This window comes from Choloepus didactylus, chromosome 1 (assembly GCF_015220235.1).
Source record: "Choloepus didactylus isolate mChoDid1 chromosome 1, mChoDid1.pri, whole genome shotgun sequence".
In the NCBI taxonomy this organism is placed as follows: Eukaryota; Metazoa; Chordata; class Mammalia; order Pilosa; family Megalonychidae; genus Choloepus; species Choloepus didactylus.
The window spans coordinates 201,554,440-201,686,032 of NC_051307.1; the positions used below are offsets into that span (position 1 = coordinate 201,554,440).

Here is a 131,593-nt window from a genome sequence, read left to right on the forward strand (position 1 = left end):
TTCAGCAAAGTTGCAGGATACAAGATAAACACACAGAAGTTAGTTGGGTTTCTATATACCAACTAACTTGTAATGAACAATCTGAAAAGGAAATTTGAAAAAACAATTCCATTTACAATTGCATCTAAAATAACAAAATACCTAGGAATAAATTTAACCAAGGAGATGAAAACTTATAAACTGAAAACTGTAAAACACTTCTGAAGGAAATTAAAGAAGATCTAAATAAATGGAAAGACAGCTGGTGTTCATGGATTGGAAGACTTAATGATGTTAAAACGTCAATATTGCCTAAAGCTATCTACTAATTTAATACAATCCCTATCAAAATTCTAGCAGCCTTTTTTTGTAGAAATGGAAACGCTGGTCCTCAAATTCATATAGAATTGCAAGAGGCCTGAATAGAAAAAACAATGTTGAAAATGAACAAAAGAGTTGAACTTATATTTCCTGATTTAAAAACTTACTACAAAGCTACAATAATTATAACAGTGTGGTACTGGCATAAAGATAGACATACAGACCAATAGAATAGAATTGAAAATCAAGATATAAGTCCACACATCTATGGCCAATTAATTTTTGACAAGGGCACAAAGTTCATTCAATGAGGCAAGAATAATCTCTTCAACAAATGATGCTGGGACAACTGGAAATTCACATGCAAAAGAATGAATTTGGACCCCTATCTTTCACCATTTACATAAATTAATTCAAAATGGATCAATGACCTAAATATAAGAGTTGATACTATAAAACTCTTAAAAGAAAACATGGAAATATCGTCAAGATCTTGTAGAAGATAATAGATTTTCAAGCAACAAAAGAAAATAGTTAAAATGGACATCCTCAAAATTAAAAACTTTTGTTCATCAAAGCACATTATCAAGAGAGTAAAAAAGCAAACTACAGAATGGGAGAAAACATTTGGAAGCCATATATCTGATAAGGGTTTAATATCTAGAACTTCTACAACTCAACAACAAAAAGACAAACAACCCAATTTGTAAAAGGTCCAAGGATTTGAATAGCTATTTCTCCAAAGAGATACAAATGGCCAATAAGCTCATGAAAAGATACTCAACATCATCAGCCGTTAGAGAAATGCAAATTAAAACTAAAATGGGATAATACTTCACACCCACTAGTATGGCTATTATTTAAAACAACAACAACATCAAAAAACAGCAGAAATTAAATGTTGGCGAGGATGTGGAGAAATAAGAATCTTAGTATATTGTTGGTGGGAATGTAAATGATACAACTGCTGTGGAAAACAGAAAGTTAAACATGGAATTATTATATGACCCACAGCAATTCTACTCCTAGTTACATACCCAAAAGAATTGAAAGCAGGTATTTGGACAGATAGTTGTAGACCTATATTTGCTGCAGCATTATTCACAATAACCAAAAGTGAAAGCAACCCAAATGTCCATCAACAGATGAATGGATAAACAAAATGTGCTATATCCATACAATTGAGTATTATTCAGCCATAAAAAGAAGTGAAGTGCTGGTACATGCTAGTACATGGATTAAACTTGAAGGCATCATGTTGAGTAAAATCTGCCAGACACAAAAGGACCAATATTGCATGCTTTCTCTTACATGAAACACTTAGAATAAGCGAATTCTTAGAGTTAGAAAGTAGAATAGTGGTTACCACAGGTGGGGGTGGTTGGGGAGAAGATGTAGGAGAGTATAGCTGAATATGTGTAAGTTTTTATTTGGGCTGGTGAAATAGTCTGAAATAGTGGTGAAAGTTACACAATTGTGTCAACATATTGAATGTCACAGAATTGTCTACTTAAAAATAGTTAAAATGATTATGTTATGTATATTTTAAAAGAAACCAAACAACCCACTAGCAGTTTTGGTAATGGTGGTGGTAATGGTAGTATATTGTGAATGTAATCAATATCGCTGAATTGTACACATGAAAGTGGTTAAAATGGGAAGTTTTGTGATGTATGTATGTGACCACAATAAAAATTTAAAAATTAAAATGCGTGGAAATAGAAAGAGGTGATGGTAACACATTATCGTGAGTGTAATTAACAGTGCTGAATGGTGTGTGAATGGTTAATAGGGGAAGTTTAGAGTCATGTATGTCACCAGAAGAAAAAGAAGAGGTTAAAACATGGGACTGTATAACTCAGTAAATCTTGTGGTGGACAATGACTGTGATTAACTGTACAAACGTAAAAAATACCTTTCATGAACTAGAACAAATGCACAACACTATTACAAAGAGTTAATAATACAGAGGTTTATGGGAAAAATGCACTAATTGCAAACTATGGACTATAATTAACAGTAATATCTTACTATTCTTTCATCAACAGTAACAAATGTACCACACCAATGCTAGGGATCAATGATGGGGAGATAAGGGCTATAAGGGTTTTGGGTTTTCTCTTTCTCTTTTTTATCCTTGGAGTAATGAAAATGTTCTAAAGCTGATCGTGGTGATGGATGCACAACTATGTGATGATAGTGAGCCACTGACAGAATGCTTTGGATGGATCTTATGGTGTGTGAAATATCACAATAAAATTTTATTTAAAAAGGAACAAACAAACAAACAAAAACACCAGTGGCTCCTCATATCGTGGAATAAAGCCCAAGGGCCTCAGTCTGGCCTGTGAGCCCTGCATGATCTGGTCTTTCCTCCGTCAACCGGAGCTCCAGCTGCTCTGAGAAGGAAGGCCTCCCCTGTGTCCCCTGAAGACACCTGTTCCCTATGCCAAGACACTGTGCCCCACTCCTAGAGACACACCTCCTCACGGATGGTTTCGGATCATCTGTCACCTGTTCTGTGAGGCTCCCCTGTGACTTCTTGGGTAACACAATCCTGTCACTCTCAAGGGACCCTGTTTTATTTTCTTCAAAGCATTTCTAACCACCTCCAATTTCTTGTTTGAGGTGTACTTCCCGCTCCAGCACATACGCATCATTCAACCAACATTTACCGAGCACATGGCACGTGCTCCCGGTGCGAGGACATGGCTGGGACAGGACAGACAAAAAGCCCTGCCTTCCTGGGCCCAGATTCTGGGTCAAGGGGAGCAACTGATGTGCAGTGCCAGGCACTGCCTCGGACCATGATAAAAGCGGAGCTGGGCAATGCCTGAGAGCATTGGAGAGAGGGCAGCCTCTGTCCACTCTCAGGTCTGTGCCCAGGGCCCAGTACAGTAATTGGTAAAGACCTGATGAATGGTAACACTCACGTGCTTGAAGCAGATGATGCGAGTCCAGTGCTGTTCTAAGCACTTTGTGGCGTTGACTCATTAATACTCCTTTAGCAGCCCCATGAGGCGGGTACTGTCACCTTCCCTCTCCTGACGAGGACACTGAGATGCAGAAAGACTACGGTGCCCCCCACCATCACCAACAGGGGCCCAAAGCCCTGCTGCCTACTGTGCCACGTGCCCACATGTTGGCACTTCATGGCAGAAATTGGCACAGGCTTCCTGGCTGACAGCGACCTCAAAGCTGAGGTGATCTAATTATATGAATGGCCATTTCCCTCCAGGCAAATCGATAGTGCTTTTTATTCTTAAACACAGAGCAGCAGCACCTGTGAGCGTCCTGAGCTGGTTGCTCAGGTGTTGACCCCGCACCCTCTAGTAGAACCAGCCCTGCCCCACACTGTATTGAGTGTCCTTGAGGAAAGATTATTTCCAGAGAAGCAGCTCAGATTCCAACTATTTTACAGCTGAGGATGTAGGCCCTGAGGGCTGTGCGTGACTGTGGGGGAAACTTGAAGCTGGGACGCCTCTGCCTTGGGCCTAGCACCACAACAGAAGGGTCAAGAGCTAAGGCTGAGGAACTCCCATCAGCCAAGAGCCCAGACCAAGACACGGCAGAGCCTGGAGTTGGGCAGACAAATCTTTATTCCTGAGGCTGAAAGCATACATCAGCACCTCCTGCCGCCCGGCCAGTGCTGGCCTGACCCCAGTAGCCCATTCCAGGGCTGAACCTGTAGTCCCAGGACCTCCATCCCTGAGTTGCGCTCATGGGACTCTGGGGTGACTCCTGGAAGAGGCTCAGGGTTGGGGGCATTTCAAGGGTCACCTCTAGAGGTAGGTAGTCTCAGGCAGCGTGGCTGCATGGTCAGAGTTTGGTGTCCTGAGCAGGCAGAGAAGGGGAGGCTCCAGTCAGTTTCCAAAGAATTCTTCCCCCCACACATACCAACTCCCTCCCCCAGGAGCAATTTTATCCAAAGGCAGGAGGGGAAGGCAGTGGCCCACTGGGGAAAGAGCTGTGGTTCCCAGGATGGGGTTCCTGGAGCTGGGGTCAGGGTGGGGACAAGCAGTAAGTAAAAAAGGGCTCACTGGTCAGCTCACCAAAACAGGACTGATGGGGCTGGCCCTTGGGTACTGGAGGGCAAAGATGACAGCATCATGGACAGAGGCGAAGAGATGCTGCTTAGTGATGGATGCATCAAAGAAGTGCCCAGCCTCGAGCTGGGTGACCACAGGGCCTGGAAGCAAGGAGTGGTTCTCCTCTGACTTTCAGAATGACCAGCACCCTGACCTCCACCCCCGAGGCAACAGCTAACCCCTATTAATGCCTGACCCTTGACACCTGCCTCCCAGGGCACCTCTGACCTCCAGTTTCAGAGACTCTTTTCTCGAGCTGCCTGGGAGACCTTCTGGCCAGAAGAGCCCCATCCCCTTCCCAGACCACTGCTGCTGTGTCTACTCCACGCACTGTGGCAGGCGGCCATGTACACTTCCACCTCGATCTCCCGGAAGTCACGGAAAATCTGCGGCAGAAAAAGGGGGGCAGACTCAGAAGATAGCTTGGGGGTTTGGAGGGTAGGGCTCAAGCAGCCTGGGGAAAAAGGGTTGTGTGTGGGGGAGCATAGAGGATTTGGGGAGTCAGATGGCTCAGAGGGCTCTCAGAGCAAGTTATAGCGGTGCAGGCTCGGGAGGCCTTATCCTGACCCCCTGGGCTCTTCTAGGGGGTATTCCCAGCCCCTCACGTTCTTCAGGCTCTTGAGGCATACGGTGTCCACAAAGGAAAGGGCGCTCATGTCCAGTATGAGGCTGTGGAAGTGTGGCTGAGGCAGACCCAGGGCCTTCAGTGTGGACATGACTGGGGTCTTGGTGTCTTCCTGACTGCTGGCCACAGTACCCTCCAACTCATCATCCCCTGTGCTTGCCTCCTGGGGAACCAGATATACAGTAAGGGCCAAGGGCAGGGCTCACACACAGACAAGCAGGGAAACAAAGGATCAGACATGGGATCATGCATGTAAACACCCACATAGACGGGATCATGTGGGGGACACATGAAGACAGACAAGGGGGAACCAACATGTATGCATAGGCAGGAGGGACACATGGGGACAGGCAGAAGAGCAGCCACAGATTCAGGGAGCAGGCATGGACACACACTTATGCTCTGTTATCTCCCAGGCTTAAGAGGGACACTTAGTAAGGACGGTGCTGTCCCATCCTCAGCCAGTCAGAGTGGGCTGGGAGCCCAGGGATAGACTAAGAGAGGTAGGGAGCTGAGCCCTACTGAGAGGCACATGCGTACCCATGTGTACACACACACACACACACACACACAGACACACACACACACCTCAGCACCCCACCTGGGGCTCTAATTGAGTGAGGCATCCCTTTGGTCCCTTAGATTTTTTCCCCATATGACCAATCCCTTTCCTCTATACATGAACACAAACTGTGGGGTCTTCCAGGCCTCAGATTACAGAGTCCTGAGGCATGTCATGAGAGATCTCCCTGCAGACGGAGCCTGGTCATTGCCCCATTCCTCCTGCCACTGGCGCACAGCCTTGGACCTAGAGCTAGTGGGTCCGTGTGGGTGCCCACACCTCTGCAACTCATCCCTGGCCCCTCCTCTCCCACCTCCAGCCTCACCTTGGCCTTGGAGCCCTCTGCATTGTTGATGTTGATGTCCTGAAGGCTGGTATTGACACTGATGGAGACTGAGGTGCCCTTGGAGGAGGCAGCCTAGGCCAGGGAATAGGAAGGGTAGGAAAAAGCTGTCCTAGTTGCTGCATGACAGCTATGCTGGGCAGGCCTTGTTGGGCAGGCCTGGTGTCACCCCCTGGCTTTGTGCTATGGAAACTATGGGACCCCCGGCTCTGCATGGTTGGCAGCCAAGCTGAAGGCTACAGGGCTCTACCAGTGCCAGGAACTGCCATGGACATGGAAGAGGACTGTGGAGGTGATGAAAAAAATGAATACTCCAGGAGCCCTGACCTGCTAGGGGAGTGGTGCAGGGCCCCTGGGGGCATCAGGGAGAAAGGAAGGATGAAGAGTCAGGGTGAGACGTCAGGAGCCCAGGAACAGGGAGACAGGCTGGTGTGGGGTCAGCAGTCGGGCAGAAGTCAATAGCAGGGCAGGTGATAGGGGTCAGGGAAAAAGGTTGGGTGGGTTGACAGCAGGGCAGAGGTCAGAGTCAACAGTAGGTCAGAGGTCAGGGTAAAGGTTAGGAGCGGTCAGCAGTGGGGCAGGGGACAGAATTCACTGGCTAAAAGGGGCCCCTTGCCTGTTTCTGAAGCTGCTTCTCCTTCTTCTGCAGCCGCTTCAGCTTTAGCTCCTGCTTCCTGAGCCGCTTCTTCTTCTGAGAGATGAGGCGGTCAACATCCACACCACACTATAGACAAAAGGTCAGAGAAGGGGATGCAGGCACTCTGGAGAGACGAGGAGCCCTCTGACACCCATCCTGGGAATCTGCGACTCACCCTCTGCTTCAGCGTGTCACTGTAGAGCTCGGCGTTGGCAAAATACACTGTGGCTGAGGAGCGGAAGATCTTCACGCCAGGGACCTCCCTGGCCTGAGGACAGGTCAGGGTTGGGGGTGGCTTAGCCCTCTGCTCCCTTGGCTGATCTTGTTCTCCTTTCTTCCCCTAGAGTGCCCCAATTCCTGCCACCACCACAACCCCCAACCCAACCCTCTGCTCCCTGGTCAACACGGGCCCCACCTTGGGCTCCAGCTGCTTGGGCCAGAAGCACCTACTGGGGTCACCCTGCCGGCCTGGCCTGCTCCCTCCAGGGCACCTCCTATACCTCTCCCCCTCTTCTGCCACTACCCAGGCCAGGCTTTGGCAGCTCTTACCCCTCCTGTTGGGGCTCCACCCTTCTCCTGTGGTCTGTTCTGCGCACATGGACCAAGAGACCCTCCTAAGCTGCCATCTCCACCAGGCCTTCCCCAGCTTTCCACCCCATTCAGGACAGAGTCCAGATCTCTGCTTGGCATTCAAGCCTGCCCGATGGGCCCTTCCCACTTCTCTTTCCCTCCAGCCGGGCTGCTCCCCTCATGGTGTCCCCACATCTTTGAACCCTTGGTTCCTCCCCTCGCTCTGCCTCATCACAGTGTGCCCAGCCTTCAAGGCTGTGTGTCAGGGGGAACAGGCTTGTTTTACTCCAGAGCTGCCCACCCACATCCCCAGCACCTGGTATGTTATGGCAGATACCAACATGGGGATTTGGTAACTCCACTGACCAGGTCAGGAACCGGCTCCCTCACACCCTGGTGCTCTGGGATCCTGCCCCTCCAGCATTCCTGGGAGGGGCTTGCATTCTGGCTCCAAGACTGTCCCCTCCATGGACCCCCAGACCCATCTCTGCCCCCTCCCACTCCCTCATACCCCAGGTGGGGGGTCACAGACCCACGCCTCTCCCTTGAAATTCCAAGGACCAAAGCCGAGGTGCCCTCAACTCCCAGTTTTGCTGCCAGGTGTGCAGGAGACTGACAAAGGCCCATTCTGCCTCTGTCCCACCTGCCCACACCATCCTCTGGCTTAGCCCCTCCACTCACTTCTGAGTACTCAGCCACATCTCTGTAAATATCCGTGTCTGGAACCTGCCCCAGGACAGAGTAGTGGGGTCTGCAGAGGAGAGAATGAGCTCACGGCAAAAGGGCATGAGACGAGGGGGTCAAGAAAGGGGGCAAAAAGGGAGTATTCAGAAGACTGAGTCCCCCAGAGATGTGGGGAAACCTGGGTGAGGGGAGCTGGTGTGGCCCTGACTCCCTCCCTGAAATGGAGGGAGCCAAAAGAGGTTGACTCACAGCTGCGTGCGGACCACCACCAGCAGTAGGGAGAAGACCACTGCAACTGCCAGGCCAAGGTCCAGGTTCAGCAGGATGGTGGCCACAAAGGTCACCAGCCAGATGAGCTGAGAACAGAAGGGCAGTGGTCCGCAGAGTCCAGAGGGGCCTCGGGGACTGAAGACCCCCCTGGTCCCACCTGTGGGCTCCCACGCCTCTCACCAGATCCACTCGATTTGCTTTCCAGAGGGAGCATATGTCAGCAAACTGCATCAACATGCCCTTCAGGTTCACGATAATGGTGGCTGCCAGGACTGCCTGCAGGTGGGCGTGTCACCTGGGACTGCTGAGGTTGCCCAGACAATGGAGACCTAGCTACCAGGGCATAACCCAGGCTGACCCCAAGCACCTGGGCATAACTCCAACCACCCTCTGGCCCTACTAACTTGAATATAACTCTGAAAGTTTCTCACCATTGACCCTTGACTCCAAGCCTCACCTCAGAAGGGCATGACCCTGTATCCTAGCCCCTTACCTGGGAGCTGACTTAACTGATCTGAGCCTCTGGCCTGGCCAAAGCCCCAAAGACTGGCTGGCTAGAGACAGGTAGGGCTAGAAGTAGGGACTCACCTTGGGCAGTTCATGGAAGAATTCCCCAAGCTTGACAATAACAATGAGGATGAAGAGGGAAGAGATGGCTCCAGCCACCTGCAGGGTGGGGTTGGGTGGGGCGGGCATGAGAGTGAGCTAAGTCAGGGTATGGAGGGGTGAGCAGAGCAGTGGGGACAGGGCTGAGTGGGGGTGAGTCGGGGCAGTGTGTATGCACACAGACGCACACACACACTCACAGTCTACCTGTGTGTTGCCACCAGCACTCTCCTGTACCAGGCTCCGAGACATGGAGCAGCTCACAGGGAAGCACTGGAAGAGGCCTCCGATGAGGTTACCGAGGCCGAGGGCCACCAGCTCCTAGAGGGGAAGGGGTATGGGTGTGAGAAGACTTCCCTAGCAGTTCCTGATCACCACTCCATGGTGTCTGGGACCACACATTTCCCAACCCCACCCTCAATCAATGGCCCCCACAGACTTGGGTATTGTCCCCATGTGTTCTGCTCCCCCACCCTTCGTCCCTCTCTTGGCTGTTTCCCTGTGTCCCACCTGACCCTCAATCCCCACTGTCCCTGTGGCCCCTGCAGACCTGGCTGCCCCTCCATGTTCCATGTCCCCCAGACCTGGTTGCTGTCCACCCGGTAGCCGTGCCTCAGGGCGAAGATCTTCCCCATCGAGATGGCAATGGCAAATCCAACCACAGCGATGGCGAAGGCATTTCCCACAAGCTTTGTGAACAGCTGGAGGCTGGGGGCCACCGGTGGCACCAGCCTGTGGGGGACATCTGTGAGGCCACAGGCAGGGCCTACTCCTGCTGCCCCAACCCACCCCGCCCGGACAGGGGGCCAGAGCTCACCCTACAGGGATGTTGCCCACAACTTCCACCCCAAATCTGTGCTTCAGGCTCAGGCCGTAGGAGATGCCTGTGGCCCCGATGAGCTGGGGGGAGAGGGCAGATTCAGGGGAGGGAGGCACTGACATCATTGTCAGGAGGGTGGATCAACCACTTTGGGGCTGAGGAGAGACAGTGGGCAAAACCTCCTTTAGAGGGGTGGGGAGAAGTCACTGAGAGGGTGAGGAACAGACATCCATTCTGGGAAGGGGGAGATGCTGTGGGAGGAGAGAGACTTTCTGCTATGGTCCCCTCAACCCCCAGGAACCCTCTTCAGTGCCCACACCTGTGTCTCTCAGATACCTGGGGGTCACCCTCACAGCAGGGATGTACCCTCACTTGCCCTTCTCCCCTGTACCCCCCTGCCCCCACAATCCCTGGCCCCCGAACCGTGAGTAGTTCCCCAGGCAGAGGTAGGGGCAAGTGCCGCTGCAACTTGTCATTCAACAGCTTCACTGCCACAAGCACTGCCCCTGCCACAGCTGCAGTGACCATGGTGCCGACCACACTCTGGGGCAGCTCCCAGCAGACCTCCAGCACTGTCTGTGAGGAGGCAGGAGTCACGGCCAACACTCACGGTCGTGGGGCACACCCACCCATTCCCCCTCCCATCCTCACTCACATAGATGAGAGACAGTGGCCCAGAGTAGCTGCTCAGGTAGAGGCCGAACACATACTTGAGCTGCGATACGAAGACTTGCACAGCTGCGGCCGTGGTATAGCCGCGGATCAGAGGCTCTGATAGGTAGGTGACCACAAAGCCGAAGTGGACCAGGCCCAGTCCCACCTGTTGGGGACTGGGCCCAGTTAGGGCAGGCGGGGGTGCTAGAGAGGGCTGGAGTGGAGCCAGGGCAGGTGGGATCAGAAAGACATGAGTGAAGGGGAAGAGTGATAGTAAGGAAGACGGTGATGGTCAGACACTTGGGAGAAGTGGCAGGCAGGGCAGGGGGCCAGAGAGGGTGGATGGGCCCATTTGGGGGGGGGCACACACTCCCACGCTCCTGACTGCCCCACACCTGGAAGAGGCCAACCAGAACACTGAGTGTGGAGGCCAGCTGCACCCGGACTGCGTCTCTGGCAGTCTCATTGACCGTGGCATTCGAGGCCTGCAGGAAGCCTTCATCTGGAGCCAGGGATTCTGTCACACTGCCCACCATCACAGACATAATAGCAAAAGTTCCTGCAGGGACAGGACAGAGCAAGCCTGAAGAAAAGGGGACACTGCCTATTCTGGAGCCCTGGACTTAAGGGAGAAGCAAGGGGACAGGTAGGTTCTAGACAAATACCCTCAGACTCTGGCTGTGCAAATAGGAGCAGCACTGGCAGGAGTGGGTCCTGAGCATAAGGGTACTTGAGATTGGCAGGAATGCTGGCCCCCCATCATCTGCCCACTTGTGCCCATTAGCCCAAGGCTCGTTTCCCATGTGAAGGGTAGCTTGGGGAAGGGGACACAGCCTGTCTCAGGCTGGTCAGGCCTCTGCCAGGGTCCGGGCCCCTCAAGCTGCCCCATCTGCCCACATCCTCCTGGAGCCGGGGCCTTCAGGTACCCTGAACCTATGACCCAGTCCTGCCTGGGGATGGCCCTTCGACCAACCTCCCAGCACCAATGCCACTCCCTTCCCCAAGCTCCCGTGCCCTGCTCAGCCCTCCCTCACCCTGTACTCCATGGGAGGTGTGGACATCCTCCTGCAGAGCTAGATCTGGCTCCACTCACCCACGGAGATGTGTCGGGAAGTACCAAACAGGAAGTAGATGAACACAGGGTAGACAGAGCTGTAGAGGCCAAACACGGGGGGCAGTCCAGCCAGGAGGGCATAGGCCAGGCCTGAAGGTTGAATGGTGGTAATGCAGGCCCTGAGGCCAGGGCCTCAAAAGGTTGGGGGATCCCAGCCCTGGGTCAGGGCCATCATTCTAGGGTGGGGTCATAGCTCCAGAGTTGGGGGTTCACAGATCACAAAGCTTCCAGGATAGGGTCCAAGGGTTGTGGCTTACAGCCTCTAGGTCAGGGGTGGCTCACCTTGTGGCAGCTGCATTATGGCCACGCTCAAGCCAGACAGCAGGTCACCCAGGAGCCAGTCATGCACGCGATACCGAGGTAGCCAGGCTAAAACTGGGAGGCGTTGGTGCAGAAGGGCGCAGGCACGGGCATGGGAACACCTGGGGACAGGAGGGGTAGGTATCAGGGACAGGGGCTACCTGGGTTCTGTCAGTGCCCCCAGGCTCCCACTCTCAGCCTTACTGCAACCAGCTCCGCCATGGGCGGGTCCCAGGCACTGAGCCCCAGTGCCCCAGCTCCTCCAGCTGCTCCTGGTTCAGCAGGGGCCGCTCCACGTAATAGTCTCGCCTCTGCTGCTCCATTTCCTGTGTTGGGGACAGCAGTGCCTGCGTGTCCCTTGGTCTGAGGGGTAGCGAGACCACAGACACTCAGTGAGGGAACCCCTGGCCCAGCTTCTCCATGCACCTCCACCTGGGGCCAGGGAGGGGTCCACCCCACTTCTGAAGGCCGCAGAGTCTAAGCAGGTTCAGCCCCAAGTGGGCCCTGGCAGGCCCTGTGCCCATGCCCAGGCAGGGGCAGTCCCTGGACTTTGGCTGCTGGAAGCTCTTGCTGGGCCAAAGTCCCCTAAAAAGAGACAGTAGGATGAGTACCATCTACACCTCCAGCCCAGATGGGGTGGCCCAGCCCAGGCCCCAGACTGACTGCCCTCCTAGCCAATCCTTATCGAGCTGCTTGATGAGGACAGTGCTAGCTGCCTGAGAGCACACACTCAAGGAAAGGATTCGGCGAACCTTGGGTACAATTCTTTAGGCAACCCCCTCTCCAACTCTCAGGCCTCCAGGTGAGAAGGGAAGAAAAGTGTTGGGGCCAAGACTGATGCTGAGCCTCCAGCCCTGGGCAAACTCAGGCCTAGTCCAGGAAAACCAGGGAAAGTTCTCACCTAGGGGAGATTTGAGGTAGGGAGGGGTCGCACCTGGAGGTGGGAAGCTCTCAACTAAAAGGAGAGACTCCCATGTGGAGAGGGAGGAGAGCTTACTCAGGAGGAAGCCTTCCTAGAAGTGGGGGAAAGACCTCACTTGGGAATAGAGGATCTCGAATATGGGGGGGAGGTGATCTTATCAGGGAGAAGTTCTCATCTGCCAGGAAAGCTTCCACTTGCCAGGTTCCGATCTGGGAGAAACTCTGACCCGGAAGAGAGGCTCCCACCTGGAGGGAGGAGCGGGCCCTACTTTGAGAGCTGGAGGGGGATGTTCCCACCTGGAGTGGGGGAATTATCTCACCTAAGAATAGAAGATCTCAGAGGCGAGGCTCTTACCTGGGAGGAAACTCTCACAGGCTGGGAAAGCTCTGAGCGGGGATGGGGGGCGGGGCTGAATTGAGGGGAGGTACTACCTGAGGGGCAGGGACTCACCTGGGAAGAACCTCTAACCTGAGTGTCCCGGTTAAAGGAGGGAATGGAGCGGGTGCAAAGAAGATCTTCAGAGACTCTAGACATCGCTGTCTTACGGAGATCTTTGAGCCCCCTTGCCCCTCCTCCGTGAATCACTGAGGTCTTCTTAAAGGGCCCTCTCCCCCCACCGCAGGACTCAAGTTTGGAGGTCGGGGGTCTAAATCCCTGGCCAAGCCCTGTGGGAGGGCACAGAGGCCACAGGGGCCGGTGCGCTTAGTCCCCAGTCAGTTGTACTGCTGGACAAATCGGGCCACTGCAGAAGGCAGTTGATTCACCGGTCCCGGGCAGGGGCTCTCGCAGCGACCTCCTGGCCCCACCCGGCACACCTCCCAGGCCCGGACTCCTCGCCAGCAGCCGCCCTCCTGCGGCCCCGGGCCAGCCCGCGGGCGGGGCTCGAATGGTTTTCCGCACAGCCAGCTGGTGCTGGGATCGCCCCGGCTCCCACCCCATCCCTCGTCGCGGAGGGGCAGCCGCCTGCGGAAAGTCGACAGAGCGGTAAATCGGGCTGCTGCAGGGGGGAAATGCCTGCTTCCGGGCTTGGCGGTCTGCCTGCTCAGCTGACCCAGGCCGGGCGCCCGCGCCTCGCGGATGCGCTTGCCGACGCGGATACACGGGACTGAGGCCCCACCTCGCACTCACCCGGACGCCTCAGAAAGCCCCATGGCTGACAGGTAGCCCCAGGGGGTCCGCTTCTACCGCTAAGGCGAGAGGCCGCTACCGGCCGGAAGGAGGCGCCGGGACGCTGTTGGGAAGCGGCCCGCTCCGCGCAGCCAATCCCTGGGGAGAATGGGAAGACTTGGACCAATCAGCGTGCTGGGGCGGGACCCAAGTGTCTTCCTCCAGGGAGCTGTGAGTCCCGAGAACGAAGGTTTAACCCCTTCTTCCCCCGCAGCCTGCCTGGTGCTTTCCTGGCGCCTCGCAGAGCGGTGCGCCTGGAGCCGGGTGGGACCTCAGAGCTGGAACCTCGTCCCAGGCCTCTGAGTGGGACGAGGCTGATCCTAGGTCTCGGCTTCTTTTGGAGGGTCTTCATATGGTGGGGAGGGGACGCAGCTGGTGACTCGCGACCTTTGACCTGAGCCTTAGCTAACAGTGGCGGAATCTGGGTCCATGGAGGGGAGGGGGTGTCTCTCATACCTTCAACTGAGGGCGTCACCCTCAGGCTTTCGCTCTGGCACCAGGCAAGTCTCTGAAACCCGATGCCAAGGATCCCCAAGGCCTCCCTCCAGCTCTTGTCCACCCATGCGAGAAATGAGGCTGGGAGGTCCTGCTCCCCACACCTAGCATAGCCCAGGCATCGCTCCCGAAGGTTCCTGCTGGAGCCACAAAGGAAACATCCTGGGCAGCAGGGACATCCCTGCAACTCAAGTCAGAAAGGCTGGTGGCATCAGTGCTGTTGGTGGGCTTGCAACCAAGAGGTTAGGATTTAAGTGATGATTATGATTATTGAATCATTGCATAGACATTTTTTTACTTTCTGGTATATTAGACAGAGGGAAATACCTGAAGTCTCTGAACTGTAATCCAGCTGCTTTGATCTCTGATAATGATTGTATAGCCTTTAGCTTGTGCCCTTGTGATTGTAAAAACCTTGTGACTGACCTTCTCTTGTACCCATTTTATCCGGTTTTTCGACTTTAGAGTCTTATGGTCACTAAAGACAGCCCCTAATGTTAATTAATGGAAGGCCTTGGGTCAGCCCAGAACTAACCCACCTCAAGTCCAAAGTTATCTTGATAACCAAAGCTGGATCTAACCAAAATGGGCCCGCCTGACATGTGCAGTAGCTTAGACTTTAACCTACAAGTCACCTATACCTTGTTAAAACACTAGAAATCATGCTCATCATCATATTAAGGCCGCCATTTTCTTACATATGTTCTGTGACTAAGCATGTAGTCAATCTGCGTGTGCTCAATAATTAGATCACCTCTAATTACATCATCTAGACCCATTGTACTCATTATCCTAAAACTTGCCCATCTTTTGATGCTATCCAACTATCAGAATTATTGCAGTTCAGAGACAGATTTTTAGGCTAATAGGTCATGTGATCTGCTTTGCACCTAGCAATAAACTCTTTCTCTCTTTGAAATGCCAGTGTCTCAGGAATTGGTCATTTAAGCACACCAGGCAGAGAACTCACTGTTTTGATCAATATCAGGCTGAGGGGTCAGCAAAGGCAGTGCCTAGGGTATGTATGACCCCTGGCCAGAGCAAATGCCAGGCCAGGGCTACATCTCTGAACTCAGGAAATCCTTATGCTTCTGCCTTGACCAGAGAAGGGGTTTCTCTTGGCACCCTACTTCCAGCACCTGTGCTCATACTGCAGGCCCCAATCACAAGGCCAGGGGCTAGAATTCAGGGTCAAAGAGAGGGGAACATGGTCCAAATCTCCAAGGAAACAGGCTAAAAATAGCTGGATATTCTTGAGGGAAGGAGGCTCAGTTTATTCCCAAAGGTCAGTCTGCTAAGAATCATTTACAGCTACCCCCCAAAGAGAAAAAGGCAGTAACCGTTTTCTATAGAAGTTTATTCCCAAAACAGAGCGCGGCTTCACGGAACAATTTACACAGACAGGGAAGAGAGCCACGGGCTGGAGGAGGGGACGTCAAGAGAGGGGCATCTATAAAACCTAGGACATAGCAAGGACACCCCACCCCCCACCCCCAGCAGGTCCTCAGCCCTTCAAGGGCTGAGGTCATTCTGAGTAAGGAGAGCTGGGGTCATGGTTGGTGGGATTTGGCACCAGTCAGTGAAGTGGAACTTCCAATCTCCTTTGAAACTGCCTCCCAAGTGTATGCCCAGACCCTCCAACCCTGCACAACCATTTCCAGTGGCAAGAGGACTCCCGCTCTTGAGGCCTTCTGAGTCTGCTATTCAACAAGGAGCTCAGGGCTGACTTTTGGCCTGGGAGAGTCGGGGGTTAGAAGCCCCTTCGAGATGGCCAGGTCCAGGTCCTCACAGGCGGCTCCTCCAAGCCCCTCTTCCACTTTCCCTACCTTTCACTTGCAGACAAAGGAAAAGAACATTCTCGACTGTAAACAAAGTATAAAAGTTCCAAGTTGTAAACAAAGTAAAAAAAAAAAATTAATCTTGACCTGTAAACAGTTTAACAAAAATTTCAAAGTCCAAGCTTTGGACATCAAAGTAAAAAAAGTGAGAGTTCTGCAAACAGGGTCCTAACAGTCATTTCCCCCCTTTTAAGGGAATAGAAGAGGGTGAAACCGAGTCACTTCGCCAGCCCAGGTGCCTGGGGCCAGGGAGGTTTCCTGTAAACATGGGAGACAGTGGCATCTACATTCTGGGTCTTGAATTCCCCCGTTTCTGCTCCCTTTGCTCATTCACCTACCCCACCCCACCGAGTAAATTCTAGCGAGGGGCAGTGTCAGGGAATCGAATGGCACCACTGACAATTTTTGCTCGCAGCAGGGGCAGGGGTGGGAGAATGACCCCTCCAGCCAGTATCGGCAGGAATGTCTGAATGGCGGCCTGAGCCCCTCCCCACGGGAGGAAGGGAAGCCTTGCTCTGTAAACGAGACATCTGCTGCGCCACCAAGGCCCCACAGCATCAGTCCTAGGTCATAAGGCAGTAAGTGGCAGGGACTCCACATAATAAACATCCACATCCACGAGGAGGGGCAGCACAGGTTGAGCCCCCGGAAGAGGTCAGGGAACCCCTGTCTCTAAGACCCACCCCCAACCCCGGAAGTTTGGCCCTTGGGACAATTGGAGGAAAAAGCAAAGATCAATCAATTCTGCACTTTGGCCCCCGACAATATTCGGGTCGACCTGGGGTTGGGTAGGCATCTTCCCCTCCTGTCTGGCCCCATCCTGGAGAGATGAGAAAAAAAAGGCATATGATGTTCCAGGGACCCAAATGGAGCCAAAATCTGTACCTCTCTCCCTCCGTCACCCTCCCCCCTCCCCCGCACCACCCAGCCTCAGACCCCTGGGAGACAGAAATGCTGAAAAATAACATAAACATATCTCTCTGGTTACAAAGGTACAAAACGTATAAAAATCCTCCCTTCAGTTTCCCTGCCCCACACCCATCACACGCATGCTCACAGACGCGCAAGGACCCTCAGCACTGACGCCAACGGGAGAGCTAGAGGGGTGGGGGCTGCCTTGGCATCAGCCCCTGACTCCTGAAGTCTCTCTCTTAGCCCCATCCTTCATTGCTCTTGGCTCTTCCTCGTCTGCGCCATTGGCCCCTCAGGAATGACGCTCACTTCTGGGAACTCTGCAGAGTTGAATGTAGAGATCAAAGGTCCTTGCTGAGAGAACCCTGAGTCAGGTGCTTCTGGAACCCCTCCCAGGACCCAGCCTGGTCCACACACCCCCTCGCCACTTCCATTAGCCTTGCCTCCACCTCAGGGTGCCCCCTGAGGGGACCATCCCGGGTTCTCAGCACCTCTGGCCCATTCTGATCCCCAGACTCATCAGCAAGGCCCCTGGATTGCCTAGGTCTTTTCTCTAAGCACTTAGCAAGCACCTACCATGTAGGGACACCATGTTAAGCATTTAACAGACATTGTCTCATAAATCTTCACATTGCAAAGAGTCAGTACTACAGACCTATTTTACAGATGAGGGAGCTGAGGCACAGAAAAGTCGAGTAATCGGCCCAAGGTCACATTGCTTGTGCAGTAAGAGGCAGAACTCAAACTCAAATCTGCATGACTCCAGAGCCTGAACCCCTGCTCAGAAACCCTCCAGGCCACCCCCAACACAGCCCGACCCCAAGGTGAGGGTGCAGGGGAACCCAGGGGGTGGGTCAGCTTCCTATCATCCCCACCACCTAGCATCCCTCCAGGGTCCTGGGCATCAGGCCCCAAAATCCCCCTGCCCCTCCATCCTTTGTTTTCTCCCAACTCGTGGTCCTGCCCAGGTTCTGTTGGCACCCTGTTCCATCCCTAGGGTCCCCTTCCTCACAAAGACTTCTCTCAACTCTACAGACTCCCATAGAGCCTGACCCAGCTGTTCCTCCTTCAAACTCAGCTCTCCTTTTGACTTCCAAGGCCTGGCAACTCCTGGTTCCCCTCTCCTCTTCCACCACTTCTGTGACTCCTTCATGGGTTTCCCTCCCCCAACCTCTTAAAACATGGATGTCCCCGGTTTCCCTGGGGTGCTCTTGAAGACCCACTCTCTCCTGAGCTCAGGCCCGTGTATCCAGCTGCTTCCCAGTAATGTCTTCTACTTCCTACCCCACAGATGCCCCATAAGCATCTGAGTTGCACCAGGTCCCAAACAATTCCTGTGCGCCCCACCCCACAGCACCCATAGGCAGAAGGAACTTAATATTGACTGAATAAATAAATGAATGAAGGATTTACTCTCTGACAAAGCTGAGCTCTTCAGGCACCTATATCCTGGCACTACCCCGGCCCCTCCTTTCCCCATACAACCCCTCACTCCCCAAGCAAAGCCTCTCAAGCCAAGACTCCGTTCCTTTCTGCCTCTTGCACTTACCAAGCTACTTCCCACTACTGGGCCTTGATTCCTAACCTCCCCCTCAAGCCCTATCTTCCAACTCTCCTCCTCAGTGCAGGACCAGGGTCTGCTCCCATACGTATGATCAACAAGTCCCTGCTGATCATGCCCCGAATCCCTGCCAGATTTCTGCCCTCAGCCTCTGGCCCCCTGGCTGTGCTGAGCCTGGGTTAGCCCTCCCCAGTCTGCCAACCTCCACCCTATTCTTGGACTTAGGGCAGCTACACAGTGGAATTTAGGGCAGGGTACACGGGTGATTGCCCTAAGCTGGTAAGGGCGGGAGCAGGTGGCTGCACCCTGCTTACTCTGAGTCTGGAGAGAGCTCTGAGATGCTGTGGGATGTGGCAGAACGTGGTGTGGAGGGTCCAAGCGCAGAGGCTGTGGCAGAAGGCGTGGCAGTGGTGTGGGGGCCCGAGGGCGTGCTTGAGGACTGCACAGAGGAGGAGAGGGCTGAGGAGTTGAAGGAGGCGAGGATGGAAGAGAGGATGTCCAGCTGCTCTGTGGAGGGGCCGTGGCTGGGACCAGTGGCTGGGTCTTCCCTGGCTCTGAGCAGCTGTGGAGGTGGCCCGAGGCCTTCCCGGGAGGGGTGCCGGCTAGGTGCCTGGTCCAGCCGCTCCTGTGAGTTCGATCTCCTGGACAGAGAGTCCAGGGGCCGGGATGGCAAGAGGGGGTCCCTTGAGAGTTGCCACTGGGGAGACAGGGGCAGAGGTGGGGGCTGTGGGTCAGGGTCCCGGGTGCCACGGGGTGGGGGCAGTGTGCTCAGCCACTCACGGGGCGCCCCTAAGTCCAGTGCATCCCGTAAGCCAAAGCGGCCAGCCATGGCACCAGGGTGGTCCCGGGGTGGCTGCCTCCGTGGAAGGGTGCTGCCCCGATTCCTAGGCTCCAGACGGCCTGGCGTGGTGTCCAGGCATTCCTGGGAACCCGGCCGGCTCAAGGGACGCAGAATGGGGGCAGGGGCCTCCTGCAGTCGCTCCCGGCTCAGCTGCCACCGGAGGAGCAGGTCCAGCTGTTCTCGGGATGAGTAGCGGCTGGCTGGCTGTGAAAGGCTGCCCGTGCCCCCACCAGCATAGATGCGACCGTAGGAGGCAGCTGGCACAGCATGGTGGCCCAAGGTGGCTGCACGGCACCAGGACAGCTCAGGGGCACCTCGAGCCTGTGGCACTAGTGGGTACTGCAGCCGGTTCTTCAGAATACCTGTGGGGACATTGTGTGTGCGTCTGTGTGTGGGGAGCAGGGAAGGCAGGAATTCCTTGAACCTAGGGAACCAGCAGCCCCTGGGATCCCTGGGACACAGGGTTGGGAACAGAAACTTCTTGGACCCCTGGGGGTTCCAGAGAGGCAGCAGGACAGGAGCTAGAATAGAGAGGCAGGAACCCCTCAGGTCAGGACAGGGGCATTCTCAGGGGTGCAGGGGTAGGGGCAAACCTCTCCTGCTGAGGTTAGAGCAGGGGCAGCCCCCAGGTCCCAGCAATGCACACTGGGCTCAGAGGGGCAGGAATGCTCTGGATCAGGGAAGGAGCAGTCCCTGGGGTCCTTGGGATGCAGGAGTGGAGGCAGAAACAACCCTTGGGGTCCCCGTAAAGCAGCACAGAAGGGCAGGAACCTTCCAGATCAGAGAAGGGGCTTTGGGGTCTGGGAGGAAGCAGCTCCCAGGGTCCCTGTGAAGCAGATTAGGGTCAAGGTGGGGGCGGGAATCTCCTGGGTGGGAGCAGGAGCTGTCCCTGGGGTCCCCATGGTACAGGACAGGTTGGGACGGGGCAGTCCCCACCCCACGGACCTGTGAAGCAGGGTAGGGGAGCAGGCGCCCCCCCACACCCCCCAGATCAAAGAAGGAGCAGCTCTCGGGTTCCCTGTGACGCACTCTGGGATCAGGAGGCAGAAATTCCCTGGGTCAGGGCATGGGTCCAGGATCATACCCTTCCTCTGGCGCTGGGTCCGACCCAGGGAGGTTTCATCCCCACTGGTCAGGGCCAGGTCTGGCTGGTTGTTGTTGGCTGCGTCCTTGCTGGCGTCCAGTCCCAGGCGTCTCTCGGAGCCCCAGGTCTGCAGGGCACAGGGGGCTGCCTCGCATTCCCCCAGAGCTGGCCAGTAGGACAGGAGGTCATTGCCATCCACATCTGGGGAACCAGAGAAAGTTACAGGAGCCTGTGTTGATCTCAGTGACCCATGGCCCCTGCACTCGAGGCTCAGGGATCCCTGACCCCAGTGACCCCTGAACCCTGGGCTGTTCTCACTGTGTAGAGGTAGAGACAGGAAAGCATCTCCTCAGAGATCAAAGGAACCAGCCAGGGAGGTGGTTACTGATAAGCCTCCCACCCTGCACTGGAGGGGAACAGACACTGGCTAAGGGGTCAGGAAGACCAGGCTGAACCCCAACTCTCAGGGCAGATGAGGGGCCGGAAGGATGCCATGTCACACAGTAACGCCCCTGACCATGTTACTCTCTTGTCCAGGCAGTTCCTGGAGCTCTAGCCAGCAGGGTGCTGCTGGGAGGCTGGATGGAAGACAGGAGTGGGAGTCCCAACAATGACCCCAGGATAGGAGCCCCAGAGGTTACTAAAGGGTCAGTCCCAGGGCATCTTCAGAGGTCATTAGAGGGTCCCCAGGTCACATCTAAGTGGACAATGGGGTGTCCCTTGGTACCTTTGGGGTGGGTGAGAAGCCTCTCGCTCTGGGCTGCCCGGCAGAGTGGATGCTGGAATCGCCCTCGTGTCCGGCCATTGTCCTCGCTTTCTGAAGACGGGATGGACAGACTCCTTTCCTCCTCCAAGGACAGGTCGCTGTCTGAGTCAGAGTCTGCACCTGGGGTTGGGAAGGTCAGAGGGAGGAGGGTCTAGCAATGGCTTGGGGAGGAGAAGCACTGGGGGGAGGAGGAGAAAGCTTGGGGTTGAAGGGTCTTGAGGGTGGGTACATACAGCAAGGGGCTTGGGGCTGGGGAGCTGGGAAGAGTTCATGGTGGGGCAGGAATAGAGGATCTGGGACTTAGAGGGTGGGCTGGGTTAGGAACGGATCTGGGTAGCCAAGGCTGGGAAGGGGTTGCCTCCTGGGGCCGTGACCTGGGGGCAGCTTGTCCTACCGCAGTCAGCTGCTACTCTCAGTATGGGGTAGAAAAATGGGGGATCAGGGAGTGATCCTGTTTCCCTCATCCTCAGCTCAGGTCCCCACCTCCGCCAGCATCTCGATGGAACATGGCCACATCCAGGTCAGTGGGGCCAGCATGGGCCTGGAGGCTGTGGTCAATGTGGTCAGCAGCTGAGCCATGTCGAGCCAGGACATTGTCCCTGGATATGCAGGAGACCCCATCAGAGAGGAGGGCCAGGGTGTCTGTGAGTGCACGGCCAGCTGCATGTGGAATGGCCCTGAGGGCATCCCTGGGATGGTGGCAGAAGGCATCTGGGCCCAGGCAGCAGGAAGGGTCCAGGCTCTGGCTCACGGAGCCAGATAGCACAGATTGGGTGGCACTACCATCCCTAGGACCTTGTGATGTCAACCCCTCATGAGGGGCAGTTTGAGCCCATGGCTGGCCAGAGGGTTCCAGCTCTGCCTCTTCAGAGGAGAAAATGACCAGGTCCTGGCCCAAGGGCTTGTTTCCCTTTGGAGTGGAAGTAACATAGACCTCACGATAAAGCAGGAGACAAGGGGCCAGCTTCATGGTGCTTCTCTATCCCACCCCCCCATCCGGAAGCTCTCTGACCCAATCCAAACTTGAGCATTTCACTGTCCTGCGTGTGTCTCCCTCAAACCCTGGGGGCCCAAGGCATAGCCTCTTAGACTCAAGTCCACCTGCTACAAACCACCCCCCTGCAGTCACTGCCTCAGCAAATGCTGCCTCTACACCAATCCCAGGCCCCCAGAGACCCGCCCTGTCCCCCTCAGCCCCATGGTCACCAACTCCCATAGGCCAGAGAGACAGCCCCAGAAAGCCCTTCTCACTGCCCCCTCCGCCCTGCCTGGCCCAGCGTCCCCCTCACGAGGAGGCCATCCACCCACCTGAGGTAGCCACGGCCCCGCTGGCTGTCCTGGTCCTGGGCCCGGCCCGAGTGGGCACTGCTCACTGAGGAGACAGTGGAGGCACCGAGAGTGATGCGGATGAGGCCGCTCTCCTCGAAGAGGGCCGTGTTGTTGTAGGCCCCAGGCCCCTGAGGGACGGGGATGGGACAGGAGCGTGAGTCAGCCCTGCAAAGGCCTCAAATTCTGGCATCTCAGGGCCCCCCAGCCTGCTCCCTAGCCCTGGCCACCTCTCACCATCCCAGGTGCTGGCCTCGCCTCCTCAGGCGCTGCCTTCCTGCCCAGACAGGCTGGTGTCCAGGCAGCCCGTGCATCTGCATTCAGGACACAGAAAAGCAGCAGCACCACCAGGCCCTATGGGTTGCCAAGGGGGAGTGTGGAGTCAACGAAAGGTCAGTGAAGGTCACTGAGAGATCAGAATGAGGTCAGAGAAGGTCAGGGTAGGGCCACCTTGAGGGTCAGTTAGGGGTCAGCATAAGTCATGGTGGGACTGCGAAGTCAATGATGGTTAGTGTGAGTTGGTGATGAGTCCAAGGGGGGCTCAAAGGGAGTCAGGAAAAGTCAGCAAGGGCAGTGAGACGTCAGTGTGACATGAGTGACCGGAGTCAGCAAATGTCAGAATGGATCAGCAAGGGGCAAGGAGCCCCATTGTTGGTGAAGGTCAATCCAGGGTCAGTGCCCAGCCTGGGGTCAGCACCCAGCCTGGCATTAGTCATCCACCTGGGGGTCAGACCCAGCCTGCTGAAGCCCCATCTGGGTCTGGGCTGAGGGAGGGGTGCCAGAGTTACCTGGAGGCCACTGAGTCCAGCATGGAGGTAGTGGAAAGCCAGGATGCTGTGGTTGACCGCCAGGAGGCCAAAGAGCCAGGAGGCACTGACCAGCAGAAGGAGCAGAAAGGAGCTTCGAAGGTGCCTGCTGCAGATACAGTGGGGGGACACGGGAGGACACACAGGGGTCAGGCAGGGGACATGCAAGGGACATAGGAGGAGATGCAGGGGACACGCAGGGGGCATGGAAGAAAGAGAATTCACACAGGAACATGGGGGGGACCTCGGGAAGACGCTAGGGGGAGATGGGAGGTCAGACAGAAAGAACCAGGAGAGCACTCAGGGAGCCATGAGGAGACATGGAGAAAACACACAGGAGTTTTGGGGTTATGAGAGAAAACATGGAAGATAAGTGGGTCTGCAAGGTGAGGCACCCAGGACATGGGAAACACTGGAGAGACCCAGGGCACAAGGAGAGACAACAGGGCAGAAGCACATTTGGGGGCCATAGAGTAAGGCGAGGGCAGGAGATGGACGACAGGCCGTGGGCATGACTTCATCCTCCGAGCTGGAATCTGGAGCCCAGCCGGCACCAGGGCTGCTCCAGGGACCCCAGACCCCACCCGGGAGGGGGCTGTCATCCTGAGAATCCCCAGTCAGCCGACTCACAGCACAGAGGTCTTCTTGGCCTCCCTCTGCCCAGCGGAACAGGAGGTGCGGGCCGCGAGGAGAGACAGGGTCCCATTCATCTGGACACACAGCCGGATGTGTGGGGCCGAGGCAGGGCAGAGAGAGACAGAGACAGTGAGAGACAAAGAGAGATAGTGAGAGGTAGAGATAGACAGGGACAGGGACAGAGAGAGACCAAGACACACGGAGAGATACAGCCGGTGAGAAACACACACACACACACACACACACACACACACACACACACACAGAGACAGAAATTAGAAACAGAGGGGCTTAGAGTCACAGAGTCAGTTAGGGAACTCTCAGGGGGGCTGACATGCTGAGAGATGGTGTCAAGGAGACAGACCCAGAAAGACAGGGGCATTCGAGTCCCTGACCCCATGCCACCCATTTCCAGGCCATTTGAATAGGGAGTGGTTGCTCAGTGACCAGAAACCAGAAACCGAGGCTGAGTCCAGGCCGCCTGCAGGGCCCCGAGGGAGGCACACAGGCAGCGCTGCATGTGGGCCACTCACCAAGATGACAAGGACCACAGGGCCAGCGAAGCTCCAGACAAGGGGCTCGTGGATTGAGATCCAGCAGAAGTCAGGGTTCCCGTAGCCCTCAGGGTCAAGGCCAACAGCGAGGCCTGGGGAAAGGGGGAGGGGAGGGCCAAGGGAGTGTGTTCCAGAGCTGCTGTTAACTCCCACGGCTGGGGGAAGATGGAGGTGAGGGTGGAGCAGACGCCTACCCCGAGCAGATGGCACAGGGGGTGGAGGTTGGGGGTCATGATCAGGACTGGGGGATAGGGTCAGGGGTCTGCCCCATGGGCTGGGTGGAGGTAGGGAGTCACAGCCTTGGGTGGGGCCCTCACCCAGCAGCACTGCAGGAACACCCCAGCCCAGGGCGTGGTAGAAGCGCATGGCGCCGCGGTCCACGTTGCGTGGCTCAGCCTGCATGCGGTAGAGGTGCAGCCCCTGCACAAGGAGCCACGCGAAGGTGCTGAGGAAGAAGTAGTGCAGGAGGATGGCGACTGCAGTGCACACCAGCTGGGGGTGGGGTGGAGGGCATCAGGACCTCTCCTGCCTGGCACCACCTCTGACCCCCACCACCCCAGGCACTTGCTTCCCACCCTTGACCCCTAAACCACAGCACCCCGCCCCTAACCCTGATCCCACCTTCAGCATCCCTGAGAGTTGGCCCTGAGCTTAGGCCCCAGGCCCTCCTGGGGCCAGGTGAGGTCATCAGGACACAGGGCCCCGGCCCTGACCCTGCACCTGGTTGTGCGTCTTGTGGATCCCCAGTAGGAACAGGAGCTCTGCCACCCCCAGGGCAGCTGCCACGTTGGCATGGATCCCACGCATGTTGGACTTGAGGCTGCGCAGGCTCAGCAGGACGGCCGCCGTCAGCAGCAGCGCTGCCACAGACACTGCCACCATCACGTGGGTGAACACGGCCAGTAGCTCCAGGTCACCCTCTAGCCGCTGTGGGGGCAGGGAGGGTCACTGGGGAGTCGGGCAGAGCCCTCCTGCCCCCTTGGATTCCTGCACCAGCGGAACTCTGAATGCAGCCTCACCTCGCGGGGGGAGGCATCCATGAGAACCCCGAAGGTGCCCGTCCGGCTGCAGCGACACCGTGCGTGGGACCCGTTCCTGTGTACCAGCTCACAGTCCCGCGCGGTCCACATGCCGTGCTGGTCCGCCCTGAGGCCACAGAGCAGTTAGACCTCCCAGCCCCTCTGGGAAGAAAGCCCCTGCCAGTGGGGATTTGTGAGAGATCGTGGAGGGGCTGAGGGGGCCTAAGGTGGGGGAACAGCATTCCTCTGGGGCCTGGCTGCACAGGGGCATTCATGGGAGCCCCGGGAATGGGCTGGGACTATCAGTTGGCCTCCCAGGAGCTAACAGGGGAACCAGGGATTTCTGGAGTAGTGGTCCTCACGGGCCAGGCGGGTCCCACTGCACACAGATGGCCTTGCTCCGGTTCGTAGTCTGTAGCAGGCGGAACTCAAGGCTGATCGGGGACTCGAGGAGACCACTTAGGAAGTTGTGCCCACGGAACACAGCCACGCTCACCACCGGGGAGTTCATGACAGGGTTCTGGGGGAGCCTGAGGAGACACACCACCTGGGCTTGGACACCGCTGACCTCTCCAAGCTCCTGTCCTGCCCTTACGCTACTTGTTACGTCTGACCCTGGGCTGCTTCTGACAACCCCTCCAGCTTTTGCTGGGCGATGCTGCTCCCAGACCAGGGGTCTAGGGGCTAGGGTCCTGCAGAAATGGTGGGTTTCCTCAGGCAGTAGAGGAGCTCCCAGACCCATCATCCAGACTGGAGTTTGTGCCTATTTGCCTCTCCCACCCACCCCTATCAAGTGGCCTATCTCATCTGTTTGGCTTGTCTCTTCCGGTACCTCTCCTGTATGTGACTGCCCCTGGCTGCGCCTCCACATCTGCCACTTTGTACAACTCCAGGGAACATGATTCGTAGGGGACCTGAACAAGGCCAGGAATGTCTCTGTATGTTTGTGCCCCTGCTCACCTGCCTACCAAAAGAGGAGATGCTGGGCTGGGTAGAAACTTGCAGGGAAGCTCAGGGGCGAGGGGTCTGGGGGTACCCCACTCTTGTGGTACCTGGCATCCTGGCGTTCAGCCTGGAACTGGGCAGGGAGCAGCCCCCCCAAAGTGCGGTAAACGAGGAGGATGACAATGGAGATCCCAGGCTCAGGCTCAGAGTCCAGGGGGGCTGGCGAGGGGACCACACTGGAGGCCGTGGAATTCTCCATGTTGATGTTGCTTGTGGGTGGAACTGCCAGGGGATGGGGAGGAGCCCCTGAGTGACTTCTGATGCTGAGCACCCACCAACCCATCTCTGAAACCAACCCAGCATCAAGTCTCTTTCCTGTAGGACCAGAACTGGGCAAGGGGGAGACCAGGAGCTCCATGAGGGGGCACAAGCTTCCCAGGGCTTAGCCTTGAATAGTCAAGCCTTGGAATAGTCATCTGTGTTAACAGAAGAAGATGTGGGAAAGGGAGGTCTGTGGCGAGGGCAGGGTAGAGGGTTGATGTGGGCAAGTCTCATATAGGGGGACTGATGTGGGGGGAGGTATGGGAACAGAAGGGTTGTCAGGAAGACAATGTGGTGTCTGACTTGAGGGGACCAGAGGGCTAGGGCCTGGCCTAGGGGTCACCCCAGGGCTCTCACCTTCAGGTGGGGATGGCCGTGGAGACTGGGAAGGCAACAGCACATGGGTGTGAGGGTCCCAGGCATCCTGACCCCGGAAGAGGTTGCTGTGGTAGCGGGGGTAGCAATGGGATCCCCGGGCTGGACTGGGGTGCTCCATGCGGTCGATGCTGAGCACTGCCAAGGGCGGAAGAGGGATGAGGGCCATGGAGGACCCTCCTCCCTGTGCTGATGGTCACAGTCTCCCCACCGCCATCTTGCACCCAAGTCCCACAACCCACAGGCTCCTTGCCATCGTCATTGAAGGTGGCAGCACAGCCTCCTGCCCACCCTGCCCATCAGGCACTAATGGCATCCACAACGTCCAGCCCCTTGGCCCTTCAGGTCCCTGCCCTCCCCACCCCACCTGCCACGCACTGATATTGGGTGTCACCAGTCCCACAGGATTCAGGTAGGTGAGCTCCATATTTCTTGCGAGTGTGGCCGCGTACTCCTCCAGATGCCGAACCAGCCCTGCACTGCCTGGGGAGCCCCCAGGGGCCCGCTGACCCAGTGCCGCCCACAAGTCCCTGGTCTCTGGAGCAAGCAGTGCAGAGCCCGCCCATAACAGATTCTGGGAGGAGAGAAATAGAGTTGGGCTCAGTCAGGTGGTGAGGGCGTGTGAGGGGACAGGGCAGGGCTGAGGGGTCTGGACTGAGAGGCACCAGCAGGCAAGGGCACAGCGTTAGTGAATGGAAGAGGAGAAACCCCGCGCCTTTGCTCCCCCAGAGGTCAGCAGGGAGATAAACTGGGGATCAGATTTGGGAGAGGGGAAGGGCCAGGAGGTGCTGGGGCCAGGGGATGGGGCTAGGTGGCCAGGGCTGGGGAAACGGGGGGTCAGAGGGCCTGGAGCAGAGCAGGCAGCCACACCTCGTTGAAGCGGGCGTCCTGCGTGGCTGTCAGCCCAAAGCCCTGCTGATGGCTCTCGAAGGCCAGCAGGTGGGCCAGCAGGCGGGCAGTGACTCGGACATCTTGGCTAAAGTAGTGATCAGTATGGCTGGTCACTTCCCGCAGCCGCTGAGCCAGCTTCTTGGCTTCCACGGTATCCAGGACTGTCTTATTGAGCTCTAGGCCATCCAACTACCAAAACAAAGATGATGGTGGTCTCTCAGGCCCTTCTTGAAAGCTTCTCAGGGGAAAGGTTTGACTGGATTAAAGGGCAATCACAAACAGCCCAGGAAGTAGGCTGGGGGCAGGAGAAGTCTGGGATGCAGGGCAAGATCTAGGCGGAGTCTCACCAGCAGGCTGAGTTCTCGGAAGGCAGGGGATGTGCAGTTGAAGAGGTCAGGCTCCAACCAGCCCTGGTCCTCGTCACACAGCCTCGTGGCAGCACCTGGGGCAGGCAACCCTGGTCAGGCCTGGGGTCAGGACACCTTTGCTGAGAAATTGGCACCCTCCCCTATGCCAAGGGGAGCTGGGCAGAGGCCAGAGCTGTAGGCATTTGTGGCTGGACCCTTGGATGTAGCAGTCCCAGCCCCTAGTCCAGGCAGGCCCCAGCTCCTTGTCAGTCAATTCCCCAGGGGCCTGTGGACTATCTTGAACCACCAGTCATATGAAGGAGAGCACACGGGCAGGCCACAGGCACGCCCCTCCACACACACTCACATGTGGCTCAGGGCCAAGCACACAGGCACACTGATACTCATACTGCACACACACAGACGCACGGACCAGGACAAGCGCACAGATAAACAATCCTCTTTCACAAAAACACACACACAACAACATAGATGAAGTCTCCCATGAGTATTCTGCAACCAAAGTGAGGTGGGGGTAGGGAGGAGGGTTGGCACACACAAGTTTTAACTGCCCCAGTGATGACTTTCCACAATCCCTCTCCTTGTCTGTGGGATTGGGATGGAGAACTGAATAAGAAGAATTGACCTGGGCCCCAAGGGAGCTCAAGGTCACCAGCAAAAGGAAACCTGACTTAAACACAAAACCCTCCCCACAAGAGAGACAGATGCGTGCAGACGCACACATAGACACACATGAGCATGCGTACACAGACAATTCTCTGACCGGCCATGTCAGAGACCTCAAGCAGCAGGGAAGGTTCTGCAGGGAACTCAAGCAATGCGGAGGGACCCTCAGTGGTGTTGTGGCCTCAGGAAATAGGGAGAGGTATGTAGGGACCTCAGGAACTGGGAAGGGATCTGCAAGGATCTCAAGCAGCAAAGAGGCAACTGCAGGGTCCTAAGGCAGTGAGGAGGCATCTGTGAGAACCTCAGATACCAGAGAAGGGCCTCTGGGGACCTCAGACAACAGGAAGTGGCCTCCAGGGACTTCGGGCAGTTGGGAGTAGCTTTTAGAAACCTTGGACAGCAGGGTGGGATTTGCAGGGACCTCAGGCAGCAGTTAAAGACCTAGAGATCTCAGGCAGTGGGGAGGGGTCTGCAAAAGCTCTGGCAGTGGGAGGGGGCAGCGCACCTGTGCAAACACGTACCCCTTACCTGTACCCCGCAATCCTGCCCAGAAGCCAAGAGAAACAGATGGAGGCTCAGTGAGGGAACGGGGAGGGACCCAGAGCTCCTAAGAGGTCAGAGAGGGCAAGGGACCCACATGGACCCCCACCCCACTCCTGTTCCCTGGCCACCCAGATCAGGAGAAGGGGTGGCTCCAGCAGTCAGAGCACAGGCCCACCCCCACCCTCTGCCTCCCATATACTCACCCAGAGCCCCCCTGGGACAGGGTACCGTGGCCAAGATGCCAAACTTGGTCTGGGGCCACCAAACACCAGCTCTCAGGGACTTGGGGCAGGCATCATAGAGCACTGGGGAGAGAAGAGGTGCTGGGCCAGGTGGCCAGGCTGCCGAATCCGCAGCCCTCTATTACCCAGCCCACCCCGCTGCCCACCATTCCCCCGCTGGCCTCACAGGAGCTGGCCTGCTAGGAGGTAAGGCCAGCCTAGATTCTGTGACAAGTAAGCAAAGTATTGGCATCAAATGTAGGGTTTCCTGGGCGTAAGTGTTCTCCTTCAGAAGAAGCCTCCCCGCGTCCCTACCCAAGGAGCCAAGCACACCACTGATACTCGGTGGCGGTATGCCAGAGCCAGCCCTCTACATGTGGAACTGGGGGGGAACCTGCTCACCCTGGCAGCCACTGGCTGTCACTTCTGCAAAGGGACTGTCACAGCTGTTGCACTGGCGACCAAGGGCTCCTGGGCGACAGGGGCACTGCCCACTGTGGGGTGCACATGAGCGCGAGGTGGAGCCCACAGGGTAGCAATCACATGGAAGGCATGAGTCGCTGCCCCGCGGTCGGTAGTGGAACTCCTGTTTGAGGATGGGTCAGGAGCCTAAGGTCAGAGGTCAGCTCTTAAGGTAGGGGATCTCAGGTTTTGGTTTGGGGAAAGAGTGAAGTCAAGGGAAAGGGTCAAAGAACAGTACTCACAGACTAGAAGGAAGACTTGGGCCTCAAATGAAAGGCAAGGGGAGGGTCAGGGTTCAAGGATGAGAGCTGGTACTTAGGTCTCAGGACAGGGGTAAGAGGCCAGGGCCCAACTTGGGTGGCAGAGATCAGCAAGCTGGATAAGAATCACAGATCATGTCCGGAGAAGGGTTAAAAGGTCAGGGGTCAGGATCCAGGCGTACCTTGCAGCGACACTGCCCATTCGTCTTGTTGCAGTTGGGGTCAAAGCCCTTGTGAACATCACAGTTGCAGGGGCCACAGGTTGGGCTCCCCCACCAGCCCCGGGGGCACTGTTGGTCCATCCTGGGGGTGGACAACCAGTGAGATGCCTCAGTGACATCTCAGTGACTCCTGAATCAGGTCTCCCCATCGTCTTCAACCCCAGCCCTCACCTGTGCTCACAGTGGTCCCCAAAATAGCCACCTGCACAGTCACAGATATAACCATGGGGGGCTCCTGGGAGGTGCCGGCATGACCCCTGGTTCTGACAGGGGTTCAAGAGGCAGGCGTCCACGCAGCCTGGACCATAATAACCTGCAGGGTGGGTTGTGTTGGGAAGATCAGGACACTGGCCAGAGCTTGGAGAGCAGAAACTTCTTCTCAGTCCTGCCTCCTGTAAGCTCCCCAGGCCCCCAAGTCCTCACCATGGACCTCTGGTTCCTGCCCAGACCATCCTTCCCCAAACTCTCTCAAGGCCCCACCTGGCTGGCAGGTACAGGAGAAGGTCTGCCAGAGGTCTCGGCAGTCGGCATGCGCTGGGCAGGGTCCAGATGCACAGGCATTGGTCACAACACAGCCAGGCTCTGCATTCACTCGGTGGCTGGGGGGCAGCAGGGCTGGGGACCCCAAAGGTGTGGAGCCAATCCATACCCCCTGTGGACACAGCCAGCAAGGGGTGAGACGCACATCAAGGCACCTCAGCCCCAAGTATCATTGAGCTAGCCACCTGGTCTGATGACCCCTGACACCTGATCTGATGACCCCAGACCTCCCCCCACCACCAAAAAAAGCATCCCAGACCCTAATCCTGACATCTCCAATTCAATCCCTGCAAGGGACCCCTAGTGACCTTGATAATCTAACCTAGACTCTGACCTCTGACACCACAGAAAGTCCTCAGACACCATGCAGGCTCCAGGTCACCCTGCCTCATGCCAATATCCCCTTGAGTACAGATTTTCAGGTCCCAAAAAGCTTCTGAGCTCTAATCTCTGACTCTAATGCCCCCATAGCATGTGCCCATGCTGACCCCTACCTGGATACAGCCAACCAGACCCTGAGGAACCTCCTCCGCACTGCTGGGGGGCAGTCCTCCCACATGGAGTCGCTTTACCTTCAAGCCCTGCAGCTCACTCCCCATGGCCATGGTGTCCTAGGGGAGGGGGAGGTCAGCACTGGAGGCGGGGAGGCCTGTCAGACCCCTCCCCCATCCCAGGGTCAATCTGGGCCTTGTCCTAGCCCTGCACAAACATGCTCTGTCCCCCTGTACCAGGGAAATGATCTGGGTATGAGATGTTCCCAAGCATGGAGGACCTGCTGGGCATGGGATGGGGTGGCAAGGCAGTTTTGGTCCAGAGCTGGGCTCAGACAGGTTCTCCCCTCCTGGACCTAGAATGACCTTGAAATTCCATGATCCTGATCTGGGGAGCAGAGACCAGAAGGGGCTTCCAGAAATTGGGCAAAGTGATAGTGGCAGAGGTACCCCAAAACCAGCTCAGAAATCTGGGTGACCTCCCTGATACGAGGGGGGCCTGATAGTGTATCACCTTGGTTGGCAGGGTAGGCTCAGAACAGGGATATGAGGAGGGGGCCTGAGGGAAGAACATCAGAGTGGGTGCAGTAGAGGGAGCTGAGAGGAGCTGGGCTAGAGGTGGGGTCAAATGAGGTGAGTCTGGATGGGAGCCTGAGAATGAGTCAGAAGTCAGACCTGGAAGAGACTAAAGTCCAGTGAGACCATGAGGACATGGTGACCTCGCCGGCCACCTGGCTCCTCCTGCAACTCCAGCTGCAGATCATGCCACTGGCCATCACTGACAGTCACCTGGTCCAGCAGGAGGTGGGAGGTATGGCCCAAACCCCTGGTCACTGTCACAGACAGCAAACCCCGATTCAGCTGTGGGTAGAGAGGGAAAGTCATGGGGTCAGAGCGCCAAGCTGGGTTGGGACTATAAGTGTCAGGAGGTGAGATGAAGTGGCTCAGAGGTCAGGAGTATCAGTGGTCAAAACAATGGAGTCGAGGCCATACCCAGGACAGGAGAGCACTGTGCCAGGAGACACCACACAGCTAATAGTGTGGTAAGGGGACAGAGGTCAGGACAAGAAGTTGTGAGTTGGTGCAGCTGGCACAAGAGGGAGCTGTGCTGGTGCCCTGCACTTGCAGAAGATATCATGGTGGGGAAGAAGATCAAGGAACAGGACCAGGGTCCAGAGCAAGGCCAGGTGAGGTCAGTATACCTGGCAGAAAAAGTAGGCTGTCTCATAGGCCTAAACCCACAGGAGTGCTGTTGGGTGGTCAGAGAGCTGAGGGCCCAGGGAGGGGTCAAGAAGGTAGGCACACCTGACAGAGAAGTGTGCTATGTGGCCCAGCCTGCACTTGCATCAGGACCCCCTGTGTCGCCCGCGTCCGAAATGCCAGCCCCAGGTACCATGGCACAGACACAGTCATGTCACTTCCAAAGTCCCAGCTCAGGGTGCCGTTGCCACGGAAATGGTGGGGATGGGCCATGGCTGAGGGGATAAGAGAAGCAGTGTCACAGGCCCCACCTGAGGAACATACCTTACACTGCAGGCCCCCCCTGCCCATGCTGCCTACTCACTGAGCCGACAGTCTTTGCCACCGAAGCCCACGGGGCAGTCACAGCTGAAGCCATCCCAGCGCTCTGAGCAGAAGCCACTGTTCTTGCAGGGGCCCGAGTCACAGAAGTGCAGCTTGGCCTGGCAGCCTGGGGGAGAAAGACACATGGGCAATGTGAGACCATGGGGGTGGGGTGGGGCCAGGCATGAATGTTGGACATGCTGTAGGGATTCAGAGGGAGCAAGAGGGGCCATGATCTCAACCCCATGTTCTCTCAGGGTTGGTAGGAGTTGGGCCCTAAAGGCTGAGCTGTGACATGATATTTGCCATCAAATGAGACCATGGTGAGATGAGATCTGAGGTCATGCCATGCAGCCTTCCAACCCCCTCTCCATTGTGAGGGCAGAGTCATGGGTGGGGCTGGTGGGAGTGACAGGCCTACCTGCCATGGTGCCATTGTTTGCGACGAAGGCCGCCATGTCCATTTGGCGGCCATCGATGTACAGGTCCCGCATGCAGCCGACAAAGTCCTTGTGGGACACGGGGAAGTTCTCGGGGAGATTGGGGACACCCCCCAGGAGCAGGGGACCTGTCAGGTCCAGGGACCTGGGGGTCAGGGGTCCAGGTCACTGGTGGGATTGGGGCTGGGGTGGGGTTGCTCCTGGGAGCCATAGGAAGTGGGAGATGGGACTCAGAGGGTAGGGTGATTGGGTGGGGTGAGTTCAAGCCGGGGAAGGGGGTTGGGGGCCTTACTTCATTCAATTTGAGGGCTGTAAGGGGGTCTCATGAAAGAAAGATGTTCTGGGGAAAGGGAGGGGAGCTGAGGTGGAGGATTAGGATGAAGGAGTAGGGCATTTGGGTGTTTGGGTAGGGATGGAAAAGCAGCGAGTCTGGGGATTGGGTATGGGATTTAGCAGTTGGTGGAGTGATGGGGCATTAGAGAGACCAGGGTGGGGAGTGGAAACTTTGGGGGGACTTGGGTGTCTGGGGACAGTGTAGGGGAGTGGGGAGTTTGGGATAGAATACAGGGTGGAGGTTAAGATGAGGTAGACTTTGAGGGTATCAGAAAGGAGATGGAAGTCTGGTGGTTTAGGGGAAAAGAAGGGAAGTTTGTCAGGCTAAGGTGAGGAGCAGGGTATATGAAGGGTTGGAGGGGGCTTTGGCAGGCAGAGGGCATGGGGACCAGGGGTTGGGGGCCTCACTTCTTGGAGCTCGTCTGCACGCCCGCAGCTGCGCATGAGTAGTTGCCAATCTCAGCCCCAAACTGCAGGGCCACAGCCACATCACAGTCATCCACACTCAGCACAGCCACCTTGTCCTTGGAGGGGCCCTGGGCACCACCTAGGGCATCTGTCCGGGGCTAGGGACCCAGGCACAGGAATCAACAAGGCCCCCAGGGTGACCACTGAGGGGCAGAACTTGGCATCCCAGTTCCTCCCCAAACTCCCATGCCAGTGACAGTGCCTACCTTGTTGTAGTATCTCAGATGCACTGTGTGCCATTGTCCATCTCTCAGGCCCCCTGGAACTGTGGGGCTGACCACTGTGTTGGACTCACCTGTGGGAGGTATGTGTATGGAGGGTTTTCCGGAGCTTCTGAGTCAGATCATCCCCAGTCATGTAGGCACAGCCAATCCCAGGGTCAACCTGGATGTGGCCAGATTACTTCCCTCACTGTTCACCACCCTGACTGGACCAGAGTGCCTTTGGAGAGATAAAAGCAGCACACACTTCTTGGAGAGATGCCCTTTTCCACAGGGAATGGCTCAGGCCTCACTGTTGTTTGGCACAGAGGTGTGCTCAGCTGTGCAATGAGGCAAATCCGCAGGAATATAGGGCTTTCACCCCTCCTCCCAACCACACCACATACACATGCACCCACTGATCCACCCCCCCCACACACACACACGTCCCGTGGGGGCACCCACCCGTGGAATATGTGAGCCGCACTTGCCCAGCCACAAGCTCCAGGGCCAGGAAGTCGTGCTTCTCATTCAGGCGTCCATTGTAGAAAAGCAACCCGCTAGGCTGCACTGTTGCAAACCTGGGTGGGAAGGGCGGGACATGTCAGGAGCTGTGCACTAATTCACACCCACCATCCCTGCGACGGGAAGATTCGCGGGGTGTCCGCCCCAGCTGGGGTGAGTGGAAACGAAAATGGAGCTCGGGATCGGTGGGTGACGCCAGAGCAGTGCAGTGACATCAGAGACGATGACGCACTGAGACATCGGAGCGGGGCGTCAGGAAGGGGAAGTCAAGAATCGGAGTCAGGGTCTTTCAGGTAGGAACCGTGGGGAGACGCATTAGGGCGTCAGGACCCAGACGTGCAGAGACGCGGGGCGGGCACCTACGAGAGGGACAGCGTAAGGTGGAAGCGCTGCCGCAGGCCGCGGAACATGACGAAGGAACTGGGCGGGAAGGAGCGCGCGACCACCTCGCAGCGGAGACCCTCGAAGGCGCCGCCCGCCGGGCACTGGCAGCGGAAGCCGCCGTCAGGAGCGTCGGTGCAGGTGCCCCCGTTGCGGCAGACGCCCGGCACGCAGCGTCCGGCCTCCGTGTCCAGCTCGCAGTCTTCGCCTGGGGACCAAGCCGTGTCAGAGGCGGCCTCCACCACGCCCCACCCCTGCAAGAGCGGGGCCGCATCTCCCAAAGCTGCCTCCTCCAAGGACCCGGTGGACACGTCTCCATAGGTCGGGCCCCGCCCCACCCCCACGCCCACCCCGTAGTCTCGCCCTGTCCACGATCACGTACCCTGAACACAGCCACGCCTCCTTCATAGCATCAACCCTGCCCAAGGCCACTATTCCTTCGCGGGGCTCTAGGCGACCTCTGGACAGGCTCTAATTAACCGCGGCCCACAACAGCCCATGCTGGCTCCACGATGATGCACACTCCTTACCGGCTCCCCCGACCCCCGGGTTGACTTAGGCTCACCCAGCTCTGGCCCCGTCCCCAGCCCCGCGCCGTATGCTCGGCTCACCGGTGAAGCGCGGACGGCAGACGCAGGTGTAGCCGCCCTCGCGCCGTGCGCAGGCGCCGCCGTTCCGGCACGGGTTCGAGTAGCAGAGGTCGAGCTCTGTCTCACAGAAGTCGCCCGTGAAGCCCGGCGGGCAGCGGCAGCGCAGGCCGGCGATGGGCTGGATGGGTCGGAAGAGCGTGGAGGCCGAGGCCAGAAAGGGAGCGGACGAGTCAAAGCGCAGCACGGAGACGCACTTCATGTAGTTCTCACAGGGCTCCCGCAGGCACACGTTGTCGTCGAAAGGCAGCACGTCGAGTAGAGAGCGAGCAGCGAGTGCGGCGCGGCGCACGTACAGCTGCTCTTGCAGCTCCTCCGAGCTGAACCAGGGTCCTGCAGCACCCGCCCCGGCCCCGCGCGGTGCCAGCGCCGAGAAGCTCACGTTGAGCACAGTGCCCCCTACATCCGTGTCGTTTTGGATGTTGAAAATGAAGACGTCCTCCGCGGGCGTGGCGAGCACGGCGGCCACACCTTCGAGGAAGTGGCCCAGTAGCGGCGACAGGAAGCGTTCCTGCCACATGTTCTCGAGGCGCACGGTCAGACTGTTGGCCAGCAGCTCCTCCGTGATGATGATCACACGCAGCACGCACTGTGCCGTCACGCTGTGCAGGCCATCTGTGGACGGGGTAGTGGCAGCAGTCAGCCTAGGGTCAGTAGTGTTCCCTCCTTGGGACACAAGAGGGCTGGGGCTAGTGACCACCAGCTCCCCCAGCATCAAGGTGTCAACAAGCTGCTGCTTCTTCCACCCACATAAGGAGGAGTCTGGGTCAGGGAGCAAGAAACCCTCACAGCACCTATGCCTCAGGAAGTCGCTTCCCCAAACAGCACACAAGAGGGGCCCTCCCCAAATTATCATGTCAGTAGGCCACCCTCACTCAGAATACAGAGGAGCCAGGACCACTGGCCACCCATTCTCCTCTTCCAAGCAGAACAGAACCAACAAAACATTCCCTCCAGGAAACAAGGAGGGTTCCAGATCAGGGACCACCCACCCTTTACCTCTCATGGGTGAGTACACTACTCTCCCATGGCACTAGAGGGGGCCTTGGGCCAGTGACCACTCAACCCCCATCTCTCAGAACCCTGAGGTCAGGACACAGGACACAGGAGGGTCTTCCACCACTTACTCCCCACCCCAGCATTCATGAGTCAGTGAGCTGCCTGCCATCCCAGACTGGATCCTGTGATCTCAGTGGCCACCCCTAGGAATGCTTTATTCACCTTGTCCCCAGACCCTAGGGTTGCTGGATTAACTGAGGGACAAATGAAGGCTGTGCCTTCTCTGGCAATACCAGGAGTCCTTGCTCCAGACTTGGAGAATGAGCACCAGTAAAACCTGCCCCCCAACCTCTGTAGTCTGTAGTAGGCAGGACAGTAAGAGCTTCTCCTACCCTCACCGCCCCCCGCCCCCCACCCCGCCTCCCCATTAGGGAGAGGTTTGTGAAAGCATGGGGCAGTGGAGGCAGGAAGGAGGCAGATGGACCTCTGCTTATTTTCCTGATGCACAGAGCTTCAGTCAGCCCCTTGGACAGCACCCAGGCCAATGTGGGCCCACTCTCTTTCAGAAGCTGTCAGAGTAAGCCATGCTTCCTGACCACTAATCTATTGGCTTCCCCCTCCTGCACAGGTTGGGTTGGACTGTAAGGGTCAGACTAGACCCAAAATGACCCTTCATCTGAAAAGAGGTATGGCATGATTGACCCATGCTGGCTTTGTCTGAGACCTCCAAAGCATTACCCCAGGATTCCAGGCCTTTCAAGGGGTGGGGTGGGGTACAGCCTGTCCCCAGAATAGCAGATTTTTACAGTCTTTATGGAGTCTGCTAGATGCCCTGGAATCTTTATGGTTCTATGGAGACTCACAAGAACCTATGCAGAGTCCCTATTAGGTGGGATGCTGGGACACAGTGCTTGAGGGATTCTTTTGGAAATCCCTCTTTGATTTGGGGTGCCCCATGGAGCCACAGACTGAGGCTCTGACAGGATAGGGTCACTGGATCCCTTGCCTTCCCACTGCCCCTCACCTGTGACAGTGACCAACATGGAGGCCACTAGTGGGCGGTTGTTGTCCAACTTGTGGCTGAGTCGTAGCTCCCCACTGGTCTGGTTGACCACCAGCAGCTGCAGCTCATTGCCACGCTCAAAAGAGTAAAAGAGGTGATCGGAAACATCAGGATCATAAGCTGGAATGCGCCCAATGATGCCCAAGGGAAAGGTGTCTGAGCGGTTGGATACATAGTTGTTGAAGAGGATTTGGAAGTTGTTGAGCACAGGGCTGTTGTCATTCTGGTCTACCAGGCGGACATGAACAGTGGCCCGGCTGACCAGAGGGGCAGATGTGGCCTGCACAACAATCACATATTCCTGGCGAGTCTCGTAGTCTAGGTCAATGAGTGCCGTCAGCTCTCCGGAGAAGATATCCATTTGGAACAGCTCAGGGATGTTCCCCTCCACAATCTGGTACATGATATGGGCGTTGGGGCCTTCATCGGGGTCTACCGCGGTGATCTGGGCCACCACTGACCCCACAACACTATTCTCCTTCACCCGCACCTCAAACTCTTCAGCTGGGAAGATGGGTGCATTGTCATTCACATCCTGCACTGTCACCTGGATGCTGACCGGAGTCCGCAGTGGGGGTACACCACGGTCCACTGCATAGGCAGTGAGCTCATACACTGGCACTGCCTCCCGGTCCAGCCGCCGTACTGTGCGGACAATGCCAGATGTGGGCTCAATGGTAAAATCTCCATCCCCATCTTCCCCATTCTGAAAAGTGTACTGGACACGGCCATTGGCGTGAGCATCCCGGTCAGTGGCTGAGATCTGCAGGACGCTTGTGAAAGGTGGGGCACCCTCAGAGACCAGTCCCGGGTAGTGGGAGGCCACGAACTGTGGAGCATTGTCATTTACATCATTGACCATCACCTCCACATAAGTGGTGTCTGACTTCTGTGGGATGCCATTGTCCCGAGCTGTAATGGCCAGTGTGTAGGTCACCTGGTCCTCATAGTCCAGAGGGGCCTGTAGCGTAATGGCCCCTGATTCTGCATCAATTCGAAACTGGGGCAGATTGTCCTCCAGGAGATAGGTGATACGAGCATTCTCACCCACATCATCGTCAGAGGCACTGATGACCACCACAGTGCTACCCACTGGCCGATCCTCATTCACACTTACTGAGTAGTGGGCACTTTGAAAGACAGGTCGGTGAGTGTTGGCATCTGTGATGTTGATGTGCACATAGCAGTGATCGTGAAGTGCACGGTCTGATGCGGTTAGCACCAGTTTGAAGTAGCGTTCCTGCTTGTAGTCCAGTGGCAGAGCCAGTGTCACCAGACCCACACCCCCCTGGGTGCTGATGGCAAAGCGGTTCCGGGTGTTGCCACCTGTGATCTGGTAGCTGATGGCACTGTTTGCATCACGGTCTACAGCAGTCACACTGACCACACTGGTTCCCACAGTCGCATCCTCATTCAGCCGTAGGTGGTATTCCTTCATTGTGAACTCAGGCCGGTTGTCATTAACATCCAGCACAGTCACCGTGACACTGGCTGAGGCAGACAGTGGGGGTGAGCCATGGTCTCGGGCCTCCACACCAAAGAAATAATGCTCCACAGACTCTCGGTCCAGAGGGCCACTCACAGAGACCCATCCAGTGGCACTGTTTATCACAAAAGGTGTATCAGGTGCCACACCAGTTAGGGAGTACTCCAGTCGGGCATTCTCCCCGTGGTCGGCATCCACTGCCTGAATGTGGATGACAGAGTGGCCCAGGGGTGCGTTTTCCAGGACAGAAACCTGGAAGGGTGTGCTAACAAAGATAGGTGCATGGTCATTGATGTCTACCACCTGGATGCTGGCCAGACCCGTGTTGTTGGACAGGGGAGGCCGGCCTGCGTCCTGCGCCCGGATGCGCAAGGCATACTCTCGCTCTGCCTCGAAGTCCAGCGGCGCCACCACCTGGATCTCTCCCGTGAGGCTGTCGATGGCAAAGTGACCACGACTGTTGCCGCTGATAATGTTGTAGTGCACCAGTGCGTTGGCGTCCTTGTCCCGGTCGGTGGCGGTGACGCGCAGCACCACCGTGTGAGGACGCACATCCTCGCGCACCTGCGCCACATAGCGCTTCTCGCTGAACTGGGGCGCGTTGTCGTTCTCGTCCAGCACGGTTATGTGCACGCGCACGGTGGCCGAGCGCGGCCCGGGCTCCTGACCCTGGTCGCTGGCCTCCACCACCAGCTCGTAGCTGTCCATATGCTCGCGGTCCACCACACCGCTGGTGCTGATGAGGCCCGAGCGCGGGTCGATCTCGAAGGCAGCCGCGGCGGCGGCGCGCGCTGCGGGCGACCCCACGAAGCGGTAGCGAAGGTTAGCGTTGGGCGGCGCGTCGCCATCTGTGGCACGCAACTGCAGGATGGGGTAGCCCTCCTCCACATTCTCGCGAAGCGTTTCCCGGTACTGCGCCTGCTCAAACACTGGCGCGTGGTCGTTGCGGTCGGCCACTGTCACGGCCACCATGGTGGTGGCTGAGAGGCGCGGCGAGCCGTGGTCTTGTGCGGTTACGCGCAGATAGTGGCGCTCCATGCTCTCGCGGTCCAGCGCGGCAGCTGTGCGTATCAGGCCGCTTTGCGAGTCTATGCTGAACAGCTCCAGCGAGCGACTGTTCATGAGCGCCGCCAGCGAGTAGACTAGTCGACCGGCCTCGCCGGCGTCCGGGTCTTGAGCCACTACGCGTAGCACCGAGGTGCCCGCCACCTCATTTTCGGGCACCAACGCCTGGTAGTTGTACTGCGGAAACTGCGGGTGGCGGTTCGCGGCGCGACGGGGGCGGGACCGGCTTGCTGGGGGGATTCTCCAGGTTCCTGGCTCCGCCAGCACTCCCGGGGGGCGCGGTCCGGGGCGCTGCGGAAGGAAGCGGCGGCGGAGCAGACCGCGGGGGCGCATGCGCTCGGGCGCCGGATCAGGAGCTGTCCGAGACTTGCGCGGTGCTGAATACGGAGCGGGAGCTGTCCTCGATGTGCGCGGTGCTGAGTCTAACCCGGGACCTGACCCCACAACCCAAGGAGGACAGTCCGGACGAGGGGCTCTCCTCTTCGCCAGGGATGTCGCAGTTCTCTCGCCCTGACCCTGGTGCCCCGGCACCCATAATTTTCCGAAGCAGCGCGCGCTTCCCACCCTTTTGTGGGTACCTCTCCCAGCGTTTCCAGGGGAAGACGCCGGCCTGGGGCCACCAGGCCGAGCCAAAAGGTCCGAAGGGAGGGGCAAACTGTCCCTAGGGCCCAGGAATCCTGGGAACAGAGCCTCTGGCGACAGCCCACCTCTCTGCAAGGATCCTGTCCGCCCACATGAAGAGACTTCCGGGCGCCAGCATAATAGAGACCCTGGTCCCGGTCCTGTTTCTCGCCCGCGGCTGTTCAATGTTTGGGCCCCATGCTCAGATCGCAGCCTCGCGTCTGGCTGCTCAGGGGTGCCTCGGACACTGCGGGCGCTTTGCCTTCCCCCTCGGAGGCCCAAAAAGACCGGCTTCCTGACTCCCAGGCCAGGCTCCCCATTCTCTTGGACCCCGGGCGGTTCGGGACAAAGAACTAAGACTCCACCGCCGCTCCGGGTTCCCATAGCGGCAGCTGCCCCTGGGCCTCTGCTGTCCCCCAGCTCCTCCCGGCTGAGGGGGAACAAAGAGAGGAGGAGGAGGAGCGGGAGGACTGGGGTCGGCGGCCCCCCGAGACCCCGCCACGGCGGCCGCCTCGCCATTACCCCCTGCCTCCCAGCACGGCCTCCGCCAACCCCCGTTCAGGCCAAGGCCCAGGCCTTGGGCCCGCCGGGCCCGCCCAGCCGCGCGGGCCCCCTCCCGGGCCCCTGCCTCTGCCCTGGCCCTCCGCCCCTCGGCCTGTCGCTCCGCACCGCCGCCACCCTCTGGGCACCATCTACTCCGCGGCCAGAGCCCCTTTGGCGTACGGCCCCAGCTCCTGCCGCCCCCACCACAGCATCCCTGCAGCTGCCGCCGCCTCCCGCCGCTCCAACATGGCTCCCGGTCGCCCCGATGGTTCGCTCCACCTCCGCCCGGACACCCCAAACCCGGTGGTACAACCCGTCGCGCATGGCAGCTCTGCAGACCGAAGCTGTTGCGGCCATCTTTATTGAGGGTAGAGGTGCTGCCCACGGTGCTGAATAGAGTTCGGAGGTTCGCCGCCTCTGGATCCGCCCTCCCGGTTCGCCGCCACCCCCCTCACCCGCCTCCCTCACCCTCTGGCGCTGTACCCTCGTCGTATCCCAGCCTTCCTTCTGCTTGCGGGTCTCCTGTCCCCACTTCCTAAAAACTAGTCCAGAACCTTGCCCTGGATTTTGGTCTGAAAATTTGTTGTCCAGTACATGCCGAGAAAGCGTTCTCATGACCCTGGGCAGGTGAACCATGTGGAATCCTAGGGACGGCGGGGACGATGGACGGGGATCTGGGGTGGTAGCAGCCCGAACAATAGCTTTAACTGCTGGAACAGCGAATTTTAACTCATTAAACATATCGAGATCATCTGCTTGTCTGGAGCGCCCATGCGGAGCAGAGACGGAGGTGACAAGTCTGAGTCTGCGGGGACAGGGATCAGACTCTTCCATGCCCCGAGGGCCCTCAGCGGATTCCCGGGCTGGAAGCTACTTCATTGGAGGCTACACCCCTCACCAGGCCACAGGTCCTAAGCCTCTGGGACGCCACGTGGCGCCCGGCGTGGTCGCACGGCTGCGAGCCCAGCTCTCCCAGATCTCCGCCTCTCGCCCGACACGACCACGTCGCTTAACCCCTTGAGGGAACCCACGGAGTCCCAGTCCTCCTCCCGTGGTTCAGTCCAGCTCTCCCCGTGCGGTGCAGCTACTGGCACACTCCAGTCTTGGCTGACCAATCGGCAGTGCTGGCAGAGCGACTTTGCAGAAGATGAGCGGGGAGGGAGGAGGAGGGCAGAGCGTTCCAATCAGAGAGTCATTGTTTCTATTGGCACAATGGGAGGCCCCGCCCCCCACGGCGGACTCATTGTTTAGGGACAGGGGACTCCGAGAGTTTCAGGCTAACCGGGACATATAACCCAGGAGGCACTCTGCGGGCTGGTCCGTAGAGGGCGGCAACGAAAACAGGCTGCAGCGCCATGTGCGGGGGATGAGGGCGTCCCGAGACAGAAGGACAAGGCAGGGCCAGGACCCGGAACGCTCCTCAGGGCGCGGCTCTCCGGATGGGGCGGATCCTGCTCCAAACTAGCTAGAGCTCCTGACCTAGTACTTTTGACCTCCCGGAACTACCTATGACATCACCACCAACCAATCAGGCGGCGCATCCTCTCGCCCCTCCTGTTCTTCGCTTCCGAGAGACGCCGCTCCCGTGAGTCACTCTTCCCGAGCGCTCCACGTGGCTGCGGAGAGCTGTCCAGCGGCACTGCTGCAGTTGTGCCCTCCCGCGTCTCTGAATCTAAAGAACAACCCCCCCACCCCCCCGCCCTGTGTCTCAGTGCTGCACCCGGTACACGTTCTGGGTTGCTGCTGGTTTATGTCTGCGAGTGCGGCAGATGCTAAAGGCGGAAACTCCGCTGGGTGGACCACTCGATGCAGGAACCGCAGGAACCGGAGGAGAGAGGCCCTGGGAGTGGTTCTGATAGGACCCCCGCCTTCCGGGTCTAGTGAGTGGAAGGCACAGAACCTGACACCAACGACGAAGTAAGACCGGCGCAGCACTACGGGGAGCGTGGTGGCCGTACGCTGAGGGCCCTTAGCAGGTGCCTGACCCAACTTCGGGATCTGGGAAAGCTTCCTGGAGTAGGAGAGGCCTTAGCAGAGCCTTGAATGATCAAAAGGAGCTCAACATCCACAAGGGAGAAAGGAGCCATCCCAGGCCTTAGAGGCCATGTGGGCAAATGTGCAGAGGCATAAAGGAACACTAGCTGAGAGAAATACAATCCCAGTCCCCTTTCCCCACCACTAGGGCTGGCACTGTACTCAGCTGATGCTCCCTGTGGAGAGCCGAGCTCCTCAACACCCCTGGGTGTCAACTGCAGACAGGGACTGTCCATGATTCCCCCACTGTACCTGCCTCCACTGTTGTCCATTCTTTGTGGTTGCTGTCCCATGGCAGTCTCCTCCTCCCCACCTGCATGCCCCCTCCCCATCTGTACTTCCATGCTCCACTCCTGGTGGCAGTTTCTAATGTTCTCTGTAAAGAAAAACCAAGTATGGATGATAGTTTCTCCCTCTCCCTCAAAATCCAGCCTAGGAACACAGCAAGACCCCCACATGGTTCATCCTCATTGTCTCTCAACAACTCCAAACTAAAGGGTCTAACCAGGAAGTCCTGGCTTAGAGAAGCTGGGAGTGTCCAAAGACCTGGATCTGATGCTGCCATGGGGCAGAGGGAGAGCAGGCCACGAGACCAGAGGGCAAAGGCTTAGGCAGGTACCACCCTCTGGGCATCTCAGCCTCTCAGCTTCTGCCTTTTCCTCCCCACCCTGTGTTCACCCCCTCCCCCTTCCCAGCCACATGTACCTTGGAGTAAGGGCAGGCCACAACACCATTACTGGCCAGCTCAGTTATCCAACAGGTCTTTGGCCTCACTGACACCTCCAATCCATTGTCCATTACCCCCTTAGCTCTTCACTTGTTACCATTAGCCTTATGGAATCCAGTACTATGACAACTCCCCTGTCCTACTCTTATTAGACAAACTTACTGGACTAAAATCTAATCTCACTTAGAACAGACTATAATCAGCTCCTTATAGGGCAGGATGGTCAAAGCCCTGGTGCCCCCCTCCCTGACTTGAGCACCCCAATGAGAAGCTGAGATTGGAAATCAGTGTCAATCATTCTGGATAAATGGAACCATGTGATGATAGTCATCTCAGGTAAAAAATGAGAGGAACTGATGAAAACCCCTTCTGACTGGTGCCAACCTGTGGATTCAACTGTCCTCCCCATTTGTGGCAAGAACCTGTTTGTTAATTTGCGAGCCCACAAAAAGAAGAGTTTCTGCCCAACTTTGGCCTCTAACTGCCCTAAAACCATAGAACAAAATTAACCCTACCACAATTACCAAATCCCTGCTGAAGTAGCAAAATGAGAGGATCTTGCTGGACCCAATGACAAATGAGGAAGGAAACCAGGGTTGGATGAGGCCCAGGCATTCAAGGAAGCCAAAGCTGAACATGGGGACTGCTTCATTTGAGAACAGTTATGAAGGATGGTCAAGTTTCAACAGGGGACACAAGGGTGGCATTCAGGCAAAGAGAAAGATGTAAGCAAAGCCTGGAGGAGGGGCAGTCTCCTGCAAATGGACTACGGGGCATCCATTGGCTGGGGCCTGGAAGAAGAGGGAGTGCAGGGAAGAGAGGCTGGAATGGAGCTCAAGGGGCCTTGAAGTCCAGGCCTGTTGGTGGGTCACTGCTGCCTCAGGCTGAAGAAGTCAGGACAGCTAGAGTGACTGGGTCCTGAGGCCCTAGCCCTGCCACATCCTCTCCCACCCCCAACCAGGATCACATGGAGAAGCCAGTTGCCAGATGCCTATATTTATTTCCGAAGGTAAGCTGCAGCACATAGGAAAATACACATGGCTTTTCAATCTACATTTTTACAAAGAAAATAGATTCTGTCATTGGCTTTCTCAGGGCCATTACTCCATCCCGGGAGGCTCCAGAATGGACGGCCTATCCCCAAGATCTGGCTTTTAAAGTAGCAGGTTGGCCAAGGCCTCTGGGGGTGGGAGCGAGAGGCGGCAAACCCCAAGGGGGTGGGGGGTGGGGGGTGGAGTGCAGAGTACATGAGTATCACTCACTGCAAAGCTAAGGCAAAGAACAGAGTTGGCAGGAGATGCCTGCCCTCACCCCAAGGACATGGCTTGCTGAAGCCCAGGACACAGACCAGGTGGCGTAGGGATGAGGGATCTGGCCCAGCCTAGAGCAGCAGCAGGACTCTGAGTGTGCATGTGTATATGGGAGGGAGGGAGGCATGCTGAAGAGGCAGTCTACCAGGGGACAGAGGGGCTTCAGCTTGTACACCCTCCTCCATCCCAGCATAGCTCCCTGACCGTGGTCCCCAATCCCACAATTGGCCCCTTCAAATATCAGCTCTACTTTGGGTGGGGGGCCTCTTCAGGGACCTCCCACCATCTTCTCCCCCTGCACCATCAGTACAAAACATTCTTGGGGCCAAGCCTCAAAGTCCCCTGCACCCTGCCCAGGGCTGCAGGGAAGGGAGGCAGGGAGAGTGCTAGCTGGGGGCCTCACCCAGCACCGGGAATTCCTTGCACATCTCTCGGACAATCATGCGGTCCATCTGGCACTGGGGTGAGGCCTCCTCCTCAGTCAGGATGCGTCGCAGGGTAGCCTGCAGGTCGGGCAGCCGGTGGCGGTGCTGCAGATAGGGTGTGGAGCGGACCACGGCATGCATCAGGGAGAGGTACTCCATGCGCAGCTGTGGGAAAAGCAGGCCAGCTCAGGGACCCCAGGGAGGCACTGCAACTGCTACCAGATGGGCACAGGTCACTACTGCCACATGGACCCCAGAGCTTTGGACCAGCTCACACCACTGAACATCAGAGCTACATCCCCAGAATGTACCTGGTACAGAATTGGCCTTCAATAGTTGTTGAATAAATGAATTAATGAATTCTTCCATCCACTGACAGTCCCAGAATATGGCTGGTCCAGGGAAGTCCTGACTCAGAGAGGTGGAAAGGGAAGCAGCAAGTCCCCTGACCATCCTTTAACTCTAGGGCCCTCCAGGCACCACTGTCTGCCAATCAGAGTGCTTGACTTCTCACTCTATTCTCTCTCACTTTGCAAGATTCAGTCACACCCATGCCTTTGAATACCAACCCACATTCAGACCTCTCACCTAGAAGTCTCCTGGAACTCTAGATGAGAAGATTCATCTGCCCACGAGTTATCTCCTGCTTATCTCAGAGACCTCAATCCCATATATTCACAACCAAACTCATGGTCTTCCCCATCCTCCAAACCTGAAGGTTTTCCATGCTCTTTATCTTAATAAAGAGCACTGCTGTCCACACAAATGCACAGGCCAGAAATACAGGTGTTCTCTTAGATTCCTCTCTTCCCTCACATCACATATCCAATCCATCTCTAAGACCTGGCCATTTTACCTTCTACATATGCCCTGAATCCATCTCTAACACCACCCACCACCAAAACCCCAGCACCTCTGGCTTGAGCAGCTCCAATAGCCATCCCTCATTTCTCTCTTTACCTTTGATTCCAGCAATCTATACCAAAACTATTTTGAGGCAGAGTCACCCTGCTAACGCCTAATCCTGGTTGGATGAAGGCACCTGTGCATCAAATGCCAGTGTTTAAGCAGTAGACAATGACAGAGCTGTGCTGCAAGCTTGAACTTCATTCACTACCATGAACCTCAAATGGACACTCGGCAGTGCTTGGGACTCGCAGGCATTTCTCTGCCATGTTTGTTCTTCCTTAAAAGACCATTGCATGCCTTCTCCCCATTTTCCAAACCTAAACTTCCTGGTCAGCTGGCCTCATGCTTGAAGGAGAAAACAGAAGTAATCTTTCAGAAATTCCCCATCTTCCCTTCTCAGTATCCACATCTTACCTATCCCCACTGGCATGAACTACCCTGGGTCCTGTCTGGGGCCATCTCTCCTGCATAGGCCCAGGCCCTCCCTGACTCATCTACTTGCCTCCTGCTATGGCCTGCTCTCCCAACACACTGTCCAGTTCTCCATGCCACTGGACCATTCCCACCAGCCCAGAAACAGGCATCAGTGTCTCCCACCTGTGAAACACCTGCATTGATCCCATGTCCCCTCCAGCAAGCCCGTTTTTTTGCCCCCCTTCACAGGAAATCTCACAAGAATCACCTTCATTTAATGCATCCACTCCCCACCCACCCTGACTACCTCCACCCTACATTTTTAAATTATTCTTAAGCTTTCCATTCAGACTGTCTTCCTTCCACTCCATGACACTGTTTGTGAGTCACCACTCACCTCCGTGTGGCAAAGCCATTGCCAATTCTCAGCCCTTGTCTTACTCAGGCTCCTGACAGTGTGGAGTCTGCTGATCTCCCTCCTCTTCCAAACACGTGGCTTTGGTGCTTCTGCTTTCGTTTTCCTCCTGGGTTTCTCAGTCCCCACTGTGCCCCGGGGCTCAGGCCTGCACTTCCTGCTGACTGTCCGTCTTACTCCCTAAGCGACTGTACCACCACAGGCTTCCCTCTTATCTACACACAGACCACTCCAAGATATCTCCCTCCAGCCCCAGACCACATCCTACTGCCTCGCTGATGTCCCTCATACCTGATTGTATAGCAGGCATATTCTCAATCTTGACACATGCAAAACAGAACTCTATTTCTCCCCTCAAAAGTTTCACCCCCCAGCCTTCCTCATCAGAAATCAGCAACTCTTCCGTCCAGTTGTTCAAGACAAATTGTCTGTGTCCTCCTTACATCTCCCTTTCCCTCAGCCCCTGACCCTGCGTCTGATCCAGTGGCTGCCCCCGTGGATCCACTTCCAACAGACCCCAAACCTGACCTCTTCTCACTTCTGACACAGCCTCTCCCTACCCCTTCCATGCTACCAGGACAGCTGCAGGAGCTTCCTCATGGGCCTCCCAGCTTCCACTCTGCTCTCACACAGTCTAAATTCTAAATTCCATTTGGGATGTAAATCAGATTGTGTCATTCTTACTTGGAACCCTCCAGACACTTCCCCTCCTCTGAGGAACACAATTTCCTGCCCAACCAAGGTTTTGTATAAACTACTTCCTCTTTCCTCACCTCCCACCAGTCCCTCCACTTAAGCCACACCTGCTTTCTGAAGACATCTGACCTCCAGATCAATTCACGGCTGGCTCCTTCAGGTTTTGGCACACCCGTCATGGTTTCTGAGTGGCCTCCCACAATGACCCAGCCTGAGCAGTGCCTGTGCACCCCCCTCTCCAATCACTGCCACTGTCCCCTCATTTCATTTCATTTTCCATACGACTCCTATCCCCACTGCAGCCATCTCCAGGCACCTTGTCTCCGGGGGATAGGTCTGCGATGTGCCGCACAGTGATGTCAATGAGTGCCATCATGTCTGTGTGGTAGAAGATGGCAGCTGTGGCAGGGCTGGCGAACACATCCTGCAGGAACTTGAGGATGGAGTGTGGGGGCTGTGGCTCGTGTTTGAAGATTCGCACAGGGTCATCTAGGAGGTAGGGGTCACGGGTCAGGGCGGTCCTTGCCGGGGTCCCAGAGCCACCCCAGGGGATCATGGGGGTCAGAGAGTCAGAGCATCAAAGTGGCACCCATGCAGATTCAAGGGCCCCTCACCCCCTCTGTTCAGGAGCAATAGCAGCTTCTCGGAGAAGACCTTGACATTGGCATGTTTACTTAGGGCAGCCATGATGACATTCTGGTCAGGGGCTGAGGAAGGAAATAGGTGTAGATAAGAGCACAGGTGAGGAGCCTGGAGAGCCCCATGGCTGGTCAGCTACCTTCCAGCTGCGCCCCATCCCTACCTGGAAGGTGCAGGTTGAGAGCCAGAAGCAGGTTCACGCAGAGGTCTGGCAGCTGCTCTGTGGTGTCCAAGGGCAGCCCGTCCTCGACAATGCTCAGCAGGAACTGGGCAAAGGGTGTGCCCAGGTGCTCTGGGAGAGGGGCACACAGAGGCCTGCAGGCCTGCCCCTTCCTCTCCCCACATGACCTAACCTCCCCGGCTTGCTGTGAGCCCAGGGGACTCCCCATTTCTGTCAGGCTGTGGTCAGTGAGTCCCCAGGCCATGGATTCTGGTTTTGGCTGATCGTGGGCTCCCTGTGGCCAGCTGGTCACCGACCTGCCTTCTTACCATAGTGTGCGTAGGGCACTGCCTCCCCCATGGAGAAGATCATGGCCAGGATGAGGGCGGAGTAGCAGAGTTTCTGGTGGTCTGGCGGGGAGGAGTGAGGCAGGCAGTCAGAGTCCCTGCAGGTGGCAGGAACCTCCCGCAGATGGTGGGAACCCCCCAGGCCTCACCCTGTGTGTCCGTCTGCATGTCCCGTGCCAGCTCCACAGGCAGCACAGACAGCACAAGCGTGGAGATGATGGCTGCATCCAGGCTGCACATGGCACCAAAGCACTTGAGGAGCATCAGCCGCAGGGACACCCGGTGCTCCTGGCAGGGGACCTTGCATGCTCAGTGCCTAGCAGCCCCACACCCTCCTAGGCCCCTCCGTGCCCTTCCCTCAGCTCATACACACCATTTGGTAATAGGCCACCAAGGCCAGTACAGATTCGAACCCGTTCCTCTTGCACATTTTCTTGCAAACTTCAGGGTCTGCATCAGTCTGTGGGGAGGAGGAAGTGAGCACCGAGCAGCCATATGTGACCGAGCTGGGCACCTCACGTGTCGGGGAGACTCCCGAGCGTTGGAGGGATGCTACAGGGTAGATGGAGGGTTAGCGCCTCGCATGCTGGGGGATGCATGTGGGCACCCACGTCCCACTCCGCACCAGAATGTGCAGCAGCTCCTCCAGGTAGCAGCGGATGACACCCTCATCCTCGTACAGGGCCCAGCTGCGCTGCTGGGCATCATCTTTCCTGCGAGCCAGGTCTGCGAAGATCACCTCTAGCCGCTGCTGGTCGTGGCAGACCTGCCCTGAGGGCAGGGCTGTGCTCAAGCCCTGGGGCAGGGGAAGGCAGGGATCAGTACATTCCCTGCCCATCACCACCTCCAGGAAGTCCCCACCGGCTGCAGCATCCACCCCTGGGCCTATACCCTAGAGCTCAAGTCCCTCATGGCACACAGCTGGGAAGGGGCTTGACCCAGATCCCAAGGTCATCAGCATGAGCTCCAGGCTGGGGTCAGGCAAGGAAGAGGTCCTGCCCTCACCTACTGAGCTGTTTCTGGTCAGTGTCCTAGTTTTCTGAGGAGAGAGTCCCCAGTTCTTCTCCTCCTTCTCCACAGACCCCCCCCCCAACCACCCACATAAGAACTACCCCCATGGCTCATCTCTCAACACCAGGACTCCAAGGCCCCCTCCCCAAGTGACTCCACTGTCCCTGGACTTGATGACCCCCTGGGACAGGATCCTGCATGAGATGTACCTGGAGTGTTTTCCAACAACAAGACCTGGATAAACAACCCCAACGAGGATCACCATAGTCTCCCTCACTGCGCGGATATGACTCTTTTCATCCCCACCCTCTGATTCCACACACGGTGGCCACTAGGCCTGCCACCTCCTGCCCCCCACACTTCCCTTGAACCCTGCTGGCTAGCTGCTGCCTGCCATGCCCAGCACGGGCAAGCAAACTGACCCAATGCCCCAAACCAGAGCTGCAGGAGGAGGAGCCATGGCTCCCTGAGGAGAGCTCTGGCCCATCTGGCCCCATCAGTAGAATGGGCTCATCTCCCTCCAACCTCAGCAAAGGATCCCACCCGGCCACAACATCCACACATCTCTCCCTCATTGCCAAGTCAGCACCAAGGCCTGTGTTACAGCTCTCAAAGCACCCCTTTCTCTCCACTGCCAAGGCCAGTGGGCAATGCCTTCACCTATTGGCCATCTGCATCTGGTCCCAGGTCTCACTTTTTCCCACACCACCTGCTCCCTCACTCTGTGTTCCAGCCATGCTGGCCTTGTTCTACTTCCTCCATGAGCCCAGTTCAGTCTTGCCCCTTGGCCCTTGTCTATGCTGAGCCTTGGCCTGGAATGCCCTTCCTCCCTTTCCCCTTCAGGGCTGAGTTGAAATGTCCCCCATGCCCAGCACAGCAAGGGCCCAGAGCTAGAGCTCAACGAGTATCTCTTAGGTAAAGGCTGGATGAACAGTGAGGGTGGGAAAGGGGTGGGGATGGCAGGGCAGGCTCCCGGCTCTGCTGCCCGCGCTCACCTTGCCCTCCACCAGCGAGAGGAGGACCTGTTCCATGACAGGTGAGCTGGCTGGCACAGAGGCCTGGATGTGACCCACCACGACGCCGATGGCCACGCGGCATAGCTCATGGCTCAGGCCAGTGTTCCTCCTCACGAGCTCCATTAGCTCTGCCCCGATGGTCTTCGGCACAGCTGTTTCAGGCACCGTCTTCTCCTCCGGGGTTTCCAGGCTCAGGGTGCCCAGGGCTTCCAGCACGTCAGGGGCTAAAGTTGTACCAACTGCCGTATCCTCTGCAGGGGGTTCGAGAGTTGGTGCCTTGGAGGGAGGGGGCTGGGCTTGGGAAACAGTGGTGTGGGTACCTCGGCGGGGCACGGGTGGGGGTGTAGCTGAGCAGCTGGTGCCGGGCTCAGAGGGGCTGGAACCAGTATATAGCGTGTCCAGGGAAGTGCTACTGACCAAGGAGCCGCTGGACCCAGAACTGCCCCCAGAGGGTGTGGTGTTGCGGTCACCTGGGGACAGAGAATGGATGCTGTGCTGGGGGCAGCATCCTGGGGGGCCCTATCGCTCATCCCCAATGCAGAGCCCAGATTCTCTGCTAGGCCCTGACTCCCCGCCAAACCCAGAGCCCTTAATCACCCCAACATGGGGGCCCTGTCCTCCCCTGAAGCCTAGATCCCCCATCTCCCTGACACTGGGAGAGCAACCACTCCAAACACAGGTTCCCCCATGCCCCCCTTTCCCAACCCCCCCCCCGCGCCTTCTCACCACTCCGTGAGGCCACCAGGGCCTCGCGGTCTCGGCGCTTTACAGGTGGGGGCGGTGTGGTGGGTGCTGCTCGACGAGGCTGTGGTGGGATCTGGGAGGACAGGAGAGAGTCTGGGGTGGCAGCCTGACAGGCTCCATGCTGAGTGGGGGGCAGGGCTATGGCCCTGGACCACATCACCGATCTGAGCACACCCCTCAAGCCTCTGGATGAAGCCTTAAGCCCCAACTACCTCCCTTCCTCAGGATGTCCTCACCACCTACCTGGTAGAGGCCTCCATCTGCCCCAAGATGCTCAGAACTGGGCAGGCTATGCTGCCGCTCAAACCCAGCTCGATACACCCCATTGGGTTGCCTGGAAGCAGCAGCATCCAGATAATGGTCACTAGTTGATGGCGTCATAGCTGCAGGGCCGAGGGTTGAGGGGCCTCTACGGGACAGGGTTTCTTTCCGGTGGTGGATTAGCTTCCTGACGGAGAAGGGCAGAGAGACACTGGGGGGTGGGGTTATATCTCACATCTCCCAAGGTTCCCACATGCTCCCTGAGGTATGCTAGGCCCCCCACAGCCCCTCCCCTCCCCATCCCACTCTGCAAAACCACGTACTACCCTAGCCTTGCATTGCATTCCACACATCCCCAGGACTCACTGAAGGACCTCAGCCTCCCCACCCCATGCTGTCTGGGAGGTGCCACGCCCCCTTCTCAACCCCTGCACTCACTGGAGGACTCCACGCTGTTGCAGACTGTACTTGCCACCCTCACGCATGGCTGCATTGTGCACAGCCTCAATGGCTCGGTCAATGGCCTGGAGGACATCCTGCTCCACACCCTGGGGGGTCAAGGGGTGGGCAGTTAGACCTTGGTGCCAAGTGGGGTACTCAGCCCACATCCAGCTCAGGATGGATCCACTAGAGCCACAGCCTGGAATGCTGGACATAAGCATGGAAAGTTGAACTAGAGTAAGGAATGGGGCTCTCAAACCACATCACTCAGGGAGCTGGGACACAGGGTAGCCTCCATGCTATCATTTTACATATTGGGGCCCCACTCAGAGTTTATCCCACAGTGAGACTCTCAGCTAAGATGTCTCTGAAAACCCAGGGTCTAGAGCAAAACCATAGCCCAGGGACCCCCAGCTTGAGACCAGGAAGGCACATCTAGGCTACTTCGGGGTTTGACTCAGAGCCCCGTTGAGATAGATGCCAAGCAAGATGCCTCCAGTGTCTGGAATCCCGTAATAAATCACTCTGACTCTTTCTGATCCTTCACAAAACAAAGGTCATACTCCAGAGGAGCCCTGCCCCCATCAAGCACTCTGCAGACCCTGGGAGCCAAGGATGGTCAAAATGACCTCCTCCCTCCAGCCCTGTTGGTCCTCATCTCCCCAGGCTGTCCCAGGAATCTTCCAGACCTTCCCTGGGAAGCAACAGCTGTGTTTGTGGCAAAACAAGGACGTGAGAGGGGCCTGACCTGTGCCCCAGGCTCTGTGCTGCCACACTCTAGGCCCAGGGGTCCAATCTACACAGGCCGGCATGGGATGGGAGAATGTCAGCTGGGGGACCAGCCACCCCCATCCCTCCTCCGCTGTCCCTGGCACACATGGCTCCTCAGGCTACGGAGCGGAGGTAATATCACATCGGAGCAGGTATGAGAAGCTTCTCTGACGGGAACAGACAGAAGGAAGCAGAGGTCAGCAAAGCCCTCCAGGTGGTACAAGGGCACACTGAAGTGCAGAGGGCCAGGACATAGAGCGATGGAGACAGAAAGAGAGAGACTCACATAAATACAAAGTCAGAAAGACAGAGAGAGCTCAGAGAAACAGGGAAACTGAGGCAGAGAAAGACAGGCAGAAAAAAACAGACAGAGCCAGGGGGAGAGGGTCAGAGGAAGAAACGCACACATACAGAAGGAGAGTCAGAATGACACAGAAAAAGGTATGCAGACAGTTGAGGAGACTGAGACATTGGGAGACACACAGAAAGAAAGAGAGACAGAGAGAAAGAAGATCGTGGGCTCTCTGCCTCCCCCACCCTCCCCATGCCCTGCCCCATTGGCTCTGGCTGGGTAGGGGCCTCATAGGCCCTTGTCTTATGCCCAGTGGGGGGAAGAGGCAGGATATACCTTAGAGGCCTCCAACAAGCCCCCACTCCCAGAGAGGATGAGGCTGACACTCATCCCAGATCCATCAGCCCTGATGTCCAGGGTCCCTCCTCTCACCCCAGACACTCCTAGATGGGAAAGGACAGAAGATCTGTGAGGAAGTCCCCAGGGTCCAGGGCCTGCTCCCTTGCTCTAGTAAGAACAGATGACATGTCCAAATTTAACCTGTTATTTCTGTCCTCAACTGGGCTAGGATAGGATATTTCCTAAAGGCTAGGGACTAACACAGGATGGGGGAGTGAGGGTGGGGTGTCTGGGACAGGCCTCCAGACCCACCTTTTCCCTGTCACCAGAATACACCAGCAAGAGACACCCCACCCCTTCCCCTGCAGCAGGGCTGCTCTAGGGGAAACAGGCACCAGAGCTACAGCATCTGCTGGAAGGAAATGGGACCGTGGCCAAACCAGGGGAAGCTGTAGAGAGGATCTCACTTCCTTAAAATGGGAGCAGCCCCCATTCCAGGTTGGGCACAGGGATGGATGGAGACCTCACTTTCAGAAGAAGTAAGTCAGAGAAGTTAGGGCATGAGGCTTGGTGGTGGGGGGAGTAGTGCCAGGGAGTATCAACAGTGGCTGGGGTCTTTGGTTCAGAGAAGGAATGTGCGAGTGTGTAAATGTGTGTGTGTGTATGGGGCGAGGTGTGTGTGTGTGTGGGGGGGGGGTGTCTTGAGAAGAGCTTAGGGAATAGCTGAGTGCAGGGTAGTGAAAGCGTCCATGGTGGCCTAGGTCTTGTGGTGGCATAGTTGGCTCCAGTGGGGGTCTGAGGCTGGGAGACAACATGGGATCCTGGGGAATATAAAAAGAGCATATTAAGGGCCTGGGGTCTCAGGGATCTGGAGAACTGGCTAGAATTTGGTGGGTCTGGAGTCCCGGGGTTTGGCTCTTGAATCCTATTCAGATGGGGGTTCAGTTACTGGGGTCCCAATAGGTTTGGGATCCCTAGGTGTCTCAGAGTCATAGAATTAGGCTTCTGGTGGATCTGGAGTCCTCCGAGTTGGCTGTCGAGAGCTTGGTCTTTTGAGAAGGGTTCTGGCTCTTAGGGTCCCAGCCTCGGAGGGTCTGGGGTCTCAGGGTCAAGTACTCAAACTCCTAGTCTGCTGAAAGTCCCGGACTCGGGTTCCGGAAGACCTGGGGTCGGTTCTGCGGTCCTGTCCTGAAGCCCAGTCCCATGGGCTGCGGAGGTCGGGCCGAGGAGGGGCACACTCACCTGCAAGCGGCGCAGGTAGGCGGGCGGCACGTACCCCGTCTCGCCGCTGCGCGCCCGCGCCGCCAGCCACCAGTGCGCGCTGCTGCGCTCCAGCACCAGGAAGGTCTCCCCCGCGGCGAACGCCAGCGCATTGGGCTCCGCCGAGCGGAAGGCGTACAGCGCGCGGTACATGGAGCCGGGCTGGGCCTGGACAGGGTAGGCAGCTGGGGGTGCGAAACCGAAAGCAGGCCGGGAGCACCGCGCCGCGCTAGCCCCGCCCCATGGCACCACGCGTGCGCGCGCGCACCCGCCCGCCGCAGCCCCGCCCCTGGAGTGTGTCACCACGCGCGTGGGTGCGGCGCCTCCTGGCGGCCATAAATGGCGCGGCGCGGTGGGGCAGGGCTCGAGAGTCCGCGCCTCTCGTCCCCGGCCTTCCGGAACCCCCGAGTTCCGCCCTTGCCCCCGCCCCAGGACTCGTCCCCGGAACCCTGACCTCGGCTTTTCCCCTCCTGTCCTGGTTCTACTACTTTCTTCCGGTCAAACCTGGGCGCTGTGGCGCTCCATGCCGCCCTGGGGAGCGGAGCCAACCCACTAATAGTAAAGATGGTTACCCTGAGAGGATGGCCCCATTGTTAGATCCACTTGGCGGCCCCGCGGTGGTTCGATCTCTCGGTCTCCCTCGCCCAGGGTGGGCAATGAGGAGCAAGCGTCAGGAGGGTTGGCCGTAAAAACAGAAACCAGATCGGGCCATTCCCCTATCCATAGACCTTTTAGGGCGACCTCTCTCCCCCTCGAAGTCCTCTGGCTTCTCTCTCTCCATCCTAGCGCCTTTTCACATTCAACCCTCTCTACCTATACTCTTCCCCCACTTCCCTCCCTCTCTCCCAGCGTTGAGGTCGTGCAGTCCCCACTCCTATCAATCGCTATCACACTGTTCTATTGTCTTTATAGGACTTACTACTCCAAATTATCTTGCTTACTTGTGACACCCCCTTCTGAGGGCAGACAGGAGGGCAGGTGGAGGATGGGGTGCTATGTGGCCAAGCAGATCCACCTTTCTAGTCCAGTCTGACCTCAGGATCTTTAGAAGCCTGGGAACAAGAGGGTCCCTGATGGGGTGAGGGTACTGAGGCCAGTCCAGCCACCCACTCTCCACTGGAAGCCTGGGCCCAATAGCAGGAGGTGCAGGCATGCCAGTCCCATATATATAGTTGGCTTGTTTTGGGGCACCGAGGGCATTGAGTAGGTGGCACAGGAGGTTATGGGACAGCAAGGACAGGAGGGAGATGGAGCTGCTAGAACCAGACTCCCCTGACCCTGGGTCTGTGCCCCTCTCCCAAGGGTGCTGGCTTTGCAGTTCAAGACCTCCTGCCACCCATTCTCCTTCTGAAGACCCTCCTGACAAAGTCAAGGTAGCTGTCTTGGGGGTTGCCTGGGCTCAGACTGCATTAAAGATGAGACTGGTATATAACTTCTGCTGGCCCAGGGCTGTGTAGGAGGGGGACAGGTGGTGTGGCCAAGTGGGCACCTTTCCCTTCACCTTGAATCCCACCCTCTTGGGCCCCTCCACCACAGAGCTCAGGGCTGCCAATGGACAGGAGCTTGGCAGCTACTTGAGACCCCAGCATTGGCTCCAGGACATCTGACATCACAATGCACAGCTAATTAGCTGCTGCCAGGAAGCCATCAAAACCAGACCCACAGTTTGGAGCACCTACTGCCACTGCCCAGCTCAATTGGGATTCTTTGGGGTGCTAGGACACTAGGCTAGCCCAGAATCCAGAGGGGCCTGGCTGTCATTTGTCCGTGTTTGTGTATTCTTTTTGGGTGACTTTTGGGGGTTGGGTTGGGGAAGTGAGGTCCTAGCCAAGAGGCTGTGGAGCCTTTGGGGTCCAGGGGTGGGGTGCAGAGTGGCATGAAATAGCCAGAAGACCCTTGCTCTCAGCTGGGCCAGGGTGGAGGTCACAGCAGGTGGTGGGGAAATGGGGGGAGTTGCCAGCCCCTAGTAAGAATGACAGCAGAACTGTGTACAATTAACAAAAAGATTTGTATTGGAACATTTACACTCAAGGAAGAAAGAGGTATCTGCATCATCAAATGTGGAATGTTGAAGAAATAGGTAAAATAAATAAAGACTCCGAGGGCAGCAGGGCTGGCTCAGGCCGGGGCTCACAAAGGCCTCTGCGGGGCAGCTCCAGGCTGCAGGGGCAACCTCCTGGCCATGCCAGCCTCCTCCTTGACGCAGCACAGCTGTGCCTGGGACACAGAGAGTCTCTCAGGTGCTGGTGAAGCCAGCAAGCTCACTCCCCACTCTCCTCGCTTATCTCTGTGACAATGTCTATCAGGCTCTGGAGCCCAAAGATATAGCCAGCATCCTGGCCCTCATGCACCACACTGTCCTCACCATACAGCCTGCAGGTGGTATGTGCAAAGTCGATCATGCGCACGTCCACTGAGCTGGCACCGATGGGCTTGTAGGCATAGGCGCCAGCAGACTCATCAGCCGACTCCTCTGACAGGTCCTCCAACTCCTCAGCATCTGAGTCCAGGGCCACCTCAGGCAGCTCCTTCCCATCGTAGATGACCAGCAGGGAGCTTGAATAGAAGCGGTAGGACTCCTGTCGCTCCAATACTGCCTTAAGCTCAGTCAATTTCTTGAGCACAGGACCCAGGAGCTCACGGCGCAGGTACCGCCCATTGTGGAAGAACTGGAAAAGTGCCTCCTTGAAGCCCTGCACCGACAGCTTCCGCCCGTGATACTTGTTCATGAACATGAGCTGCCCACTGCCTGCCTGGTACACCTGTGGGAGGTAGGCCAGAGGTCAGGGGCTGAGGGTGGGCTCAGACCCAAGAGTGGTAGGGAGAGGGCAATGAGGCGACCCTGGATAAGACCCCTTTAATTTGTCAAGTATACCAGTCATACATGAGCCACCATCCTTGCCAATCATTACCCACCCAGTATGCAGCCCTCTCCACCACTGTGCTCTAATCTGGGTTGGTGGAGAGGGCCTAACACTTCCACCTTCCTTCCTACCACTGCCACAGAGTATGGACTCAGCCAACCAGGGCAGCCCCAGATGGCATCACCCAGGCATGTGTGCTCATGCCAGAGTGAGCCAAAATGACAGACTCAGAGGACCAAACGTGGAATCTTTTGATCAAACAGGATTATGCCAAGGGTGAGGGAGTGGGAGCCACTGGATGCTTTGGTCAGCCCATGCCATGTGCCAGCACGCCCCTCACCTGCATGCCACACACGCGAACCCCGATGACCGCAGATGTGCTCTGCTGGCACTTGCGGATCTGGTTGGCTGCCTTCTCCTCTGAAGCATCATCACCATGCTGGCGGGTGCCCATCTTGAGATCCAGGACACAAGGCACCTCGTAGCGGGAAGTCAGGTTCTCCAATAAGATAAATTCTGAGTGGTTAAGGACAATCCTCCCACAAGAGGTGCGGCTGTACAGCGCCTCATACCAGCCAGCCACAGAGAACCCCATCAGCCCTGCTGTCTCCTATGCAGAGCTCAAGGAATTTTCATCTCTCACCAGGGTCCAACAGCATACTGTCTTCAATTACAAATACAACATCAAAGAAGTTCAGTAAAATCATGTATTCCAAAAATGTGAGCTGGAAATAGTATCAGTATGAATCCATGAAAATATTTTTCCATTTTATTTTGTGTATTTCCCAACCTTTCCCACTGAAAAGGTCTAGAAACAATGCCCAGAAAAAGTGAGTATCCCAAGGTCCCAGGTTAAGGTCTCACCATTTCCCATTAAAAAGCAGGGTTCCAAATAGGGGTTGGCAAACCCCCTGCCTATTGTTGTACAGCCTCATAAGCTAGGATTGGTTTTTATATTTTTAAATGGTTGAAAATAATCAAAAGAAAATATTTCACGACACATGAATATTATGTGAAATTCAAGTTTCAAGGAGCATAAATAAACTTCTATTGGAACACAGCCACACTCGTTCATTTACATTGCTGTCTGGCTGCTTTCACACTATATGGCAGAGTTGTGACAAGAGACTGCATGGTCTGCAAAGGCTAAAAGATATAGTATCTGGCCCTTTACCAGAAAGGTTTGCCCACCCATGCCTTAGAGGGAGGGCTGAGTCTACAACTGGAACAGAATATGTAGATGGCCCTGGACTATCTTTTCATACCCTAGAAAGCAAGACAGCCATCACAGACTACTGTGGTTGTATGAAAATGATACAAGTCTATTTGAAGAGGCTCCCTCCAGCCAAATATAGGACAATCTGAGGATTAGTAAAAATAACAACTGCAATGGACTGAAACAATATGCTTCAATCCCTGCATTCATAATGATGCTTTAAAAACTCATTGGGGGAGAACCTAAGATGGCGGCTAGGTGAGACAGGGCAAAAAAAACACCTCCGTGAAAAATACTAGATAAAAACCAGAAAGTGACCCAGAACACCAGTTTCAGTGATGCACCAGCTGGACAAGGTCTGCTAAAACCACGGGGACCAAGCACTTGGTGAAACCAGGAGTCTACATTCTGAAACGAGTGAGTAAGCTGGCTGAAAGCCCCGCGGCCGCGCTGCAGTGTGGGGAAACTCTGAGTTGGCGTTTGGAGATGGACTAGTTCTTTTTTAAAAACAAAAAAACCTGGAGTGGCTGCAGTTACGACATTGAGAACCGCCCAGTGAAACACAGCATGGGCGGGCTGTGCCAACCTCTTGGTGTCTGGCGTGGAGGATGGACCGCTGCCAATTCCCTCAGGGCTGGGGGTCAGAGGGGAGAGCCAAAAGGAGAAAGAAACCACGCTGCTTGCAGCCAGCTCCCCAGCAGGCTGAAGACACTCCTGCCCGGGGCCGTACCCACAGCTCAGAGCCACACCAGGAAACCCAGCGTGACGGGGAATGTATCCCACGGCACCGCGCACATGCCAGAATATTGGCCGTGGACAGTGGCCTTGGGTGCATACACAGCTAGTTGTCCCGGAGCTGGGAAGGCAGAGCTGTGCGGGGTGGGGGTGGGGGGTTGAGGTGCCCCATTCAGCCATCTTTGCATCAGGCTGGGGGCACCCCTGCACAGCCCGGCGGCCCAGGGCTTCCCTTGAGGGATGGTGCGCACTTGTGACGTAGCACAGCCTTCCGTCAGCAGAGGTCCTGGAAGATCACAGCTGAGAATGGGGGCCCGCTAGGAAAACCCAGGGACGCTAGGTCAATGCCAGGGACTTGTGGGTCAGCAGCAGAGGAAATCTGGGGCAAAACTGAAATGAAGGCTTAGACTCTTGCAACAGCCTTCAATCTCCAGGAACACCTGGGAGGTTTGATTATATTAAAGATGCCCTGCCTCCCTAACCACCCATACACACGCCCCACAAGTTGTATTTTTTACAACTTGAAAGAACCCTATCAAGCAAAGCAAATGCCAAGAGGCCAAAAACAACAGAAAATCTTAAAGCATATGATAAAACCAGACGCTATGGAGAACCCAATCCCAAACACCCAAATCAAAATATCAGAAGAGACACAGTACTTGGCGCAATTAATCAAAGGACTACAATCAAAGAACGAGAGCATGGCACAGGATATAAAGGACATGAAGAAGAACATGGCACAGGATATAAAGGACATAAAGAAGACCCTAGAAAAGCATAAAGAAGAAATTGCAAGAGTAAATAAAAAAACAGAAGATCTTATGGAAATAAAAGAAACTGTTGGCAAATTAAAAAGACTCTGGATACTCATAAAACAAGATTAGAGGAAGTTGAATAACTCAGTGCCCTAGAGTGAAAGAACAAAAGAAAGAATGGAGAAAAAAATCGAAAAAATCAAAACGGATCTCAGGGATATGATAGATAAAATAAAACGTCCAGGCGAGGCAGGGCAAGATGGCGGACTGGTGAGCTGTATGTTTTAGTTACTCCTCCGGGAAAGTAGGTAGAAAGTCAGGAACTGCGTGGACTGGACACCACAGAGCAATCTGACTTTGGGCATACTTCATACAACACTCATGAACACGTCAAACTGCTGAGATCAGTGAAATCTGTAAGTTTTTGTGGCCAGGGGACCCGCACCCCTCCCTGCCAGGCTCAGTCCCGTGGGAGGAGGGGCCGTCAGCGCTGGGAATGAGAAGGGAGAACTGCAGTGGCAGCTCTTATCGGAAACTCATTCTAACTGATCCAAACTCCAACCATAGATAGACTGAGACCAGACACCAGAGAATCTGAGAGCAGCCAGCCCAGCAGAGAGGAGACAGGCATAGAAAAAAACAGCACGAAAAACTCCAAAATAAAAGTGGAGGATTTTTGGAGTTCTGGTGAGCATAGAAAGGGGAAGGGCAGAGCTCAGGCCCTGAGGTTCATATGCAAATCCCGAAGAAAAGCTGATCTCTCTGCCCTGTGGACCTTTCCTTGATGGCCCTAATTGCTTTCTCTCTTAGCATTTCAATAACCCATTAGATCTGTGAGGAGGGCCCTTTTTTTTTTTCTTAATCCTTTTTTCCTTTTCTAAAACAATTACTCTAAGAAGCCCAATACAGAAAGCTTCAAAGACTTGCAATTTGGGCAGGTCAAGACAAGAGCAGAACTCAGAGAGCCCTGAGACAAAAGGCAATAATCCAGTGGAGGAGAAAATTCACTAAACACCACAACTTCCCAAGAAAAGGGGAGTGTCTGCTCACAGTCATCATCCTGGTGGACAGGAAACACTCCTGCCCATCGCCAGCCCCATAGCCCAGAGCTGCCCCAGACAACCCAGTGTGATGGAAGTGCTTCAAATAACAGGCACACACCACAAAACTGGGCATGGACATTACCCTTCCCTGCAACCTTAGTTGACTGTCCCAGAGTTGGGAAGGTGGAGCAGTGTGAATTAACAAAGCCCCATTCAGCCATCATTTCAGCAGACTGGGAGCCTCCCTACACAGCCCAGGAGCCCAGAACTGCCCTGAGGGGACGGCACTCACCTGTGACATAGCACAGTCATCCCTCAACAGAGGACCAGGGGGTGCACGGCCTGGAAGAGGGACCCACTCGCAAGTCTCAGGAGCCATACGCCAGTACCAAGGACTTGTGGGTCAGTGGCAGAGACAAACTGTGGCAGGACTGAACTGAAGGATTAGACTATTGCAGCAGCTTTAAAACTCCAGGATCACCAGGGAGATTTCATTGTTACAGCCACCCCCCCTCCCTGACTGCCCAGAAACACGCCCCATATACAGGGCGGGCAACACCAACTACACACGCAAGCTTGGTACACCAATTGGACCCCACAAGACTCACTCCCCCACTCACCACAAAGGCAAAGCAGGGGAGAACTGGCTTGTGGAGAACAGGTGGCTCGTGGACGCCACCTGCTGGTTAGTTAGAGAAAGTGTACTCCACGAAGCTGTAGATCTGATAAATGAGAGATAAGGACTTCAATTGGTCTACAAATCCTAAAAGAACCCTAACAAGTTAAGCAAATGCCAAGAGGCCAAAAACAACAGAAAATTATAAAGCATATGAAAAAATCAGACAATATGGATAACCCAAGCCCAAGCACCCAAATCAAAAGATCAGAAGAGACACAGCACCTAGAGCAGCTACTCAAAGAACTAAAGATGAACAATGAGACCATAGTATGGGATACAAAGGATATCAAGAAGACCCTAGAAGAGCATAAAGAAGACATTGCAAGACTAAATAAAAAAACAGATGATCTTATGGAAATTAAAGAAACTGTTGACCAAATTGAAAAGATTCTGGACATTCACAGTACAAGACTAGAGGAAGTTGAACAACGAATCAGTGACCTGGAAGATGACAGAATGGAAAATGAAAGCATAAAAGAAAGAATGGGGAAAAAAATTGAAAAAATCGAAACGGACCTCAGGGATATGATAGATAATATAAAATGTCCGAATGTAAGACTCATTGGTGTTCCAGAAGGGGAAGAAAAGGGTAAAGGTCCAGGAAGAGTATTCAAAGAAATTGTTGGGGAAAACTTCCCAAATCTTCTAAACAACATAAATACACAAATCATAAATGCTCATCAACTCCAAATAGAATAAATCCAAATAAACCCACTCCGAGACATATTCTGATCACACTGTCAAACACAGAAGAGAAGGAGCAAGTTCTGAAAGCAGCAAGAGAAAAGCAATTCACAACATACAAAGGAAACAGCATAAGACTAAGTAGTGACTACTCAGAAGCCACCATGGAGGCGAGAAGGCAGTGGCACGATATATTTAAAATTCTGAGGAAAATTTCCAACCAAGGATACTTTATCCAGCAAAGCTCTCCTTCAAATTTGAGGGAGAGCTTAAATTTTTCACAGACGAACAAATGCTGAGAGAATTTGCTAACAAGAGACCTGCCCTACTGGAGATACTAAAGGCAGCCCTACAGACAAACAAAGAAAGGACAGAGAGACTTGGAGAAAGGTTCAGTACTAAAGATATTCGGTATGGGTACAATAAAGGATATTAATAGAGAGAGGGGAAAAATATATATGATAAACATAAACCAAAGGAAGATGGCTGATTCAAGAAATGCCTTCACGGTTATAACGTTGAATGTAAATGGATTAAACTCCCCAATTAAAAGATATAGATTCGCAGAATGGATCAAAAAAAATGAACCATCAATATGTTGCATACAAGAAACTAATCTTAGACACAGGGACACAAAGAAATTGAAAGTGAAAGGATGGAAAAAATATTTCATGCAAGCTACAGCCAAAAGAAAGCAGGTGTAGCAATATTAATCTCAGATAAAATAGACTTCAAAGGCAGGGATGTTTTGAGAGACAAAGAAGGCCACTACATACTAATAAAAGGGGCAATTCAACAAGAAGAAATAACAATCATAAATGTCTATGCACCCAATCAAGGTGCCACAAAATACATGAGAGAAACACTGGCAAAACTAAAGGAAGCAATTGATGTTTCCACAATTGTGGGAGACTTCAACACATCACTCTCTCCTATTAGATCAACCAGACAGAAGACCAGTAAGGAAATTGAAAACCTAAACAATCTGATAAATGAATTAGATTTAATAGACATATACAGAACATTACATCCCAAATCACCAGGATACACATACTTTTCTAGTGCTCACAGAACTTTCTCCAGAATAGATCCTATGCTGGGAGACATAAAACAAGCCTCAATAAATTTAAAAATATTGAAATTATTCAAAGCACATTCTCCGACCACAATGGAATACAATTAGAAGTCAATAACCATCAGAGACTTAGAAAATTCACAAATACCTGGAGGTTAAACAACACACTCCTAAACAATCAGTGGGTTAGGAAGAAATAGCAAGAGAAATTGCTAAATATATAGAGACGAATGAAAATGAGAACACAACATACCAAAACCTATGGGATGCAGCAAAAGCAGTACTGAGGGGGAAATTTATAGCACTCAACGCATATATTAAAAACGAAGAAAGAGCCAAAATCAAAGAACTAATGGATCAACTGAAGAAGCTAGAAAATGAACAGCAAACCAATCCTAAACCAAGTAGAAGAAAAGAAATAACAAGGATTAAAGCAGAAATAAATGACATAGAGAACAAAAAAACAACAGAGGATAAATATCACCAAAAGTTGGTTCTTTGAGAAGATCGACAAGATTGACAAGCCCCTAGCTAGACTGACAAAATCAAAAAGAGAGAAGACCCATATAAACAAAATAATGAATGAAAAAGGTGACATAACTGCAGATCCTGAAGAAATTAAAAAAATTATAAGAGGATACTATGAACAACTGTATGGCAACAAACTGGATAATGTAGAGGAAACAGACAATTTCCTGGAAACATATGAACAACCTAGACTGACCAGAGAAGAAATAGAAGACCTCAACCAACCCATCACAAGCAAAGAGATCCAATCAGTCATCAAAAATCTTCCCACAAATAAATGCCCAGGGCCAGATGGCTTCACAGGGGAATTCTACCAAACTTTCCAGAAAGAACTGACACCAATCTTACTCAAACTCTTTCAAAACATTGAAGAAAATGGAACACTACCTAACTCATTTTATGAAGCTAACATCAATCTAATACCAAAACCAGGCAAAGATGCTACAAAAAAGGAAAACTACCGGCCAATCTCCCCAATGAATATAGATGCAAAAATCCTCAACAAAATACTTGCAAATCGAATCCAAAGACACATTAAAAAAATCATACACCATGACCAAGTGGGGTTCATTCCAGGCATACAAGGATGGTTCAACATAAGAAAATCAATCAATGTATTACAACACATTAAAAACTCAAAAGGGAAAAATCAAATGATCATCTCAATAGATGCTGAAAAAGCATTCGACAAAATCCAACATCCGTTTTTGATAAAAACACTTCAAAAGGTAGGAATTGAAGGAAACTTCCTCAATATGATAAAGAGCATATATGAAAAACCCACAGCCAGAATAGAACTCAATGGTAAGAGACTAAAAGCCTTCCCTCTAAGATCAGGAACAAGACAAGGATGTCCGCTGTCACCATTGTTATTCAACATTGTGCTGGAAGTGCTAGCCAGGGCAATCCGGCAAGACAAAGAAATAAAAGGCATCCAAATTGGAAAAGAAGAAGTAAAACTGTCATTGTTTGCAGATGATATGATCTTACATCTGGACAACCCTGAGAAATCGACGATACAGCTACTAGAGCTAATAAACAAATTTAGCAAAGTAGCGGGATACAAGATTAATGCACATAAGTCAGTCATGTTTCTACATGCTAGAAAGGAACAAACTGAAGAGACACTCAAGAAAAAGATACCATTTTCAATAGCAACTAAAAAAATCAAGTACCTAGGAATAAACTTAACCAAAGATGTAAAAGACCTATACAAAGAAAACTACATAACTCTACTAAAAGAAATAGAAGGGGATCTTAAAAGATGGAAAAATATTCCATGTTCATGGATAGGAAGGCTAAATGTCATTAAGATGTCAATTCTACCCAAACTCATCTACAGATTCAATGCAATCCCAATCAAAATTCCAACAACCTACTTTGCAGACTTGGAAAAGCTAGTTATCAAATTTATTTGGAAAGGGAAGATGCCTCGAATTGCTAAAGACACTCTAAAAAAGAAAAACGAAGTGGGAGGACTTACACTCCCTGACTTTGAAGCTTATTACAAAGCCACAGTTGTCAAAGCAGCATGGTACTGGCACAAAGATAGACATATAGATCAATGGAATCAAATTGAGAATTCGGAGATAGACCCTCAGATCTATGGCCAACTGATCTTTGATAAGGCCCCCAAAGTCACTGAACTGAGTCATAATGGTCTTTTCAACAAATGGGGCTGGGAGAGTTGGATATCCATATCCAAAAGAATGAAAGAGGATCCCTACCTCACACCCTGCACAAAAATTAACTCAAAATGGACCAAAGATCTCAATATAAAAGAAAGTACCATAAAACTCCTAGAAGATAATGTAGGAAAACATCTTCAAGACCTATATTACGTGGCCACTTCCTAGACTTTACACCCAAAGCACAAGCAACAAAAGAAAAAATAGATAAATGGGAACTTCTCAAGCTTAGAAGTTTCTGCACCTCAAAGGAATTTCTCAAAAAGGTAAAGAGGCAGCCAACTCAATGGGAAAAAATTTTTGGAAACCATGTATCTGACAAAAGACTGATATCTTGCATATATAAAGAATCCTACAACTCAATGACAATAGTACAGACAGCCCAATTATAAAATGGGCAAAAGATATGAAAAGACAGTTCTCAGAAGAGGAAATACAAATGGCCAAGAAACACATGAAAAAATGTTCAGCTTCACTAGCTATTAGAGAGATGCAAATTAAGACCACAATGAGATACCATCTAACACCAATTAGAATGGCTGCCATTAAACAAACAGGAAACTACAAACGCTGGAGGGGATGTGGAGAAATTGGAACTCTTATTCATTGCTGGTGGGACTGTATAATGGTTCAGCCACTCTGGAAGTCAGTCTGGCAGTTCCTTAGAAAACTAGATATAGAGATACCATTCGACCCAGCGATTGCACTTCTCGGTATACACCCGGAAGATAGGAAAGCAGTGACACGAACAGATATCTGCACGTCAATGTTCATAGCAGCATTATTCACAATTGCCAAGAGATGGAAACAACCCAAATGTCCTTCAACAGATGAGTGGATAAATAAAATGTGGTATAAACACACGATGGAATACTACACGGCAGTAAGAAGGAACGATCTCGTGAAACATATGACAACATGGATGAACCTTGAAGACATAGTGCTGAGCGAAATAAGCCAGGCACACGAAGAGAAATATTATATGCTACCACTAATGTGAACTTTGAAAAATGTCAAACAAATGGTTTATAATGTAGAATGTAGGGGAACTAGCAATAGAGAGCAATTAAGGAAGGGGGAACAATAATCCAAGAAGAACAGATAAGCTATTTAACGTTCTGGGGATGCCCAGGAATGACTATGGTCTGTTAATTTCTGATGGATATAGCAGGAACAAGTTCACAGAAATGTTGCTATATTAGGTAACTTTCTTGGAGTAAAGTAGGAACATGTTGGAAGTAAAGCAGTTATCTTAGGTTAGTTGTCTTTTTCTTACTTCCTTGTTATGGTCTCTTTGAAATGTTCTTTATTGTATGTTTTGTTTTTTTTTTCATACAGTTGATTTAAAAAAAAAAAAAAAAAAAAACAAGGAAAAAAATATGCAGAGCCCCCTTGAGAAGCCTGTGGAGAATGCAGGGGTATTGGCCTACCCCACCTCGATGGTTGCTAACATGACCACAGACATAGGGGACTGGTGGTTTGATGGGTTGAGCCCTCTACCATAAGTTTTACCCTTGGGAAGACGGTTGCTGCAAAGGAGAGGCTAGGCCTCCCTGTATTTGTGCCTAAGAGTCTCCTCCTGAATGCCTCTTTGTTGCTCAGATGTGGCCCTCTCTCTCTGGCTAAGCCAACTTGAAAGGTGAAATCACTGCCCTCCCCCCTACGTGGGATCAGACACCCAGGGAAGTGAATCTCCCTGGCAACGTGGAATATGACTCCCAGGGAGGAATGTAGACCTGGCACCGTGGGACGGAGAACATCTTCTTGACCAAAAGGGGGATGTGAAATGAAATGAAATAAGCTTCAGTGGCAGAGAGATTCCAAAAGGAGCCGAGAGGTCACTCTGGTGGGCACTCTTATGCACACTTTAGACAACCCTTTTTAGGTTCTAAAGAATTGGGGTAGCTGGTGGTGGATACCTGAAACTATCAAACTACAACCCAGAACCCATGAATCTCGAAGACAGTTGTATAAAAATGAAGCTTATGAGGGGTGATAATGGGATTGGGAAAGCCATAAGGACCAAACACCACTTTGTCTAGTTTATGGATGGATGTGTAGAAAAGTAGGGGAAGGAAACAAACAGACAAAGGTACCCAGTGTTCTTTTTTACTTCAATTGCTCTTTTTCACTCTAATTATTATTCTTGTTATTTTTGTGTGTGTGCTAATGAAGGTGTCAGGGATTGATTTAGGTGATGAATGTACAACTATGTAATGGTACTGTAAACAATCGAAAGTACAATTTGTTTTGTATGACTGCGTGGTATGTGAATATATCTCAATAAAATGATGATTTAAAAAAAAAAAAAAAAAAAAAAAAAAAACAAAAAAAAAAAAAAAAAAAAAAAAAAAGCTCCCCAGGGTAGAAGAGGTTCTGAAGGCTTGTGGCCCTGGATTCAGGATCTTTGGTGTTCTTGCCACAGAGTCCCAGACTGTGGATTCTCTGATACAACCTTTATTGTCTTTGGAGGCTAAGAGAATTCTTCTAACCTTGTAAAAACTTTCTTAAGTCAATCAGATTTTAAGATAAAATAACAACAACAAAACAAACAAAAAAAAATCCCACAATTCCTTTAAGATCACATGACAAAGAAGCTAAGTACACGGGACTAAGAACATCACAATGGAGGCAGATCTTTCTTCAAGAAAACAGGGTGACTGAAAAGAGAAGAGGGAATGCAAAGGGAAGCTAAGCCTCCTTATAATTATGCCTAAGAGTCACCCCAGAGAACCTCTTTTGTTGCTCAGATGTGGCCTCTCTCTCTCAGCCAACTCTACAAATAAACTCACTACCCTTCCCTCTACGTGGGAAATGACCCCCAGAAGTGTAAATCTCCCTGGCAACGTGGGACATGACTCCTGGGGATGAGCCTGGATCCGGCATCATGGGACTGAGAAAGCCTTCTTGACCAAAAGGGGGAAACTAATGAAACAAAATTAAGTTTCAGTGGCAAAGAGATTTCAAATAGAGTCGAGAGGTCATTCTGGAGTTATTCTTACACACCATACAGATATTTCTTTTTAGTTTCTAGTGTATTAGAATAGCAATAAGGAAATACCTGAATCTGTTGAACTGTAATCCAGTAGACTTGATTCTTGATGATGACCGTGTACCTATATAGTTTTTATTACATGACCATGTGATTGTGAAAACCTTGTGACTGACACTCCCTTTACCCAGTGTATGGGCAAATGAGTAATAAATTGATGACAAAAAATATATAAATAATAGGGGGGGTTAGGGGGTATGGGATGGTTTGGGTGTTCTTTTTTATTTTTTTCTCTATTTTGGGTAATTAAAATGTTCTAAAACGACTGTGATGATGAATGCACAACTATATGATGATACTGTGAGCCACTGATTGTATACTTTGGATGGATTATATGGTGTGTGAATATATCTCAATAAAATTGCATTTAAAAAAAGAAAAAAAAAAAAAAAAAAAAAATGTAGCTTATGAGGGGTGACAATGGGATTGGGAAAGCCATAAGGACCACACTCCACTTTGTCTAGTTTATGGATGGATGAGTAGAAAAATAGGGGAAGGAAACAAACAGACAAAGGTACCCAGTGTTCTTTTTTACTTCAATTGCTCTTTTTCACTCTAATTATTATTATGGTTATTTTTGTGAGTGTGCTAATGAAGGTGTCAGGGATTGATTTAGGTGATGAATGTACAACTATGTAATGGTACTGTGAACAATCGAATGTATGATTTGGTTTTGTATGACTGCGTGGTATGTGAATATATCTCAATAAAATGATGATAAAAACAAACAAACAAACAAACAAAAAAAAATAAAACATCCAAATTTAAGATTCATTGGTGTCTCAGAAGGGGAAGAGAAGGGTAAAGGTCTAGGAAGAGTAGTCAAAGAAACTGTTGGGGAAAACTTCTCAAACCTTCTACACAATATAAATACACAAAGCATAAATGCCCAGTGAACTCCAAATAGAATAAATCCAAATAAACCCACTCCAAGACATATTCTGATCAGACTGTCAGCTACTGAAGAGAAGGAGCAAGTTCTGAAAGCACCAACAGAAAAGCAATTCACCACATACAAAGGAAACAACATAAGACTAAGTTGTGACTACTCAGTGGCCAATACAGAGGTGAGAAGGCAGTGGCAAGACATATTTAAAATTCTGAGAGAGAAAAATTTCCAACCAAGAATACTTTATCCAGCAAAACTCTCCTTCAAATTTGAGGGAGAGCTTAAATTTTTCACAGACAAACAAATGCTGAGAGATTTTGCTAATAAAAGACGTGCCCTACTTCAGATACTAAAGGGAGCCCTACCGACAGAGAAACAAAGAAAGGAGAGATATAGAGAATTTTAACAGACATATATAGAACCTTACATCACAACTCACCAGGACACACATTTTTCTCTACTGATCACGGATCTTTCTCCAGAATAGACCATATGCTGGGACATAAAACAAGCCTCAATAAATTAAAAAAAAAAAACCACAAAAAAAACCCACAATTGAATATATTCAAAGCACATTCTCTGACCACAATGGAATACAAATAGAAGTCAATAATTTTTGATTTGTAACTCCACTATTTACTTCCTACATGATATAAAATACACAAACTCTAACAACAAATCAGTGTTTTTGGACTCAGTGTAAAATATGTAATTTTTGACAAGAACTATATAAAGGTGGGGGAATGGAGGAGTATAGGAATATAGTTTACATGTCCTATTGAAGTTAGGTTGGTATAAAAGAAAAACAAGATTGTTATGGATTTAAGAGGTTAAATTTAAGCCCCACAGTAAACACACAGAAATTATCAAAGAATATGACCATAGAGATGAAAAGCAGAGTATGGGTTATGAGAAGTGGGAGAAGGGGCAATGGGGAAGAAATGAGTGTAAGGTTGCTGTTTGAGGTGAAGGGAAATTTCTAGTAATGGAAGGTGGGAAGGTGATTGCATTACAACATTCTAAATGTCATTAATCACACTAATGGAATGCTAGAGAGGGGGTAGAATGGGAAGATTTAGGCTGTATATATGTTTCCACAATTGGGGAAAAAAAAAAAAAAGTCTACATAGATGACAACTGAATGCCAAGGATGATCCTGGATGGGATCTGAGGCTCATGAGGCTCAAAGGGACACACAGTTGAGACATAAGAAAAAAAAAAAAAAAAAAAAAAAAAAGGAAATATAGAATGTAAGCTTTGTATCAATGTTGAATTTCTTGAACTTCTTAGCTGCGCTTAATGGGATTGCATAAAAGAATGTTCTTGTTCATGGGAATTGTATATGTGGATATAGTGTTTATTCAAAGATGTGTGCAGCTTGCTGTCATATGTTCAGAAGACAGAGCAATAGATGGATGATAGGGAGGGAGGGAGGGTAAGAAAGAAATGGTGGTGTGACAGGATGTTAAAGTTGGTGGATTGGGGTATCAGAGGAGGGGGGTCAGGGTATGCTGGAGTTCTGTGTATGGGGTTTGTATTGTTTTTGCAACTGTTCCTATAACTTTGAATTTATTTCAAAAACAAAACAAAACAAAACAAAACTCATTGGTCACCTTTGGAGGTTGTAAGGGTACCTACTCATTATTCTGAAGACTTAGTAAATAAAGGAAAATAAACATTCAACCTGTCTTCCCTATATAAACTACACCTCAAGATAACACAGAGTTGATAAGGGAAAGTTTCTCTATTTAGAAGGATTCCTGCTAATGAATGAAGGAATGATAAAATTAGAAAACAGCTCAACTAATAAAAAAATGGATCTAAGGCAATGATGATCCCAAAGAGAAAGACACTTCAACATTGTGCTTCTTGAAGATGGACATGCATTCTAAGGGATTCTTGCCCCACCTCCCAAAAACTGAAACTGAATCTGGTCAAGCTCATAAATTCAGTTATCAACTTACTGGAATCACAGGGGACAGAGTAACTTGTAGAAGGAATATAAAAAGAATGAATGCAATCAGCAAAATCGAGATGGTGGGAAACTTGAGAAGACCAAGTTTCTTTGACAAGAAATTTCCAAGATGGAAAAACGGGGAGGAATATTTAAAAGGACAAACACTTGAACCAAACACATGTGACTCTCATCTGGATCCCCATTCAAACAAGCCATCAATAAAAACATACTTAAGAGACATTAGAAAAAATGGAGACATAAACTAGATACTTGATATTAAGGAATTATCATTCACTTTTTAAAGGAGTGACAATGGTATTAATGTTTTCAAATATCTTTATCTTTTAGAGATACATTCTGAGTTGTATACAGATGAAATTATGTATCTGAGACTTGCCTCAAAAATATAGTGGGACATGCTGGGTAGAAGGAAGGTCCTAGTGTAGGAATAGCAATGACACAAGACTGACACGAGTAGGTTAAACTGCTGAACCTAGGTGATGGGTAGTTAGGGATACATGTTATTCTATTTTTAACATTTTAAAAGTTTCCCTAAAAAAAGTGGAAAAAAATGAATAAAGCATCCTCAAATCTATCCGAGGAAAACTTTTCCCCTGTAAGGTAATTACTAAAAACAAAAAATCTATACTAATTAAGTATAGCTTAGTGGGTTAGAAGGAAAAAAAGAAAAGGACCCTAGTGCTTGCCCCATGTATAGCTCCTGTCCCAGTCTGGTGAATCTGGTGAACCAGGACTGAAAAGTCAGTCCTCCCCGCACCAGTCCCTAGCCTTTGGCAGGTGAGCACTGTGCAGGAGAGCACCGGGCAGCACCTTTGCAGGAGTGTAAAAACAGGAACCAGCCCCTTTCCCTTTTCCTCTAGGCTTCTCAGGTTAAAGCCTACCTGATGCAAATTGGCCCCTCCATAAGGCACCTTTCATCCCCAGGTACCCATCACTTCCACACAATCACCTGTACTCTCAAGCCAGCTTCCAGCCCTAAAGGAGGTGAGATTTGCCCATGGTCATCCACACAGGGTGTCCTGGCACAACTCTAGTAGAGGAGAATTCAACCATGACTAAAAAATCCACCCTCTCTCTCTGAACACCCAAAGGCATTCCTCACTTACTCCCCCTCTCCCCAAAGCAGAGAAACCCCGCGAACAAAGGATACTGTACTGGTTCCGATGCTTCACATTCTCCTTCATTCGCTGTAACTGTTGCTGGTGACACTTCATACTCCAAGGGTTATAGTGTTTAAGCTGGGAACTCACATTCCCCTTTTTCTCTACACTGTAGTATAAAACTTCAGATTTCTTTAGCCACTCAAATTCTTCTTCCAACTTATGGCTACAAAGAGATAAGGATCCAATAATACAGTGATTTATTTAGGCATGAAGGAACTTTCTGGAGTGATGGGAAATCTATTATCTTGATGTTATGGTAGTGATGGTTATAGTATATCTATCTATCAAAACTCATTGAACTGAACACTTCAAATGGGTGCATTTTATTGACAAATTAAACCTCAATAAAGTTGATTAAAAAAAAAAAGGAACCAGCCGACTGTTTTCTATAGCAAGGAGAACCTAAGATGCAAGAACAGCCTATGCCTCCCTTATCCCCTTAACCCCCAATGGGCAGGCAGTCCCTGTGCACTCTTCTAGCCAGTTATCACCCCAGCTTCTGGTATATCTAGGCTCCTCTGATTCTGAATGCTGGAGGGTGGGCAAGTGTGAATTGAAATTCCATGGGAATGACTCAAGCTGCTTAGCTACATCATATACACTTCAATTTATATTATTATTTCTATTTTCACAAGCTCTGCCAAGGTGCAGTACTTGGAAGGCCTTGCCTAGGTGGATCCTGAGTTTCAGGGATGCCCAACTGACCATTCCGCTCCCTACTATCTTTGAGCAATCTGAGGTGCAAGGATGGTTCCTGTCTTGGTCAGTGCTACATTCCCAGGATGCAGCACAGGGTCTGGCACAGGGCACACACAGAAGGAATGAGTGACTAAATATCTTTTATTGCTGCTTCTTCAGCTGTTTACCCAAAATGGCATGATCTAACCCAGGGTCAATTAGAGAGGAGCTGGGCAGGTATGCCATGCAGGAACTGGCCCCTGAGTGACAAGGCACCTACTAGGTCCATCAAGTGAATCCTGAGCTTCAGGGGACCAGGCCCTGACCAGGATCCCCCTGCCAACCTTCTCTCCCACAGAGCCCAGGGTTCCTGTCTCAGTCTATACCCACCTCTTCATCTTCTCCTCTTTCCGGTGCTGGCGTACCCAGTCCTTGGGAGTCTTTTCTGTTTCTAGGACATGATGTTTTTTGTTTGTCCACCTTAGGAGCTTACTTTTTGGTTCACAATCTGAATTGTCTAAACTGTCCACAGTTCCATGGTCCCCTTTCAAAGGATACGCTATTAAACACAAATTCCTGTCTTCATCTTCTTCAAAGCGCACGGACACCACACCTGAAAGGGGGTTGAGGAGCAGAGAGGACTTTTAATTTCACAGCAAGAGGCATTCTAAATAACATGATTGTAACATTTGTTTTTTTCTTACCCTGTTCCTTAGTCTCTATGTTGCCCGAGGCCCCAAACTCATCTGCAAACCTAACAAATATCAAAACAGCTAGAAAAGATGACACCACACAAGACAAGCAATTAGGGAGCAAACATGGCTGAGAGTCTTCCTCTGTGAAGCACTCATCAAGGCAAGAGCCAAAGAATTACAAGACACATTTTTCTGTCATTGAAAATGTTTATTAATTTCTACGTAACTCTTCTAATCCTAAGAGAGATGTAAAAACATTTGCTTTTTATATCTTGTAGAAATATTTAATGCCCTAGACAGAAATAGCAAGGACCTTAAAGCTTGCTTTAAAGCAGAGCCTGAAGCCCCCAGGGGAAACAGGTTTGCCTGAGGGTGAAGTGTCCAAGGATAAGGGAAAACTGGGCAAGCAAAATAAAGGGGCAAACAAAACAAACCACACAGCACAACAGACACCCTACCAAAGGCTTCCCACAGTACCCCCACACGGGCAGACACCCTGAGCCTTTTGTCCTTCTCAAATATGTTACTTTATTGATCTTTGCAGTCTCATATCACAAAAGAACAAAATGAACACAAGGTAGATAGGGTTTGGGTGGGGAACACAGATGCATGGTGGCCTCGAAAGCAGTTCTCCCCCTGGAGTCTCTAGAACCTGCCATGTGTACTTAGACAGTCTTTGAGGAGGGGGCTGTCGTTTGGGAGCGTTTCAACGGGTGCCGACGAACGCCTTAACAACCGACTGGCTGAACGCCTTTCCTCCCAGGCCATTCCGCCCCAGGATCACTCAATCTGCTCAGTCCTTGCTGCCCGCCCGCTCGCTGCAGGGGAATGTGTTCTCAAAGAGAGATGACACTTCTGAGGTGGCCCCCAGCTCTGGGCACAGAGGAGCCAGGGTGGGCAATACAGGGACCACACTTCCCTGTGGCCACTGGGGTGGATGGGGGGAGGGCCAGGGGATAAAAAGGGAGTAGTAGGGCAGCCAGCTAACAAAGGGCCTTTGGCTTTGTCCTGGAAAAAACAACAGAGAAGGACCAAGTGAAGGCCCCCAACTCCCCCACCCCCACCGCAAACATATGCATATTCAGAGTACAGAGAGAGGTGACCAATAACATTCTGGCTTTAAAAAGCAACATTTCAAAAGTCACAGAAGAAACCTAAGTTGTTCCAGAGTCTTTTGTAAAACCAGTCACTGCAAATTTAAAATTAATTTCTTTAATGGGGTCTTCCTTGATTTACAAAGGATCCTCTCCCCCATCCCCACCCCCCAGGAAAAACCACACCATGTTGGTGGCTTCTAATATCTCCCAGAAAAATGCACTATAAAAAGGAAGAAAAAATCACCCTATGTGAATCAAAGGGTTTCCTTCAGATAGCAACTGTGGGGACATTCTGTAATAACAAATGGCTTCAGCTAATCAGCACACACCTCCCACTCCTGCGTTCCATCTGACTCAATCCTGCTCCCAGCCTACCTAATCACCCGGGCTTCTGGTTTCCTTGAGGATAAAAAGCAGGCAGCAAGTTTTCCGGTTAAAATCCTCCCAAAGTCTTCCCTGCTGTCCCCCCATGGGGGACTATGGGTTACTGTGATGGAGACACCAGAACATAAAACACAACTACACTTCCACCAGAGATAAACTCAAAACAAACCCATAAAACAAAACAATTGAGCAATCTTACCAGGGCTTGAAAACTGAGGATGTGAGGTGCTGGGCTGAGGGCCAGGAGGAGGAGGAGGAGGGAAAACACCAAGTGAGTGGGAGGGGGCGAGGGCTCCGGGAATGGCTGCCTGGGCCTTCCTTGGCCACGACCCCTCGCAAGTCCTCAGCACAGCGTTGTTGTCCCCTACTGCTGCTGGGGGCTCACCTTTGTACTGGGGAGTGAATTTGCGCATCTCAGCTGGGAGGCTCTCATAGAACTGGTGCTCCCTTGGGACCAGGGGCTTGCACAGGGTCGTCTCATTGAAGTGGAGCACACAGGAGTGCCCCCCGACCTGATGGACAAAGGGTTCCAGCAGGACGCCCTTGGCGCGGGGCTCCACGTCCATGGCCCTAAAAGCTGGGCTCATCCTCCGGGCGCAGGCAGCGCAGAGAAGAGGGAGGTGGTGGGGTCCAGCGGCCAGTGCGTCCTCTGTCTGTCGTCTGTCTGTGTGTCAGTCTGTTCGGCCTTGGATCCTCAGCTTGTGCGGGCCAGGACGCTCTGCCGGAAGCAAACACAGCGACAAGGGGGTGGTTGAAAGCCTGGGAACCGCCTTAGAGCAGCTGGCCCTCCTCCTCCAGCAGAAAATCAACCAGTCTGAGCTCCTGTGGGGCCCTGCCCCACCTACTCCAGCAGAGAGACAAACAGCCTGAGTTCGTGTGGGATGGGTCAGACCAGGACAGGCAGGGCCTGTGTTCCAGGAGACCCAAAACAGCCAGTGCCCCCCATGAGAGCATTAGAAAGCTGCCCTAGCAGGCAAATCGCAAAGCCACAATGAGGACAAATCACAATTTCAAAAACATAGCAATATTCGGATTACTATCTTACCATTTCCTAACAAGATTGTCATGCTTAAGGTGATTGATGCCCAAGTCTCTCCCTTACATTTTAATAAAACGCATTTAAACACAGGAAGAACCTGCTTACCCATCATCTAGTAAGACCAATTCGCCTAGGGTATCTAAGGCCAAAGAAAAGCCCCATGAACCTTATTAGCAATGGAGCTTGGGCCCAGCTTTAATGATTAACATCTGTATCTAAAAACAACTGATCAAGGCTGGCTAACTCTGTTTAAAAAGATACACCGTGTTCTAGGTCACTGACTATTTTTAATAGGTTCTATCCTGATCTCCAAAAGCTGAGACACACCTTTAAAACCAAAGTTATGCTCCTGGGGAGATCAGGGCTCTCACTGACTCCCAGACTGCACATCACATCAGAGCCACAAGTTGGACCTCAGCAAAGCACACTTCTGCCCGTGCATCTGTCAACCATTTCAAGGCATATTAAGCTAATTCTCTTTTCTGTCTATAATTTACAGGAAAGGCCAGGCTACATAGTCTCTACTAGGACTATGACAGGGCTTGCGCTATATTTTAATGGATTTACACAGGGTTCTTCATGAGGACTCCTCTGGTTCCCATGACACCAACTGAAATGGTGGTGAGTATGGGTCTGCTGGAGATGTACCCACTGCTCTTTACTATAGGCAAAGCACCTATTTATGTGCCAGGTTCATTATAGGAATTTATCTCACTTGGTCTTCATGATACTTTCTATAAGGTAGATACTATTCTCCCTGTAGTAGACAATGAAGCTGAGATTTGAGGAAGTGAGGAAACTCATCCAGGGAAGAAATGATAAGCTACAGACCCAGTCCCCAAGTTATCCTTGGTCTGTCACTGTCAAGCCCCCTCCCTCCACCTGCCTCTAGGGCCCCACCTTATCTGGCACCTCTGCTTTGGTACAGCACTCCTACTCTGCACAAGGACACTCAGCTTGTCCCATGAAAGTGCTTTCACTACTTATTTATATTTTCTATTTATAAGGTAGCCTCTTAAAAAAAAAGTTTAAACCGGTGTTAATCTCTTCCTTTCAGAGAAAAATCTTATTAGGAGTAGTTAAGTTTTCCTACACGCAAAGAACAGAGAGGACCAAAGGTCCTGATTTCTCACCTGGCACTGTCTTCTCATCACCACAGGGGCCCACAGGGGCAAGTGCTGAAGAGTCCCAAGATGCAACTCAGGCAATTAACTGGCTGTTAAGGACTACAGTCCACTCATTCCAGACTCTCTCCAGAAGGTGGAGCTCTGAGATACCTAGCCACACAATCCCTTCTGGACGTCTAAACAGAAGGGTTCATACTAGCCCACTGAAAAGATCTCTTAAGGAAGAAATACCAAACAAAAGCTACCGATTCACAGTCTGCCTGCCAGTACCAAAGCAGAAGTCAGGTACCATGATTATTAAATTGTGAAAGCACAAGATGCTCCTCACAGGCCAAGTTTCAGAAAGATATTCCAAAACTTTCATAAAGGTATAAAACTGCTTGCTAACAAGGATGCACATCCTTTTCCAACTTTGCTCAAGATTCCTCAAATGTATTCAAATTAAGTTGAAAAATATCTCTTGCCAGGGATCTTTCTTATCCATCCTCACATCCAATGAAAAAATCTAAAACAAAACAAAAACGGGTCCTTTATGCCTAAATGGCAGCTCTCTAAAGTGTGCTTCATGGATGTGACTGGAGACCGAAAGGCCCCAGAAAGGTCTCTGCCTCCTCCTTCCAGGTCCCCAGTGTGTTCATTAGCTGCTGGGCGTGCTATGGCACCTTGCCACCTGAGCACCCAACTGAGGCAGTCCATAGGATGTTGCTCCCCTGGGAAGAAGAATCATCTTGGGCATGGGGGTAGGAAAAATAAGACTCATTCTTGCCTGAGTCAAGTCTGATGACAGAGGAAACTCCCCAAAGTGAAGAGGAATTAGGGAGACAACTGATTAGCCTGTAGTTAGGTGGAACAGGCAGGATGAATCAGATTCTAGCCCTAATTCTGCCAGTTTTCTGGTCTGTAATATTTGTTCAATTCCTCAATATGAACAAAAATATGATTTCACTGTACAACATACTTTCAGGGTTGCAGATAAAATAGTGTAAACAATTGTTTTAGGGTTTCTTATGGGTCCATTCCTGCAGGAAAATGAAAGACCACCTTCCCAAGGATCTCACAGCAGATCAGCTTATACCCCAGGGACCTTAGCCAGACCAGAAGAAAGAGAAGTCCAGCCCTAAGGCACCCACTGTCTGTTCCACCTGCTTCTCTCTCTCTCTCTCTCTCCCCCTCCCTCTCCCTCTCTGTTGCACATGTGGTTTTGAGCAGTGGGATCTCATAATGAGTTTTAAATATCAGAGGTCTAAGGCCCAGTTTCCCAGTTAACCAGGTATATTTATGAATATTGTGGAGCCCATGCAATAGGCTGACCCTGAATTGGGAGACAGAGAATAACTACAAAATACTGACTTCAAACTTAACCTTTATTTTAGCTTTCCACTTTGCCTCACATCTGGGAAAGACACTGAGCACAACTGCTAAGATTCATGGAACTCTGTAGATGATCCATCCCAGGACATAGCTTTCCTTTATGATTTATCCCCCCATATCCATCAAATTGGGTTAAGGATCTGCTGGAAACAAGGCCTTAATATTCTTAACTTCTTAAGTACTGCAAATAAAACAGCTATAGCTCATAACCCCTGGACCTTTAACTCAGTTATTGAGACTTTAGTTAATGAGGCTACAAATCAGATCTCCTGGGGTCACTTACTGTGCCTCAAGAAAAGCCCCAAGGTTGGCCAGTTCCAAGGGATGAGTCACACTAACCTGATGGTAGAAAAACAACTCCTACCACCCGTACCTCCTGAGAGCCACCACCCAGCATCTACACACATCCATACCTGTGACCTACGACCACACCACCAGGGTCAATCACCCAGCTGCCAGGACTCCTGTGGCCATCCCCACAACTTTCTGAAGCACAGTCTCCTTTCCAGTGAGAGGCCCACACACCTTCCTCTCCAGAGAGCTCTCCTGCCAGGACTGTCAGTGAAGAAAGTGGCCACCAGACACCTCTGGCTTAGGGCAGGGCTAACGTGAGGAGAAGGGGTGCATGTTGTGTCTGTTCTAGTTCTGCGCACCACAATGGCTCTCACCAACCAATTAAAAAAAAGATGATGTGTACAAAAAGCCCTCATCTGGAAAAAGCCTAAATGTCCAAAAATGGAAAAAAGACTAAATATTAATATATTACCTCTAAGCTGATGAATTGGAAATTGAAATTAAAGTACAAAATAAAAACATTTACATCAAAAATATTAAACACTTAGGGAAAAATTTAGCAAAATATGTGCAAGACCTGAAAAAACCACAAAATGTTGCTGAGAGACATTACAGAAGACCTAAATAAATAGTGCAATAAAATAGACTGCATTCACATATCAGAAGACTTAATATAATTAAGATGTCAATTCTCCCAAAATTAATCTATAGATCAAAACCCCAGCAGGTTTTTGGTACAAATTGACAAGCTGATTCTAAAATGTATACAGAAATGAAAAGGACCCATCAGCGTAACCGAAACAACTTTTTTAAAAGAAGAACAGAAGTTGGAGGAGGCACCCTACTGATTTCAAGACTTAGTAATACTAAGTAATTAAGACAGTGCAACATTAGCAAGAAAATAGACATTTAAATAATGAAGCTGAATAGAGTCCAGAAATAGACTCACAGCTATCAGTTCAATTAATTTTTGACAAAGGTTTTAGGGGGTTGAACAGTGCCGCCCCAAAATTCATGTCCATCTGGAACCTCGGAATAAGGGTCTATGCAGATATAATTAGTAAAGGATCTTGAGATTAAATCACCCTAGATTTATGGGGGAGGGGGGAGGTGTCCTAATCCAATGACTGTACCCTTATAGAAAGAGGAGAGGACACAGAGAGAGACACACAGAAGGAAGGCCAAGTGAAAATGGAAGCAGAGACTGGAGTCTGCTGCCTTAATGAACACATAGGGCCACCAGAAGCTGGAAGAGGCAAGGAAGAATTCTTCCCTAGAGCTTTCAGAGGGAACATGGCCCTGTGGCACCTTCATTTCAGGCTTCTAGCCTCCAGAAATTTAAGAGGATAAATTTCTGCTGTTTTAAGCCACCCAGTTTGTGGTAATTTGTTCTGGCAGCTCTAAGAAATTATTATAGATGCCAATGCAATTCAATGAGGAAACAGTTCTTGTAAACAAATGGCATTGGAAAAATTGATATCCATATGCCAAAAAAAAAAAAAAAAAAATTTAATGCCGACTCTTATGTCATACCTGATACAAAAAGTAACTTGAAATGTAAGACCTAAATATAAAAGCTCAAATTATAAAACTTCTAGAAGAAAACAGGAAAAAAGTTTTATAACCCTGCTTTAGGCAAAGATTTCTTAAGACACAAAAACCAAAAACCATAAAAATGGATTTTATCAAAATTAAAGACTCTTGTTCTTCAAAAGAAAATGTTAAGAAAAGGAAAAGGTAAGCAAGAGACTGGGAGAAAATATTTGTTAAACATAACTGACTGAGGGCTGGTATCTAGAATATATAAATAATTCTTCAACTCAATAAGAAGACAACTCAATAAGAAAATGGGCAAAAAAAAATTCATCTGACCAAAAAAGATATCTCAATGGCCACAAAAAAGCACATGAAAAGATGCTCAACATCATTAGTCACTAGGGAACTGCAAATTAAAACCACTTAAAATACCACTAAACACCTACCAGGATGGATAAAATTAAAAAGACTGACAACAGCAAGTGCTGACAAAGATATGGAGAAACTGGAACTCATACATTGCTGGCATAAAAGCAAAAACTGGTCCAGTCACTTTGGAAAAGTCTGGTAATTTCTTACAAAGTTAAACCTACACTTACTAATAAGACCCAGCAATCCCACTTCTACGTATTTACCCAAGAGAAATGAAAACCTATGTCTACACAAGAACTTGAACACATATATTCATAGCAAACTATTCACAATAGCCAAAAGGTGGAAATGACCCATTAACTGGGTGAATGGATAAATAAAGTGCAGTATGCATACCCATACAATGGAATGTTATTCAGCAATAAAAAGGAATGTACTGGATACATGCAACAAAATCACTAAGTGAAAGAAGCCAATCAAAAAAACACTACATCTGTATGAGTCTACTTTTATGAAGTTCTAGAAAAGGTAAAACTATAGTGGCAGAAAGCAGATAAGCAGTTGCTAGGGGGCAGAGGACAGGTGAGCAGGACTGACTATGAAGGGGCATAAGACGATGTGGAAATGTTCTATGTTGTGACAGAGACAGTGGCTATATGACTGTATACATTTGTTAAAAGTCATGGGATTATATACTTAAAATTGATTAATCTTATTGTATGTAAATTATACTTCAATAAAGAGATTACTTTTTTCCTTCTTTGTATGTTTCTTTAATATACAAATTTTTATGAGTTTACATTATTTTAATCATCAGAAAGGTTATTTTTTAAAAGATCATATTAGCTGTTAAATTGTTTCTACATGCAAATTCAGTGAGTGAAATTTACCTTCTCATTCATTCTAAATGGGCTCATTTGCCACACACTGAGCATCTAGAATCACTCCTGACCATCTCAGCATGGGTCACCACCTTGGTCAAAGTAATGGTCTCTCCTGGACCAGGTGAAGGAACCCTTAATGGCAGAGACCTTCAGGGGACAGCCATGTTCCTTCATAAATCCATGACACTCACTACTAATATCCACACACCCTGAAGTCATCTGCTCATTTTGAAAGTCGTTTTACCAGGGTCTCAACACTGGCAAACTTATACCAGTTGCATGGTTATCTTCTTTTCAAAGCCTCTAGAACCAAAGCAAAAGCATCCTTCACACACAAACAAGCAGAAAAGTTGAACATAAAGGTCCAGTAAGTCTTTCCTTAAAAAACCCACAAGGATCCCTGGCAACGTGGAATATGACTCCCGGGGAGGAATGTAGACCTGGCATCATGGGACGGAGAACATCTTCTTGACCAAAAGGGGGATGTGAAAGGAAATGAAATAAGCTTCAGTGGCAGAGAGATTCCAAAAGGAGCCGAGAGGTCACTCTGGTGGGCACTCTTACGCACACTTTAGACAACCCTTTTTAGGTTCTAAAGAATTGGGGTAGCTGGTGGTGGATACCTGAAACTATCAAACTACAACCCAGAACCCATGAATCTCGAAGACAGTTGTATAAAAATGTAGCTTATGAGGGGTGACAATGGGATTGGGAAAGCCATAAGGACCACACTCCACTTTGTCTAGTTTATGGATGGATGAGTAGAAAAATAGGGGAAGGAAACAAACAGACAAAGGTACCCAGTGTTCTTTTTTACTTCAATTGCTCTTTTTCACTCTAATTATTATTCTTGTTATTTTTGTGTGTGTGCTAATGAAGGTGTCAGGGATTGATTTAGGTGATGAATGTACAACTATGTAATGGTACTGTAAACAATCGAAAGTATGATTTGTTTTGTATGACTGCGTGTTATGTGAATATATCTCAATAAAATGAAGATTAAAAAAAAAAAACCCACAAGGAAAGAAAAATCAACATAAAATCTGCTCCAATCGCTGTGGCTTACTCAAATGTGCCTTGCATATACCTACCCCAGGGCCTCTGCACTGGCCATTTTCTCTGCCTGGTACACACTTCCCCAGATATTTCCTTAGCTCAGTCTCTTACCTCCCTCAGCTCTTTAAATGTCATGTCTTTCATGAGCTCTTCCTTGGTTAACCTATCTAGAAGTGCACACCTCTCCAACCATACTCCCTTATGCAACCCCTGCTTTATTTTCTCATTAGCACTTAACAGTAACATCCTATATTTTTTCTTATTTGTCTTTTTTACTCTCTATCTCCCTCAACCAGAAAGAGAGTCATGACATCAGAGATTAATGCTCTGTTCACTGCTGTGACTCCCGAGTCCAGAATAGCACCAGCTCAGAGTAGGTGCACCACAGAATATGCCTCAAATTACTACTCTGTTGTGAGCACCTCCTGTACACAAAACATAAGAGAACTCAAAAGGCACCCACTACAATTATCATCCAAACCCACATCCATCATTCAGTAAGTATAATTATCAAAATGAGGCATGCTGCACCCTTTTGAAATGCATTCCCAACACTGACTGGTGTTTATTTTGCATTTAATACTGTCCACCTCACTGAGTCTGCATTAACTAGGGAAAATAAATGGAGGACCCTGTACCTCAACCAATGCTCCTTGGGGACATGCTGTTGCAGAAAGATTTCATGTAAACAAAGCCCAAACGCTTCATGTGATGATAACCAACATCTTGAAAAATTTTTTCTCATAGAAAATCAGGTAAGAAAAGATTGGTTACTGAAGAGTAAACTTTTAAAATATCACTATGAGAAAATAAAAGTACTATCATATTTTAAAACAAATATACTAACAGTCAGAGACCCAAGGTTTTCAGGGTGCTAAATTAGCACCGAAGGATGAGTGATCCCCATCTTTTGCAGGCAAAGCAAAGGAAGGTCATGGGATAGTCCCTGAGCAATGCTGATGGGTCTGCCAGTCCAGCCTTAAACAGGATGTCTCAGAAAGATGAAGCCAAAGGAAAACCATTCCCTTCCATGACCTGAACCTCTGGGAAAGTTGGGCAACAAATGAGGCACAATCTCTGGTAACAAATGAATATATGAAAAGGAGTTTTAGTGAAATAAAAGCAGGAAGAAACAAGGGAAGTCTTTGACTTAGTCTCAGACAGGCTGTATTGCAATACCAAAGACAGTGGCTGGCCAGACTGACTCATCTGTGTATAGGCATAACCTACCACCAACCACAGAAAAACTCCCTCCACTGCTCCATAAAAATCAAGTCCTGGCAGGACACTTCTTATTCCCTAATCACTCACTCACTCACCTCCACGCCCAGCAATAGGAGAGAATTGAAACAAAAATGTTTTTTTTTTTGTTCAACTGTATAATGGACTTTTTAAAAGTCTGCTTATTAATTTTTTATTTTTTAACAATTTGAGAAAATGCTCATGATAGACTCTTTTTTTTTAAATTTTATTTTGAAATAAATTCAAACTTACAGGAACAGTCGCAAAAACAATACAAACCCCATACACAGAACTCCAGCATACCCCAACCCCCCCGCTGATACTCCAATCCACCAACTTTAACATCCTGTCACACCACCATTTCTTTCTTTCCCTCCCTCCCTCCCTCCTTATCTATCATCCATCATCTATTGCTCTGTCTTCTGAACATATGAGAGCAAGCTGCACACATCCTTGAACAAACAATATAATTCACATATACATTTCCCATAAACAAGAACATTCTTTTATGCATTCCCATTAAGCGCAGCTAGAAGTTCAAGAAATTCAACATTGATACAAAGCTTACATTCTATATTTCCTTTTTTTTTTTCTTGTATCCCAACTGTGTATCCCTTTGAGCCTCCTGTCCTCCATCCTCAGATCCCATCCAGGATCATCCTTGGCATTTAATTGTCATTATCTATTTAGACTTCTTTTTTTTTTTCCACTTGTGGACACATACATACAGCCTAAATCTTCCCATTCCAACCCCTCCCTAGCATTCCATCAGTGGGATTAATCACATTTAGAATGTTGCATACTATCACCTTCCCACCATCCATTACTAGAAATTTTCCTTCACCCTAAACAGAAACCCTACACTCATTTCTTAACTCCCCATCGCCCCTTCCCCCACTTCTCATAACCCATACTCCACTTTTCATCTCTATGGTCATATTCTCTGATACTCTGTGTTTACCGTGGGGCTTAAATTTAACCTCTTAAGTCTATAACAATCTTGTTTTTCTTTGATACCAACTTAACTTCAATAGGACACATAAACTATCTTCCTTTACTCCCCCATTCCCCCACCTTTATGTAGCTCTTGTCAAAAATTACTTATTTTACATTGAGTCCAAAACCACTGATTTATCACTACAGTTTATGTATTTCAGATCTGTAGGAAGTAAATAGTGGAGTTACAAATAAAAAATACAGTAGTACTGGTATTTATATTTACCATGTGATCTTTACTGGAAATCTTTATTTCTTCATGGGGTTTCAGTCAACTGTTTAGTGTCCCTTCCTTTCCACCTGCTCAATTCCCTTTAGCATTTCTTATAGGACTGATCTACTGGTGATGAAGTCCCTCAGCTTTTGATTATCCGGGAATGTTTTCATCTCCCCCTCATTTTTACCCTCCAGGTGTTTGTGAAATTTTCTAAGTCTCTGATGGTTATTGACTTCTATTTGTATTCCATTGTGGTCAGAGAATGTGCTTTGAATAAATTCAATTTTTTTTTAAATTTATTGAGGCTTGTTTTATGTCCCAGCCTATGGTCCATTCTAGAGAAAGATCTGTAATCACTAGAGAAGAATGTGTGTCCTGGTGATTTGGGATGTAAGGTTCTATATATGTCTGTTAAATTTCTCTGTATCTCTCTCTCCTTTCTTTGTTTCTCTGTTGGTAGGGTTCCCCTTAGTATCTGAAGTGGGACAAGTCTTTTATTAGCAAAATTTCTCAGCATTTGTTTGTCTGTGAAAAATTTAAGCTCTCCCTCAAATTTGAAGGAGAGTTTTGCTGGATAAAGTATTCTTGGTTGGAAATTTTTCTCTCTCAGAATTTTAAATATGGCTTGCCACTGCCTTCTCGCCTCCATGGTGGCCGCTGAGTAGTCACTACTTAGTCTTATGTTGTTTCCTTTGTATGTGGTGAATTGCTTTTCTCTTGCTGCTTTCAGAACTTGCTCCTTCTCTTCGGTATCTGACAGTCTGATCAGAATATGTCTTGGAGTGGGTTTATTTGGATTTATTCTATTTGGAGTTCGCTGGGCATTTATGCTTTGTGTATTTATACTGTGTAGGTTTGGGACGTTTTCCCCAACAATTTCTTTGACTACTCTTTCTAGACCTTTACCCTTCTCTTCCCCTTCTAGGACACCAATGAGTCTTAAATTTGGATGTTTTATTTTATCTAGCGTATCCCTGAGATCCATTTCCATTTTTCCCCCATTCTTTCATTTTCTGTTCTGTGGTCCTCAAGGATGCTGAGTCATTGTTCAACTTCCTCTAATCTTGTATTATGAGTATCCAGTGTCTTTTTAATTTGGCCAACAGTTTCTTTTATTTCCATAAGATCTTCTATTTTTTTTAGTGACTCTTGCAATTTCTTCTTTATGCTCTTCTAGGGTCTTGTTTATGTCGTTTATATCCTGTGCCATGCTATTCTTCATGTCCTTTATATCCTGTGCTATGATCTCGTTGTTTGACTTTAGTTCTTTGATTAATTGCCCCAAGTACTGTGTCTCTTCTGATCTTCTGATTTGGGTGTTTGGGTTTGGAGTCTCCGTATCGTCTGGTTTTATCATAATGCTTTAAGATTTTCTGTTGTTTTTGGCCTCTTGGCATTTGCTTTACTTTGATAGGGTTATTTCAGGGTCTATAAAATACCAATCTCTAATTTGTCAGATCTACAGCTTGGTGGCATACACTTTCTCTAACTAACCAGCAGATAGCGTCCACGAGTCAACTGTTCCCCTCAAGTCAGTTCTCTCCATTTTTGTCTTTGTGGTGTGTGGGGGTCTGACTCTTGTGGGGTTCAACTGGTGCACCAAGTTTCGGTGTGTTGCTGGTGCTGTCCGCCCTGAATGAGAGGTGTGTGTCTGAGTGGTTAGGGTGGCAGGGAAGCTTTAATAATCAAACCTCCCAGGTGCTCCTGGAGATTTAAGGCTGTTGCAAGAGTCCAAGCCTTCCCCTCAGTCCCGCCACAGATGGTCTCTGCTGCTGACCCACAAGTCCCTGGCACTGGCGTAGGGTCCCTGGGATTTCCAAGCAGGTCCCCCTTCTCAGCCATGCTCTTCCAGGACCCCTGCCGAGGGAAGGCTGTGCCACGTCACAAGTGCGTGCTGGCCCGCAAGGGAAGTCCCGGGCCGCCGGACCGTGTACAGGCATTCCCAGCCTGCTGTAAAGATGGTTGAATGGGGCATGTTAATTTCCCCCTCTTCGCACAGCTCCACCTTCCCAGCTCCGGGACAATTAGCTGTGGGTGCCCTAAAGGCCACTGTCCATGGCCGATATCATGGCATGTGCATGGTGCTACAGGAAACACTCCCCGTCACACTGCGACCTTTGGTGTGGCTCTGGGCTATGGGTCCAGCCCCGGGCAGGAGCGTCCCCAGCCCGCTGGAGAGATGGTTGCAAGGGGCGCGGTTTCTTTCTCCTTTTGGCTCCCCTCTGTCCTCCTGGCCCCGAGACAATCAGCAGCAGGTATGGGAAGGGCTATCCTCCATGCCAGACACCAAGGCGTTGGGACAGCCCGCTCCTGCCGTGCTTCACTGCGCAGTTCTCACCGTTGTATCCACAGTCAGTCTCAGTTTTGTTTTTTTTTTTTTTAAAGAACTAGTTCGTCTCCAAACGCCAACCCACGGTTTCCCCACACCGCAGCACAGCTGCCGGACTTACAGCCAGCTCACTCACTCGTTTCAGAATGCAGACCCCCAGTTTCACCAAACGCATGGTTCCTGTGGATTTAGCAGACCTTGTGCAGCTGGCGCATTGCTGGAACTGGTGATCTGGGTCACTTTCTGGCTTTTATCTACAGAAAGAAACAGAGGTGTTTTCTTGCCCTGTCTTACCTAGCCACCATCTTGGGTTCTCTAGACCCTTTAAGTTAAAGAAGCAAAATACAAAACTGAAAATCTATACTGTCACAATTGTATGTATGTCTAAAGATCCACAGAGAAAAAGATGGACAAAAAGTACCAGCCATTCACAGGGTCATAGCTGCCTGCCTCCTTCCAAGGCCCTGAAATCACTGCGTAAGAAACCGTGAAGGCTCTGAAGTCTCATAACTTACGTGTGAAAGAAATTTGATAAAGGTTTCCCAAATCTGACAACAAACTTAATTTACACAACATACATAAGTTGTAAAACTGAAAGACATTTGTCTAAGTCATCAATAATAGAGAGCAGACAGAGATCAATCACCCTTAGAGGAGTGTCTGGGTGATCCTTCTAGAGAAAATTATGAAATTGTTGTCAGGGAAAATGAAGACCAAAAATAGAAAAAGTATTGCAGTTGTGGTATTTGTTTACTTTTAAAAATGCATCCTTTTGTGATTCCTTTTTGTGAATTAAACATTCACTTCCTAAACTGAGTCTGCACACAATCATAGGCCATTTCATAAAAGAAGCTGAACCGTCAACTCCCCAGAGTCGCACATCACTCCCTGCCCATGAAAAACGAGGAACAAGCCATGGTACAGCCCACAGAACCCAAGTTTAAAGCACATTTAAAATGGGTATCAGAAAGCTGGCAGGCTTGGAGTTAGACAAGCTCAAGACAAATGTTACTGCAGTCTCGGCAATAACAATAAATTTGTGTAGACAAAGGATCTCAATCAGACTGGGGCAGACGAGAATCTGAGTAAGGAGGAGGGTTACAGTGAAAATATACATCCAATGTTAATCTTATATTTGTAAAACAAAATAATCCATTACTCTTAAATAGCAAACATTAAGGGGGTATGCAAGATTTTTGCATTCCCCAAGAAAGCTTAGAAGAGCTCACACACAGCCCACTGGGAACCTCATTTTTGAGTGTGAAGCTGTGGTTGAGAAATCCCACTGGCACTGGAGCAGCACAAATTAAAAGAAAACACAGGGCTCAAAGCAAGGAACCATGGTGGGTGGAGTCCTCTAATAGGAAGGGTTAAGGTACAGCAGGGTGGCTCAAGGATCTTGGGGCACAGCACCCTGGGGACAGCCTCGGCAAGGCAGCAGCAGCCCACAAACTCAGACTTTAAAAAAACACAAGGAGTGGGCACATTCTTCCAAACTAAATATAGAAACACCAACACTAGAGCTTCCTGGTCTCTAAAACATCTGATTTCATTGAAACAAAAGTTTTACTCTTCCTGAGGCTTCAGATTGGACATCAAACTTCTAAAACATGTACAATGTCCCAAGCAAGAGAAGATGGAGAAATCAATGCTAAATGATCTCCCATTTTGATCAATTATGAATTTCAGTTAAGTACATTCACAAGAAGAGTTAAGAAAAACCAATGGTGCAAAGAAAGCTTTGAGTTCTCCAAGACGGAAAGCAGGCAGAAGGATCCTGGGCTGATTATGGATGCACAGAGGGGCTTGTGACAGCAGATACTAGGGCTCTGACCCTAGGTCCCAGGGTTTCAAGAAAACCCAAAATGTTTCTTCTTCAGTCCAGAGTGGGATGAGACAAAAAATAAAAAATAAAACAAAACAAAACTTCTGATCACCTCACAGAGCAGCCAGAAATGAAACGGGAGAATATAGGTGAAGGGCCCAACGCAGTGAGGGTTCCATGAACAACAGCTGTAGCTGGTACCATTTTTAATTTTTGTGGGTATGGCACTGTTAAGTGCTGACCACATCACTTCGGCAATAACTACATTTCACTAACATTTAAAATGAAGGCATGACTTTTGTGTTGTGACCACATGTTTATTTTCCCACCTGTTCTGACCTGGAGATCACATTTAGGAGCTATCTCTCTACCATTTTGGCCTGAACTAAGTGCATCTTAAAAGCATGAAAAACAAAAACTCTCTCTTGTTAATAGAATGTTAACTTTTGGTCACCATATACTGATATGCTAGGACAGTCAACAGGAGAGGTGTTATCCACTTGCCTTCTGTAGTTTAATTCTTATAAGACCGAACTGGCATAACTTCAATTAGAAGAGAACCCTATTAGTGAAAACTTACATTCAAAAAAAAAAAAAAAACAACAACTAAAATCTTGAAAACAACTGGAAAAAATATCTGAAAATAGAAACCTGAACGCAAGGTGCACCTAGCAGGATGTGGGCCAGGGTCCAGGGATAAGAAATTTGCTGAATTAGTAGAACCATCCTCCAACTGCCCATGTGGAAAATGGCAATCTGCTGTGGTCTCTGTGGCCACAGAGCAACCACCTGCAGAGCGTACCCCCACAAATGACAGCAGGGCCAGCTGGGCAGCATTGACCTGCTTCCTCTCTCCATCCCTGGAGCTGGGCAATGGTGGGACTGGCTCCAAGTGGGAGCCATGTGTCTTAGTTCCCAGGCTCTGATTTAATGCCTCTTAACATGGTGCGATGAGAGGAGTTTCACCACATGCCAGGGTGAGAGGATTTTCAGAAAGATTGCTGAGCCAGTGGAAAAAGGGATAAAATGGGGATGGGAGGATCCTAGAAGCAAAGAGCAGACAGAAGGATCCCATTGCAGTAGTCTGAGCATGAGGCAACAGCATGACTGTGATGATATAGCCCATATATTTAGAAAAGAACCTCACTGATAACGCTAAATCCACTCTGTTAAAACTAAAAACCTTTACAATTTGTAAGTGGACATATGCAGAATTATTCTTTGTACTTTTTTTCCTATATTTATCATTTAGCTGAAAGATTAAAAATTACAAGGCAACAAAAACCACAGGAACAAAAGTGGAAAGTATTGCCCAAAGGCTGAGTGGACCCAGGAAACACAGAGTCGTCAACTAGACTTAAGGCACAGGTGGCCTTCCCACCTTGGCCACTATTGGGGATTGAATCATGCCCTCTACAAAACGCATGTTCAGGTCCCAAACCTCGGTCTATGGAAGGAAAGCCATTTGTAAACAGAATCTTTAAAGATGTTATTAGTTAAGATATGCCCAAACTGATGGAGGTTAGGCCTTAATCCAATATGGCTGAAGTCCCTACAGGTCAAGGAAACTGGACACAGAAGAAGCCATGAGGAGCAAGAAGCTGAAAGGCAAAAGGACCTGGAAGAGAGAGGAGAAGATGCTGCCATGTGCACTGCCATGTGATAGAAAAGCCAAGGACAAGGACCAAGGACTGCCAGCACCCAGTCCCCAAAATGCCACAGACTTTGGGGAGAAGGCATCACCCTGCTGACACCTCAATTTTGGACATCTCCTAGACTCAAAATTGTGAGTCAATAAATTCCTATTGTTTAACTCAACCTATTGTATAGTACTTGTTTTAGCAGCTAAGAAAATTAAATACCCATCATCTTCCCCTTTAAAAATAAAATGGATCCCATTTGTTGCTGATGTTCTCATAAGCATTGAGGACTGACGATTTAGTATGCTGAGCCCTCTATCTTGAGGCTTGCCCTCATGAAGCTCGTTGTTGCAAAGGAGAAACTAAACTTGCTTATAACTGTGCCTAAAAGTCTCCCCCAGAATGCCTCTTTGTTGCTCAGATGTGGCCCTCTCTCTAGCGGAGTCAACTCTGCAGGTGAACTCACTGCCCTCCCCTCTATGTGGGACCTGACTCCCAGGGGTGTAAATCTCCCTGGCAACACAGGATATGACTCCCGGGAATGAACCTGAACCCAGCATAATGAGATTGAGAACATCTTCTTGACCAAAAGGGGGAAGTGGAATGAAACAAAATAAAGTTTCAATGGCTGAGAGATTTCAAATCGAGTCAAGGTCACTCTGGTGGACATTCTTATGCAATGTAGGCATATCCCTTTCTAGGTTTTAGTGAACTGAACAGCCAGAAGTAAATACCTGAAACTATCAGACTCCAACCCAGTGGCCTTGAGTCTCAAAGATGATTGTATAACTATGTAGTTTACAAGGGGTGACAGTGTGATGGCGAAAACCTTGTGGATCACACTCCTTTTACCCAGTGTATGGATGGATGAGTAGAAAAATGGGGATAGGAACTAAATGAAGAATGGGGTGGGATGGGAGGATGATTCAGGTACTCTTTTTTACTTTTGTTTTTTATTCTTCCTTTTATTCTTTATGGTGTAAAGAAAATGTTCAAAAATGAATTGGGGTGATGAATGCATAGCAATATGATAGTACTGTGAACAGCTGATTGTACACCATGAATGACTGTATGGTATGTGAATATATCTCAATAAAACTGAATTTTAAGAAAATGGATCCCAAAAGAACAGTGGTAATGGCTCCTATTAAAGGTCAGCAAGAAGAATTAAACACACACACAAATAGTAAATAACTGACAAGAATAAAAACAAACAAAGAATAATAACTGACAAGAATGGAAAAAAAAAACAAAAAAACACAAAGGACATCCTGTGTTCATTTACTGGAAGACAAATTCTGCCCAAAGTGACTTACAGATACAACTCAACCCCAATCAAAATTCCAACAGCCTTCTTTGCAAGATGAAAAGCCAATCATCAAATTTACATGGAAAGGTAAGGGGCCCCAAATAGCCAAAACCATCTTGAAAAAGAAGAAAGTTGGAAGACTAATACTTCCTGATTTTAAAACTTATTACAAAGCTACAGTGTGGTACTGGCACAAGGACATACATATAAACCAATGCAGTAGAATTGAGAGTTTGGAAATAAATCTTGACTTCTATGGCCAACTGATTTTTCACAAGGGTGCCAATTCCACTCAATGGAGACAGAATAGTCTCTTTAACAAAAGGAGCTGGGAAAACTAGATATCCACATGCAAAAGAATTAAAGTGGATCCCTACCTAACACCATATACAAAAATTAATCAAAACGGATCAAAGACCTAAATATAAGAATTAAAACAATAAACCTAGAAGATAACGTAGGGGAACAGATTCAGGACCATGTATTAGACAATGGTTTTTTAAACTTCACACCAAAGCATGAGCAACAAAAGGAAAAAACAGATAAATAGGACTTCATCCAATTAAAAACTTTTGTGCATCAAAGGACATTGTCAAGAAAGTGAAAGTACAACCTACAGAATGGGACAAAATATCTGGAAACCACATATCTGATAAAGGTTTAATATCCAGAAAATATAAAGAATTCCTACAATTCAACAACAACAAGACAAACAACACAATTAAAAAATGGGAAAAGGGCTTCAGTAGACATTTCTCCAAAGAAGATAAACAAATCTCCAAAAAGCACCTGAAAAGATGCTTAACATCATTAGCCATTAGGTAATTGCAAATTAAAACTACAATGAAATACCACTTTGTACCCACTAGGATGACTATTATTTAAAAAACTGAAAATAACAAGCATTGGTGAGGATGGAAGAAATAGGAACCCTTGTACATTGTCAGTAAGAATGTAAAAAGGTGCAGCCACTGTGGAAAAGAGTTTGGGGGTTCCTCTGAAAGTTAAGTATAGAATTATCATATGGTATGACAATCCTATTTCTAGGCATATACCAAAGAATTGAAAGCAGGGATTCGAACAGATATTTGCTCAACAATGTTCACAGTGACATTATTCACAGTAGCCAAGAGGTGGAAGCAACCCAAGTGCCTATCCAGAGATAATGAATAAACAAAATGTAGTATATACACAGAATGGGATATTATTCAGTCATAAAAAGGAATGAAGTTCTGATACATGCAACAACATGGATGAACCTTGAAAACATGTAGAGTGAAATAAAATAAACCAGACACAAAAGGACAAATATTCTATGATCTCACTTATATTAAGTAATTAGAATATACAAATTCATAGTCAGAAATTATAATATGGGTTACAGAGGGGCAGGGGTAGGAGTAGGGAAAGGAGACTTAATGCTTACTTGGCACAGAGTTTGTTTGCGGTGTTGGAAAAGTTTTGGTAAAAGACGGTATTTATGGTAGCACAACATTGTGAACCTAATGAAAACCACTGAATTGTATACTTGAAAGTGGTTAATATGGAAAATTTTAGGTTGTATATACGTTAACACAATAAAATTTTTAAAGACCTATAGAACTGTACAACACAGAGTGAACCCTGATGCAAACTATGGACTCTAGTTAATAATATAATTCTAATACTGATTCAGATTATAACAAATGTACTACACTAATGCAAAATGTTAATGATAGGGAAAACTGTGGGGGGGGGGTAAATATGGGAACTCTTGAATTTTCTGCATGATTTTTCTGTAAGTCTACAACTGCCCTAAAAAATAAAGTCTTCAAAAAAAGTAATAAAGAATAGAAATTAATGATATAGAGAACAGAAAAACCATATAGAAAAAAATCAACAAAACCAAAAGCTGGTTCTATAAAAAGATCAACAAAACTGGTCAGCAAGACTGACCAAGAAAAAACAGAGACAAGATTCAAATTACTAAATCCAGGAATGAAAGAGGAGACCCTGTCACCAACCTTACAGAATAAAAATAATTATAAAAAAATACTATGTATATCTATATGCCAACAAATACAGTAATTTAGATGAAATAGAATAATTCCTAGAAAGACACTGACTTAAGAAGAAATAGAAAAAACAGAATAGACTTATAACAAGTAAAGAGATTGAGCTGGTAAGCAAAAAAACACACAAAAAAGCCCAGACCTAGATGGCTTCACTAGTGAATTTTATTGAGCATTCAAAGAATTAATACCAATTCTTCCAAAGTCTTACAAAAAGCAGAAGAGGAAAAAACCTTTCTAACTCATTTTAGGAGGCCAGTATTGTCCTGATAGCAAAACTAGTCAAAGACATCGTAAGAAAACTACAGATCAATATCCCTCCATGAACTGGTGTTGATGTTGTCACAAACATTGGGACTGGCGGTTTGATGTGCTGAGCCCTCGAGCATGGAACTTGCCCTTATGAAGCCCATAACCACAAAGGAGAGTCTAAACTTGTATGTAATGGTGCCTAAGAGTCTCCCCTGAGTACCTCTTTGTTGCTCAGATGTGGCCCTCTCTCTCTCTAACTGAGCCATCTCAACAGGCGAACTCGCTGCCCTCCCTGCTACATGGGACCCGACTCCCAGGGGTGTAAATCTCCCTGGCAACACAGAGTATGACTCCTGGGGATGAATGTGGACCCGGCATCGTGGGACTGAGAGTATCTTCTTGACCAAAAGGGGGATGCAAAATGAGACGAAATAGTTTCACTGGCTGAGAGATTCCAAATGGAGTCAAGAGGTCACTCTGGTGGACATTCTTATGCACTATATAGATAACACCTCTTAGGCTTTAATGTATTGGAACAGCTAGAAGTAAATACCTGAAACTACCAAACTCCAACCCAGCAGTCTGGACTTCTGAAGACAATTATATAATAATGTAGATTACAAGGGGTGACAGTGTGATTGTGAAGACCTTGTGGATCACACCCCCTTTATCTAGTGTATGGATGAGTGGAGGAATGGGGATAAAAACTAAAGGACAAATGGGGTGGGATGGGGGGGATGATTTGGGTGTTCTTTTTTCACTTTTATTTTTTATTCTTGTTCTGGTTCTTTCTGATGTAAGGAAAATGTTCAGAGATAGATTGTGGTGATGAACACATAACTATGTTATCATACTGTGGACAGTGGATTGTATATCATGGATGATTGTATGGTGTGTGAATGTATTTCAATAAAACTGAATTTAATAAAAAAAAAAAAAGTAAAAAAAAAAAATATATATATATATCCCTCCATGAACAGAGATGCAAAAATCCAAGACAGTGTGGTCCTGGCTTAAGGATAGACAAGTAGCTCAATGGAAAGCTCACGTTTATGATCAACTGATATTTGAAAAGAGTATCAAGTCAATATTATAGGGAAAGAATAATTCGCCTTTTCAACAAATGGTGCTGGGACAATACCAATGAAAGAAGCCAGTCACAAAAGACCATGTATTCAATGATTCCATTTATATGAAGTGTTGAGAATAGGCAAATCTATAGAGATAAAAAGTAAATTAGTGGTTGCTTAGGGCTGGAGGGCATAAAGGAGTGAGGTAAGTTAGAGCTAAAGGATAAGGAGTTTCTTTCTGAGGTGATGAAATGTTCTCTAGTTGACTGTGGTGATGGTTGCATAAATCTGTAAATATATTAAAAACCAATGAATTGTAAACTTTAAATGGGTAAAAATGGTATGTGAATTATAGTTCAATAAAGGTGTTAAAACAAAATACAAAGACAAATAACCTAATTAAAAAATATTGGAACCGAACAGACATTTTTCCAAAATGATAAACTGGCCAATAAGCAAAGGAAAAGAAGCTCAACATCATCAGTTGTCTGTGAAATGTAAATCAAATCCACAAGAGGTTCTATTTCAAACTCACTTGAATGGCTAGAATAAAAAAGATAATAAGTGTTAAGAGAATGTGGAGAAATTAGAACCCTCATACCCTTTCGGTGGGGATGTGAAATAGTGCAGCTGCTTTGGAAAAGTCTTCTGGCACTTCCTCAAATGATTAGTGATAGAATTACCATATGACCCTGCAATTCCACTCCTGGACATATACCCCAAAGAAATGAAAACATGTCCCCACTAAAGCTTGTATATGTTCATATCAACATTATTCGTAATAGCAAAAAAGTGGAAACAATCCAAATGTCCATCAACTGATGGATAAATAAATGAGGTATATCTATACAATGGAATATTATTCAGCAGTAAAAAAGAAAGGAATTTCTGATCCACGCTATAACATGAATGAACTTGAAACGTCATACTAACTGAAAGAAGCCAGTCACAAAAGACTACATATTATGTGTTTCTATTTATATGAAATGTCCAGAATACGCAAATCTATAGAGACAAAAAGTGGTTCCCTAGGACTTGGACAGGGGGTACAGGAATTTATCGCTAATGGCTACAGGATGTTCTGGGGTGGTGAAAATCCTAAAATTCTAAAATTTTGTGGTGATGGTTGCATAACTGTGCATATATTAAAAATCACTGGACTTAACATGGGCATAATAATTGTAAAAGTCCCTAGATTGTAAGCTCTTACAGCAGTTAACTCTATCCCTGAATTGTAATGCCTATCTCTAAACTTTGAGATGCTGATCCCCTAGAGTATAACCTGATTGGTCTTTGGAACAATGCATATCTCTGAGACACCTGAAACTCAGAGCTAGAGCTTGGCAGATATGAATGTCAGTATTAGTGCATACAGCCACTGTCAAAAAAAAAAAAAAAAAAAAAAAAAAGCTGAAAAAGAGCCCAGACTTCAACTAGTGATATGAATGAAGCAGGTCTGGTTAAGACCAGGGCAACTCCCCCCTACGTGGGATCAGACACCCAGGGAAGTGAATCTCCCTGGCAACGTGGAATATGACTCCCAGGGAGGAATGTAGACCTGGCACCGTGGGACGGAGAACATCTTCTTGACCAAAAGGGGGATGTGAAAGGAAATGAAATAAGCTTCAGTGGCAGAGAGATTCCAAAAGGAGCCGAGAGGTCACTCTGGTGGGCACTCTTATGCACACTTTAGACAACCCTTTTTAGGTTCTAAAGAATTGAGGTAGCTGGTGGTGGATACCTGAAACTATCAAACTACAACCCAGAACCCATGAATCTCGAAGACAGTTGTATAAAAATGTAGCTTATGAGGGGTGACAATGGGATTGGGAAAGCCATAAGGACCAAACACCACTTTGTCTAGTTTATGGATGGATGTGTAGAAAAGTAGGGGAAGGAAACAAACAGACAAAGGTACCCAGTGTTCTTTTTTACTTCAATTGCTCTTTTTCACTCTAATTATTATTCTTGTTATTTTTGTGTGTGTGCTAATGAAGGTGTCAGGGATTGATTTAGGTGATGAATGTACAACTATGTAATGGTACTGTAAACAATCGAAAGTACAATTTGTTTTGTATGACTGCGTGGTATGTGAATATATCTCAATAAAATGATGATTAAAAAAAAAAAAAAAAAAAAAAGACCAGGGCAAGCCAAGCCAAAGGGTAAAGGTTGAAACTGATTGTGTTTTAAAACTTCAACTTCCATATGATACCAAGGGAAGAGATATCTATTTGGTACAGGATCTAAATTTTCTAAACAGTACAACTCTACAGTCGATTTGTCCAAACACCACAATTGTATGGAACTTTGAATAGGAAGTGAGATACGGTAGGTTAGTATAGGCTGGAGTGAAATAGTGACACATCCCAGAGTAATTTGGGCAGATAATAAAAAATATATTTACAGCCTCCCCCTCCCCAGCCCCGAGAATCTGGGGGAAGGTGTGGATGTGTTGGACATCCTCACCTGGACTGGTGTTGATGTTGTCAGAAACATTGGGACTGGCGGTTTGATGTGCTGAGCCCTCGATCATGGGACTTGCCCTCATGAAGCTCGTTACTGCAAAGGAGAGTCTAAACTTGCATGTAGTTGTGCCTAAGAGTCTCCCCCTGAGTACCTCTTTGTTGCTCAGATGTGGCCCTCTCTCTCTCTAACTGAGCCATCTCAACAGGTGAACTCGCTGCCCTCCCCCCTACGTGGGACCCGACTCCCAGGGGTGTAAATCTCCCTGGCAATGAAGAATATGACTCCCGAGGATGAATGTGGACCCGGCATCGAGGGACTGAGAGTATCTTCTTGACCAAAAGGGGGAAGAGAAATGAGACGAAATAGTTTCAGTGGCTGAGAGATTTCAAATGGAGTCGAGAGGTCACTCTGGTGGACATTCTTATGCACTATATAGATAACACCTCTTAGGTTTTAATGTATTGGAATAGCTAGAAGTAAATACCTGAAACTACCAACCCAGCAGTCTGGACTCCTGAAGACAATTATATAATAATGTAGATTACAAGGGGTGACAGTGTGATTGTGAAGACCTTGTGGATCATACCCCCTTTATCTAGTGTATGGATGAGTGGAGGAATGGGGATAAAAACTAAAAGACAAATGGGGTGGGATGGGGGGATGTTTTGGGTGTTCTTTTTTCACTTTTATTTTTTATTCTTGTTCTGGTTCTTTCTGATGTAAGGAAAATGTTCAGAGACAGATGGTGGTGATGAACACGTAACTATGTTATCATACTGTGGACAGTGGATTGTGTACCATGGATGATTGTATGGTGTGCGAATGTATTTCAATAAAACTGAATTTAATAAAAAAAGGAAAAGAAGGGCTCAGCTGGTACAGAAAAGCACGTCACTCCAGGTTGACTCAGCCACTAGGAGTGGCTCATCACGTGCACAAAGCAAAGCTCTGACCTCACTAGATAATACAAGTCTTCCTTTGAAATGCATTCCTATAACAATTATTTCATTTATTTATTGAAACTTTCTGCTCAGCATTATCTCCATGGGAAGACAGAGTGAGGGAATTTGCTACACTGAGGGACTTGGGCAGAATTGGTTTGGGTCACACCCATTGCAGAAGTCTAGTAAGCAGAAAGTTTTTAGTGAAGGATACCTCAGGTCAAGACTTAGAAACCAGGAGAGCCAGCTTATTTAGCACAAGGAAAATGACAGTCCAAATGTCTCACAGCAATTACAGAAAGAACTTCTAAAATGTATTAAAGAATATAGGCATTATTATTATTGATATAGCAATGGTACGCTCATGGTATAGTGTCTCTTACTTTTGCACATAATTAAAAATGAGTTACTACCTGCCAATTCCCATGTGAAGTAAATGCAATACATTGTAACATCATATATAAGTTTGAAGGATATATTTTAAGAAGATTGTGTGGAGTGGATGCCTTGCTTATTTTTATTTTCAAGAACATATGGTATTTATTTATGATCTTAACAAATTAAAAACAATCATGGAAAAGTGTTTAGAACCAACCCAGCATATTTCAAAGGCCTTTTATAAAATCAAAGGAAAAGGAAAGAAAAATAGCCAGTCATCATCAGCTACTCATTTCTTTTCCGTCTTTGACATTTTGTAAGCCAGACTTTCTAAGCAAAGAGCAACTAAAAACTCCTGGGGCTACAGTACACGGAAAATTCTTATGTCCACCCTCATCTTGCTGACCAGTTGAGGATATCTTCCTCATATAAATGCCTGTTAGGAAATTCTCAACTTGAATTGCCGTCTTTCAAATTCTAAAGGTGGAGAAAGAAAGGATAAATCTTGGAGGACCAGGTAAAAACTGTTAAATACACAGGAGGGAGTTTTGCCTTTGACATTAGAAAAGAGGAATGATGCTTCTCACAGATAATAAAGAAATAGAAATAGTAAGGCTGTGTTTTCTGAAAATAAAGAAGAAACATCCAAACCAATAAATCGGAGTGATTGAATGCCAGCTTGTCCACGCATATAATAATTTCTGCTGCCCCTTGGGAACTTTTGGTGGGGGTGGGAAAAATCCTCTCCCTAAAACTTGACCTCTCTTCAGTAATACAGTCTCAAGTTTCATTCTACATTGGAAAGGGTAAGAGGGGACAAGTTCTACGCAGGTAGGCAGGCCAGGTGCATCAAGTAGGTGCATCATTTGCTTAGAAATTAAGTCTGTTTTCATGGTCCCTCCATTCAGTACAGGTATTGGAATCAGTCCTGAACCCAGCTAGGATTCTTCTTAGTGTGTGTATATGGTTGGTTCCTGACTCTACTGGACTCTTGTATATATTTCTTTATGGTGTCTTCTGCTCTTCACAAATAAGATGCCAAATTGAAACAGGGAAAAATCTGAACAAAGGAACTCTCCTAGGAACATGACAAGCCATTATCTGCTTAGTCCATACCACATAAACCAGTTCTTAACTGGAAAATCTCACCTGTTGGGAACACTTTGTTTCACGAAGGGCTTTTAGGCTTCCATTCCAGTACAATAGTTGGAAAATGGTCATCAGCTGCTACAAAACCCAAACACCTGTCACTGATCTTGAAAGCAGAAAACCGGAAATATGAAAGTCTCTCAATGAGAGCTGAGTAGGGTGTAACTCTGATATTCAAAGTATCATAAAAACAGAATGCACTTTATTGTCAGAATATTCCAGGACTTTTCAAAGACCAGAGTCCCCAGGCTTTTGTAGCATTCTTCCTTCCCTCTCCTGTTGTACCCATACTTGCACAATAAAATGACAAACTGACAAATATTTTTTAAAATAAAAACTATATATGCTCTAACAATTCTACACCCAAAAGTTGCCTTTAATTATACCAGCATATGTGAGAAATAATGTATAAGCAAAATATTTCTTATCACTTTTAAAATTGCCCGACATTGGGAAAACTTAAATATTCATTTTTAGGGCAATGAGTAAATAAAATGTAACACATCCACAATACAGAATACTCCGTGGCACATCATCTCTATGAACACTCTCCAGGTTCTGATGTAAACAATCTCTATGATGTGTTGTTAAACAAAACAAAACAAAATAAAAAAAACAAAACAAACAAAAAAGCATAGCTAAGAGATTTCAAATAGAGTTGAGAAGTCATTCTGGAGGTTACTCTTATGCAAGCATCAGCCAGATATAAATTGCTACAGTATGCCAAGTCCCAACCAACAGTATTCCTGAAAACCCTAAAGAAAAGACTCTACAAAAGTTTTACTTATTAATATTATTCTCCAGAAACTTAAAACCTCCAGATTGTTCCTATGCCAGATAAACCCTGAAACTTAGAGGTACCAGTGTCTCCCAGAACATCAACCAGTTGCATTTCCCTACCCATAATGTCAACACCCCTTTTCAACACAAAGAAGTTACAATGGTCATTGTCCAAATATCCCTAAAGATTAAGAGAATGATCAAATGAGAGGGAGGAGTTGTAACAGAGAAGTTAGGATTCAACAAATGATTATGATCACTGAATCACTATATAGATATTTCTTTTTAACTTCTAGTGTATTAGAATAGCCAGAAGGAAATACCTGCAATTGTGGAACTGTAGCCCATATTATACTTTGAAATTTGCTCTATAACTACTTGTTAAACTGTATTTTGAAATTATCACTTTTCTGTATATATGTCATATTCCACAATAAAATATGTTAAAAAAAAAAATCACTGGACTGTATGGTATGTGATGGGCTGAGCCCTCTACCACAGGACTTGCCCTTGGGAAGACCTGCTGCAAAGGAGAGGCAAGGCCTCCCTATAACTGTGCCTAACAGCCTCCTCCCCAATGCCTCTTTGTTGCTCAGATGTGACCCCCTCTTTCTAGCTAAGCCAACTTGGCAGGTGAAATCACTGCCCTCCCCTCTACATGGGATCTGACACCCAGGGGAGTGAATCTCCCTGGCAACATGGAATATGACTCCTGGGGAGGAATCTAGACCCAGCATCGTGGGATGGAGAACATCTCAACCAAAAGCGGGATGTGAAAGGAAATGAAATAAGCTTCAGTGGCAGAGAGATTCCAAAAGGAGCCGAGAGGTCACTCTGGTGGGCACTCTTACGCACAATATAGACAACCTTTCTTAGGTTTTAATGAATTGGGGCAGCTGGCGGTAGATACCTGAAACTATCAAACTACTACCCAGAACCCATGAATCTTGAAGACAATTGTATAAAAATGTAGCTTATGAGGGGTGACAATGTGATTGGGAAAGCCATAGGGACCACACACATCCGTTTGTCTAGTTTATGGATGGATGAGTAGAAAAATGGGGAAAGAAAAAAAGAAAAAAGGCATCTAGTGTTCTTTTTTACTTTAATTGTTCTTTTTCACTTTAATTTTTATTCTTATTTTTGTGTGTGTGGTAATGAAAATGTCAAAAATTAATTTTGGTGATGAATGCACAACTATATAATGGTACTGTAAACAACTGAATGTACGCTTTGTTTCGTATGACTGCATGGTATGTGAATATATCTCAATAAAAATGAATTTTAAAAAATCACTGGACTGTATGGTATGTGAATTATAACTCAATGAAGTTGTTACAGAAAAAAAATCAACATAGTAAAAGGGTTATATTACAGAATTCACCAACCAGCTCGTGGGAAGGGTCCAGTGACAGTATCACAGCTCTATCACTCTAAGGTAAGGATGATGCACTCAAGAAAGCACCAGATACCTCCAAATGTGGCGGTGGAACAGCAAAGATGCATGCAGGTTAAGTTGGAATAAAACTAATTCATGACTTTTTCTTAGCTTCTTTAATCAGACTTTGTGGCTTAAGTGTTGGGGAGTTTTTGTTTTTATTTTCTCAAGGTTTCCCAGTCCCATTCAGAAAGCAGCTCTTGGCTGTCTTGAATTTTTCAACTCTAAGCAGCCTAAATAACAAAACATGAATGAAGGTCAAACCTTCCTGTGAGTTTCTGAGAAAACTGGAAGCCTGCTCTCAACATACCAGTACTGGGTGTATTGGATTTAGTATTTAACCGAGGCCTGCCAGAAGGATGACACAGGTCCCGGCATAAGAGGATTTTTCCTTTATCACATAACTATAAAACTCTGTTGTTTGGCTTAGGTCATGGAAGCAAACATTAATTTCTAATAAAATTGTGTGATACTGCAAAAACAAACAAAAAACCCCTAATTCATGAAACGTGGAAAAAAGCATAATTTCTAAGGAATACGTTATTTTAGATAATATTTAAATACAGTCAATCCTCATTATTCCCAGATTCTGTTTTTGAAAATTTGCCTATATGCTTAAATTTATTTGTAACCTCAAATTCAGTACTTGTGGCTCTGTAGTGGCCATTTGTATTCATGCACAAAGTGGGGAAAAATTTGAGTCACTCCATGCACAAGTTCCCAGATGAGGTAGAACAAGGTGACACTCTGCCTTCTCATTTCAGCTCACATATTTTTCATGGTATCTTCAGTGCCACGTTTTTCACATTTTTGTGCTTTCATGTGTGTTTTGTATGTGTTATTTCACTGTTTAAAATGGCCCCCAAACATAGTGCTGAAGTCCTGTGTAGTGTTATCTGCAAGCAGGCAGAAGAAGAAAATACACGAATCAACTATATATATTAAATAAAGCATCTTTAAACAGAAACACTTAAAGTTATGTAGAGACTGGCTGATGAAAGCATTGTCAACAGAGCCTCTCAGGAACCTAATCCTGTAATTCCCATAGGGGCCAATTCAGTGTATGCAGTGATTTTATAGAATATAACCACGATGGATAACAATAATTGACTGTTTGTATGTGCAATTAAAAATAATAAAGATTATGAGAAATCTGACTTTCCTCTACATCCCTTTAATTTATACACTTGAGTTGTAGCAAAAAATTTTTAAAAATCTTCTCCCTGGGAAACAGGGGACTGCCTTATATTTGGACATAAATGGTGCTTTACCTATGCCCAGTGCCTCCCCAGTACCTATGCCCAGTAAGGTATAGAATAGGTTCATAGGTGGAAACAAGATAAAATACCTAGCCTACTGCCTGGTTCACATGCTAAGCAGTCCCCAAATGTGAGCTGTCCTCCTGAGTCCGCTGTTACTCAGTTCTTCCAAGGAATTCAACAGGAGATAGAGATCAGAGAGTAGATTTGACAGTGTAAGGTGGGTCCCAGGGATGAGAGCATATGAGGCTTGTTCTTACAGAAGGAGGATAAGGAAAAGGAGCTTCAATGCCAGGCAGAGGAAGGAAGTACCAAGGGACATGCTGCTCAACCCTTAAAAACTGTGATTTTTTTTTAACTACTTATGTGATAAAATGGCCACCATTATTAATTTGAGATCTCTTCAATCCTCCAGATTTTCTTCCATTCATTTCCTAATCTTTATATAAATAGGATTGGGCTGTACATGATGTTTTGTCATTTTCCCACAAAACTATTTATCTTGGATGTCTTTCCACGTATCTATACATGATTCCTTTTAAAGGCTGCATAATATTCACACATAATCATAATGTATTTACCAACTTCTCCAACTGACAGTCACCTGTGCTATTTGTCCTGCACACCTGCGGAAGTGTTCCTGAAAGAACAATTCCTGGAACTGGAACTGATGGGAAAGAGTGTATATATATTAAAAAGGCACACCATGCTCACTTTGATGTATGTAAGCCATTGCAGGTTCTGGAACAGGGTGGTGATGTTTTATGTTAGGAAAGTTAACCAGGCAGAGAGAGAATAGAAAATATGGCTTCATGGAGGCCCTACAGGACTGCTGTAGTGACCTGGGTGGAGGGACAGCACCAGTAGGAACCAGCATTTATTGGGAGCCTTCTATGCCTGATTACTTGATTTAAGGAGCAAATGAACAGACAAGCACCTAACTCTTCATTAGGTGAAAAAGGGAGTTCCAAGATAAGACAATTTTTAAAACTGAAGAAAAACTGTGAATGCTGTAGAAAGCTATCAAGCTTCTTGTTGGTTTCATGCCATAGAAATGTTTCAGGTAACTTAGCTGGCTCATGAATTTATAATACTGGTTATTTGAAGATGACAAAAACAAAGATGGAAGGGAAGAAGGCAACACTGCCCTCACTGCCCTGTGCCTGGGAGTTTTCTAGAGGAAGATGATTATACTGGGTGGGGACGTGTGCTCTTTGACAGTCAGTCCTCAGGTCCCAGAGCCAAGGAACCAGGGCTACTGCCTCCAGATGCCTGTTTCATCTGGAATGACCTCTTTATCGTCAACTCCCCCCACTCACTGGCATGCCTGGCAGGATGTGGGGCTTCCTGACTCCTCCACTGCATCCACTGAAACTGGTGTCTTGCCCAGCCCAATGGGGGTACTCAGCCCACACAATGGAATTAAAGAAGGAAAGGGGGGAGGGCAGAGAAGTAGGACTTGGTAGATGTCTACATATAGTACACTGTTTTTAACCTTTGGCTGAGAGGGGCACTGACCCCCTGGAGAATCTGAGACAGCTAAGGACCTCTCCTGAACATCCCTACAGAACTTTGCATACAATGGGGGAGAGGCAGTCATGGACTCTATCTTCAGAACCAAGTACACAGAATCAAATTAAAGGGACAAGTCAGATATTGGGCCTTCACAAGTCACAAAAAAAGTGTTTTGTTCATGAAGTCAGGAACAGCTGAGAGGAAGAGAGAACGAGTTGAGCTGTAGACAGAAGATGGTCAGGCACTCGAGAAATGTTCAGCAGACAGCTGGAAGCAGTGGGACTGGGAGCAGTGGAACTGGAACCTGGGTGAATAGAAACTGAAAACAGACTTGGGAATTACCAATAAAGGGAAGACAAAAGACACCCAAGAATAATGTCAAAGAAAGAAAGAAGAGTACGGGGTTAAGGAAGGCCTCTATATGAACTACTTATGAGCAGAGGATACACAGAAGGAGGCCTGGAAAGAGAGATAGAGGTAGAATATCTACATCTTCCCAGAGGTCAAGGGTAAGAACCTCTTCCTAGTTCCATGTGGCACATCCAGGGCTCAGATACTTTGGACCACATGACACTGAGGGAGGAAAGTCTCTCAGAGTGTGGCCCTTTAAGTCCCTGAAAACCCTCAGAGTTCACAATTTGGTGCTCCCATCTGACTAAGACTTGGCAGTTCCTTCACAACATCATCACTTAAAGGACAAATAACCCAGGAGAGATCCCTTCAAACTTGGCCACCAGAATCAAAAGTTCTCAAGCACAGGGAGTAACCAGCAAAACGAAGCAGACGGGAAACTCTACAGGACGAACAACAGTTGCTTCAACAAATAAAAAAGTAGAAAACAGAGTGAGCAAGGGCATATACTAATAGAGATACAAGTGTCACTTCAATCAAATGCAATGTACACAACTTTATCTGGATCCTGATTTGGAAAACCAACTATTAAAAAAAAAATTATGATGAGACAATCAGGGACATTTGAAAATGACTGGATATTTGATGAAATTAAGGAATTATCACTGTTTTGTAGACAGGAAAATGGTAATGCAGATACTGTGTCTAGTTCCTTGTCTTTTAAAGATATACACTGAAATATTTACGGATAAAACCAAATTTCTGGAACATGCTTCAAAAAATAATCCAACTTTTTTGTTCTTGTTTTTTAAAGGCGGGAGTAGAAGGTAGAGGAAACGAGACTGGCCAGGAGTTAGTAACTGCTGAAGCTGGTGACAGCGACAGACCCAAACCAACTGAGCATCATCTTGGAAAACTTATCTTTTCCTTCAAATTCTGAGATGGACTCTAAATTTCAATTTTGGGGAAAAGTACTTTTCCTTGCCACCAAAATATACCGCAAAGCACTACTACTACTATAACATGTTACTTTTATTATATTTGCATATAGGCAAAATAGAATTTCCATTAAAAACAAAAACATTCCATAAAATGTAATCACATGAATCATCTGCTTACTTTTCTAACACAAAATGAGTTCGATTTGTCTTCTAAGATAAAATAACTTCACTTAAAGGGAAAAATTCTTCCCCAGTGCATCCTCTTTATGAGCCAAACAATGGAAAATTTTCACCTCAACAAGCTGGCCTCAGGGAGGCTCATGCTCATCCCGGTTGCCTGGATACCGGTGACATCTCCGGTGCTTACAGAAGGCTCTAGCACCCCTCTGCAAGGAGACTGGCTGAGGTTCATCAGTCAGCGGTTGCTCCTTCCTCGCACATTCCACTGCTCAGACAGACATAGGGCTGGTGTGTACAGTGTACCTGTCTGTCACCTATGAAGCCCCAAAGCACAAAAGAAGTCTATCACATCTGCTAAACTGGTCTCTACAATTACATCAATTCTAATCCTAGTTCTCATTCACTTGATTTCTATGGAATTCTACTTTAAAACCACAAAGGAGGTAAACCAATTGGCATGAGAGTTAACAGTTCAACTAGCGTTTTCTCCAAAGAAAAAGTTACCAAGCAATCCCCTGGCTTACTATGTCAAATAATGATAAAGTATTCATTTTGCTCAGTTTCTCATTCTGTCACTAAAGTTAAAAAACATTAACATCCGAAAATTTTCTTTAAATACTTAACACCTGGTTACAAGACACAATTACACAGAAGCCCACAGCAACAACCTTTGTAAATAAGCATCTCAGATCACCTAAAATGTTAGCTGTCATTATGCTAAAAATGCAAATGCAGCAAATATTATAAATATTTAAACTCATCAAAATTACTGTAATCATGGCTCATTTAAAAAAATCATAAAACTGGTGATCTGCAACACTTTTGTTACTGTTTTTCAAAAGTTTCAATACTTTCTCTTAAAACTTTATTCTCCCAAATGATTTCATTTTTTCATGTTCTATGTACCAAAACGTTTTATTTCAGGAAGTGACTCGTTCCGTTTCCCCTGATATTTAAGAGCACTAGATTTTACTGGTTTCTACATTTTATTTTCACAACACTGACTCATTTTCTGCTAGCGCAGCTTTCTCATGAGACCGAATAAAATATTACATCGAAATAAATTAGGATGCAAAAGACAAAAGCAGCCTGTAATCAGATGTGAAGGAAATTAAAGTTCCAACAACGGTAAAAATAGCAGTACAAAAAGAAGGGACGCTCTGATCCATTTTAAGACATCCTTTCGACAATAAGGTTAGGTGTGCGGATACCCCACCAAACACCAGCTGACTGTCCCAACTGGCATTCAACACCCAAAATGGCTGCACACCTGCCGGTCTCAGGTAACAGCGCCTGAGGAGCTGGGCGGACTTCACCACCTAAACAACCACCGAGACGCTCCTCTCATTAACCTGGGAGATCGTGGCTGCCAATGACCTGGGGAAGGCTCCCCAATGATCCAGGAGATCTTGCTCCCCAAAGACCAGGAGAGACCTCTTCAATGACCGGGGATGATCCAGTCCCCCAAAACCGAAAAGACCACTCCCAATAACCCAAGAAGATTCTGTGCCCCAAAACCAAGGAAAATCACTTCTCCCCAGTGACCTGAAGAAATACTGCGCCTTCCAAATGACCAGAGAAATCCGACCCCACAAAGACCGGGGGAGACCCCCTTTCCAAAATGACCTGGGGAGATCCCCAATGCCCAGAGACCCCACCGCACCAAAGGCCCGGAAAGATCTTCCCCCAAACCCCCCCGGACAGCAAGTTCAGTCAGCCCGTAAGGCGGGCGTTACCTGCGGCCCTGGCCCGGTCCCGCGGCGCTTCCGTCCTATTGTTTCTCTCTCACCAAGATGGCGGCGGCTGAGCCGGGCCCCGCCCCCCGCGCCTCGCTCCCAGTGCCCCTCTCTATTGGCTCGCACCCGGAACCGCGCTCGCGGACTGGTTGGTCCGAAAGCCGCTGTTGCTAGGGTGCCGAGATTCACTACGGCGGCTTCCGGATAGGGCGGGGTCGGGGGCGGGGCAGTGGGGAGAGGAGGAGCCACCCCTCACCCTCACCCCCCCCACACACTGTATAGTGCCCCCGGGACCCGGTAAGGGAAGACAGGAGGTGAGATGGGTGGGTGGGTGTACTGCGGGATGCCTGGGGGCCAATGGCCCAACCAACCAACCTTCTCGGTTTGCCTGGGAATAAGGGGTTTCACAGGATGCTGGACTTTTAGTGCTAACATCGAGACAGTTCTGGGCAAACTGGAACAGGTGGTCACCGTAGCAGATGTATGAATGCATGTGGATGGGCAAGAACATAGAAGAGTGGTTGTAGACGGGTAGACAAAGGAGTGGTTATACGGACGAGTGAACAGATGACTGAAGAGAAATGGATGGACAGAGTTACTATAGATGAGTGGACAGAGGAGTGGCTGTAGACTCCTCAGTGAACAGGTGGATGGCCCAGTGTTCCACGGGGTCCCACCAAGCTCCAAACCACGTGGCTTGAATGAAGCGCATTTGACATGGGCTCTGTGCTTGCCAGAAGGGCTACCACCTGAGTAAATGTCATTGTGACTGGGAGAGGCAAAGGAGGAGTGCCACGTTGAGTGGGTAGAGCCTCCTACCTGATCTCCACTTTCTCTGCAAAGGAGGCCAGGGTTGTAGCCCTGAGTGTTGGGGGTTTCCAGAGGTGTGGATTCACTCGTGCACTCATTCATTCAACAAATATTTATTGAACACTTACACTCTGTGCTGGAAATATAGCAGTGAACAAAAAGAGTAAACAAAAGTCCCTGCCCATATGGGGATTATGTGGGGGTGGGGAGGAGATTCTTCCTAGGACAGCTGATCTCTCCTCTTTCTGGAAGCACCTTCCTTGTGTGGCTTCCAGGGCTCCATGACCCCCCGGTTTCCTGAGATCTCACTGGTTCCTTCTCTTTGCCTTTTTCCTCTCTGTCTACATTCATCTCATCCAGACTCGTGGCTTCAAATGCCACCTATAGGTCAGTCACTCCCAGAGGTGTTTTGTCCCACCCAGACCCTTCTAGAGTGCCAGGCTCAATGTCCAGCCATCCTAGGCATTTCTACTCCAGTGTCCAGTTGATGTCTCAGACTGAACCTGTGCCATCTCAGCTCTGGCTCATCCCCCAAACCTGTTCCACCCCACCCCACCCCACCCCAGTTTGGATGATAGTAGTTTGGTCCTTCCTGTTGCTCAGACCAAACACTTCAAAGTACCCCTTGACTTCTTTCTGTTACACCAGGAAGTCCTATCATTGGTGTCATCTACCCAGAATGAAATAACTTCTTGCCATGTCCACAGCTTCCACCCAGGCCAAGCCACCAGCATCTCTCCCCAGGGCTCCTGCTGCTGCCCTTGCACTTTCCGTCTGTTCTTCACATGTTAGCCTGTGAATACATAAGTTAGATACTATCATTCCCTACTCAGAACCCTGTGGTGGCCCTTCCCCAAGGAAAAGCAAGAGCTGGCATCACCCTGTTATTTCCCATCACCTCTCTACATCTCCTTTGCTTGCAGTTCACTTCACTCCAGTTCCATTGCTAGGCATCCTGGAAGTTTCATGTCAAAATGGTCTATGACTATACCACAAATAGTTGATCCATTCCACTTATGATGGTCATCTAGGTTGATTCCAGATTTTGGCTACAGTGAATATAGCTGTTATGGATGTACTTTTACATGTCTTTCTGTGGACACAGCCGCTCATTTCTGTCGGTTATAGCCCAGCTATGGAATTACTGACCCGTGCTCTTTGGACTCTCCTGCCACCATCCTTAGCACGTTAGCTTTATTCTCATACTTATGACCTAGCATTGCAAGATGGCTGCAACCTCTCCAGACATCACATCAGTATTCAAAGCAAGAGGAAGTGAAAAATCAACACCAGCCACATTTATCCTTTCTTATGTATCAGGTAAGCAAAAGCCTCTTACAGAAACCTCAGCAGACTTTCACTTATCTCATTGACAAAAACTGGATCACCTGTAGCTGCCCCTAGGTACAAGGAGGCTGAGAAATTAGGAAATGGGCACTTACCACACTGGACAAAATCGGTGTTTGTTAGCAAAGAAGACTATTAGGAGGCAACCAACAGAACCTCACAACATGAAAAGATGTCCAAACTCATCAGAAGACAAGGAAAACAAATGAAGCCCTGGGCTTCCTCACAACATTGTGACTGGGCTACAAGGATGACTGTCCCAAGAGAGAGAAACCAGGTGGCAGATGTATCACCTTTTCAAACCTAGATTTAGAAATCACACAGTGTCGTTTCTGCCATATTCTGTTCTTTAGAAGTGAGTTACAAAGGCTAGCCCATACCCAAAGAGAGAGGAATTAGATTCCACCTTTCTTGGGAAGAGTATCAAAGATATTGTGTTAAATTTATGCCACCATTAAAAAGAATGACCTGGAGGGCCTGCCTCGAAGTTGGGATGAGTGAGAAAAGCAAGATGCACAAAAGTATGTACAAAATGATCTAAAGTCACACCACTCTGTGTGAATCTGTATAAGGGGTTTTATGATTAATATAAGCAAGGAGAAAAATAGCAAATATGTTGCTTTTAAGTATGGGTTATAGAGGGAAGTTGATAGAGGAGAGATGCAAAGGTAAACAAAAGAAGAAAAGAAAAAAAGACTGCACTTAAAACCAGCAATTATGATGGCTTCTCTCTTGTGTATTTATTTTAATTACAAGTGTATATTAAGTGTATGAAGAGTTTTTAGAGAGGCATGCTTAGGTGTTAAAACAATCAAGAAAATCAAGGAAGTGATGACGTTGTTGCCTTAAAACTCAGGATAACACAGGGTGGGTGACTGGTGGGCTACAAGGAGGTTAATGGAGCTCTGGCAACGTTCTTCATCAGGGTAGGTTTTCCTGGGATATTTGGCCTATGATAAACAGTTGAGTTGAATGTCTTTGTTTTGTGAGCTCTTTTTATATTTATGTTATATCTCACACTTTAAGAATAATTAAATAAAAACAAGCAAACGAAAAACACATGCTACATTTTGCAGAAGGTTCCAGTGGTTGGAGTAAAGGGATGGGGAGAGGGACCCAGCCCAGACCACTTGGACTTTGCAGGCCTGGGATGAACTTAAAATATGAAGCTGCCTGAGGATTTTAGACAGGGCTGACTTGGTAAGATCTGTCACCTGCCTGGGCATTCTCACTTAATTCTCTGGCTGTAGATGGGAGGGGCAGAGGATTAAGACTGGGGAAAGGCGAGAGCAGCAAATGGACTTCAAAGAAAAGCTAATGGGACCTGCTGGTGGACAGGATAGGGTTGGGGGGTGTACCAGTTTTTATATATTAGGTCCCCCAGAAAAAGCCATGTTCTGTGATGCAATCTTGTGGGGGCAGACGTATTAGTATTGATTAAATTGGAACCTTTGATTGAGTGTTTCCATGGAGATGTGATTCAATCAACTGTGAGTGAAACATTTGATTGGATAATTTCCATGGAGATGTTACCCCGCGCATTCAGGGTGGGTGTTAATTGGATCACTGGAATATAAAGTAATTCACAGAAAGAAGGACCTCAGAGTAACTAAGAGTGACATTTTGGAGCAGCTGCAGCTGAAATAGACATTTTGAAGACAGCCATTGAAAGCTGACATTTTGGAGAACGCCATTTTGGAAGTGCAACCTGGGAGCAAGCGGACGCCAGCCATGTGCCTTCCCAGCTAACAGAGGTTTTCTGGACACCATTGGCCATCCTTGAGTGAAGGTACCTGATTGTTGTTGCCTTACCTTGGACACTTAATGGCCTTAAGCTGTAACTTTGTAACCAAATAAACCCCCTTTATAAAAGCCAGTCCATTTCTGGTATTTCGCATGATGGCAGCATTAGCAAACCAGAATGGGGGTGGGGTGGGGGAGCTGGAGATGCTCCTAGAACAGGAAAGGTTGTATAGTTGGGAGGGTACTGATGGAAAACAAGAGCGCTTGGCACAGCTTCTGGACAGCCTAGTGGAGATGTCAGCTCAGGGGACAGTGTTCCATCCAGCTGGAGATATAAATCCCAAGTGAGCAGCATGGAGATGGCACCCCAAACCACACTGTTCTGGGAAAAATTCCCCAGGGAGGGAGAATATTTAGCTGTAGCCTCAGCAACAGGAGGTGAAAATGACCACTATAGGGAAGAAAAACAGGAAAGCTAGATGTCTCCTGAGAAGAAAGTCATTGAAGGAGGAGGGAGTCAACCATGGTGAATTCTGAGACTGGAGAGAGCCAACACTGGCATGGGTTCTTTCCATGGAAGTCACTAGGGACTGGAGGGCCAGATTGCACTAAAACAGGAGGTGAGGAAGGGACATAGTAACCACAGGCAAGTCTCACAGCTTTCACCATCAAGGAAGCAGAACAATGATGGGGCAGGGGCTGAAGGAGGACATGAGGTCATTGAAGCAGCCTGGGGTTTCTGACCCGTCACTTCTGTTTTCTACTTTAACCTGCAAGCTGAAGACTTTGCTGAGGAGGGTGTGGGTGCTGGACAGGGCCCTATCACACACAGGACCAAGGACAGGACCAAGGATTAGCTGAGGAGAGGGCTGAGGGCCAGGTGGGAAGCACTGCCAGGAGCATGGAGTAAAGAAGGCTGATGGATAAGTGCTGAAGGGAGACCTTGCCTCCGGAATTCCTGTACCCAGACCCCTGGCAGGGAGGGATTGCTGATACCTGGGCCCAAGAAGTTGTCCAAAGGTGAAAAGAGGGAGTCGGGTGATAGATGGTCCAGGGGGCGCTTGGGCGGTGGAGATCCTAGATGGAGAGCCCAGGGGCATGGGGAGAGGGGATGGCTGTGGCTCCCCGGCTCCTTAATCTGTCCCCCCACACACGACTCTGGCCCAGGTCTGAGAGCAGCAGCAGCGCTCCTTTCCACGAGGGCCTGGTCTTGGGGTGAAGGGGAGTTGTTCTGGGATCAGACTTCCGTCCAAATCCCCTTCCCATCCTGTTCCTTAACCTCAGCTGGCCGGCTGCCTGGGCGCTCTTGCGTAACCCCCTACCCCACTCCAGCCTGGAGAACGCCCAGGGCCCCAGGGGCCTGCGGGTTGTTGTTGCAGCACTGAATTGAGGACGAGCTGTTCCTAAACTGACGAGGGCGGGGCTTGGACCGCGTCCCAGCGGGACCCTGCCCGCACCCACGGCCCCGGGGACGTGCCCCACTTAGGGAAGGCCTGGCTGCGAATCATTTATAGGATTTTCTTCTAGCACAAAAGGCAGGAAAATTACCAAGAAAACAATTCCACAGGCACAGGGCGGAGGCGGCTCCCAGCACGTCCTGGACACACACACCCTGTTCCCTGCACATCCGGGTGGCGCAGAGCCCGGAGGGACCGGTGGAGAAATTCCCGTTGTGCTGAAGCCCGCTCAGTCTCAGTGGGCCCCAGCCGGATTTTCTAAAATATATTTTCTTTCATTTTTATTGTAGTAAGATACATACAACTCAACATTTCCCGTTAACCACTTTCAGGTGCGCAATTCGGTGGTATTAATCACATTCACAATCTTGTGCTACCATCACCAATATACATTACCCCAACTTTTTGGTCACCTCAAAGAGAAACTCTGCAACCATTAAGCAATACCCCGTCGCCCAACCTATAATCTGTCTCTATGGAATTTGCTTCTGGATATTTCAAAGCAGTGAGATCATACAACAACTTTTTCTGTCTTATTTCACTCAACAGGTTGTCTTCACAGTTCATCCATGTTGTAGCATTTAGCAGAACTTCATTCCTTTTTATGGCTTAATAATATTCCCTTGTGTGGATACACATTTTGTTTATCCATTCTTCTGTTGACCGACACAGGTTATTTCCACCTTTTGGCTAGTGTGAATAGTGCTGCTATAAACACTGGTGTACAAATACGTGTCAAAAACTTGCTTTCAATTATTTTGATATATACCTAGAAGTGGAAATGCTGGGTAATATGGTAATTCTATTTATAACTTTCTGAGGAACCAGAAAACTGATTTCCACAGTGGCTGCACCATTTTACATTTCCACCAGCAATGTATAAGGGTACCTATTTCTCCACATCCTGAACAACATTTATTATTTTCTGTTTTCTTAATAACTGCCATCCTAGTGGGCATGAAGTGGTATCTCATTGTGGTTGATTTACATTTTCCCGATGAGCATCTGTTCATGTGCTTATTGGCCATTTGTATATCTTTGGAGAAATGCCTACTCAAATATTTGCCAATATTTTAATTGGGTTGTATTTTTGTTGTGGAGTTGTAGGATTTCTTTATATATTCTGGTATTAAACTCTTATCAGCTATATGTCTAGCAGTTATTTTCTCCCTTTCTATAGATTGTCTTTTCACTTTTTTTGATGGTGTTCTGTATTATTAGTAGTTTTTGCTTTACATGTGTTTTTATTTATTTATTTTTACATTAGAGAAGTTGTGGGTTTCCAGAAAAATCATGCATAAAATACAGGGTTTCCCTACTTATATTTTTAAAGTGTTGCATTCAATTATAGGTGTTGAACATGCAAAAAATAGGTAAACAAGTAAAATCGTAAGTACACAAGGAATAGATCTACTGATGCATCATTTTGTGAGGCAGTTTGGCAATATAGATGTTCACGAGACACATTAATTTTATGCTTGGGAATTTATCCTAAAGAAAAACTCAGAAGTTGATAAAAATCTATAGGAATAAAAGCATTCACTAAGGCATTATTTATTATTGTGAAAAACTGGAAAGAGTATCCAACAATAGAATAATAATTATGTAAATTATGCTATATTGACTTGAAGGAATATATTGTAGCCATAAAAATGAAAAATATGAAGACTGTAGCAAAATAGAAAGATACATTAAGCTTACAAAATAAGTCTTGTTCCCTAAACTGAACAGTAGGCGTTTTAGTTTTCTTATTGCTAAAGCAGTGGGTTGGATTAAACAATGGGAATTTATTGGCTCATGGTTTTGAGATTAGGAGAAGTCCAAATCAAGGCCTCATCAAGGCAAAGCTTTCTCCCCAAAGACTATTGTGTTCTGGGGCTGGCTGGGGTGATCCTTGGTCCTTGGCTCCCCTATCACATGGCAATACACTTGGCGGCCTCTCCTGGCCTCTTCCTTCACTTCCAGGTTTTGTTGACTTTCAGCTTCCGGCTGCTCCCTCTGTGGCTTTTTCTCTCTCTGTGATATTCCCTATAAGGCCTTCAGTAATATGATTAAGACCCATCCTGTGCTACACCTTATCTGAAGTAACCTCATCAAAAGGTGCTGTTTACAGGGGTTCACACACATAGGGATGGATTAAGTTTAAGAACACGCTTTTCTGGAGGTACTTAAAGCTTCAAACCACTACAGTAGTTATCCTGAGCATAGAGGTCTCCACCATCTCACACAGTGTCTGGTGTACAGTAGGTACCCAGCAATGTTTGTTTGCTGCCAGTGACCACTTATTCATGGCTCATCATTATAACCACTGTTACTTATCTGTGTGCTCATCCTTTATCCCCCACCCTCGTTATCTTTCATTTGTTGTTCATCAGATATATATTGAGTACTTACTATGTATGAGGCACTTTGCTAGGAATATAGACAGACACAGCTCCTACCCTCAAGGAATTTATATCCTAGTTGGAGGCACAGATATTATATAACTAGTTATTTGGAAAAAAAATGTCTATTTACCATTTTTGATGGTGTTCTTTAACATACAAAAGTTTTTTTTTTTTTTTTTAATTTGGATGAAGTCATTTTATTGCTTGTTTGTTTGGCTCATGATTTTGGTGTCCTATCTAAGAAATCCAAGGTTATGGAGTTTCCTCCCTATGTTTTCTTCTAGAGACTATGGTTTTGGCTCTTATGTTTAGGTCCTTAATCCATTTAAAGTTACTTTTTGCATATGGTGTGAGGTAGGGGTTGCAATTCATTCTTTTGCAATTAGATGTCCAGTTTTCTCAATACCATTTATTGTAGAAATTTTTCTTTCCCCAATTAATGTACTTGGCACCCTTGTAAATTTCAGTTGGCCATAGATGTATGAGTTTATTTCTGAATTCTCAATTCTATTCCATTGGCCTATTCATATGTCTATTCATATGTAACACATTGTTCTGATTACTGTGGCTTCGTAGTAAGTTTTGAAATCAAGAAGTGTGAGTCCTCCTATTTTGTTCTTCCTTTGCAATATTAATTTGGCTCCTCAGGGACCTTGAGGTTTCATATGAAGATTAGCTTTTTCATTTCTGCAAAAAAGACTGTTGGGATTTTGATAGGCATTGTGTTGAATCTGTAGATCACTTTGGGTAGTATTGATGTCTTTTTTTTTTTTTTATCTTCATTTTATTGAGATATATTCACATACCATGCAGTCATACAAAACAAATCGTACTTTCGATTGTTCACAGTACCATTACATAGTTGTACATTCATCACCTAAATCAATCCCTGACACCTTCATTAGCACACACACAAAAATAACAGGAATAATAATTAGAGTGAAAAAGAGCAATTGAAGTAAAAAAGAACACTGGGTACCTTTGTCTGTTTGTTTCCTTCCCCTATTTTTCTACTCATCCATCCATAAACTAGACAAAGTGGAGTGTGGTCCTTATGGCTTTCCCAATCCCACTGTCACCCCTCATAAGCTACATTTTTATACAACTGTCTTCGAGATTCATGGGTTCTGGGTTGTAGTTTGATAGTTTCAGGTATCCACCACAAGCTACCCCAATTCTTTAGAACCTAAAAAGGGTTGTCTAAATTGTGCGTAAGAGTGCCCACCAGAGTGACCTCTCGGCTCCTTTTGGAATCTCTCTGCCACTGAAGCTTATTTCATTTCCTTTCACATCCCCCTTTTGGTCAAGAAGATGTTCTCCGTCCCACGATGCCAGGTCTACATTCCTCCCCGGGAGTCATATTCCACGTTGCCAGGGAGATTCACTCCCCTGGGTGAGTATTGACGTCTTAATAACATTGTCTTCCTATCCATGAGCATGGCTGTTTTTCCATTTAGGTTTTCAATTTTTTTCAGCAGTGTTTTTTAGTACAAGGACTTCACCTCCTTGGTGAAATTTATTCCTGGGTATTTTATTATTTTAGCAGCTTTTTTTTTTTTTTTTTACATTTTTATTGTGAAATATAACATATATACAGAAAAGTGACAAACATTCAAAGTTCTATTTAACAAGTAGTTAGAGAGAAAATTCCAAAGAATGTTAAAGGTTATCATTCCACAATTTCAGTTATTTCCTCATTGTGAAGTATAACAGATCTACAGAAATGTGGTAACTTTCAAAGTATGGTTTAACAAGTAACTATAGAGCAAATTTCTACACATGTTATATATTAGTTTCACCATGTCAGTTATTTCCTTCTAGCTACTCTAGTACCCTAGAAACTAAAAAATATATATATTTATATAAAGATTCAGTACTCATAATCCTTTGTTAAATCCTATCTTGTTGGTTGCTACCTATCTCTCGTTTGATCACTTTCTCCATCTTCAGGGATACCTGGGCAGTGACCACCCTAACTTGTTAATAGTGAAAGGGGGTGCTGACATTATAGGGAAGGGGAATGCATCTGGTTGATGCTCTGGAGCGGCTGTTTGGCCTCTGGGTTTGGGGATTTATCTGGCATAGGAAGACTCTGGGAGGTTTAAATTTCTGAAAAGTAATCTGTGAGTGAAACTTTTACACTCTCAGATAGGGACCTGGGCATTCTTTAGTATTTTCAGGACTACTGTTGATTAGGGCTTGGCATACTGTGAGCATTTGGAATATCTAGCTGGAAGTTGCATAAAGGTAACCTGCAGGATAGCCTCTCGATTCCTTTTAGAAGCTCTTATAAATGGAATTTTTTTTTTAAATTTCCATTTTAGAATATACCTTGCTGGTATATAGCAACAACTTATTTTTGTGTTAATCTTGTAACCTGCAACTTTGCTGAGTTCATTTATTAATTCTAGATGTTTTTTGTAGACACTTTGGGATTTTCTCTACAAAGGCTCATGCCATTTGGAAATACAATTTTTTTTTTTTTTTTGATAAAGGAAATATAGTTTTACTTCTTCCTTTCCAATATGGATACCTTGTATTTCTTTTTCTTGCCTAATTGCTCTGGCAAGAACCAACACTCTAATGTGCCCTTGTCTGCACATTGTGAGCCTGGCTCTTGAATCAATTCCTAGGTATGAGTCTAGCCCTCTCAGCCTACCAAGTGTGAGGCTAGCTCCTAGTTATCAGACAAGAAAATAGCCCTCCCAGATTATAAGGCTGGCTTTACCCAATATCAGATATGAGATAGCTTTCCCAGTTTTCAGTTATGAGATAAGCTCTCTATTAGGAGCTGGGGGTTGTTTTTACAATGAGATGGAGATTCATGGCTTGACGTGAGCATAAGGGCAGAGATTAGCGGCTGGACTATATGGCCTTCTTTAACCAGACCCCCTGATGTAGTTGGTCAGGTGAGGGGCCAGGGCTGGAATTCCACTGGGCCAATGGCAGGTCTGTGGACAAAGGAAGTGGCAGAGGCATGGGCGCCCTCCCACAAGCCTGCCTTCTTTACAGAGGGGAAAGTGGTGGCCCAAGATTAAGGCTTAGATAGATCCTCAATTAGCTAAGCTTGGGCAGTAGGGATATCGTGGGGTGCCCTGAGCTTGGGGTCTCTGGGTCATGTCCTTCCCCTACCAGCCACACCTGAGCCACAGCTCCCTTGTCAGAAAACTGCCCATAGCTGGAGTCCGGGTAGAGACAGGTTGCCTGTGTGCAACCTCACAGCTAACACTCCAAATGGGCTGCCTACACAGTCCTGGAACAGGAAGCCAGGGGCCCAAGGTGGTATGAGAACTACGGCCCCTGCTGGCTGAAGTGGCAAACTGCACTACAACTAATCACATGCTGTCCCCATGTGCCCAAGCCTGCCTGGCAACATACCCTGCACTAGAGGCCTCTTCCTGACTGGGCCGTGCAGGTACCAGACCCAGCATTAGGGCTCCTACCCCTCCAGCTGCCTCAGCTGGACTCAAGGCAGAACAGCAGTATGTACTGCAGATGTCCCCTCATGCCCAGGTCAGCAGTTTCTGAATGAAAATGTCTAGTTTTAACCATGCTAATATGGAAAATGTTATGATGGAAAGTGCCAGTTTGCTTACCTGGTGGGTCTGGACTTCAGCTCCAATTCCTTATTACCTGTTTACTAGCTAAAAAAAATAACTGTATACACTGCCACTTCCTTCTGGTGGTTGGAGGAATGGGCCAACAAAGGAGTGTCTGGCTGGCCAGTAGGAGCTCGACTTTTGCCCCTTGGCCCACTGCATGTATACTTTTCTTAAGCCCCTCTGTCCCCACACCATTTTTTTTTTTCTACTTGTTACTCCTTATATCTTTGTACATTGCATGTCAAATACAGATGTCATTATTTTTTATGCATCTGCATTTTAGCATCTATAGAAGGAAGTGGAGTTACATAGTAAATAATACAATACAATAATACTGGCATTTATAATCACCCAAATGATTACCTTTACTGCAGGTCTTTATTTCCTCATGCTCCTTTAAACTGCAGTCTAGTGTCCTTTCCCTTCAGTCTAAAGAACTCCCTTTAGCATTGCTTGTAGGGAGGATCTAGTGTGATGAACTTCCTCAGATTTTGTTTAACTGAGAATGTCTTAATCTCTCCCTCATTTTTGAAAGTCTCGCCGGCTATAAAAATACTTGGTTGACAGTTGTTTTCCTTCAGCACTCTAAAGTATTTCAACGCACTGCCTTCTTGCCCCCATGGTTTCTGATGAGAAATTGGCACTCAGTCTTATGGGGACTCCCTTGTATGTATCATGTTGCTTTTCTCTTGCAGCTTTCAGAACTCTTTCCTTGTCCTTTGCATTTGATAGTGTAATCAATATATGATGGGGTGTATTTTTTTGTTTGTTTCTCCTGTTTGGTGTTCTTTGAGCTTCTTGGATGTGCATATTCAAATCTTTTGCTAAGTTTTGGAAGTTCTCTGTCATTATTTCTTTGACTGTTCCTTCTGCCCCTTTCTTTCTTCTCCCTCTGGGACTCACAGAAGGTGTTATATTGGTGCACTTGATGGTGTCCCATAGCTGTCTTAGCCTATTTTCGCTTTTAATATTTTTTTCTTTCTGCTCCTCAGCCTGACTCATTTCCAGTGTCTTGTCTTCAAGCTCACTGACTCTTTTTCCAGCTCCAATCTGCTTTGAAACCCTCCTGGGCATTTTTCATTTCAGTTTTTGTGGTCTTCAACTCCAGTAGTTCTGTTTGGTTCCTTTTTAAAATTTCTATCTCTTTACTCAGACTCTCATATTGTTCATTAATTGTTTTCCTGATATCCTTTAGTTCTTTCTATTTTCTTCATTTCCTTAAGCATTTTTTAAAAAGACGTTTTATTGAGATATATTCACACATCATACAATCCATCATATGATACAATCAATGGCTCACAGTATAATCAGAGTTGTGCATTTATCACCACAATTTTAGAACATTTTAATTACTCCAAAAAGAAAAACCCTACACCCCACCCCCAATCCCCTATCGTTGACCCTTAGTATTGGCATGGTACATTTGTTACAATTGATGAAATAATACTAAAATATTACTGTTAACTATAGTTCATAGTTTGAATTAGATGCATTTTCCCATACATATCACTTTATTATTAACTCCCTGTAATAGTAATATACATTTGTTCTAGTTCATGAAGAACATTCTTCTATTTGTACTATCAACCACAGTCATTATCCGCAACAGGGTTCACGGTGTTATACAGTCCCATGTTTTATTCTTTAGCTTTCTTTCTAGTGACATACACAACCCTACAGTTTCCCTTTCAACCACAGTCACACATATAATTCAGTGCTGTTAATTCCACTCACCATAAAGTGCTACCATCACCTCAATTTCCACATTTACATTCAACCTAATTAAAAATTCTGCACAAATTAAGCATCTGCTCCCCATTCTCTACCCTCTTTCTATCTCATGGTAACCTATACTCTATGTTTTAACTCTATGAGTTTATGTTATAATTAGTTCATATTAGTGAGACCACATAAGTCATCCTTTTGTGTGACTTACTTTACTCAACACAAAGTACTGAAAGTTCATCTATGTTGTCACATGCATCAGAACATTCCTTCCAACCGCTGAATAATATTCCATCATATATATATGCCACATTTTGTTTATCCATTCATTGGTTGATGGACATCTTGGTTGTTTCAATCTTTTGATAATTGAAAATTATGCCACTATGACACATTGGTGTTTGCATCCCTGCTTTCAATTCTTCTGAATATATATCTAGTAGTGGTATTGCCTGATCATATGGCAATTCTATAGTTAGTTTCCTGAGGAATTGCCAAACTGTCTTCCACAGAGGCTGTACCATCTTACATTCCCACCAGCAGTGAATAAGTGTTCTTATTTCTCCACATCCCCTTCAACACTTGTAGTTTTCTGAATGTTTAACAGTGGCTATTTTAGTAGGTGTGTGTGCCAGTTTGAATGTATTATGCTCCCCCAAACGCCATTATCTTTGATGTAATCTTGTGGGCGCAGACATATTAGTGGGGATTAAGTTGGAACGTTTCAATTAGGTTGTTTCCATGGAGATGTGCCCTACCCAACTGGGGTGATAACTCTAATTGGATAATTTCCTTGGAGGTGTGGTCCTGCCATTCAGTGTGGGTCTTGATTAGTTTACTAGAGCATTATATAAGCTCAGACAGAAGGCGCAAACTTGCTACAGCCAAGAGGGACACTTTGAAGAATACACAAAAAGCTGAGAGAGTAGCTGCAGATGAGAGACAGTTTGAAGATGGCCAGTGAAAGCAGACTCTTGCTCTGGAGAAGCTAAGAGAGGACACACACCCCAAGAGCAACTGAGAGTGACATTTTGAAGAGGAGCTGTGGCCTAGAGAGGAACATCCTGGGAGAAAGCCATTTTGAAACCAGAACTCTTCTGATGGGTATAGTAGGACCAAGTTCACAGAAATGTTGCTATATTAGGTTACTTTCTTGGGGCAGGGTAAGAAAACGTTGGAAGTAAAGTAGTTATCTTAGGTTAGTTGTCTTTTTCTTACTCCCTTGTTATGGTCTCTTTGAAATGTTCTTTTATTGTATGTGTTTTTTTTATTTTTTTTTATTTTTCATACAGTTGATTTAGAAAAAAAAAGTTAAAAAAAAAAAAACAAGGAAAAAATATGCAGAGCCCCCTTGAGGAGCTGGTGGAGAATGCAGGGGTATTGGCCTGCCCTACCTCGATGGTTGCTAACATGCCCACAGACATAGGGGACTGGTGGTTTGATGGGTTGAGCCCTCTACCACAGGACTTGCCTTTGGGAAGGCGGTTGCTGCAAAGTAGAGGCTAGGCTTCCCTATAATTGTGCCTAAGAGCCTCCTCCTGAAGGCCTCTTTGTTGCTCAGATGTGGCCCTCTCTCTCTAGCTAAGCCAACTTGAAAGGTAAAATCACTGCCTTCCCCTCTACGTGGGATCAGACACCCAGGGGAGTGAATCTCCCTGGCAACGTGGAATATGAGTTCCGGGGAGGAATGTAGACCCGGCATCGTGGGGTGGAGAACATCTTCTTGACCAAAAGGGGGATGTGAAAGGAAATGAAATAAGCTTCAGTGGCAGAGAGATTCCAAAAGGAGCCGAGAGGTCACTCTGGTGGGCACTCTTACGCACACTTTAGACAACCCTTTTTAGGTTCTAAAGAATTGGGGTAGCTGGTGGTGGATACCAGAAACTATCAAACTACAACCCAGAACCCATGAATCTTGAAGACAATTGTATAAGAATGTGGCTTATGAGGGGGGACAGTGGGATTGGGGGGGCCATAGGGATCACACTCCCGTTTGTCTAGTTTGTGGATGGATGAGTGGAAAGAAGGGGGAAGGAAACAAACAAACAAACAAACAGACAAGTGCGCCCAGTGTTCTTTTTTACTTTAGTTGCTCCTTTTCACTTTAATTATTATTCTGGTTATTTTTGTGTGTGTGGTAATGAGGATGTCGGGGATTGATTTTGGTAATGAATGTACAACTACATAATGGTACTGTGGACAATCAAATGTACAATTTGTTTTGTATGACTGCATGGTATGTTAATATATCTCAATAAAATAATTAAAAGAAAAAAAAAAAAGGAAAGAAACCAGAACTCCAGAGCAGATGCCAGCCACATGCCTTCCCAGATAACAGAGGTTTTCCAGATGCCATTGGCCATCCTCTAGTGAAGGTGCCTGATTGATGATGTTTTACTTTGGACACTTTATGGTCTTAAGACTGTAACTGTTTAACCAAATAAACCCCCTTTTATAAAACACCATTTCTGGTGTTTTGCATCCTGGCAGCATTAGCAAACCAGAACCGTATGAAATGATAGAATCATTGTGGTTTTGATTTGCATTTCCTTAATAGCCAGTGATGTTGAGCATCTTTTCATGTACTTTTAGCCATTTGTATTTCCTCTTTGGAAAAATGTCTATTTGTCTTTTGCCCATTTTTTGAATGGGTTGTTCATATTTTTATTGTTGAGTTGTAGGATTTCTTTATATATTCTGGATATTAAACCCTTATAGGATATGTGGTTGCCAAATATTTTCTCCTATTGAGTAGGCTGCCTTTTCACCTTTTTGACAAAGTCCTTTGATACACGAAAGTATTCAATTTTGAAAGGTCTCATTTATTTATTTAGTTTTCTTTTGTTGCTCTGCCTTGGGTGTCAAGTCTAAGAAACCATAGCCTACTACAAGATCTTGAAGAGGCTTCCCTACATTTTATTCTAGCTTTGTGTTCCTGTCTCTTATATTTAGGTCTTTGATCCATCTTGAGTTAATTTTTGAATAAGGAGTGAGATAGGGGTCCTCTTTCATTCTTTTAATATGGATATCCAGTTCTCCAGCACCATTTGTTGAAACTCATCTGTCCCAGCTGAGTGGACTTGGCAGCCTTGTCAAAAATCAATTGATCATAAATGTGTGGGTCTATTTCTGAACTCTCAATTTGGTTCCATTGATCAATATGTCTATCTTTATGCCAGTACCATGCTGTTTTGACTGCTGTAGCTTTGTAATATGCTTTAAAATCAGGAAGTGTGAGTCCTCAAACTTTGTTCTTGAAAAAGATCAAGATGTTTCTGGCTTACCCTTCCAAAGAAATCTGATAGTTGGCTTTTCCATTTCTTCAAAGTAGGTTGTTGGAAATGTGATTGAGTTTGTGTTGAAACTATAAATCAATTTGGGTAGAACTGACATCTTAATGATATTTAACCTTTCCATCCAGGAACTGAAAATGTCCTTCAATTTATTTAGAACTTTTAAAAAGTTTCTTTTAGCAATGTTTTATAGTTTTCTGAATATAGGTCCTTTACATCTTGCTTAAATTTATTCCTAGGGAGAAACTAAGATGGCGGCTAGGTGAGACAGGGCAAAAAACACCTCCGTGAAAAACACTAGATAAAAACCAGAAAGTGACCCAGAATACCGGTTACAGCGATGCCCCAGCTGGATGAGGTCTGCTAGTGTCACAGGGGCCATATACTTGTGAAACTGGGAGTCTGCATTCTGAAACGAGTGAGTAAGCTGGCTGGAAGACCCGCAGCCACGCGGCGGTCTGGGGAAGCCAGGGTTTGGCATTTGGAGACCGACGGGCTCTTTAAAAAAAAAAAAAGGGGAAAAACCCAGGAGCAGCTGCAGTTGCGATAGTGGGAACCACGCAGTAAAACACAGCAAGAGGGGGCTGGGCCGGCCTCTCAGTGTCTAGCCTGGAAGATAGCCCACTGCAGATACCCTTGGGGCCGGGGGAATGGAGGGGAAAGCTGGAAGCAGAAAGAAACCCTGCGGCTAGCAGCTGGCTCCCTGGAGGGCTGGATAAACTGCCTGGGGCTGTGCCCACAGCCCAGAGCCCTGCCAGTTGTCCCGGAGCTGGGAAGGAGGAACTGTGCAAGGAGGGGGGTGTTGAGATGCCCTGTATGGCCATCTCTGCATCAGGCTGAAAGCGCCCAGGCACAGCCCAGCGGCCCGGGGCTTCCCTTGAGGGACGGCATGCACTGGTGACGTAGCACGGCATTCCCTTGGCAAAGGTCCTGGAAGATCATGGCTGGGAGGGGGGGCCCGCTCGGAGAACCCAGGGACACTATGCCAAGTCTGGTGCTTTGTGGGACAGCGAGAGAGAGGGTCTGGGGCTGAAATGAAATGAAGGCTTAGACTCTTGCAGCGGCCTTGAATCTCCAGGAACCTGGGGGATTTGAATATTAAAGCTGTCCTTCCTCCCTGGCCACCCATACACACGCCCCACATTCAGGGTGGACGGCTCCAGCAACACACCCAAACTGAGTTCTCCAACTGAACCCCACAAGAATCATTCCCCCACACACTGCGGGGACAAGGTGGAGAACTGACTTGAGGGGTACAGGTGACTCATAGACGCCATCTGCTGGTTAGTTACAGAAAGTGTACACCACCAAACTGTGTTTCTGAAAAATTAGATTAGTGTTTTTTTTTACAACTTGAAAGAACCCTATCAAACAAAGGAAATGCCAAGAGGCCAAAAACAATAGAAAATCTTAATGCATATGATAAAACCAGACAATATGGAGAATCCAACTCCAAACACACAAATCAAGATATCAGAAGAGACACAGTACCTGGCACAATTAATCAAAGAACGACAATCGAGGAACGAAAACATGGCAAAGGATTTAAAGGACTTCAAGAAGATATAAGCAACATAAAGAAGACCCTAGAAGAGCATAAAGAAGACACTGCAAGAGTAAATAAAAAAATAGAAGATCTTATGGAAATAAAAGAAACTGTTGGCCAAATTAAAAAGACTCTGGATAGTCACAATACAAGACTAGAGGAAGCTGAACAATGTCTCAGTGTCCTAGAAGTCCACAGAACAGAAAATGAAAGAACAAAAGAAAGAATGGAGAAAAAAATCAAAAAAATTGAAATGGATCTCAGGGATACGATAGATAAAATAAAACGTCCAAATTTAAGACTCATTGGTATCCCAGAAGGGGAAGAGAAGGGTAAAGGTCTAGAAAGAGTAGTCAAAGAAATTGTTGGGGAAAAGTTCCCCAACCCTATACACAATATAAATACACCAAGCATAAATGCCCAGCGAACTCCTAATAGAATAAATCCAAATAAACCCACTCTGAGGCATATTATGATCACTGTCGAATACTGAAGAGAAGAAGCAAGTTCTGAAAGCAGCAAGAGAAAAGCAATTCACCACATACAAAGGAAACAACATAAGACTAAGTTGTGACTACTCAGCAGCCACCATGGAGACGAGAAGGCAGTGGCATGACATATTTAAAATTCTGAGAGAGAAAAATTTCCAACCAAGAATATTTTATCCAGCAAAACTCTCCTTCAAATTTGAGGGAGAGCTTAAATTCTTCACAGACAAACAAATGCTGAGAGAGTTTGCCAATGAAAGACCTGCCCTACTTCAGATACTAAAGGAGCCCTACCAACAGAGAAACAAAGAAAGGAGAAAGAGATATAGAGAATTTTAACAGACATATATGGTACTTTACACCCCAAATCACCAGGACACTTATTTTTCTCTAGTGGTCACAGATCTTTCTCCAGAAGGGACCATAAGCTGGGACATAAAACAAGCCTCAAGAAATTAAAAAAAACAAAATTGAATATACTCAAAGCACATTCTCCAACCACAATGGAATACAAATAGAAGTCAATAATTTTTGAATTGTAACTCCACTATTTACTTCCTACATGATATAAAATACACAAACTCTAGCAACAAATCAGTGGTTTTGAACTGAATGTAAAATATGTAATTTTAGACAACTATATAAAGGTGGGGGAATGGAGGAGTATAGGAATATAGTTTATGTGTCCTATTGAAGTGAAGGTGGTATCAAAGAAAAACAAGATTGTTATGGATTTAAGAGGTTAATTTTAAGCCCCACAGTAAACACAAAGAAATTATCAGAGAATACAGCCATAAAGATGAAAAGTAGAGTATGGGTTAAGAGAAATGGGGGAAGGGGCAATGGGGAGTTAAGAAATGAGTGTAGGGTTCCTGTTTGAGGGGAAGGGAAATTTCTAGTAATGGATGGAGGGAAAGAGCATTACAACATTCTAAATGTGATTAATCCCACTAATGGAAGGCTAGGGAGGGGGTAGAATGGGAAGATTTAGGCTGTATATATGTTTCTACAAATGAAACAAATTAAAAAAAAAGACAGTCTAAATAGATGACAGTTGAATGCCAAGGATGAACTTGGATGGGATTGGAGGATGGAGGACAGATGGCTCAAGGGACACAGTTGAGACGTAAGGAAAAGGAAATACAGAATGTAAGCTTTGTATCATTGTTGAATCTCTTGTACTTAGCTGTGCTTAATGGGATTGCATAAAAGAATGTTCTTGTTCATGGGAAGTGCATACGTGAATTATAGTGTATGTTCAAGGATGTGTGCAGCTAGCTGTCTTATTTTCAGAAGACAGAGCAATAGATGATGGATGATAGATAGGGAGGGAGGGAAAGAAATAGTTATGTGACAGCATGTTAAAGTCGGTGGATTGAGCTATCGGGGGAGGGAGGTCAGGGCATGATGTAATTCTGTGTATGGGGTTAGTATTGTTTTTGCAACTGTTGCTATAACTTTGAATTTATTTCAAAATAAAAATAATTAAAAATAAACTTATTCCTAGATATTTGAGTCTTTTTGTTGCTATTGTAAATATTTCTTTTATTTCCTCCTCAGATTCCTTATTACTAGTGTATAGAAACACTACTGATTTTTGTGTGTTGTTCTTGTACCCTGCCACTTTGCTGAACTCCTTTATTAGCTCTAGTAGCTTTGTTGTAGATTTTCAGGACTTTCTAAATAGAAGTTCATGTCATCTGCAAACAAAGTTTTACTTTTTCCTTTCTGATCTGGATGCCTTAATTCTTTTTCTTGCTAATTGCTCTAGCCTGAATGTGAAGCATGATTTTGAATAGGAGTGTTGACAGTGGGCATCTGTGTCTAACTTCCAATCTTAGAGGAAAAGCTTTCAGTCTATCACCATTGATTATAATGTTAGCTGTGGGTTTTCAT

At 48.3% G+C, this 131,593-nt stretch overlaps 4 protein-coding genes across 17 annotated transcripts; all 4 read right to left on the minus strand.

Annotated features, from left to right (window-relative positions):
* Positions 1–3,555: 3,555 nt before the first annotated feature.
* On the minus strand, positions 3,556–13,730 carry SLC26A6 (solute carrier family 26 member 6). 4 transcript variants are annotated; one of them, XM_037850383.1, is made up of 21 exons: positions 13,624–13,730; positions 11,778–11,936; positions 11,556–11,695; positions 11,253–11,363; positions 10,555–10,718; positions 10,161–10,325; positions 9,929–10,081; positions 9,503–9,585; positions 9,270–9,417; positions 8,893–9,006; positions 8,668–8,745; positions 8,260–8,355; positions 8,059–8,165; positions 7,807–7,876; positions 6,731–6,823; positions 6,535–6,642; positions 5,901–5,993; positions 4,994–5,176; positions 4,720–4,774; positions 4,353–4,489; positions 3,556–4,134 (listed from the first exon to the last, which is right to left on the minus strand). In XM_037850383.1, exons 1-21 carry the CDS (start codon positions 13,644–13,646, stop codon positions 4,120–4,122), a joined length of 2,295 nt encoding a protein of 764 aa, XP_037706311.1. In that variant the 5' UTR covers positions 13,647–13,730; the 3' UTR covers positions 3,556–4,119. The 4 variants fall into 4 exon arrangements, with proteins under 4 accessions (XP_037706311.1, XP_037706335.1, XP_037706326.1 ...); XM_037850407.1 differs by lacking the exon at positions 13,624–13,730 and adding an exon at positions 12,946–13,487; XM_037850398.1 differs by lacking the exon at positions 3,556–4,134 and having other exon boundaries at positions 4,352–4,489; positions 4,617–4,774.
* Positions 13,731–16,937: 3,207 nt separating this feature from the next.
* On the minus strand, positions 16,938–42,114 carry CELSR3 (cadherin EGF LAG seven-pass G-type receptor 3). 4 transcript variants are annotated; one of them, XM_037850370.1, is made up of 36 exons: positions 38,385–42,114; positions 36,326–36,976; positions 35,697–35,922; positions 35,274–35,389; positions 34,815–34,903; positions 34,549–34,706; positions 33,789–33,952; positions 33,369–33,494; positions 33,110–33,279; positions 32,480–32,665; positions 31,808–31,924; positions 31,254–31,425; positions 30,945–31,086; positions 30,735–30,855; positions 30,233–30,416; positions 29,813–29,914; positions 29,595–29,609; positions 28,380–28,474; positions 28,012–28,221; positions 27,520–27,715; positions 27,124–27,279; positions 26,553–26,727; positions 25,863–26,030; positions 25,501–25,627; positions 25,202–25,408; positions 24,799–24,901; positions 24,461–24,573; positions 23,922–24,001; positions 23,274–23,400; positions 22,723–22,839; positions 22,468–22,616; positions 21,643–21,758; positions 21,121–21,279; positions 20,394–20,594; positions 18,783–19,671; positions 16,938–17,227 (listed from the first exon to the last, which is right to left on the minus strand). In XM_037850370.1, exons 1-36 carry the CDS (start codon positions 42,112–42,114, stop codon positions 17,200–17,202), a joined length of 9,885 nt encoding a protein of 3,294 aa, XP_037706298.1. In that variant the 3' UTR covers positions 16,938–17,199. The 4 variants fall into 4 exon arrangements, with proteins under 4 accessions (XP_037706298.1, XP_037706294.1, XP_037706289.1 ...); XM_037850366.1 differs by having other exon boundaries at positions 23,274–23,397; positions 24,799–24,973; XM_037850361.1 differs by having other exon boundaries at positions 24,799–24,973.
* Positions 42,115–45,855: 3,741 nt separating this feature from the next.
* NCKIPSD (NCK interacting protein with SH3 domain) lies at positions 45,856–56,577 on the minus strand. 5 transcript variants are annotated; one of them, XM_037850435.1, is made up of 14 exons: positions 56,332–56,577; positions 53,685–53,794; positions 53,229–53,433; positions 52,968–53,058; positions 52,562–52,711; positions 52,221–52,492; positions 50,840–51,010; positions 50,588–50,674; positions 50,364–50,502; positions 50,197–50,277; positions 49,871–49,999; positions 49,683–49,775; positions 49,385–49,557; positions 45,856–46,799 (listed from the first exon to the last, which is right to left on the minus strand). In XM_037850435.1, the coding sequence occupies exons 1-14, from the start codon at positions 56,500–56,502 to the stop codon at positions 46,596–46,598; spliced, it is 2,076 nt and encodes a 691-aa protein (XP_037706363.1). In that variant the 5' UTR covers positions 56,503–56,577; the 3' UTR covers positions 45,856–46,595. The 5 variants fall into 5 exon arrangements, with proteins under 5 accessions (XP_037706363.1, XP_037706350.1, XP_037706361.1 ...); XM_037850422.1 differs by adding an exon at positions 46,946–47,042 and having other exon boundaries at positions 45,856–46,739; positions 52,221–52,711; XM_037850433.1 differs by having other exon boundaries at positions 45,856–46,739; positions 52,221–52,711.
* Positions 56,578–58,338: 1,761 nt separating this feature from the next.
* Positions 58,339–111,391, minus strand: IP6K2 (inositol hexakisphosphate kinase 2). Of its 4 annotated transcripts, none has more exons than XM_037850468.1 (6): positions 111,300–111,391; positions 77,938–78,270; positions 75,767–75,989; positions 74,686–74,861; positions 59,554–59,729; positions 58,339–59,111 (listed from the first exon to the last, which is right to left on the minus strand). In XM_037850468.1, exons 2-6 carry the CDS (start codon positions 78,137–78,139, stop codon positions 58,611–58,613), a joined length of 1,278 nt encoding a protein of 425 aa, XP_037706396.1. In that variant the 5' UTR covers positions 78,140–78,270; positions 111,300–111,391; the 3' UTR covers positions 58,339–58,610. The 4 variants fall into 4 exon arrangements, with proteins under 4 accessions (XP_037706396.1, XP_037706375.1, XP_037706381.1 ...); XM_037850447.1 differs by having other exon boundaries at positions 77,752–78,270; XM_037850453.1 differs by lacking the exon at positions 111,300–111,391 and adding an exon at positions 109,677–110,145 and having other exon boundaries at positions 77,752–78,270.
* Positions 111,392–131,593: the final 20,202 nt, after the last annotated feature.

Bases quoted from the DNA above. Each gene is read 5' to 3' on its own strand.
- NCKIPSD (XM_037850414.1), bottom strand. From the start codon at position 56,502: ATGTACCGCGCGCTGTACGCCTTCCGCTCGGCGGAGCCCAATGCGCTG. The intron at 50,503-50,587 runs GTGTGTATGAGC...GTCCCCTGCCAG, and splicing joins TGGTGGCCTATTACCAAATG to GAGCACCGGGTGTCCCTGCG. The intron at 46,800-49,384 runs GTGCCTGGAGAT...CTTTTCCCACAG, and splicing joins ACCTATCCCCCGGAGACAAG to CTGCGCATGGAGTACCTCTC.
- SLC26A6 (XM_037850383.1), bottom strand. From the start codon at position 13,646: ATGGGGCTTTCTGAGGCGTCCGG. The intron at 9,007-9,269 runs GTCTGGGGGACA...CTTCCCCTCTAG, and splicing joins ACCGGGTGGACAGCAACCAG to GAGCTGGTGGCCCTCGGCCT. The intron at 8,356-8,667 runs GTGAGTCCCTAC...GCCCACCTGCAG, and splicing joins TCTTCCATGAACTGCCCAAG to GCAGTCCTGGCAGCCACCAT.
- CELSR3 (XM_037850361.1), bottom strand. From the start codon at position 42,114: ATGGCGAGGCGGCCGCCGTGGCGGGGTCTCGGGGGGCCGCCGACCCCA. The intron at 34,707-34,814 runs GTAGGCACTGTC...CTGGGTCCCTAG, and splicing joins ATCTGAGATACTACAACAAG to CCCCGGACAGATGCCCTAGG. The intron at 33,953-34,548 runs GTGAGGCCCCCA...CCTGACCCCCAG, and splicing joins GTGCAGACGAGCTCCAAGAA to GTCCCTGGACCTGACAGGTC.
- IP6K2 (XM_037850447.1), bottom strand. From the start codon at position 78,139: ATGAGCCCAGCTTTTAGGGCCATGGACGTGGAGCCCCGCGCCAAGGGC. The intron at 75,990-77,751 runs GTAAGATTGCTC...ACCCCCTTTCAG, and splicing joins TCCTCAGTTTTCAAGCCCTG to GTGTGGTGTCCGTGCGCTTT. The intron at 59,730-74,685 runs GTATCCTTTGTT...TTAACCACTCAG, and splicing joins GAAGCATCGGAACCAGTACA to AATTTATCTTATTGGAGAAC.